Here is a 121,804-nt window from a genome sequence, read left to right on the forward strand (position 1 = left end):
AGAGCACTTATCACAATGCTTATCACACAGCTAGTGCTTGGTTAATAAATGTTAAGAGTGGTTACTGTTCGTTATAGTCAGCATACAGAATTAATTTTCTACGTTAGAGATACTATCATGGAAAGATTCCTTGCTTCCTTCTTCAGTAACATGATCCCATCAACCAAGCCTGCACAGTTGTGATCTTTGAGGGAGTATGAGAGGTGTGCAAGGGGGTAGATGGTGGGTAGAGTGGGGCCTGGAGGAGCCAAGGGACAGAGGAAAGAGCCTGGGTAGCAGGACTGAGGGGGTTCCTAGAGCACTGTGGTCAGGGCAAAGGCTGTTGTATAAACAGATAAACACTCAGCCAGAGATGGGGAGTGGAGTTGCGGTGTGCACATAATCACACAGAGCAAAGGGATTAATGGAATTTTAACTGAGATTAAACAGAATAATTAGTAGGGCATAGGCATCACTAGTAGGGTCTGGAGACAAAGCCTAGACCCTGTGTCCTTTGCCAGGGTCTTCCTCCATCTTAAAGTGTCTTCTCAGCCCAGATTCCCTGGCTTTCCCAGCAGTCCCCAGTGTCTGCTGAACTGACTCTCTTGCCTCTTTGATTGTCTTCAATCTGATTTCTGAAGTTTTCTCTCATGAAGCAGTCAGCCTGGATGAGGACCCCTGCTGTCTCTATGGGCATGGCCAGGGGCATCACTTGCTAACTCATTAGGAATGTAACCATCACTGTGGTTCTTCCCAGTGAGTATAGACAGTCATTCAGTGCTGTTACACAGAAGGCAGCATTCTGACCAAACAGGCCTGGCGGTAGAAGGCTTTTCTTCCTACCAGGCTCCTGGCTGGAAGCAGATGTTTTATGGAAGTCAGTTGCCATCCAGTTAGTCGGCAACATTTGTTTAGGACCCGCTGCACGTCTGTCCCTGTGATGAGGGAGACAGCATTTCAATGCAGAAAAGATAATGATCCTCATCAGAATCTCTGATTATTTCCTTAGCATTGATTCCTAGAAGTCGCTTTACTTTTCTAAGGGTTAAGAATACTTTTCAGCCTCTTTATGCATATTGCCATATAGTCTTCCAAAAAAGATGTACCAATTCATATGCCCACTCATTGCATTTGTTAATGCTCATTTTATTATACCTTTGCTAGTACTGGTATTATTAAAAGTTTAAAAATATATATAAAAGACAGGCAAAATGGTATTTCTTTGATTAAAGCTTCATTTTTTATTAAAAAAGGGATTGAACATTTAAAAATATTTGCTATAGAGATAATAATACTTGGTCTCCTCACCATGGTAGGTCCGGTGGAATTTTGATTTGATCTTTTTTTTGGCTGAATTTTATTTATGGCACTAGTTTTTAAAAATATATATACAGTAAAATCTACTTTCTTTGTTATGTGTACATTTTTCTGATTTTGATCGGTATGCAGAGTTGTGTAACTGCTAACAATCAGAATATAAAGTTTTCTTCCCCAAATTCTCTAATTCCCTGCCTCTTATAGTGAAACCTTCTACCAAATGTTAGCCACTGGCAACTGCTGATCTATTCTTTTTTCTTTTTTAATTTTATTTATTTATTCATGAGAGACAGAGAGAGAGAGAGGAAGAGACACAGGCAGAGGGAGAAGCAGGCTCCATGCAGGGGAGCCCGATGTGGGACTCGATCCTGGGTCTCCAGGATCATGCCCTGGGCCGAAGGCAGGCGCTAAACCACTGAGCCACCCGGGCTGCCCTGCTGATCTATTCTATGTCTATATTTTTGCCTTTTCCAGAATGATATATCAGTGTCTTTAATAGAGCAAAAAAAGTTTTTTTAAATTTAAATTCAATTAGCCAACATATAGTACACATTAATTTCAGAGGTAGAGTTCAATAATTCATAGATCATAGCACAAAAAATTTTAAATTTGAAGTCCCATTAATCAATATTTTTCTCTTATATATTGTGCTTTCTTGTCCTACCAAGAACTTTTTTGCCCAACCCAACATCACAAATATTTTCCTATATTTTTTTCCAAAAGTTTTATAATTTCACACTTATGTCTATAATCCATTTTGTTAAATTTTGTGCAAGGTGTGCGATGTTGATCAAGATTCATGGTTTTGTATATTGATATCCAGTTGTTCTGGCACCATTTGTTAGAAAGTCTGTCCTTTTTCTATTTTTTTTAAAATTTATTTATGATAGTCACAGAGAGAGAGAGAGAGAGAGGCAGAGACACAGGCAGAGGGAGAAGCAGGCTCCATGCACCAGGAGCCCGACGTGGGATTTGATCCCGGGTCTCCAGGATCACGCCTTGGGCCAAAGGCAGGTGCTAAACTGCTGCACCACCCAGTGATCCCTCCTTTTTCTATTTAAATGCATTTGCACCTCTGTCAAAAATCAGTTGGCCATATGTGTTTTTTTCTGTGATGAGGGATTATATTAAGTTCCTTTCTATTCTATTCCGCTGATCTATGTATTTATCCTATCTTTAATACCACATTGTCTTGATTATATTAAGGTCCTATATTTTTGCCTCTTCCAGAATGACATATAAATGGAATCATACAGTATATAAAATTTGTGACTAGCTTGTTTCACTTAGAGTAATGAATGCCTTTGAAATTCACCCAAGTTGTTGTGTATTTTAATCTTTCATTCATTTTTATTGCTCAGTAGTATTGCATTGTATGGAGATTGTTTAACCATTCACTTGCTATTCGTTTTTAAAGTTGGTTTGGCTATTATAGGTTTTTTGTCCTTTTTAGAATCAACTTGTAAATATCTTTAAAACTTGCCCTCTTTTGGAAAATATTGGGATTTCCATAAGCCTAGAGACCAATTTGGGAAGAATTGACATTAACAATATTGAGTTTTCCTATCTATGAATATGGTATATATTTCCATGTATTTAACTCTTAACAATTTTTTTCAGTGTTTATTTTTAGCTTAAACCTAAGTCTTTAATGTTTTGGGCTTATCAGTGGTATTGTTTTAAAATTTTCAGTTTCTAATTGTTCTTTGCTAGTATAAAGAGAGAGAATTAATTCTTTGTATATTGACCTGTTTCTTATTTTGCCCTTTTAGAAAACACCTGCCATTGTAAAGAAGTCCAGTTAATTCTGATGGAGAGACCATGTGGAGGTAGACCGTGGAAGATGAGAGGCCATGTGTTGAGGAACTGAGGTGTCCCAGCCAGTAGTTAACATCCACTACCAGATTCGTGAGTGAAGCCATCTTTTATGTTCTAGCCTCAGCCAAGCTCCTAGCTGAATGTAGTCACCTTAGTCAACCCAGATGACATTACGTAGAGCTGAAGAACTGCCCATCTGAGCCTAGCCATCCCACAAAATTGTGAGAAATAATATATATTTGCTGTTTTAAACCATTAAGTTTTGGAGGAGGTTTGTCACAGAACAATAGACAAATGATACCAGGTTTATGATAGTTCATAAACTATCATGATACTATACTGGATACTATAGCCTCGCCATGAATGCTAGGCTTTTATATTTCTTACTGAGTCTCCTTGTTGCCAGAGTCAGGTCTTGTATCCCCAGGGATGGCAGCTGGCTGCCAAGTCACAGCTCTCCCTCTTGCCCACTTACTTCACAGTGTACATGTAGTCCAGATGGCCTGCATCTCTGCTTGAACTTGCATTTGGCCCCTGAGAGGCCTCTGCTTGCCTTGCTATGCTGACCTTGGCTGCCAACTACTTGCTCACTTGGCTGATGGCTGCCTGTCGTCTGGTTCCTTAGGTCCTCATCACAATGTCCTCTCTCTGGCCTGATCAAAAGCCCTAGGACATTCATTTACAATAGCTCCTTCCCACCTCCTGATATGAGATTCTTTCTCTGTGGGGACTGTTTTATGCTGCTACAAGCAGATCAGTGTTTTTAGACCTGAAACCCCGGGTATAGTTTTAAGAATTGGCAGCTGCTTAAGCCTGACCTAGAACCTACAGAGTAGCTAGATTTTCTTGATAAGATAATACATATGCATTGCTGAGCAACATGCCTGGGACATAGCAATTGCTTAATAGTAGTAGTTATTATAATTAACATTGAAAGAGATTATTTAATCTAAGAACCACATATTTCAGCAGGAGAAAGCAACGCCCAAAGAGACTGAGTGACTTGTCCAAGGTCACTACAGCTCATTTGTAGTTGAACAAAGACTAGAACACTAGTTTCTCAATCTCTAATCTCACACCTTTTCCATTGTACCACAATTCTTTGGTTTAGGATGCTTTGGAGGAAGAAAGAGGAAGGAAGAAACTACAAATTATCTGCTTTATTGGTGCTTTTGTAAGTATCATGTCATTTTTATCCCTATAATAATTCTATAAATTGTTATTTTCACTTTACTGATAAGACACTGGGGCTCAAGGAAATTAAAATCTTGCCCAAAGGCCCCATGGACAGTAGAATGAGGGCTCCAACTCAGGCCTGTCTGACTCCCAAACCAGCCCATGCTTCTCCACCATGTCATGCTCTTCCTGGGTCAGGGTGGGGATCCTGAGAACCACAGGAAAGAAATGTTTCTGCAGGGCTTGGCAATGACCTGGCTTCATTTCTTCCCAGTTCTCAGATGCACTAGCTGGTCTGCACGCAAGAGCCTTTTATCCTTCCTTCCACACAATCCTTTTAACTGAAACCAAGTGGCCAAAGCTTAACTGTAATTCTGCAGAACTGGCGGCAAGAGGCCTGGCTATGTCTTGGGCCGCTCACCCCAAACGTGATGTGCACAGAGAGTGGGGCTGACATTGTTTAGCTCTCTGCTCAGCAGTGCCCAGCCAAGCCTCCCGGTCTAAATTGAGCCCTTAATCGTTTTCCTGGCATTTGCTCAGACAGGATTTTATTTTCTAGTAATAAAAGCTCCTACATTGTAGGGGGAAAAAAAACAATCTGCCTTTTTTTCCTGCTTTTGTGAATGCTTCACCACCTGTCCTTTTTTTTCCCCCTTGTTTTTTGTGCTTGGGGCAGAGCCAGGTTGTTTTGTGCTTGCTGTCAAGTTTTGGGGAGCTCTTCATGGACAGAGAAATGTACTCACATTGACTGTGCCTCTGCTTATTACTGGCAGCTTCCCATCTCATGGACTGAGAGGTTTAATCCTACAGGCTTGACTTTTGGGTCTGTGGGTGGCACAGGGAAGAGGGGCCCAGGAAAGGAGAAATGAAATGAGTCACCAAGGGCTTCCCACCTAAGAAGCTCTTGATGGCTCACCTCTTTCCTTCAAGAGTTTTCAGTGGCTTCCCAGTGCCTGCAGAATCTAGTGCATACATTCTAAGATGGTATTCAGACCCACCTGCTTCCTCAGCCTCCTTTTTTTTTTTTTTTTGGTGAAAAAGAAAAGAAAAAAATATAGATACCTAAAAAAAAGTAAAAATGAAACTCATCAGAATCTTCACCACCATAACATATTGCTATCTATCTTTCCAGACCTATGTACAAATATACATAAATATATATGTATTTGAAATATGTAGATAATTTTTTGAATCATCCATTTTTAAAATTAATTATTTTTTATTTTTTACAAACCGACCTTTGAATAAGTTCAGCTATGAAATGAAAACGACAAGGGTCATTATCATCTAAATTCTGACCTACATATATGGTGACAAGTATTTTATAGCGTGAATTCAGGACAAACCCATGCCAGTCAAATAACAGCCAAAAAATATGTATACATATTTAAAACAAATTTAAGTTCTTTGCCATTTCAATTTGCCATTCTAGTCTTGTCTTTTGACAACTCCCACAGTGTACACTAACCATTATGTATCAGGCACTTTCACATTTCTACACAACTTTGTACCTGCTCTTCTTTCTGCCTGAAATGCTCTTGACACACTTCCTGGCACATGGTAAGCGCTAACAAAGTTAGTTACACCTCTTCACTTCCTTTCCTGTCTGGTGAGCTCCTATTTACTATTTAAATCTCTGCCAAAATAGCTCCATCTCTGTGAAACCCTGCTCTCTCCCCAAACCCACACTTGTCCACTCACCAATTAGCCACTCACTATCCATTTTGGGATCCATGGATTTGCCACCTCCCACCCCAACCTGTCTTAACACTGAGCTCTTCCAAGGATTGGCACCCAGGATGGGCTGGGAAACAGGCATCAACTCGGTCAGAAGCAGCAATTTTCTGGATGAAGTTGAGCCTATAGCAGCCTATAGCGGCCTATAGCAGAGGCCCAGGCACTGCTGGACTGGTCAGAGCAGTCCGTGAGCTGACATTTGGATAGAGATTCCCAAATTGCTAAGGAGACCCCTGTTGTTTCCTGGGCTCCTCCCTCTCTGGCAAGGGCCAACGTTCAACCTCAGAGAACATTATAGTGCCCGAGAGCTCTCTTGGCAGACCTCAGATGAATTGTTTACTCTCTCCTTGTTGAGTGAATGCAGGCTTCTGTGTGGTGTGTCCAATGCTGGGCACGTGTGAGACACTTCTCAAGGTGCTTGGGACAGAATTCTAGGCTTAATGGTGGTGGGCTGTGGGGGAGGGAGAAAACCCAGCATCCCCACCCTTGACCAGACTTCCTGCCATATCTTTGGAGGGGGGTTCATTTTGTTCTCTCTGACTCGCCTTTGCCCCCAGCTTCCTACACTGAGCTTCTACCCCCATCTCCACTTAAGAGGGAAATTTTATGTTTTCTTACTGGTGTGCAGTTGTTACCTGTCTCCTCTACCTGCCACCTCGCCATGCAGCTCCTATGTCGTAATCTTCCACATCCTTCCACCTGCCCTTCCCTCTTCTTCCAGACTTGGAAACACTGAGGTGAGAGTCAGGATTTACAGGGTGCTGCAGCTGATTTGAGCAGCATTTGTTGAAAGCATGAGTTCGGTGCTTCACAATGCCATGGCTCACTTTTGGGTGGTCTTCATCAAGAAAAGGGGCTTCTAGCCTTGCTGGGTAACACACCTCCAACCTCAGGCTTCCTGAGAATGAAAACAGGAAACAACAAAAGTGATGGAAACAACATCTAATGCTACCTAAACTCACATGGTGTCTACAGGTCTTACCAACCTGTGAAGATCACTATTGGGGTCATGTTAGGAGTTATGGCCTATGTTTTGCTCACCCTTCCTGTGAGACTTTGTCCCCTAGAAGCATTTCACAGCTACTCACAAGGACTCCTTTCATTTTTCCTCTCACGCTCATATTGGTGCCATCTCTGGATCACCTAGAGACTCGGGGGTGAGTTACAGTGGATGTCCTACGTGTTCATGTCTGCACCAAGAATGCTTTCTGCTCATGTGGAAACTCTTCAGGTGACTAAGCAGCATTGAATGCTTTGAAATTTTCCCTGTGTTAGGAAGACCACTGTCTCATCCATTCCTCCTCACCTCTATCCCCTCACTCTCTCCCCTGCCCCATTTTGCATCTTAGTTTGTCCTTAGCCCCTAAAGCATTAGTCCCTTTGTGAAAACAGCTCCCTCAGCTTTTTCATGAAGCCCCTCTTTCTGCTAAGTTCTGACTTCTGGGTGTGGCACTGGGCCAGCATACATGCTGCAGCTTCCTACCCAACTTTGTCTCTTTTTCTGGCATGTGAGCAAAACCATGTCCTCGTCCTTACGTGGAGTGACTCTCAGATGCCCCAGATGCCAGTTCTTCAAACATATCAGGCATGGCTCAAACCAATTAGGCTCAATTTGGGACCCCATTAAAACAATAAATGTTTTTCTAGTTCTTTCCAGTTTACAAAACCCTTTTACGTACCATTATTTCACTTAATCTTTGAAATAGCCCTTTGAAGTGCCTGTTATCTTTAGCCTCACTTTATGGGGAGTATAATAAGTTCAGACTACTTATTTAGTATGTGCTAGGAATTTTCAGTACTATTTTATAGAGTCCTGGGCCCCCTCTGTAATTGAACCATAATGCCCAAGACTTAGATAGTTGAGGAGGATGTGGATAAAGTCAAAATGGCTGTCTTCAGGGGCACCTGCCTTCAGCTCAGGCCATGATCTCAGGGTCTTGGGATCGAGTCCCATGTTGGGCTACCTGCTCAACTGGGAAGTCTGCTTCTCCCTCTTCCTCTGTGCCTACTCATGCTCTCTTTCTCTCTATCTCTCAAATAAATAAAATCTTTAAAAAAAAAAAAAAAGACCGTTGAGAAAGAATAAAGCAAAACAAAACAAAACAAAACAAAATCCAAACCCAAAATGGCTGTCTTGAGACCTGGAGTTGGATACAACTGGCAACACCCAGCGGTGATGGAAATCTCTGATAGAGCAATGGAGAGAATTATGCAGTCCAGGCAGAAATGGCTAGATTGTTTTTCCCAAGAAGCTTATGAGGCTTTTCTGTTCTTTTTTGGCTGGTCTTCATTTTTTCATCTGTGCTCCACAGTTCTTGGCTGGGACTTATCATATAGTTATTTTTGTGAGTCCTTTATCGTGCTTGTTCTACTGTAGGGTACTTGAGGGCAGATACCATGTCTGTGACATCTTTGCATGCTCTACAGCAAGAGCTAGGAATACAGTAAGTACTCAATAAATGTTGAAGGAATGAATGACTATTTATTCATGTTTCCCACTTAGATTTCCAAGTGAGTAATTCAACTGTAGCCATTTCTTTCCCATTAGCACTTTTGTCAGAGGGTAGGCATGGTGCATGATGAGGCAAATAACGCAAGCCTATTGGTCTCCTGCCTCATTTCTATGTCTTTATGTGGCCCAGCTACTCCCTTTTGGGTCCACTGATGTACCTTGCTTCCAGTTGCCCTCCCTTCCTGATCCCCACCCACCATTTCTGAGTCTAAACCAATTGAGGAAGTAGATCAACCACCTCAGTGCCACTAGTGGACTTGGCAGCCAGTCATTCACCTAAACTTGGGGTTTGATGGTCTAGTAACATGTTCTCCCAAGTGACATGTGTCCTCTTCCTGTCCATTGTTGACCCAAGCCACAGATCTGGCTTATACCCGATCTCTAGTTCTCCTGCTCAAAGGCACTGTCCCCCTTTAGGATTGGACATTGGCCCTGAGCTCAGCCTGAGACTGGGCCCTGACATCTGATGTGACACTTGCCAGCTGTTCTCCGGGGACAGGAACCTGGATCTGTATACCAGTCTATTGCTGCCCATGGATAATTTGTCTACAAACACTCCCCACCTGTCTGTCTGCCTGACTGGGGAAGGCAGACAGGATGCTTGGATTCCTCTCCATTGTGCTCTACTCATTTGATTGGACCAGTTGCTTTAGTCATGCTTGGGCTTGTTGTGTCTTCTGGCCATTGTGCCTCACCCATCTGGCTGCCAGTCTGGTATTTGCCTTTGCAGCTGGGCCTATTCCTTCTGCTAACGATCTGTCTGTGTATATGCAGGGCCAGGATTTTGTTTTGTCCTCTCTGCCTGTTTGGCATGGCTATGAGATGCCCATGGTGCCTTGTGTGTGCATACTCAAGTTAAAAACTCATTTGCTTTAATCTTACTGTGCTCCTTAAGAGGTTTGGCATGGAAGAAAGCTTGAAACTGATTGGATAAACTAAGGACTAATGGTTAGGGTGATTTTTATTGATCTGTCCTGTTTCTATTATGACTGATTTTTTGCCCATATTTAGTCAGATTCCAAATACTGCCTCCTAGGAAATTAATATCCTTGATCTAACTCAAATCAGATATATCTTAGTCATAAGGGTCCAGGTTCCTTTTGGGAGGTGTCACTTCACTGGACCAGATCTCCTACCCAGTCTGGGAAAACACAAGGGCCACAAGGTGACGAAGAACGTGAGCAAGCCGAGGCACAGCCGCCGCCGCGGGCGCCTCACCAAGCACACCAAGTTCGTGCGGGACATGATCTGGGAGGTGTGCAGCTTCGCCCCGTACGAGCGGCGGGCCATGGAGCTGCTCAAGGTGTCCAAGGACAAGTGCGCCCTCAAGTTCATCAAGAAGCGGGTCGGGACGCACATCCGCGCCAAGAGGAAGAGAGAGGAGCTGAGCAACGTGCTGGCGGCCATGCGGAAAGCGGCCGCCAAGAAGGACTGAGCCCCTCCCCAGCCCCGTACTAATAAAGCCTTCTCGAAAAAAAAAAAATCACCATTTGGGGGCCCTTTTATCATAATTGTTGTAAAAGATTTAGTCATGGCTTTCTTAAAATAGCAGTAAATTGTAACATCTTTTGAAAAGAGTTATTTGGTTCAAATAAATTAATGTTTCCATCTAGAACAGGCAATGGGATGCAGAATGAAGAGAAGTATGGAAGAACCATGTTACAGTTTGACAGCAGATCAGGGTCAGGTGTTCACTCTTGGGGGAGAAAGAAAGCATTGGGTTTGATGGATAGCACCATGATTAAATATTATTGCTTGTAGGGAGACTGGGGTGCCCTCCACTTGATTTTCTAATGGACATTTCAAATCTAACTTGTCCCAAACTGAACTTCTGATTGTCATTCCTGTCCATCCTCCTCCTACTTCATATCTCTATTTCAAATCTGCTTCACTCTAAGCTATCTTATTTTAGTGTGTGGTGGCTTTCTCCCTTTAGTTGTTTGAGTCCCAAATCTTGAATTCATCCTTGACTCATCTCTTTCTTTCACATCTCCTATATAACCTATCAGAAATTCTGGGAGCTTGGGCAGCCTGGGTGGCTCAGTGGTTTAGCATCTCCTTCAGCCCAGGGCCTGATACCTGGAGACCCAGGATCGAGTCCCATGTCCCATGTCAGGCTCCCTGCATGGAGCCTGCTTCTCCCTCTGCCTGTGTCTCTGCCTCTCTTTTTCTCTGTGTGTCTCTCATGAATAAATAAATACAATCTTTAAAAAAAAGAAAAAGAAAAAGAAAATGTCTTTAAAAAAAAGTTATTCCGGGAGCTTCACTTTAAAAATAATTTGATAATTGGACCATTTTCCACCATTTCCATTGTTACTTCCCCAGTCATTGTCTTCCTCTTGGTGTACAGGAAGAGCCTCTTAATAGGTCTCTCTGATTCTACCATTGTCCTTTCTTCTTCCCTCCTGCTAGATTATTCTCAGCACAGTATCTGTTGCAGCCATGGCTCCTAAAGTATGTTATGGTTCTCCAGTTTACCAAAAGTAAAAGCTAAAGTCTTCGTCATAACCTCCAGGGTCCTCAGGCCCTCAATTAGCTCTCTGACCTCATCTCCCATCACTTTCTCTCTTGTTAACTTTACTCTAGCCATGCTACCCTTGCTGTTTCTTGAACATGTCAGACATGTGTCTGCCTCAAGGCCTTGGAACTGGCTGTTCTCTCTTTCTGGAATGTTCTCTCAGAAATCTGATATTAGCTTGATCAGCTCCCTCTCATTCTTTGAATGTTTACTTAAATATTACCCTTTAAATGAGGCCTACCAGGACCATCTTTTTAAATACTGCCTCCACCCTGCTATCTATTCTAATTTTTCTTACCCAATTCAACTTCTTTCCTCGAAGTGCCCATCACCTTTTCACATACTATAATAACTTCTCTAGCTTTTAGCACAGAGTCTTGGTCAGAGTAGATTGGCAACAAGGGTTAGTTCTTGCTTTTTTGCCAGACAGGATGACTCTAAAAATTTTTTTAGTGTAGGTTTGCTTTACAAAATGTAGAACTTTCTTAAACACCATCTTTTTTTTTTTATTGTTGCAGTGAGATTCACATTATAAAAAATAAAACATTTTAAAGTGAACAAATCAATGGCATTTAGTGCATTCACAATATTGTGTAGCATCTATTTTTGGTCAGACCTTCATGTATTGTGTAGCTACTTCCAAAATATATTTGAATCAGCAGTACCTTTAAACTTGGTCTTCTAGCAATTTCTTTTGTGCCACAAATTTAAAGATAAAAAAATGAAACCACACTGACAACATAGATTGTCTGACCCCTTGACTATTTTACAGGAGGGAAATCTCAAACTGGGCAGCTTGGATATAGAGTTAAAAAAATAAATCCCTTTATGTTTATAGGTCTTAAAAAAACAAACCAACTTTCTGTGAAGTTCAGTGGTTTTGTTAATTGTTTCAAGATGTTGGATGTTTTAAAGTGCGTTGTAAAAGTCCTCCATGATGACAAAACAAAACTCATTAACTTGTACTTCCTTGTTGAGATTTTACTTAAAAATATAAAATGTGAAAGTTCAAGGTAGGACAGTCTTATAATTGCAGATTTAAACCCATTACCATTAGAAAAGGAAAAAATAGAGATAATATGATACATCTCTGCTTTGTTGAGCTAGATCTGGGAACCCTAAATCTCACTTCCTTTGTTCTTTCCTTGTCCCTTTACAGTACAACAAGGTTAATCCAAGAAAATTCCTAGAAGGATACATAAGAAATGGCTAAATTTTTGCCTCTGCAGTGGGGCTCTGGGAGTGGGAGGAGGAAGACTTATTTTATAATTACATAATATACCTTTGTATACTGTTTGAATGTCTACCAAGGCATGTATTACAGTTTCAGTAAAAAAAAAAAAAAAAAAAACAGTAACAGCAAGCTAAACTTTTGTTTAATTTCTCTGAGTACCCCATGGTTCTGGGCATTTATTAGTCAGAACTCTTTGTAATGATAGAAGCCCATATAAATTGGCCTCCACAAATAAGGGAGGTGGTTTACTGTGTCATAGAGCAGGGATGGGGTAGTTCACAGAACTACAGGAAGAACTGCAGGAATTAGGGTCTTAGGGCTAGAATCAAGGCCTCCATACTACCAGGAATTCTTTCTCCTGCTGCTCTTGTTATCATCTTTACTTGCATTTGCTCCTCTTTGCATGTTGGTGTCATTCTCTCCTACTTTTCCATATGGACATGGCTGCTGGTAGTCCTAGCTTACGAACCCCACAGGAAAAAAAAAAAAACCTTTCTCCCAGAGTTTCTATTTCAGTCTTGATGAAGATTCTAATTGGTTTTGTTTGTGTCACATGCTTCACCTTGAACTGTTGAAATTGCCAAAGAAGTTGGCCAGACCTGGATAATTTGCCCAGTGCATAGCCAAGGTAGAGGAATCTCATAACAGAAGAAACGTGTGAAAGCTTTTTGGGAGAAAACATAGATTACCAGTCTACTACAATCTACTTCTTAACTGCCCAGTCTAATACAAACTTCCCTCTTGTAATTAGCATTCCAAGAATGTCCCAGGCCAAAGTAACGTAGCCATCATGCAGATTCCTAAAATATATTCACTCTATCTTGATTTAGCTCTAAGTCCAAATCTTTGAAAGATCTTCCTTCTTCTTGGGAGGCTTTGAATGAGACTTTTCCTGGTTCAGCAACCCATGTCTAACTGAAGAATATAATATCCTCAATGAAAAACTCCAAAAAGGATTAAAAGGGGAATACATTATGTGGTGGTAATCTTTTTATAATAAGTATTACCTCCTACTGAACAGGAATAGCAAAGATGCACCCCTCTGGCAAAGGAATGAATTTCTTCAACACATATTATGGCAGCTTCAGGTTCTCCCAAATGGAAGGAATTTCACCAAAGTGAAGTACTTATGCAGGGTTAGAGGTCAAGCTTTCTCAGTTCCTCTGGTGCCTCTCAGACATGCCCATTCCAATAACTAGAACTCCAGCATTTGTATTAGTCAATCTTAAAGCACTATCTGTAAACAGAAATGGCTTTGCAGTAAAGTTACATATATTTATTTAATGTTTAATTTGTATTAAAATGGAAATCTGGACTTTTTTGTCTTTACTATTTTGAATTAGAAGGAATCACTCAGCTCATTTTTGAGTAGTGAACATGTTCTTCAGAATATATATATTTGTCTATCTATCTTGCATATATATCATCTATATCCATATATCTATATCTAAATACCCCTTTACAGGAAATAATAATTTAGGTAATTGTATTTTGAAGACTTTTTTTCAAGATTTTATTTTTTTATTTATTAGAGAGTGTTCATAAGCAGGGGGGAGCTGCAGGCAGAAAGAGAAGCAGGCTCCCCACAGAGCAGGGAGTCCTCTTTGGAGCTGGATCCCAGGATCCTGGGATCATGACCTGAAAGGCAGACACCTAACTGACTGAGCCATCTGGGCTCTCCAGGAGACTTGTTTTAAACAACCTTTCATGCTCTTGAGGAAGGGGCATGGTGTTATTGGTTTCTTACCTTTTTCACTGGGCTTTGATTTTTTTCATTGGTCATAGAAGTTCTTTCTAATGATACTGAGTCCAGTCTTAAGGACTTTAGTGAGGGGGGCAGGGGAAAGAGGGACTAAAGCTTCAGGTATGAAAGGATGAAAGGGAAGTGGTGAGAAAGTAAGAAGAGCCATTAACCCAGAGTTAGGAAAATGGTTCAAGAAAAATCTGGGCAAGTGAATTTAGAAAACTTGTGTGATGGGCCTTGTCTTTGTGCCCTGGAGTCACATTGGATCAGAAACATTCCCAGCTGACTGTACACTTTTTATAGGATTGAAAACCTTACATTATCTATTCCCAGGACTTTTTAAAAAAATGTTTTATTTATTCATGAGAGACATACAGAGAGAGGCAGAGACACAGGCAGAGAGAGAAGCAGGCTCCCTGCAGGGAGCCTGATGTGGGACTCAATCCCAGGACTCTGGGATCACGACCTGAGCTGAAGGCAGATGCTCAACCACTGAGCCACCCAGGTGTCCCATATTCCCAGGACTTTTGAAGATCAAGATCGCCCTTTATGAAACCTTGATCATTTTGTCAGATGTCCTCCAAAGTTTTCCTTCCAACAGAAGCAATGCCTAGCTTACCAGCTTATACCTTAATTCAGTATCTGCCACTGGCTAACCCTCATAGTGTTCCTTCTAAAATTATTAGACTAAAGGGGACCCCTAGACCCTCAGGGAAACGATGAAGAAGAATTTCCACACCAGAGCCCCCAAGCTGGGATAGCAACAAATGAATCTTATTCCTAATCTGTTTCAAGTCAGGCAACATAGAACTGAGTTTTTTCTTTCTTCTTTTTTTTTTAAAAGATTCTTACAATTTTTTTTAGATGTTATTTAATTATTCATGAGATACAGAGAGAAAAAGAGAGTCAGAGACATAGGCAGAGGGAGAAGAAGGCTCCCTGGGAGAAGCCTGATGTGGGACTCGATTCTAGGATCCTGGGATCATGACCTGAGCCAAAAGCAGATACTCAACCACTAAACCACCCTGGTGTCCCCCCCTCCCATTTAAAAAAAAGATTTTATTTATGTATTTAAGAGAGAGAGAGTATGAGCAAGGGGAAGGGCAGAAGGAGAAGCAGACTCCCTGCTGAGCAGGGAGCTTGATTGGTAGGGGAGGCTCAATCCAGGACTCTGGGTTTATGACCTGAGCCAAAGACAGACACTTAACTGAGTCAACCAGGCTCCCTTTTCTCCTCTTTCTAATGATACTTTGCCTAAGGTTGCATGGAGACTCAAGGCAAAAGTTTAAAAGTTTAACCACTTGATTCTCCACTGTACATCTCAGACTATTAACTCCTCATCTAGAGTGGAGAATAGTGAAGGGAAGGTTAGAGAGCCTCCTACTTTTCTACAATAATCGTTCTTTCTTTTTTTTAGATTTTATTTTTGAGTAATCTCTACAACCAGTATGGGGCTTCAACTCACGACCCGGAGATCGAAAGTTACATGCTCTACTGAGTGAGCCCGCCAGGCAACCCTACAATAACAATTCTTAATTTCCTCTGTTTTTTGTTCATAACTTTCTTTTCTGGGACCAAATAATTCTCAGAGAAGAGGAACACTTAAATTAACTCAAGTAAAACGGTATATTTATTATATGGTTCTAACATCTCATGTCCAAGACAGTGAGGCAATGCTATAGGTGTTTATGGAGAAGAAATGACCTTAGAGGGTCAGCAAAAGGGAAATGGAGACTAAAGAAGGAAGGCTGTTCTTATCCTGGGATGATTTGGTCTCTCTTCTTGCTTCTGTCTGTTTTGGTTTTCCATGCAGAGCATGCACTTCTTATTCATGGTGTCTTTGATCCTATAGTTTCAGCTTGGTTCAGTGTCTCACAATGGGAGAGAGGTAGTTGCCCAAAAGGAAACTGGAGTGCTACTAGGAAGAGAGAATGAATTCTGGGCAGATAAAAAATGAAAAATTTGCATAATAATGACCAATCTGTTCAAGTGAATTCAAGTTGGCTGAATTGTTTGCCATGTCTGAAGTGAAAGTCACCATGCCACCCAAACCCTAGCGCCTAGCCCCATCCGCGGAACTGGAAGATACCCAATAAATGTTTGCTGAGTGGATAAATGGATGACTGGGGCTGAAGGCAGGATCTATGTTTGATTAATTTGATTCATCTTTGTAACACTCATAAAGCACCTGATAGACTTTTTTTATACATGGCAGATGTTGCAAAAGTATTAATAGAATAACTCTCACTTCCTTTGTTCTGAGTCTTGTATTTTTTAAAGAGGCAGAATCATTGTATAGTACAGTGGTCTCCAAACCAAGTGGAGTATACAAGACAGTCCACTGTGTATGCAAAAAAAATTATGACTCCTCTATGTGTTTACATAATAAGAAAAATTAAATGTTACTAACATCTAATAAATAGATTGACATTGGTACTTTCACATAGGTCAAATGTGAAATGTAGTTCACAGAGTGCTCTGAGGGAAGAGAGAGGTTCTCATAACACAGAAGGCTTGACTAAGTTTTTTTTTTTTTTGTGGGTGTTGGTGTTCAGCATGCTGTAATTATATTGCAGTTCATATGGGTCGAGGTGGATTCAGAGAGTAGTATATTATCTAGTTTTAACTAAAATAACCCTCACAAAATGAATAAAAGTCTTCAAAAGCTATCTGTGAAGAAATTATGAAGGTGATACCTCATATGGAAACAATGAGAAAATGGTTGGGCGAACACTTCCCCTTTTATGAGTTCTTTGTGATCCATGTTGAGATAGAGAAACAACAATGATATAGTCAGATCTAGTAAATAGCAATCCAAAAATTTAGAAATTTTCATGGAGTCTCTTGGAACTATGGATTAAAATAATATCATTAATAATAGACATTGACCCAAACTGTACATTGGGCTTGAGTTTTATCTTTGTAACTGTCATGATTATTGTGACATTTGGATATGAAGCATCCAGAGCATTAAAGGGCAGATCTCTACAGCTTTTTTTTACAATGATGTTTTAGCCAGGCAATGCTCAAATTCACTTAACATAATTTCACTAACTTTATGGTTTTTGCTTGAGGATAGAAGTTAAAAAGCTGCATACAATTAAGGAAACAATCTTCGGCCATGGGAAAAATTGGCTGAAATAATAAGCAAAAAAAGTGTTCCTTTGTCAGCAGAAAGCCTTGGAAGATGCCTAGAAAACATTGATGAAGATCTGAAGAAACAAGCATTAGGATAGATTTGACAATGTGGGAAGTTTCTGATATGGTTGGATCAAAGTACAGATGTTTCTAACTTGTCTCAGTTTATGATATTTGCTACATTCTGTTTCAACAATGAAATACATGAAAAACTATTCTGTCTCTCACTCTCTTTCCACTGATGTAAAGATATCCTGGGAGGAATATATTAATTATAAATATATTAATGACTTCTTTAATAAAAGAAGTGGTAAGGCTAGAGGGACAGAACCACAAGAGAAATTTAATCACTGCATCATTCATAGACAGCTATTACAGAAAGGAATTCAAAGCTTTAGTGTTTAAAATTCCAGGAGTATATGATGGTGAATCTTATGAAACAGAACCATTACTAGTAAAAATTTTATAATGATCTAGGGTTTGCAGATTTTTCTGTAAAGAGGAAAATAGTCAATGTTTTAGGTTTTGCAGGCCATATGGTCTGTGTCACAACTTTTCAGATCTACTCTTGTATGGTGAAAGCAGTCATAGACAATATGTAAATGAACAAGTCTGACTGTGTTGTGGTAAAAATTTATAGATACAGTGGTGAGTTGGATCTGAACTGAGGACTGTAGTTTGCTGACCCTTGCTTTATAATGAACCAGGAATAGCCATGAACATGGAGGTTCACTGTTTTTATCTTGTGTCAAAGCCCTTAAAAACGTTGCTAAAGTTAAAGAAAAATCTCCAATTTATTGACCTTTTATGTGATGACAAGTGGTTGTTGGTAATATGCAACATACCAGATAAATTAAAAGAAAAATAAGGACAGATTAAATAGCTCGTTTCTACCAGGTGAAGTGACATTTAATAATGAAAAACTAGCTGCTTTTTAAAAGAAACCTAGAGGACATTTTTGAAAATGGCTTTTGGGGAATGTTTTTTATTGTTATATTGTTTAGTTGTCGGAATTCTATGTCTGTCACCTGCATACTTAATAAACTTGGAAACAGAATTTTCCCATATGTTTAATACTTCCCCAGAGAGTTTTAGTGGGTTTTGAATCTATTTGTTAAAAAAATGTAAATATGCAAATCCTTCCAGTTTGTTTGCAGGAATAATTTTTTGACATCAAGCATGATGGAAATTTATTAGCCAAACTTCAACAAAAACTTCTGTATAAATGGTGGCTAGGATTGAAAAATGAGTATTATGATTTAGTGAGGTTAGTGAGAGACTAATGTTTGGTTCCAATAGGAACTTCCATGTGAAGTTCTTTTTCTAGCTATGAGAACTATTACAATTAAGTGTTGATATAAACTGAACTTAGAAGCCTTCAAACAAAACATTAAACCAAGGCTCTAAAAATAATAAGGCATATTCAAATACATTGCTTACAGTTTTTCTTTGTTCTAGAAATTAGTGAAATAAAGACTATTTAAAGTGGGTTTTTTTCATAGTTTTCTGGATTTAAAAAGATTTGAATATAGTTGATACACAATGTTATATTAGTTTCAGGTGTATAGTATAGCGATTCAACAAATTTATACATTTTGCTATGCTCACCACAAGCATAGCTACCATCTGTCACTATACACTATTATAGTAACATTGACTATATTCCTTATGCTGTGCCTTTTAGTTGTGTGATTTATTCTTTCCATATCTGAAAGTCTGTGTTTCCCACTCCCCTTCACCTATTTTGCCCTATTCCCTACCCTCTTCCTAACTGGCAACCATCAGTTCGTTCTCTGTATTTACAGATCTCATTCTATTTTTGTTATTCTTTTTTTTTCTTTCTTTTTTTTTTTTTAGATTACACATGAGTAAAATCATGTAGTATTTGTTTTTCTCAGCCTAACTTATTTCACCTAGTATAATACTCTCTAGGTCCATCCATGTTGTCTCAAATGGCATGATCTCATCTTATTTATGGCTGAATAGTATTGTTTATGTATATGCATACAGAAGCACACATAAACACATCCCACATCTTCCTTATCCATTCATCTATTGACACTTAGGTTGCTTCCATATCCTGGCTATTGTAAATAATACTGCAATAAGCAGAACTGCAAACATCTTTTCAAATTTGCATTTTTGTTTTCTTCGGGTAAATACTCAGTAGTGGAACTACTGGATTGTATGGTATTTCTATTTAGTTTTTTGAGGAACCTCTATACTGTTTTCCACAGTGGCTGCACACAATTTGTATTTCCACCAATGGTGTGTGAAGGTTCTTTTTTCCCCACATCTTCATCAACACTTGTTATTTCTTGTCTTTTTTATTTTAGCCATTCTGTAGGGGTAAAGTGATATCTCATTGTGGTTTTGATTTCCATTTCCCTGATGATTAATGATGGTAAGCATCCTTTCAAGTGTGTGTTGACCATCTGTATGTCTTCTTTGGAAAAATTTCTATTCAGGCCTCTGCCCATTTTTATTTTTATTTTTATTTTATTTATTTATTTATTTTTAATATTTTTAATTATTTATTTATTTATTTATGATAGTCACACACAGAGAGAGAGAGAGAGAGAGAGGCAGAGACACAGGCAGAGGGAGAAGCAGGCTCCATGCACCAGGAGCCCGACGTGGGATTCGATCCCAGGTCTCCAGGATCGTGCCCCAAGCCAAAGGCAAGCGCCAAACCGCTGCGCCACCCAGGGATCCCTTCTGCCCATTTTTAAATCAGATTCTTTGCTTTTTTGGTGTTGAGTTGTATAAGTTCTTTATATATTTTGTTATTAACCCCTTATCAGATATATAACTTGTAAATACCTCTCCCATTCAGTAGCTTGCCTTTTGGTTTTATTTTTTTTTTATTTTTATTTATTTTTAATTTTTTTTTATTTATTTATGATAGTCACACACAGAGAGAGAGAGAGGCAGAGACACAGGCAGAGGGAGAAGCAGGCTCCATGCACCGGGAGCCTGACGTGGGATTCGATCCCGGGTCTCCAGGATCGCGCCCTGGGCCAAAGGCAGGCGCCAAACCGCTGCGCCACCCAGGGATCCCGCCTTTTGGTTTTATTGATGGTTTCCTTCTCTGTGCAAAATCTTTTTATTTTGGTGTAGTCTCAATAGTTTATTTTTGCATTTGTTTCCCTTGCCTTAGGATACATGTCTAGAAAGATGTTGCTATAGCTGATATCAGAGAAATGACTACCTGCGTTCTCTTCTAATAGTTTTATGGCTTCAGCTCTCATATTTAAGTCTTTAATCCATTTTGTGTTTATTTTTGTGTATGGTATTAGAATGTGAAACTTCGTTATTTTACATGTAGCTGTCTAGTTTTCCCAGCACTGTTTATTGAAGAGACTTTTCCCAATTGTGTATTGTTGCCTCCTTTGTCATAGATTAGTTGACTATATAAGTGTGAGTTTATTTCTTGGCTTTTTATTCTGTTCTATAGATCTGTATATCTATATTTTTGCCAGTACCATACCATTTTGATTACTATAGCTTTGTATTAAATCTTGAAATCTGGAACTGTGATACAACCAGCTTTGCTTTTCTTTCAAACTCCTTTATGGGGAGTTTGAAAAAAACAAAAAAACAAAAAAACAAAAAACAAACTCCTTTATGGTTCCATACAAATTTTAGTATTATTTGCTGCAGTTTTGTGACTCTTCTTCTGGATTTTTTAATGTTTATCTTATGTAAATTTTATCATATAGAGTAGCATGTGTATATTTTATAAATAAAAAATACATGTATTGGAGTATATATATTAAATCTTTTAAAAAAGAAATTCATAGTGATATATGATCCAAAAAGTCCAAAGAGTATTGTATTTAGTAGGGAAGTAGTGTGGCATAGCCAAACATTCATAAACGGAAGCCACACAGATCAGCTGTGGTTACTAACAGTAACTACCATTTAATAAGTTGCTCTTAGGGCTAGGCATCGTGTTAGATTAGTTGCAGAAATCATCTCATTTTACTCTGTCCAAAATCATACGCAGGAGGAATGACATGCTGTATCTCCTTTTATGTCCACCTAACACATCCCAGGATACTTTGAGGGTAGGCTGGGTCTCGTGTTACATGGCCCTCAGATTCTTTCAACTCTAAAATTGCTGGTTGAGCTCTTGTCTCTCAGGCTCTAAAAATCATTAAAAGGAATTTCTGTGGCATCCACTGAACAAAAGGAAAATAATCCATAAAATCACCTCTTAACATACTGTTGTAATCAATTCTCAGTTCAATGGGGTATTGGCAGGAAGGATGGAATGGTAGGTTCAGAAAAATCTACAATTGCAGCTAAAACAAAATTATGATTAACTCTCTGTTACCTGGAGATAATTAACTGTAATTATAATGTTGGCTAGACCTGGGTGGCATTTCTTTCCCAGTGGGGTGGGCTCTTGGGGGGGCCATACTAAGTCCATTTTTCTAGGAAAGCTCAGAAGACAGGTGGTCTCCTCTCATCCTACTTCTTGTTGGAGTAGAGGCTGGTAATCTGAACTCCTTATTTGCTGCCCATTGCTAACCCTGTAGGCTGGGGCAGCATGCCACTCTCAGAGCACTGCTACACTTTGACTACCATTGATCAAATCTGAATAGTAGAGCAGGGACTAAATATTACCATCTTACAGATGAGAAAATGGAGGCTTGAAGAGATGAAGTAACTTGTTCACTGACTGAAAACTGTATCAGAGTTGGGATCAGAGCTTGGGTCTGGCTGATTCAAAAGCCTATGTGTCTTTCACTGCTTCCCTGCCACTTAACTTGTGGAGTTGGGCCTATTGGGGCAGAGATATTTTTGGAGGGAGACTCTTCCTTCTTGACTTTCAAAATATATCATATTGGCAGATGCCAGTTCTGCTTATTCCAAGTGATACCTTGTGCATCTCTTCTTCTGTGACTTTGTTGAGAGTCAGAAAGGACTTCGAAAATCATCTATGCCAATGGTCTCATTTTACAATGAACAAAATGAATGCCCAGAAAGATAAAGTAACTTACCCAGGGCCCCCATGGTAATTAGTGATGGCTATAAACCTGCTGTGTTTGAACTTTTGAACTCCTCACATTTTGGGAAAAAAGATCCCAGAATATAAATGTGTGTGATTCAGCTTAAGTTTTCAAACATCTATAATTGAGCAGCAGAGTTATAATTTTCGTAAGAAATAGGCCACATCATGGTTTTCATCAAACTTATTTGAAACCTGAAGCCTGCTTGGGGTGGCACTTATAGTCTACTAACCCTGGGTTTGTTCTTACTCTTGTTTGCCTTGACTTAAAAAGATGAACCATGTGATTCCCAAGAGTTTGGAAGCTTTACTGATGTTTTCAATAAAACAGCATGTAGAACTAGAACTCTTCTATTTTAGGATTTTTTTTTTTCTGGTCACGAGGCAATGAGTAACTATCACTAAACTCTATTTCTATCTGAGATTGAATTTATGAAAAACTCTGATTAGTTTTTTTTTAGCTTGCACCTGAGCCTGTAGAATTACACATAGCTTCTAACTTGCCCTTTCTTCTTGTTATGGAGAATGAGTGAACTTACTAAATAGCAGCTAAAAGCAGCAGAATTATTTTTTTGTTTTCATTCATTTATTCAAACAATAAAAAACATATTTAACACTTACCATGTGCCAGGCCCTGTGTTCATCCTTGCTTTTGAAAAGGCATTCATGGTCTAGTAGAGGAGACATATCCATATGTGGTTTTTGAAATGACACATGATGAATGTTGTCATAAGTATATATAGCATTGGGAAACTTCTTTTTGCCCAGAGGAGGTGGAGAAGACACTGGCAAAGTGACATTTGATCTGGGCATTAAAGGATGAGTAGGAGTTCATTAGGCGGAAAAGAAAGGCTGACACAAACAAAGTATAAAGAGGAATAAATTCCAACTGGGTGGTAAAATCTCATAATGTAAATGTGAATGACTGGTATTTCAACACATTGGGTCCATGGAAACTCATTTCAAGCTTTTAAAATCTATTTTTAAAAACTAATTTTTAAAGCTAAGTTGTAATTATTATTTGGCATTGCTGGCTATCATTGTGCTTCACTGTTAGGTGCTTTAAATCACAGCAATTCTGTGATGTGGCTATTGAGGAAGAAATGGAGTCTCAGGGAGCTTAAACGCTTTGCCAATGTCACAAAACTAGTAAGAGACCTAGCAAGAGTTTTGCTCTTCAAATATGCTTTCACTCACTAAAGTTTTTATTTTTGGTTCAAATAATAGTCTTTACTATAAAGTATAAAACAAACCTTTAAGAATGATTTATTAAATGAACTTTAAAGTATATAGGAGAATTTAAATTTAAAAAGAGCTCATCTGGTCCAAGGCCTTGAGGTATAGATTAAGAACTAGTCACTCAGGTTAGGTGACACACTTAATGATGGGGCTACTTAGGATAGCAACTGATAGTTGATCTTTTGCTTCCATCTGGTCTTTTGACACTGAATGCCAATTATGCATCTTGGAGATATAAAAGTAAGAAATAGTTTCTGCAAAAAAGTTTAATAACTTGCCTGAAGCTCATAAGGAATAGACCTGGCATAGAACCTAGGCAGTCTGGTTCCAGACCCCATGCTCTTAACTTTGCTTTTAGAGAGGAGTGGAGATGGAAGTGAGATGGGCAGCCCCACTTTAATTCTGTCATAGTTTGCTCAAAGAAGTTTCTCACATATATTTAGTACCTCAGTGTCCCTATTCGCAGTCACATTTGCCTAACACATCACCATTTATAAAGTACCTCAATAAGCTTGACTTTGATGGCATTTCACAACAACCCCAGGAGGTATAGGCAGGGCTTTGTTATGCTTATTTTGCAGATGAGGAACCAGGCTTAGACAGGCTAAAGAAATTGTTCAGCTTTAGTCACCTCTATGCAGAGATGGCATTTGAACCTGTTGAAAAGTGAAAAAAAGTAATCACTAACTCTAAGATGCTTATTACCATATAGATGTGGCAAAATAATGTCTATAAATGAAAAACAAAATGTGATATGTTTTCTAAGAGGTAAGAGTAGGATGATTACAGGTTCAGATGACAAGTAAATCATGTCCTCTTGGCTTTCTGTTAGAGAGGGATATGAGCTGGGTTATAAGTGTGGGAAAGATACGAACAGGTATTCCAGGGGAGGCATGAGTAGAGACCTAGTTTGTGAGCCTCTGTTTCATTCTCAGATCCTAACAGCTGGCTCCTTCATCACTGTTTTTGAAGACTCAAACTATCCAGGCTAGTCTGAACAAGAGTTAGCTTGGCTTTTTCCCTTTCACATTGGAAAGCTTCCATCATGTTCCCCAGATCCTGTGATATTCCTCAGGTCATGGTCCTGTAGTTTGGATTTCTGCTGTCTTGGTTATCTGATCATGCCCATAAGGATGCCTGCTTCCCAGTCCAGTACCTATGGCCTTGCTTTTTCCATGAACACACCCATGGATGATGTTTCTTGCCCTCACCATTGGACAATACCTGTTTTTCACACAGTTGACCCTATGCAGTTAATTATTCAGGCAGCTCTGAGTTCCAGTCCACCTTCTAGTCCTGTCCTTTTCTCAAAATGCTTTAAGCACTTTATCTCATTTGCCTGAGAGCTTTATAGGGAGAAAGGACTTCAGAATGGACAGAGTACTTGGACATGCTTTCTGAACTTAAGCTTTCTGAAAGTAGAACTATCTCTTATTGCTTTCTGAATCTTCTGTCAACCTAGGTGAGGATTATAAATACTCATAGTGCATGAAGAAATGAAAAGAATGGTAGGAAATAATGCTAGAAGAAGTATGTTAAGGGTGCAGAAGAAATATTTAAGTGGTGTCCTCATAAAGCAGAGCTTTCTTCACAATTGGGATAGATGGTTTTACCATTGGGAAGAGAGGAAAATAATAAAAAGGAAGAATAAATGGATCTTACTAATAGCCTTCAATAAGAGGTTTCACCTGTGATTGATCTTTAAAAATATTTTATTTATTTATTTATTTATTTATTTATTTATTTATTTATTTATTTGAGAGAGAGAGAAGGGAGAGGGAAAGGGACAAGCAGATTCTTTGTTGAGTGTGGAGCCCAGTGTGAGGCTTGATCCCATGACCTTGATATCATGACCCAAGCTGAAACTGAGAGTTGATGCTTAACCAACTGAGCCACCCAGGCACCCTCATCCATGGTTTATTTTGATCCCTGACATTGTAGACTAAGAAACTGAGACCCAAATATATTAAGTAATTTGCTTAAAATTATACAGTTAGCCAGTGGTAGAGCCAAGATTTTGATGTAGACTGTCTGATTCTACTGGGTTTTGTTCCCATCAGCCAGAGTAGAAAACACCATAATTTGTGGACTTTGAATAGAGTACTCAGAATGGTTTTGCCTCAATACTGGAGAAAAATTAGCCTCAGGATAAATGTTGCATTGATCCAGCTCAACAAAAAATTGGAAGCAAACCCCAAAAGGATCAAACTGTTTACAAGTAATTTATGATGTCCCAGAACCAAACTCAAAAATATTTATAGGACTACAAAAAATCCATTGTTTGACATTTCTCCATAGAAGCATCCAAATGGCCAACAGACACATGAAAAAATACTCAACATCGCTCAGCATCAGGGAAATACAAATCAAAACCGCAATGAGATACTACCTCACACCTGTCAGAGTGGCTAAAATTAACAAGTTAGGAAATGACAGATGTTGGTGAGGATGCAGAGAAAGGGGAACCCTTTTACCTGTTGGTGGGAATGCAAGCTGGTACAGCCACTCTGGAAAACAGTATGGAGGTTCCTCAGAAAGTTGTGAATAGAACTACCCTACAACCCAGCATATTACTAGATATTTACCCCAAAGATACAAATGTGATCCCAACAGAAACCTGCACCCCAATGTTTATTGGCAATGTCCATAATAGCCAAACTGTGGAAAGAGCTGAGATATCCATCGACAGATGAATGGATAAAGAAGATGTGATATATATATATATATATATATATATATATATTAGCCATAAAAAATGAAATCTTGCCATTTGCAATGACATGGATGGAACTAGAAGGCATTGTGCTAAGCGAGATAAGTCAATCAGAGAATTATCATACAATTTCACTCGTGAAATTTAAAAAGCAAAACAGAGGAGCATAGGGGAAGGGAGGGAAAAATTAAACAAGATGAAATCAGAGAGGGAGACAAACCATAAGAGACTCTTTTTTAAAAAAAAATATTTGATTTATTCATGAGAGACACACAGAGAGAGGCAGAGACACAGGCAGAGGGAGAAACAAGCTCCCTGCAGGGAGCCTGATGTGGGACTCAATCCCAGGACCCTGGGATCATGACCTGAGCCAGAGGCAGATGCTCAACCACTGAGCCACTGAGGTGCCCAAGAGACTCTTAATCCTAGGAAACAAACTGAGAGTTGCTGGAAGGGATGGGGGATGGGGAATGGGGTAAAGGTGATGGACATTAAGGAGGGCATATGATATAATGAGCGCTGGGTATATGCAACTGATGAATCACTGAATTCTACCTCTGAAACTAATAATACACATGTGAATTAATTGAATTTAAATAGAAATAAAAGGAAAACAAACAAAACAAAAATATCCATTGTTCAACAAAGTGAAATTCATGGGATCCCTGGGTGGCGCAGTGGTTTAGCGCCTGCCTTTGGCCCAGGGCGCGATCCTGGAGACCCGGGATCGAATCCCACGTCGGGCTCCCGGTGCATGGAGCCTGCTTCTCCCTCTGCCTGTGTCTCTGCCTCTCTCTCTCTCTCTCTCACTGAGTGCCTATCATAAATAAATAAAATAAAATAAAATAAAAAAGTTTAAAAAAAAAAGTGAAATTCATAAGGTCTACATCCAATCAAAATACATCAAACATGCAACGAGGCAGGAAAACAGTACTCATAATGAAGAGAAAAATCAACCAATAAAAACTGACCCAGAAATGACATAGGTGATATAATTAATAGACAAGGATATTAAAACAGTTAGTATCATTGTATTCCATATGTTAAGCCAGAGTAAAAATTCATCATATTAGAGATACTGAAGATACTTTAAAAAAACCCAAGTGAAACTTCTAGAGATGTAGATTATAATAGTTGAAGCCAACAGTCCTCATGAAAAGATGCTCATCTTTGGTGAAGTGTCTGTTAAGGTCTTTGAAACATTTTTTTTTAGTCTGTTTTCTTATTGTTGAGTTTTAAGAGTTCTTTGTATATTTTGAATATCATTCTCATTCCCTTATCAGATGTGTCTTATGCACATATTTTCTCTTATTCTGTAGTTTGTCTTCTTATCATCTTGCCATTGTCTTTCTCAGAGCAGACATTTTTAAATTTGATGAAGTCCACCTTATCAATGATTTCTCTCATGGATCATGCTTTTGGTGTTTTATCTAAGAAGTCATATCCACACTCAAGATCATCTAGGTTTTGTCCTATGTTATCTTTTAGGAGTTTTATACTTTTGTATGGCTTTATGTTTAGATCTGTGAGCCATTTTTGATTTATTTTTAGCATGGGGATATCCATTTCCAACAATTTGTTGAAGATTGTCTTTGCTTCATTATATTGCTTTTGCTCCTTTGTCATAGATCAGTTGACTGTATTTCTGGGATTTCTATTTTTGTCTGTTCTTTTCTCAGTACCACACTGTCTTGATTACTGAAGCTTTATGGTAAGTCTTGAAGTTGGGTATTGTCAGTCTTTCAACTATACTCTCCAACATGTTGGCTATTCTAGCCTTTCCATACAAATATCAGAGTCAGTTTGTTGATATCCACAAAATTACTTGCTGGGATTTTGCATTGAATCTGTAGATCAAGTCATGAAGAACTGACATCTTGACACTATTGAGTCTTTCTATCCATTATTCTTTTGTTTTGTTCATCAGAGTTTTGCAGTTTTCCTCATGTAGATACTGGGAATATTTTGTTAGATTTATATCAAAGTATATTAATATTTTGGTCACTAATGAAACTGGTATTGTGTTTTTAATTTCAAATTCCACTTGTTCATTGATGGTATATAGAAATGTGATTGACATATGTATATTAACTTTGTATCCTATAACCTTTCTATACTCACTTGTTCTTTTGTCACTTCTTTCAGATTTTCTACACAGACGACAATTATGCCATCTGCAAACAAGGACAGTTTTCTTCTCAGTTTGTAAACCTCCTATTTCTTTTTTTGTTTGTGTTATTGCACTAACTATTGCACATACTGGAAGTATGTGTTGAAAAGGAATGGTTATGGGGGACATTCTTACTTGTAGTTGATCTTGGGAATTCTTTGAGTTTTTACTATTAAAGATGATGTTAGCTATAGATTAGTTTTTGTACATATCCTCATCAAGTTGAATAAGTTTCTTTTATTTCTAATTTATTGAGAAATTTTATCATGAACACGTATTGGATTTTTGTCAAATACTTTTTCTACTTCTAATGTTCATATCATGTGATTTTCTTTTTTTAACCTATTGATGTGATAGAGTCCATTAACTGATTTTCAAATGTTAAATCATCCTTGCGTATCTAGAATAAATCCCACTTGGTCATGGTGTATAATTCTTTTTATAAATTGTTGGACTCAATTTGCTAATATTCTGTTGAATATTTTTACATCTTCAAGAGATATAAAAAAGATACTGTTCTATAGTTTTCTTTTCTTGTAATATCTTTGTCTGGTTTTGGTATTAGGATAATGGTGGCCTCCCTGAATGAGTTAGGAAGTATTCTCCATTGCTATCTTCTAAAATAGATTATAGAGTATTATGGATCTGGTGATACTTGTTTTGGAAAGTTATTAGTTGCTAATTCATTTTCTTTTATAAATATAGACCTATTCATATTGTCTGTTTTTTCTTGTGTGGGTTTTGGTAAATTGTGTCTTTCAAGAAATTGGTCCATTTTATCTAGGTTGTGGGCACAGAGTTGCTCATAGTATTCCTTTATTATCCTCTTGTTGCCATTAGGTTTGGTAGTGATGTCACCTCTTTCATTTCAGATATTAGTAACAGCCTGGCTAGAGGCTTGTTGATTTTTTTGAACCTTTCAGGGAACAAGCTTTTGGTTGCATTGATTTTCTCTATTGATTTCCTGTTTTCAGTTTCATTGATTTCTGCTCTAATTTTTATTATTTCTTTTCTTCTGCTTACTTTGGATTTAATTTGCTCCTCTTTGTCTATTTTCCTAAGGTAGAAACTTAGCTTATTGATTTTAGATGATTCCTCTTTTCTAATATGCATTCAATGCCATAAGTTTCCCTGTAAGCATTATTTCACTGCATCTCATAATTTTTGATAAGTTGTTTTTGTTTTCATGTAGTTCAAAATATTTAAAAATTTCTCTTGAGATTTCTTGTTTGAACCATGTGTTATTTCAAAATGTGTGGTTTACTCTCCCCATATTTTGGAATTTTCCAGTTATCTTTCTGTTATTAATTTCTAGTTCAATTCTATTGTGATCTGAGAGCAGACATTATATTTATGTTCTTTTAGGTTTGTTAAGATGTGTTTTATGGCCTAGAATGTGTTTTATCTTGGTGAATGTTTCATGTGAGCTTGAGGAATAACGTGTGTTCTGCTGGGTTGACTACATTTCTAGACTGAATGACACAGCTCCTTTCAAGGTAACCTTCTCTGTATAACTCTATTCAGGTTTCATCAACTGCTCTTTCCTCTCATCCTATGAGTGTAGAGGTAGTAACATTCCACTGCAGTTACTAATCTGGGGTTACTCCACTATTCCGTGTGGGTCCTCTATAACCACTCCTTGTAAATAGTCCTTTATTAAATCCCCAATTCTTTTTAAATTGAAAGTACCATGTTTTTTCTGCTGTGACCTTGCTTGATACAGTCGGTTTGGAAGTGGATCCCAGAACCTTTTCTAATTGAGCCATCCTAGTGGCAAACTTATGTCCTGGGGAAATGGCTAAAGGAATGGTTGGAAGGATTTATAACATAGGAAGCCCAAGGCAATTTTGTCATTGGGCAACCTTGTTCAAGTATAATGCAAGTGAAGAGTCATCCTCCCTTATTTTTTTAACAATGTCTTCTGGGCAGGAATTTCTACGAGTGATGCTAGAAGCAACTGGAAGCAGAAGCTCGGCTACAGCTGTGTGGCTTCAGATGTACCAGGCAACAACAGCATGTATAATCCTGAACTCATTATTTATTGCTACATATCAAATCTCCTCAAGACAGAGTAGCTTAAAACAATAGCCATTTTATTATCTCCCATTGTTCTGGTCTCATTAGGAAGATTCTCATTTGTGGTCTGTCATTCAGTAGCAGTCAAATGGCAGTTGTAGCTAGAGTCATCTGAAAGTGTGAGTTGGATGTCCAAATGGCTTCTTCATTCTGTTTGGCAAATTGGTACTGACCACTGAATAGGAGAAAATCTGCAGCTGTCTACCATGCTTGATTTTTTCCCATAGGGCATATTCACATATTTCACAGTATGGTTGTCCCAGAGTTGTTAGAATTCTAACATGAAGGCTTATTACTGCCCCCAGGATGCATTTTCCGAAGGAGCCAGATGGAAACTGCATCATTTCTTATAACTTAGCTTTGGAAGGCATGCAGCATCACTGTGGCCACATCTGTTGGTCAAAAGTTAGTTCTAGGCCTGCCCAGATTTAAGGGAAGACAGTCAATATCCCAAAGCAGTGGATCATTGGAAGACCATCTTTAGGGACTAATGATCATAAGATATAGGGGTGGTTACTCTGGCACTGCTGATGGCAGCAGCAAGGATTGGAAGCATCTCTTTGGAATGCTGAGGTTTCTGTTGTAGATAAAGACCACAGGCTGAAAACAAACTAAACTGGCTCTTCATTTCATCCTCACATCTGCAGGCTGAGGTCTCTTTGGAAAATCAGGAAAGGGCCTGGACTCTGGGAGTCTTGCAAACTAAGAACCTAAGTATTCTACTTTAGGGCACATGGCATTAGGGAGGCAAAAATAACCCAATTTCATATAAGTGAAGAAACTGAAGCTAGAGAGATTAAATAAATGGCAAAGTCAGGATCAAATCTAGGGCGCCTAGGTGGCTGGCTCTGTTGGTTAAGCATCTGCCTTTGGCTCAGGTCATGATCCCCGGGGTCCTGGGATCAAGCCCTCCAACGGGCTTCCTCTTAACCAGGAGTCTCTGTCTGCTTCTCCCTCTCCCTCTGCCTGTACCCCCACCTCCTCTATGCTTGCGCTCTTTCTCTTGTGTGTGCACATGCTCGCTCTCTCTCAAATAAATAAAATCTTTTTAAAAAAAGGTTCAAATCTTGGTCTGGCTGCTGTGAAAAGCTCCTAATACTAAACCAGGTTCTAGAATTTGAAATGTCCACACAGGCCAGGGAAGTTCAATAAATGCATCAGGCTACAGTAAAACAGCCATCAAGAAGCAGCTTATATAGCAACCAAGCTGAACACTTACCTAAAGAGACTGCCTTTTAACATACTTGTAGACAAAACCAAACTAACCAGTCAAACCAAATTCTACCCCACAGCAGTGGTGTAGGTGGTGTAAAGATTACCTGTTGACAGCTGAGAGGTATTTGTGCCTTTTCTTCGTATGGATGGAGCTAGAGTTTGCAGACTGGTGTTTTTGGTCACTTTCCTATGGAATGGCAAATAAAGCCATTCCACACACTCATGCCCAAGGGTGATCAGTTTGTGACCTTCATGCTAAATTGTACTATTATTTTCCCAAATATGTTAATTCATTTAATCTTCACACAGCCTTGTAAAGCAAGTAGTATTACTTACATTTCACTGATAAGGACCTGGTTGCAGAAGGCTTACACAACTTAGGCAAGATTGTACAGTGTTAGAGCCATAATTCAAAGCCAGGTCTATGTTATCCCAAATCCCTGATTTTTCTTCTATTCCAATGCTTTTTGGTTAACCTTTCTTTATTTTCAAAATGAGGGTAATAGTACCTACTTTGCTTTCCTTAAAGGGTGATTGTGAAAATAAACACAGTGAATATGAAAATGTAGATCAAAGACTTGTCCTTTTTAAAGTGGTAAACAAAAGTATGCTACTGTTTTAACTTATTTAACAAAATATTTTGAGAATTTACTATGAATCAGGTATTCATGCTGGAATACTGCAGTGAGCACAGGTGTAACCTGACAGCATTTCGCTTCAGCTGCACTGAGCGAAATGCACTCCCTTGCTTTCTACCCCCTTCCCCCCATTGCCTTCCCACTCCCTGTGGAAACCTGCCTGGCACTTACCTAGTGCAGCCTGGAGGTGTGAAGTCCTTAATACCCTATGTGGCAACTCTTGGCAATGGGTAATGGGAGCTGATGGATAAATGCCATACCCCCATCCTACTCTCAGGTAATTTCTCTTCTGTATCACATTCTATATGCCTCCTAGTAGGATTAAGGTCCTGGTGGGATTCAGCTCTGGTTATTCAACTGAATTGACCAACTCAGTAACACTTTGGCTTTTCCTTTCACCGTTTCTTTCCCTCTAGCTCCTCACTCTTGCTCCCTGACAGGTACTTGTCTCAGACTTTGCTTCTGATGGGGAAACCAGAGTAAGACATTTGGTATCTAGAGTGGTCTTGGAAAGCTGATTTTCAGGCTAGGGGAACTGGACTTTGGCTTATCTTCTGTGTGAACTGAGGAACCACTGAAATGTTTTGAGCAGAGTAGTAACTTGACCTGATGAATATTTTTATTTACTTATTTTTAAAATGATATATCTATTTATTTAAGTAAGAGGGAGAGAGCATAGTAGGGAGGGTCAAAGGACAAGGGAGTGAGAAACTCAAGTAGACTCCTCACGGAGCGTGGAGTCAGACACGGGGCTTGATCTCATGAGCCTGAGATTAGACCTGAGCCGAAACCAACAGTCAAACGTTGAACTGGCTACACCACTCCCCTGACCAATATTTTTAAAGGATCACTGTACCTGTTGTATTAGAAATGAACTTTAGGGGAGATATTGGCCCTGTCAGTGATGGTCAAAGTGAAAGTGGTAAGAAATGGTTGCATTCTGGATATATCTCAAGGCAACTGGATTTACTGATGGATTGCATATAAATTATTAGAGAAAGAGAGACATCAGGATAACTATATGTTTGGCCTGAGCAACTGGAAAGATTGAATTACTACTACCTGGGATAAGAAATAGTATGAGAGGAACAGGTTTAGAGAATTAGGGTGATTAGTCATTATTTTTTCCATTTATTCATTCTTTCAAATTGTCAAATATTAGATGAGTAGCTGCTCTATACTGGACATTGTGTTTGGCTCTGGAAATTAAATGGTGAATAAGAAAAATATACTTTTGTCCTCCTAGGCACTCAAAGGATAATAAATTTGACGTTTATAATTCAGTGTGATAAATGCTCTTGTGATTAGAGGAAGGATTCTAACACCAGAATGAAGAAAGAGGAGGAGGGATAAAGGGGTAAAGAGAAGAAGGAAGACGAGAAAGAAAAATTTCCTTGATTTAAGCTTTTGCTATGCACCTGGCTTTTTATGAGCTTCTTTATCCCATTTTGTCTTATTTAGTCCTCTGTGAGGTAGATATTGGAAGGAGTGGTGGAGGAGGTTAATGGATTAAGGTAACATTGTATCAAAAATTTTAAGAAGCATGTCTTGATTCTATAAAATGAATAAAACATCTAGCCTTGTGTCAAAAACTTGTGCAAACCTCTGTGCTGAAGGCAAGGCAAGGTTTTTGAACTTCTTTTTCCTCTCCCTAGATTTTTTTTTTTATTTTTTTTATTTTTTTATTTATGATAGTCACAGAGAGAGAGAGAGAGAGGCAGAGACACAGGCTGAGGAAGAAGCAGGCTCCATGCACCGGGAGCCTGATGTGGGATTCGATCCCGGGTCTCCAGGATCGCGCCCTGGGCCAAAGGCAGGCGCCAAACCGTTGCGCCACCCAGGGATCCCTCCTCTCCCTAGATTTAAACCCAAGTTGTCAGATGTTACCCTCTGTGACCAGCTACTTTACAGGAAATCAAAAGAATGAGTGCAAGATGGCTGTGCCTCCTTCCATATGGGAGAAGGTCTTGCTCCTCTGATCACTCTTACCTCAGGGAAGGAGCAGGAAAAGAGACCCACCAGTCTCAATGAGCTTTGAACCCTTCTAGTCACTATCCACAATTCAGATTAGTGTTTGGTCCTCTTGGGAGAAGAGGGAGGTAAGTAGGCAGAAGAATGGACAATTTCTTCTTTTCCCAGAGGTAGGATTACTTCCTTTTATAGATGATAGGGTTAGTAATTGGTCTAAGTTCAGCTAAGCAGCAGAGCCTAGGACCAACCCAGGTTTGTCTAGACTTTTTCAGCTCTGCAGAACCAAGGTCTGCGATCTTTGAAAAGAAAACCTGTAGCCAAACAGAGAAAAAAGGTATGTGGTTGCTTAGAGGCTGCTTATAAATAAAGGCCTGCAAGGCACAGGAATTCTCAGGGGATCAGAGAGTGCCAGCACAAATGAAATTTCTGAGCCATGTGGCTACCATACCGTGAAAATATTGGGCTTGCCAGATTTCAGCTCTCTCTGAAAAGAGCTTAGGTCAAGAAAACAAACTGAGATTGGCTAATTGTTACCCAGATTTTGACCCTGCTGAAATGTCTCCCATATGATTCTCCCTGGGTTTCAACCTACCATGCTCCTATTTTTTTAAAATAATTTTTAAAATGTTAAAATAACTTTTTTTCTGATCATAAATACTTTTCATTGTAACAAATCCTAAAATATAAAATTTTATAGAGAAGAACTTAAAAATTATCCATAACCCCACAACTCAGATAGCACAGTGAATTTGTTGGTACATACCCTTCTAGATTTCTAAACTCTATGTTTGCAAGTTTGATGTGATGTCCTTTCCACCACTTCTTAGTATATCCCAAGTTTTGGGTGCTGAAGAAGGTGTTGGGCAACGCAATTCCGGAAAGAGAACAAATCAGATCCAGCACAAGTGCCTCTTTTCCCTTTGTCTCCTTCACCTATAGAGTCCAGGTCCTGAGTCCTGGGGGTCCTGAGAGTCTAGAATGAAGGCTTTGAGCCTGTTGAGAAGTTAGAGAACAGTCGAATAGAGAGGACATGCTAACTCTGGAATCCTGAGGCTTGTGGACTATTTGGTTTGAAATATAAGACTTGGAACCCACACTAAAGTTTTGATCATTCTTCTGGCCTCTATATGGACTCTCAGTGCACAGTAAAAGAGGAGCTGGTAAACTTTTTCTATAAAGGACCAGATGGTAGATATTTTAGGCTTTCTAGACAATACTGTCTCTCTACTCAACTCTGCCATCGTAGCACAAAAGCAGGCATAGATAATATGTAAATGATGGGCATGACTGTGTTCCAGTAAAACTTTATTTAGAAAAATGGATGGGAGGCTAGATTTGGCTGCAGGACCACGGTTTGCCAATCCTTGTGCTAGCAAAAGGAAGAACATTTGGGAAGAAATTAGTATCTTTTCCCCATTACCAAAGGTGGACCCCTGGGCCTACACACACACACACACACACACACACACACACACACACACACACAGACATACTTGAAATGATACTGTAGATTCAGCTTTTAAAATTGGGGTAAAGTAGATATAAATTTGCCATTTAACCATTTTTAAGCATATAGTTCAGTGGTATTAAGTATATTTACATTTTTGTGCAACCATCACAATCATTCATCTCCAGAACTTTTTACATTTTGCAAAACTGAAACTCTAAACCCCTTAAATACTCTCATTACCTGCCCCCCGGCCAGCCCCTCACAAATACCATTTTACTTTCTGTCTCTCTTTATGATTGTAACTACTCTAGCTATCTCAAATGAGTGGAATCATATGTTATTTGTCCTTTTGTGACTGGCTTCTTTCTTTCTTTCTTTCTTTCTTTCTTTCTTTCTTTCTTTCTTTCTTTTTTTAAAGATTTTATTTATTTATTCACTAAAGACACACACACAGAGAGGCAGAGACATAGGCAGAGGGAGAAGCAGGCTTCATGTAGGGAGCCTGTTGTGGGACTCAATCCTGGGACTCCAGGATCACACCCTGGGCCAAAGGCAGACGTTCCACCACTGAGCCACCCAGGCATCCTAATGACTGGCTTATTTCACTCTGCATATCGGCTTCAAGATTCATCCATGTTGTAGCATGTGTTAGACTATAGATTACATTTTATAATATTTTAAAACTTTACAATATTTCCTACATATTCTCCAGGCATTTAAAAACCTTTGGTAAATACCATTTTTGAAAATTGCATAATATTCCATTGAGTTAGACAGACTGAAGGGAGATTCATTTGAGATCAGAGCAACCTTCTTGGGAGGAACACTGCTTGCTCCCCTAAACACAGCTGATTGGATTGAGGACTAATGTACTGACAAAGGTTGGCCACTCATATACAGGCTGCCCAGTAGAAATGCTTGCTATAGAAGTGCCCAGCATAAGCCAATAGAATCCAGTTGGGAAAGTGTAATTGTAAGGCAAACAAAATGAGAGCAAGTCACACTGAGGCCCACAGTGATAGTCAAGCTGCCACTTTAATCCACCACAATGAATAATCTGAGCTTGTCTTTTCTTTTTATTCTGATGAACTTGGCAGGCAGAACCAGTATATCCATCAGTAGATGATTCATATTTATAAACATTCTCCTTTGCTGGGCATTTAGGTTATTCCCAGTGGTTTGCTGTTATAAACAGTGCTTCAATAAGCATCTTTGTGCATAATCCTTCTCTGCATACCCAGTCACTTATCTAGGACAGCTTATACCTTCAGTGGAAAATGTATTATGACTATGGATTGTTCGGTCTCTTGGCCCCTTAGAAGTTGAGGATCCAAGAGAACTTCACTGCTAAAAACATGGATTGACTGGTCTTAAGGAGAACTAACAAAATGGCTCAAACTTACAGGTGGAGCCCAGAAAATCCGGCAGGACAGTAAGGCACTACTGACTAAGCAGAAGGGCCATGAACATAAGCCCAAGCTGGTGAACTGAGTCAGTTCATTGGGGATGGCACTGAAGGGCGGGGAAACATGAAGATGGAGACCTCTGATGAGTGGTTGTATAAGCTACAGGGCCTTCCCCTAGCTTTAAGGTGTAAACTTGGTCTGTTGGATTTACATGAATTTTTTTTTTTTTTGATTTACATGAATTTTGAAGACATTAATGACATGGTAATGCCACATGCTGTAATACTGGCTGCAGTAGAATTACTCAGCCATATCCAGTTCTTCCCACTTTGGGGACATATAGAAGGGTGTGCTTTTTTGTCTTTGGCAGATAGTCAGGGTCATGAAATATGTAAATGATGACCATCCTGGCCTACGTTGGTGGCATGTGGGCACACAAGGCATAGGGAAGAGTCACAGGCATTTTAATGTCAAAGAGTCATCTGCATCTGTCATCTGATGCAGAATAGAATGAGAGCTCACTGAGAATTACATCTAGTTGTATTGAGTTACCTTGTCTGTATGTCTTGCAGCCACAGCATCACAGCATCCCTCCGAGGCCTAGACTTCAAGTGGGCCCCAGGTTATAGGTCCCTGTACTCTCCAAAGTGCCTGGGGAACTTCTCAGCTGTGCTTGTGCCAAATTTGTTGCCAGCTTTTAGTGTCTCCTGGGCTCCTAGAGATTAGAAGAGGGGAAGGAATATTACTGAGGAGTTCCCCATATTTTCTATTTCATACTGGAGCTTGGGATCAAGACTGGAACTCCAAGAGAATTACAGTGGAATTTCAGGCTTCTCAATGTGAAAGAAGAAACACACAAAAAATCACTTTTTTAAAAGCTCCATTATCTCAAAATGGGCATGATACAGGGTTGTAGCAAAGATAAAGTGACATACACTTAGGATAGTGCCTGGTAAGCAGTGGGAGCTAAATACACATTAGTTCTCTTTAAAGTGCTCCCCAGGAAATGCCACAGTCACAGTCCTGTAGGTCTGCTTCTCTTTGCCCACTTGTCTTTTTTCTACAAACTGAATTCTTTTCTGTATCCTTTGTGCCTTTTCTCTATCTCATGTGTTTTTGCTGACTTCTATTTTGGTTCATTTATGGCTTTTCATGGCCTCTCCAGTTTCTCTCAAACTTGTGACCTGTAAGCTTCTGTATACCTGATTCTATTTATATTTACCAATTTAAATTCTTAGGAGTAGAATGGGCTGGTTCAGTCTTCTCTATCTGGGCAGATCTTTTTCTGGGCCATATGATAAGCTTCTGGCTGCACTGGGGTCAGGTGCTTATGCTGGTATGGCAGGAGGGAAGAGTTGAGAGTCTGAAAGAAGCCCAATGGCTTCAAGGTGGAATTTAGAGCATGGCTGCCTGGAGCTGGGGGCGGCAGCAAGACAGTTTCCTGTAGAAGTGGCTAGGGATGTAGCAGACATGCCTTAACTGGAACATCTAGTAGAGACTCACTGAATTTTGGGTTTTTCATTGCCCAAATTAAAGAGGTGTAGAGACTTACCTAGAGTCACATAGTAAGTGGTAGAGCAGAAATTAGAATTTGAGGCAATTGGTGTCTCAGTCAGTTAAGTGTCTGACTCTTGATTTCAGCTCAGGTCATGATCTCAGTTGTGAGATGGAGCCCCATGTTCCCACTGGGCACAAAGCCTGCTTTTTAAAAAAAAAAAAAAAGAAGAAGAAGAAGAAAAAAAAAGAAGAAGTTAGAATTTGGCTTAGTTGGGTTTCTAGTAATTAGGTATAAATATTAAAAAATATTTAATATTTCTTGGTGGTCTACCATGTTTGGGACATTAAACAAACCAAACCAAAATCCTTGTGCTTGTGGGCTTACATTCTAGAGGAGGAAGAAAGATAATAAGTTCAATCATGAAAGATAAATTATATAGTATGCTAGAAAGTGACAAGTGTTATGGGAGTGAGGGAGATTAGATGTGCTACTAGGGGACAGGGGCTATGGTTTAAAATAGGGACATCAGTGTAAACCTCAATCTGATGGTAGGAGAGCACGCTCCCCTCACCATGCTGCAGGTTTCCTGAGAATAGGACTATATGTATTCCTTCTTCTCCCACTGGCCTAATGCCTTGACTATGGTCATCATGGAATGACTGCTTATTGAACTGAACACTTGCAGGAGTACTAAGGAAGGACAAAGAAAGGCTCTAAGTTTTTTTCTTCTTCTTCTTTTTTTTTTTTTTTTTTTGGCATCTTCCTGTGTAACCTTATTTTAATAGCACGCTTCATGGAGCACCCCCATATCATATAAGTCATTGCAGAAATGTGCCCTTTCACTCCTTGTGGGACTATTAGCTTCATGATATGCCTTGTAAGCACTCTTAATACAAAGTTGTGGAAGGAGATTTAATTAACAGAGAAAATACAACCTAAGCATTAAATACCAAACGACTTGGAGTCTCACAAAATCCCATTCCCTTGAAGGCATTGGAACAGTGGGGAGACTGTTTGTCAGTGGTATGCTGGTAAATGTCTAACAATTGGCTCTCTGGGGCAGGGAAAGGATCACAATTTGGAGGTTTGCACCACTTCTGTGGTATAAATACTCTCTGGCTGACTTCAAATTACAATGTACTATCACTAAAGGTGGACTTGGGAAGAGCTATGCAGTAGCACTCTATGATACAATATTTTCTTCATACAGATACCATTGATATAAATAACCTCAAGAGCATAGATGGTAGAAAAATATAGTAACACAATTAGAAGGTGATGAGTTTTGAGGATTTATTATCATTGTCTTTAATATGATTTACGTAACCGTAAGTTTATACAATGGTTTTGTTTTAGTCATCTCTACACCCAATGTGGGGCTCAAACTCACGATGCTGAGATCAAGAGTCACACGTTCTTCTGCCTAAGCCAGCCAGGTGCCTTAGTTCATACAATTTTTAATAATCCTTAACAACCAGTTTGCAAAAGTTCTGAAACCTTAGCAGTTGCCCCTTGTGAGCAGATACACGGCAGCCCCGGGCATACCACTGCTCCTGGGTTCTTTTCAGTGCATGCCTGTTCCTGGACAGAGGCCAGCCCATGCCATGAGTACTTGGCTATCATGATAGAAAGATGGCTCTGTTGCTTCTTTGTCACCTCACCGCTCAATCTCCGTATGGCTGCCATCTTGTGTCTTCTGCAACTTAGCTTCTCTCCCTTTTGTAGTAAGTAGAGTTTTGTAAAGTCTCAACAAAGTGTTATTTTCCAGGTCAGAGACACTTACATTGGCCAACATGCTTTTATTCTTCCGTGGAGGTTGAGGTCACACGTATTCTCTACTCCATGGTTTTCACATTCCCTTTCCCATGTACCACCGCGGTGTGCCAGGCTATCATATCTCAGCTTTTTGGTGAGCATTTGTGCAATGCATATTGTGTGCTAACTTCCTTCCTGCTTGTGGTACTGGGTGCCGGCCCCGTGCCCTGACACTTACTCTTTTAAGGAGCCTAATAACGTGGGTCCTAGTCCTTCAATATGACGGGCCAGGAAACTGTGGCCTAGAGAAGGGAAGTGACTTGCCCAAGTCCAGAAGTCATGTCTTCTGTGAAACATTGCCTTTGATCTGAAACATGCAGGGGAACTCCTGTCTTCCCTCAGCTGGCTGCTGCTGGTTGTGGACTGGTGTTGCTGAATTTCGGGAGGACTCACAGATTTTTCTCTGATGGGCTCTACCATAGAATCTCAGTGAAGGGACATTTGGGTATACCACCAGAGCTGGGGTTGGGGTTAGGTCTGCTTCCTGGGAGTGTTCATGACCCCATCTCATTCTCTTGCATGTTTCTGTGCCTGTTAGAGCCTAGTCCGTGGCTCTTGAAGGCGAAAAGCCAGGAAGGGAGGTGGAGGCACTGATAGCAAGGGCAGGGCAGCCCAGGTGCCTTCCAACTGAGTTGCAGATGTGTTCTCCGGCAGCTTTTCTCGGGGGAAGCCAGTTTTAGCTACAGAGCAAATGTTGTGAACCAGGTAGGAAGAGGAGGTGAGAGTTACAGGTTCATGGAGATCTAGTTCCCACAAGAGCTGAGTTTAAGTCGAAGTGCTCCTACTTATTTGTTGTGTAGCCCTGGGCAAGTCATTGAACCTCTGAGCAATTTCCTCCTCTGTAGAGTGGGGAGAGGGTGAATTATGATAGTGACTGCCATATACTGTGGGCTCTCCGTGTGTTAGTGCACTCAGCATTATCCACAAGGTACTTCCTATAAAGGACTGAGCCCAGGGCCAGAAACATGGTCGGTATGTAACAAACACTGCTATTATTTATGAATCCCCACAATAATCCTCTGATTAATAATAGAAATAATAACAGTTGCTAGCATTTATTGAGGACTTTCTATGCAGTCAGCCATTGTTTTAACTTACTTAATTTATTAGCTGAGTTAACTTAATTTCCCCGACTATCCCATGAGATTGGTTCTGTTTTTAACCCCATTTGACAAGTGAGAATAACTGAAGCATAGTCAAGTTGAATATAGGCCAAAGACACAGAGCTAGAAAGTGACATGGTTGTTTCTATTCTCCTCAAGTTGCAAAGATGGTAACTGAGGCAGAGAGCGGCTGAATGGCATGCCTAGTGTCAGGGTTGGCAAACTGTTCTCTGGGTTGTCAGGCAGGTGAAACGACACGATGGAATAGAAACTCCTTTGTGAACTGTTCTGTCTGCTTCAGCCAGGGGTGAGTAAGCTTTGCATGTTGTTTTTTCTAGTCTAGACACACCAGCTGGCCTGAGACCCCGAGGCCTTCAGGAAGTACTGCTTGGGCTTAGTTTGTTATCTAGGTGGGGTGTTAAAAGCCAGTTTAGTGTGTAGGCCCTAGACTTACCGTCCTCTTGGGACAGCGTAGGAGCCACCGCTTGTCTGACTTCAGAGCTGCTACCAGCTGGAAGCCTCTGGGAGGAAGCCGACTGGCAGCTGGCCACCATCACGTGCAGCTGGGTTACTAGCGGTCACCCTGTGGGTTTCCTCCAGCCGCACTGACTGTCTTCAGTGCCTGAGCTCTCACTGGCATCGAGGACAGCAGGCAGCCAGGCAGGGGAGGGGAGGGGAGCTTGAGGCCCCCAGTGGAATGGAGACAATCAGATGATAGGGGGATTCTCTTTGCTCCCTTTCACCCTCGTGCTCCCCATGTACACCCTTTGCTACTTGGGTACATTCTCTCTTCCCAGGTGCATTCTCTCTTCCCAGGTGCATTCTCTCTTCCCAGGTGCCTGCTTTCCAGGATGGAGTGGAGAGGACTGTTGGGTCTTTGTGGAGGAGTTCCAGAACTCCAGAACTGAGATGCTTTTTGAGAACAGGTCACTGTCACATGCGTCTAGGACCCTCTTCTCAGCACATTGAGAACTCCTTTGGGCAGAGCAGCCCAGGGTCTCCTCTTCCCTGAGCCAGCACAGGGCCAGAGCCTGGGATGGTGTTGGGGAGAATCATGTTTCCTCAGGGAAGGCCATTTCCAGTTATTGGTTTGGAACTTGGTGTTGAAGGTGGAGGTGGTGGTGGGAGCTGTGCCGTACACATTTTTGTTTATATGTATGGTGTGTGTGTTGGGGGGGCGGGTGAGGCAGGAGTTTTGGGAGAAAAGGAACCAGAGTCAAACCAGTCTGGAAAGGGGCAAATATGCCGGCTGGTTCTCCTGCTTAGCAAATGTGTACACTGCTAGTGTGGCAGGAAGATTCTACACACAGATGCATGTGGCCTTGACTTCTTGCTCCCTCTCATACTTTCTGGATGAGATAGACGATGCTCATGTGGGCTCTTTCTCTGAGCCTCTTTATCCTTAAAGGGAGAGCAGCATTCACCAGTGTGTTGGACTATCCTGGGTAGACAGGTTGACAGCCGTCCTATCTATGTCTTCACCAAACAGGGGGAAGGAGGTAGGGGAACAAGGAGACTGGCTCATCATCTCTTGGCTGGGACTGGCATTAGCTGCTCCTTAATCTTTCCTGCCTTGAAATCCCCAAGGGCAGTAGAGAAGCTTCTAGGGGATTATGTGCAGGTGAGGCCCAGCTTTCTAAAACAGAATCTTCATGGAGTTCTGCTAGAGGTTTGAGCTATTCCCTCACTAAAGGACATATAAATCCTTGCAAAGAGCATTAGGATGGATGACAGAGATTTGGGACTCTGGCTAAGTCATCCCTTGAATTGCATCGGGAGTGGGGACACAGTTCACTGTTAGGTATTTGAAGGACATCGCTCCTGTCACTCCCTTATTCCCCAACCTTTCCTCCAACCCTTAGTTGTCCCTCCCTACAACCCTTAAGACCTCCCCTGTGTTTCCTCCCTCCAGACACTCTATTCTTCCTTACATGACAAGAGTCCCAGTATCTTGTCCCTCATGTCTTATAGACTGTGCACTGCAAGCTGCCCCTGGATGCAAACACACATTTTCTCTGCCCGGGCTCCTGCTAATGCCAAAGAGAGTAGCATGGGTGGGTTGCAGGCTATGCGTCCTGGCAGTGGATAGTGGATGGTGGGAAGGACTTCAGTTTGCTTTCTCTCTGTCAGTGATGACTAAGTCCACTTTCCCTCTGATTAATCTTAAGGCAAATGTTTTTTTAAATTAATTTTTATTGGTGTTCAATTTACCAACATACAGAGAAACACCCAGTGCTCATCCCGTCAAGTGTCCGCCTCAGTGCCCGTCACCCATTCCCCTCCACCCCCCGCCCTCCTCCCCTTCCACCACCCCTAGTTCGTTTCCCAGAGTTAGGAGTCTTTATGTTCTGTCTCCCTTCCTGATATTTCCCAACATTTCTTTTCCCTTCTTAAGGCAAATGTTTGTAACAAGAGTGATTTTCTTATGAAGATCATGCAGTCCAGTATAACATGAAATTCTTCCAATTAAAGTGACTTTGACCCTACTACATGTTGTGTAATATTGACTTTGACATTATTATGCTAATGGTCCATTCTCCTCTCAGGGCCTATTTTCACTATAGAGGGACTGTGAGTCAATGAAGATGATTGAAACTTCCACAAAAAACATCTCTGTGATCCTCAGATCTTCCTTGAGAGGACTTGGCAGCAGGTGGAGAATCTCAGTTTATATAGCCACAAATATTAGTCTCCTTCACTCCCCTTACAGGATTTTACATTTAATAGAGTCACTTCCACATACATTATATGAAGTCTTTGAAACACAGGTCTAAAGTAACTATTCTCGCTCATCACCAAGTTGTAGATAGAGAATCTAAGAGTCAGAGAGGGCAACTGAATTGCTTGAGGTCATATAGCCCTTAAGCAGCTGAGAGTTTCTCACAGGGCCTTCTGTGTTCTCTTCCCTCAACTTAGCTGTCCCAGCCTTCTCTCTTTGAGGGGAGGGGGTCGGCTACCAGCCAGGAGAGGAAGTGCTCCAAAGAAGCCTAGCTGCAACTGGTATAGAGCTGGAGGGTTGGGGGAGAAGATGGCAGTTCCTCCTGCAGCTGGCTGGGATGAAGGAGGAGCAAATGTCCTGCAGGCTGGGAGCACATTAAGTCGCCCCTTGATGTGAGGGGCAGCCTGGGAGGACTAGAAAATTGGTCCATCAGTTGCCCCAAACCTGTTTGTGGTTCTTTCTGTGCCCTACCTCCCGGTGGATGGCCACACCATCTGTCAGCTGCCCAGCTGGAAACCTGCTGTGTTCCTGATCCTTGGGTCCTCCCTGTGATCCTTGAAGCCTCTCGACGCACTGCCTGGTCAGTCACCAGGTTGCATCCAGTCTGCCTTTTAGGTAACTCTCTAATAGTCCCTTCTCTGTGTCTCCATGGCCAGAACTCTGGCACCGTCTTCCTTCCCAGGCCACAGACACTTTGCCTCCAGGCTCTCTCCCCACCTCCAATGTATCCATCCATCCTTAAGGGGGTCCTTGCAATGATATTTAGAAAGAAAAAAAGTACACATCTATTTGTGTTATCCTTAAAAACCCTTCACTGGCTCTACATCACTTTCTGAATGCAATTAAAACCTTTTAGGTAAGGCATTAAACTTCCTGGCTTGGCCCTTGCTACCCTCTCTGGCTTTAGCTCCCCACATGCATGTTCTGCTCTATCAAATGCTAAATTTGCCAAGCTCCGTGAGTTGTGCCATTTCTCTTCCTGCCCTCTTCACTCTTCATGCTCAGGCCTCACCTCTTCTCCAGAGCCTTCCTCTCAACACCTCTTCCAAGACTGATGTGGGTTCTCCTCCTCCATGCTCCTGTTTATCCTCATAGTAGAACCGATACTGAAATTCCCTGCTGTAATACAAAACATGTATCAAACTACTGGCACTATTAATTTGCTTCTGGGTGACACTTTTCTAGAATATGCCTTTAGAATATGCCCAGGTGGAATGTGAGGTTCAGAGAGCAGGAGCCAAGGCTGCAAAAGATGCTGGCCAAACTGTTTTGCATGAGACAAGGAGAAGAATTTGTTTTTTGCTTCTAAGAGCCAAGAGGCAGGAGGGATGAAGAAGTAGGTTGGGGGGTGGGAGGGACTGAGAGAAACTGAGTTGATGGGGTAAAGGATGGTGACAGCCATGGACAGTCCCTTCTGGTAGGTGCGCAAAAGGTATTTTAAATAGAGAAGCTACATATTTATTATATTTTTTATTTAAATTCAATTAACATATAGTGTATTATTAGTTTCAGAGGTAGAGGTCAGTGATTCATTAGTCTTATGTAACACCCAGGGCTCATTATATCACATGCCCTCCTGAATGCCCATCACCCAGTTACCCCATCCCCCAACCCCTCTCCCTCCAGCAATGAGAGGCCACATATTTAATGCCAAGTTTGTTTTTTTGTTCATTTTTAAGTGAGGCAAACCTCTTCAACCAACTTCCCCCCCCCCAGCTAGAATATTCTGAAAGGGATCCTTTTTTTCTCTACTGATATATCAATCTATCCTCTATCTCTAATGGACCATTTAATTCAAATAACATCAAACCTAACAAATTAAAGTCATTTATTACAGTTAAACTCATCCTTCCCTTCCCCCCTCAAAAACCTAGAATACTCTATGAAGGGAGGTCAGATTGAATCCAAGTTGCTACCTGTTTGAATATACACTACAACCATCATTCCTTCATCCAGACAGTGAGAGTTCAGTGAGTGCTGAAATAAGACCCATGCCCCTAAGATGCTTATGATCTAGAGAAGGAACATCCAAAGAATCAAGCTAGAAGCACTCCTCAAGATATGTTACAGGGGACTCATATGCAAAATGTGAATACATGGAGAAAGGGGTCCCAGATTCTGAGAACAGAGGAAATGACAATCCAGTTATTAGTGAAAAGGAGAAATTCATAGGTAGAGATGAATTCCAAGCAAAGGAAACAGAAAGAAAGCTATCTGAACAAAGCCATAATGGATTCTGGTAAGTTCCCTGTGGGTGGGTTATATGCCCTCTAACCAGGATATATACAACAGGAGATGAAGCTAGAAAAATGAGCACAGTGTGGTAATGACTTTCTGCATAGTATCCTGCGAGAAATTAGTAGTGTAACATCAGACTTGTGTTTCACAAGCATAATTCTTGGAGCAGTGTCAGGAATAAGACTAGAGGAGACCAGTCAGGTGACTATTTCAGCAGTCCAGGACCAAGATCATGGCAGAGGGGCTGGGGAGAGGGATCAGACCTTAGAGAGAGAGTTCAAGAGTGAAAGTGGAAGGACTTAACATGAGAATTAAGAGGATACCAGGTGGGAATAAGGTTTCTTGCTGGGGTAACTGAGTAAATGGTGGACCTCCCAAATTACATCTCTCTTTCCCTTACTTCTTGATATCGTCAGGATGATGTTTAAACTAATTTTATTCTTTAACAGTCTAGCCATCCTTAAATTAAATACTTAACCTGGTTTGGAGAATTCTCCACCATGCCAACCGAAGGGAAAGGCCAGAAACTTGCCAGTCTCCCTTACGGCCAGGAGCTAGACATAGGAATCTAACTCTACTAATCAGATAAGAATTTTTTTGGAGCCTATTGACACAGAAGGGGTGCCACAAAATCCACTTGGATGATGGCCCTCCTAGGAATTCTGTGAGTTTCCTAACAGCCTTTAATAATTCTCTTTTTGGCCTAAACTAGGTCAAACAGTTTTGTTTGCAACTAAAATCCCTGAATGATATAGCCCTTATCCATGAATGGCTGCATGCACCAGAAATCTTCTATTTAAAATAAGTAACTAGTTACCTCAAAGGAAAGGTTATACAATGGTAGCACAATTATTATTACAAATATATAGTAAGCCTTTATTTTGTGCCAGGGATTCTTCTAAGTGCTTTATACAGATACATCATTTACAAATGATCAATTTACCAATGAGGAAATGGAAGCTGAAGTATCTCAAGGCAACACAGCTAATAAGGATTAGAGCAGCTCTTTGAACCCTGATAGTCTGACTCCAAACTGACACTCTTACTAACTACCCTAAACTATCTTGCTGTTAGAGAATCCTTTGTTTGTAAAGCCTTATAGTCTGTCCAGTCCAAATTGTATCTCATGCCTGAGTTTCTCTATTGTGCCCTCAATGAGTAAATGAGTGGAAAATGATTAACTTGCATTAGGGGAAGTAGGAGTAATGTTGGAACTGAAATTTTGAAGATTAAATGGAGCAAGAAGACATCCTTGAAATCACTGCATTACCAGGTGGCAGGTACCAGGAACCAGGTACCAGGCTGCACTAGTTAGGATGTGTTTGGCTGAAAATATTAGAAACCTCAAGTAAAAAACAAAAAACAAAAAACAAAACAAAAAAACCAAAAAAACCTCAAGTAGTAGTGCCTTACATCTTACAGGTATTTGTTATGTCATTTATCAAGAAGATAGGAAGTAAGCAATTTCAAGTCTGCTTGAGTATCTCCATGTTATCATAGACCCAGGATTTTGTATCTTTTTATTCTGCATCTACAGAGTATTGGATTTTTGGCCTCAGGCTGACAAAATGGCTAGATAGTTGCAGGCATCTTGTCCTTTCCAGACTACTTTCAAAGTGAGAAGTTGGATGTCACAGCAAAATGGAGTCTCCTTTCCATAAAAAGTATTCACTTTTAAAAGTCTCATTAGCTGGGATGCCTGAGTGGCTCATTGGTTGAGAGTCGGCTTTGGGCTCAGGGCGTGATCCTCGAGTCCTGAGATCCAGTCCCCCATCAGGCTCCTTGCATGGAGCCTGCTTCTCCTCCCTCTGCCTATGTCTCTGCCTCTCTCTATCTGTCTCATGTGAGTAAACAAATAAAAATCTTAAAAAAAAAAAAAAAAAGTCTCACTGGCCGGAGCTAAGTAATGGGTTCTCCCCTAAACCAATCACCAAAAAAATAGGAATGGGATTACCATGACTGGCTTAAATGATTTGTCACCTGGGGGAGAGTGAATCCTACCTTTTCTGAGTACTTTGCTTTCTGCTAAATACCTGAGCAAAAATCTGAGCTCTGTGTCAAGGAAGAGATGTGAGAAAGTAGCTGTTGAATAGGAATGGACAAGATCTGCCATAATGGACACCAGGCTTCTGGTCTGGGCTGATTTGTTTCTTTGCTCAAAAAGTAATTTTTTCATTAGTGTTAAGTGCTGTGTGATCTTTGAGTCTGCCCATTACTTGCTGTGTGTTTTTGGCAAGTGATTTGAACTCTCTGGATTTTGGCTTCCATATCTCTAAAATGAAATGGCCAAAGTAGATGATTTTGAGGCCTTTCCTCATATCCCATTCATATTCTCTCTTTTATAACACTTTTACATTCTGAAATACAATTTTTGCTGTCAGAAATATTTAGGAGGTGGACAGTTTTGTCAATGACCATTTCAACTCGCTTACCACCCAAAGCCATGGTGGGACTCCCACACTCATGGCATTTGAGTGGTAGGTCAGTGGATATGTGAAGCCATTGGATAAACATGGTGTATCTTCCAGGATTTTATGCAAAAATTTGGGAGGAAAGCCTCAAAAATTGTGTTTTCTGTTATATAATTGTGGACCTAATATGGAATATGGTACAAAATTCTCAAGCTTGGACAATAGCCACATCTCTTTTGGAGATATGTGTTTGTTTGGGGATATGTGGCTGGAGGGTCTTTATATTTATTTATTTATTTATTTATTTATTTATTTATTTATTTATTTATTATTGGAGGGTCTTTAGATAGAAAACTTAGTATGTAGCAATGACTAATATTTTCTGAATTCAAAATTGAATTAGGTTATTTGCTTATCACTTGTGTCTGCTATATAAAGTTTTCCAATCTCAGCACATTGACAGTTTGGGCCAGATAATTTTTTGTTTGGGGGGCTGTGTATGTATTGTAGGATGTTTAGCAGGATCTCTGTCCTCTACCCATTAGATGCCAGTAACAACCCCCTAAGTGTGACCATCAAAACTGTCTCCCAACATTGCAAAATATCCCCTGTGGGGCAAAATCAACCCAGTTGAGAATGATGTGAATGGATTAATATATGAAGTCTTACCCCCTTCTGGGATTAATAGTTCTGTGGTTTTAGACAAGCTACATAATATCTATAAACTTCAACTTCCTTACCTGCCAAATAGAGCCAGCTCATAAGATTATTCTCTGCATTAAATGAGGTCACAGATGTTGAGTCTAGCACAATGTCTAGTCTATAATAGTCCTTCCATGAATTTTAGTTCTCTTCTTCCCTTCAGTTTTCTGGGGCTGTGCAGCTTTCCAATTGGAAGGGATCTTAGAAGTCACCGTACTGGAATTCTTCATTTTACAAATTAAGAGATTGAAGTCCATAGAGCTAATCTATCCTTTTAATTCTAAATTTATCTTTATGCTCAATACGAAAGAGACATATCGAAGTGGAATTGTACAAAAGGGGGTGAGCTCAAAGACTCTCTCCTGTCAAGACTGATTTGCAAGGTTCCTGCCCCTGTAGATTTCCTCATGATGTATCACCTCTGAGAGAATTTTCGAAGCACTAAATCCCTCGTGTGACTCAGACTAAGTTCAAATGTTTGGTTTCAGGGACCATCAATTGTCTCTTTGGAAGCACTTGCCTTGTGCACTTTAAATGTTGGAAAATGTTAAACATTGAAACAAAATGTATGGAATATGAGAGTTAATGCTCTGAGCCAGCCAAAGTTTAAAAAAAATTATAGTCACTAAGAACACATAACAGCTGTTTAAGAAACAGAACGAAAGAAAGAACCAGAAAGATAGATGGGTGACTCTAGTTTTTCTGTTTCTTCTCTGCTAAGAACAAGGCTATTCTAACTAAAGACTGGGCAACCTGATAAAGCCCCTGAGAAGGGAGATATGGGGTAAGAGCTGTCTTAAGAGAGTCCATGTCTCCTGGATCAAACAAATTACTATGCAGGCTATTGGTAGATTTCCTAATAAGACCATAGAACCACTGTTGAGAATCTGAGGGACTCATAGAAAATAGGAATCATACTGGAGAACTAAGGATGGGCAAATGTCCTGATTTTTAGGAAATTCAATTAATTTTTCCCTCCTCACTTCCACCATGAATTTGTGAGTTTGGCACCAGTTCTAGGCAAAATTCCATAAAAGATTATTCTACTAATAGCTTATGAGTGCTTACAAATTAAGCAGCAATCTCTCTAAGCCAGTAGTGTTTCAGTAAAACAGGTCATGCCAGAGTAATCTAATTTCCTTTTTTGATTAAGGCCATTAGAATGGCTGAGCAGGGATGTGGAGTGAGCAGAGAATATCCAGATGACAGCAAGACCTGTCTCTTGTGACATTGTTGAAGGCAAGATGGGGAAAGATGGGCTGGATACAGATATCATTTGGGGGCTGCATAACTGTATCTAATGGATACCAATTAATGGATGGAGAGTGATAAGGAAGCAGATCCCCAGTGGCTGCTGCAGGGCATTGGCCCTGGGCCTGTGACAGTCCACACTTTATTAGCATATTAACCAGGTCAAACAATGAATGTGCCATACCCTTGGCTCTTTGGGGGATCTGCTTGACCTATAGGCCTTAACAAAGGGATGCATGTGGGTAGCCATGTTTTGTGTCAGGTGATCCCAAGTTCCAGGGTACAACTAATTGAACACATTACTTCAGGGATATATGTTCCATGGTAGTGTAAATCCTTGTAGCTATGGCTCCTGATTACTTCTCTAGCCCAGTTTTGCTGCTATCTTCCCATGCTCCCAGTGTTTAGCCATACCAAGCTATATAATAGGCTGCATATACCATATTGCATATACCATATTGTTTTATGCCTCCTTCATTTGGTACATTTTCCTGTATCTGACTTGAATTCCCTTCCTTCTCTTCTGCCTACTTCTTCATCTGCCTCATGAGCTCTTACTCATATCCAAGGCTTAGCTAAAACTTCCTGTCCTCTATAAAGCCTTTCCTTTCCTTCTCACCCTTTTTGGGCACCTTTCCTAATAAATTTTTCCCCATCTGAATTTTGGTGTTTCCAACCATCACTGTTTAAGGAATTATCACACTATATTAACATCATATTTACTTGTCTGTCTCCTCTGACCTCTCCTTTTTACCCTCACTAACCACTCCCCCATACAATCACTTTCAACTCCTTGAGGATAGGGGCTGGATCCTACCCAGAGCTTGGGACACAGCAGAGGTACTCTGCTCAATTAATGAATAAAAAATGAATGAATGAATAAAATGGCTTATATAAAGCACATTATTTTGACGCTCAGTTACTCAGTGTCAGCCTGCTAAGAATCACAATGACATAAAATGTTTATGTTTAGCTTGGCTCCTTAGATCCAGCTTTCCAAAGGATTTAAAAAAATACGCTGAACAGAATTCCTTCCCCCCTCTAGTCACCTGCTGTCTCAATGAGGACTTATGAATGTATTGAAGCAGCAAGAAAACTCTTTTATCATGGCAGATACAAACCACACTGCCACAACCTTACAGGGTCTATGGGCTGCTAGTGCCTTGATTCACTGAGAAGCCCACACTAAAAGTCAGAATTTTCAAGATTCCCTTTCTGTGGCACCCAAGAAGGCACATCTATGCTACCAGAAGGAGGCATTTTAGAACGTTCCCTGCACTTTTGAAAAATGGAGTTGAGGGCAGCCTGGGTGGCTCAGCGGTTAAGCACCTGCCTTCAGCCCAGGGCATGATCCCGGAGACCCAGGATCAAGTCCCACATCAGACTCCCTGCATGGAGCCTGCTTCTCCCTTTGCTTCTGCCTGTGTCTCTGCCTCTCTCTGTGTGTCTCTCATGAATAAATAAATAAAATCTTAAAAAAAAAAAAAAAAAAAAAGAAAAGGGAGTTGAGCCTTACTCATCTAATCACTTCTTTGATTGACCCAGACAGTAAGTACCAACTTATATTAAATGCAACCAGAGCAGAAAGGCCCAAAGAATAATTCAGCTTTTCTGGTATCTTAGGAAGAGTCTAGTTATTATGAGAAGATCTGGGCCTTTAAAAAGGATGCTCTGTGGTATAATGAAAGAATTAAAATTCAGATAGGGGCACCAAATGCAAGTCAGCAGGCATTTATGTCTGTGCCAATTATTCAGTTCTAAATAGCTAGACCAGGCAGTGTTTGTTGCAGGTTGGCTGAGTTGCCTGACTGGAAGACTGGCAGCCTGGCATGCTACCAATGTCCCTGAGTCCATTCTGGTCCTCATGTAATGGGAGTTGGCATTTAACACCCTCCACAGGGCAAGAGATGATGCTCTGCTGGTGATCCTTCACGCTCAGAGTTAAGACAGGCCTCACATACAGATTCCTGCCAAGCCAAGGGGTGTAAAACCTTGCAGTTCTGGGGCAGACAGACCAGGATGTGAATCTTCAATGTGATCACAGAGTCCTGAGGGAAACTCAGACTTGATTAATTACCTTTAAAAGGGAATCTGGATTTATAGTGTATATATAATGACTATTCTGTTTTGATCACAAAATAAGTGTGAAGCACTTAGAAACTTATAATCCTTGATATATGACACTCTTGCCTGTTTGTGAAACTTTCATCTGAAGTTCTCATGTACTTAATGGCTAGTGCTTAATAATAATAATGATGATGTTCCATGTTTAGAACTTTTCACTGTGGTCTCCATGTCCTCAAAATGTCCTGGCTAGGAAGCTTTAGAGCTCTTAGACTCAGCTTTGTAGTTGAGAAACAAGCATTAGAGGGCTTGCTAGAGCATGAAGTAAATGTTTTTGTGGCTCTTCCTGCAGAGGAAGTGTCATGGGCAAAGATCCCCACAGATATCAGGATGAGGCATGCCTTTTATCTACTGCAGCTCAAGCTCCCCACTTTCAGAGACTAGAGGACTCTATCACACCCGCTGTTCTTCTTTATTTGTCATTTGATCTAGAGGCCTGAAAGAAACATCTGCAGGCTCTAGAGAAAGGAAGGCTGCTCTCAGAGAGAAGGAAAGTTGTTGAACATATGGTTTTAGCCCCTCAGAATAACAGAAGAGAACCTGAAGGAATCAGGGCTTGATGGAGCCCCCTTTCAGAAAAGGTAGGGGAAAGATAAAGTTAGAGTCCTGACTCACACTGTGGTGGTCAGTTTTATTTGTCAATGTGGCTGGGCAACTGGTCAACTACCAGTTTGGTGTCTCTGGGAAGGTAGTTTGTAGATGAGATTAACATTTAAACCACTAGACTCAGAATAAAACAGATTACTCTCCATGATGTGGGTGGACCTCTCTTAAGAGGAAATAAGACCAAGGTTCCCTGGGGAAGAGGGAATTCAGCCAGCAGGCAGCCTGGGACTCAAGCTGCAGCATCAGCTCTGCCCTGGGTCTGCAGGTACTGGCCTGCTCTGTGGATTCTGGACTTGCCAGCCCAACACATGATCACATGAGCCAGTTCCTTAAAATAAATCTCTCTCTCTCTCTCTTTCCACACACACACACACACACACACACACACACACACACACCACACACACACACACATATGTATCTTGTTGGTTCCATTTCTCTGGAGAACCCTGACTAATACACACACCATATACTAGAATAAATTCAGATAGATTAAGCATTTCAATGTAAAAAAATAAAAGGATAAATGTACTAGAAAAAATATTGGTAAATATTTTGGCTGGAGTGGGAGGGAGTGAAGAATATACACCACAGGCAGAAACTAGAATGGTGAAGATGGGCAGATTTGATTAAGAAAAGTCTCTATCTTCTGTCTGGAAGCACCCTAAGCATGTAAAAGGGAAAATGGTAAATTGGGGGAAATTCACAATATATGTTTCAGGGTAAAAGTTAATATATTTAGTACACAAAGAACTGTTACAAGGGAATAAAAAAAAGCTGACCATCCTAAAAGAAAAATGGACAAAGAAATGCAGATACAGGGGATCCCTGGGTAGCTCAGCAGTTTAGTGTCTGCCTTCCGCCCAGGGTCTGGGGATCTAGTCCTACATGTGGCTCCCTGCTTCTCCCTCTGCCTGTGTCTCTGCTTCTCTGCCTCTCTCTCTGTGTCTCTCATAAATAAATAAATAAAATATTAAAAAAAAGAAATACAAATAAAATATAATTTTTGTCTAACAGTTAATGAGAAACTTGAAAGGATGCTATATGCAGTGTTAATAATTATGGAGCAAAAGGGGCCACTATTGGTGAGGTATGAATTAGTCTTAGACTTTGAGATTTCTGTGGCTGAGATTAACATCAGACAGATATGCAGACATTTATGGAAGTATGCTAACCCCTGCAATATTTATAATAGCATACAATTGAAAACAACCTCAATGTCCATCAATATGGTATTAGTTAAATAAGTTATGGTAGATCCATATAATTAAAATGAACTTGTGGATTATATTTACCTGGGGGCATATGGCCATTATTTATGTATTTATTTTTTTAAAGATTTTATTTATTTGAGAGAGAGAGAAAGAGTGAGCATGAGTAGGGAGGAGGGGCAGAGGGAGAGGGAGAAGCAGACTCCCTGCTTAGCAAGGAGCCTGAAGCAGGGCTTGATCCCAGGACCTAGGGATCATGACCTGAGCTGAAGGCAGATGCTCAACTGACTGAACCACACAGGAGCCCCAGATGGCCATTATTTATCAAGTGAAAAGGACAATAACAAAAAAAATGTGCACAGTACAAATCTCAGTTTTATAAAATATGTATTATGTATGTGGGTAAGTCAACAGTCTTGAATACAAGAAAGCCTGAAAAGAAATATACCAAAATGTTAACAATAGTAGGTAGAGGGATTATGGGTAACTTAAATTTCTATTTGAGTGTATGTGGTGGGGAATAGGGAATTTTTTTTTCTACTATAACCTTATATTTCTTGTATAATAATAAAAGAGGTTATTATTATTTTTTAACTTTTATTTTTTGTTTACATACAGTATGTATGGGCTAGGGAAGCAGCAGGTGAGGATGGGGCCTAAGGAATTTGGAACCAATAATCAAGGGTAACAATTTCCAGAACTTGTAAGAGTTCAGCAACCTCTGTCCTGGTCTCACATTTATTATATTTGCCATTCTTTTGTTTCTCTGATTTGATTAGCAGTGTACTTAAGAAAAACAGGGCTTCTTTTGGGGAAGCAGAGGAGACTGCTTCCTGTTCCATAACCTGTCTGACAGTGATGAGAGAGGGGACATATAGCTGTAAAGGGAGTAGAAAGTAGATGATCCCTGAGGCTACAGAAAGGGTATAGTGGTGTGTTCCAGACTGGGGTGAAATGAAGGAGGAAGAAGCAGGAGAGATCTACCTATCAGGAGCTGGGAGTTGAGGGGCAGATACCTATGGGCTAAGCCCAGGTACTTGTTGGCCCCAGAGTAAGAGGCCCATATACCTATTTCTTTTTTTTTTTTTTTTTTTCATATACCTATTTCTAGGTGTATACTAAGGTTTGAAAACCATTATCCACAATACTTAGAAAAATGCAGCAGCCCTGCCTATACTTCATATGGAAAAATTAAAATACTCTTTTCTGGAAAAACTGTTTCCAGGTAAAAGACTTCTGTATCCTGATAACCCCTATGAAGGAAGCCAGCTTGCTGAACAGTCAACCCCAGCACTGAACAAGCCTTAGCCATGCAAACAATTTCCATCAGCTTTTTAGCTTCCCATCAATAGCGATGAATAAAGCATCACAACATATTTAAGGAAAGCGTCCAAAAATAAAAAGAGAGACCATACCAAATAGAAGGGGAAAAAAGACAGTAGATGGGGGCAATACCTACAAAATTTAGAATTAAAATTCTCCAAGACCAAAGATACAGATGCAATGAAATGCTGGGATACCCGCACCCCGATGTTTATAGCAGCAATGTCCACAATAGCCAAACTGTGGAAGGAGCCTTGGTGTCCATCGAAAGATGAATGGATAAAGAAGATGTGGTCTATGTATACAATGGAATATTACGCAGCCATTAGAAATGACAAATACCCAACATTTGCTTCGACATGGATGGAACTGGAGGATATTATGTTGAGTGAAATAAGTCAATCGGAGAAGGACAAACATTGTATGGTCTCATTCATTTGGGGAATATAAAAAATAGTGAAAGGGAATAAAGGGGAAAGGAGAAAAAATGAGTGGGAAATATCAGAAAGGGAGACAGAACATGAAAGACTCCTAACTCTGGGAAACGAACTAGGGGTGGTGGAAGGGGAGGTGAGTGGGGGGGTGGGGGTGAATGGGTGACAGGCACTGAGGTGGACACTTGACGGGAAGAGCACTGGGTGTTATTCTATATGTTGGCAAATTGAACACCAATAAAAAATAAATTTAAATTAAAAAAAACTATTAAAAAAATTATCCAAGAGAGAAGATATTACATCCCTTACACGAATGGAGTGCTGTGTTTAAAAAAAAAAAAAAAAAAAGGTGGTACAATTAGAGAACAAAGCAGAATACACAGAAATTAAAAAGAAGAAAAGGGTAGCTGAAAGTTTGGAAGGATCTCAAAATACCCATACATTCAGTGATTCTCTAGAAGGATTCAGAATCAGAGGCAGTTGTAATCACAGCTATTGTTTATTACAGCAAAGGAATACACAGCAGGATCGGTGAAGGAAAGGCACATGAGACAGAGTATACAGGCTTCCAGATTTTTCCGTCTGCGTGGTGAGGTGTTTTCACACAGGGCATGCTTTGGCCTTCAGGAGTGAAATGTCCCCTGCAATGTTTTTGACTGTATAAGGCCTCTTAAAGACTCAGAGTCCAGGATTTTTATTGCTGGTTATTTAAGTACTCTTTCTTGTGTAAGAAGCCACAATTATTAAAGTTCTAAACTCTCAGAAGGAAAACAGGTGTTCACCCTAAATCACATTGTACAAACAATCTAGGCAGGCTGGTAGAACAGAATTCAGTGCCCCAGGCACACAAAACAACCTTATCATTAAGTAACATGGAGTACATACCAGAGGCCATTTCCAGGAGCCTCCTCAAAACCTCCTAGTGACAGTAACATAAGGCCTGCTGCAGTTAACATAGCAGCAGGCCTTTCCTGCAGACTGAAATTGAAATTCAATAGAAAATATTAAAGATGACATTGGAAAAAAATCTTTTGAGAATAAGGTGGAAAAGATAAAGAAATGGAGATAAAATAATGATAAAATTAGGAAATCAGTCCTGAAATCTGATACTTAGGATGAGCAAACAAAGAAAATTGATGGAAGGAAAATATAAAAGACATACTAGAAGAAAAATTTCTAGACCTGAAGAATAAGTTTCCAGATTGAAAGAATCCATTAACAATGCAACCTGATAGAAGCCCATGAAGAAGAGATTGTGAGTGAGTACTAATTCCTTTTGTGTCTGGGACCTCCAGCTATTCCAAGCTGACATGTTACCCCTCATTGTCCTTTAACAAGTCATTAATTGAGTTGATTTTTTTTAGTTGATTTTTTTGTTTTTTTTACCTGCTTATATGACAACTATTACTTTTTTCATTCTCTGCAAAAGCAAATGCTTTATGGGTCTTATTTCTCCTTGGGGGAGTTTATTTGGAATTTCTCTTACTTAGTTGCCTTCTGACCTGAGCTCTTTGATATACTCAAAAAATGTTATTTTTTAAAAGATTATCTGGCTTTTAAAAAAGGATAGGAAGGTCTTTTTTTTTTTTTTTTTTTTTTTTATAGCTTTCTCCATCCTAAGAGGAAGTAGAGGTTGCATACAGATTTAGAACCAGTCCCTATTGCTATACATAATGTTGTCAATTCCTGGGATTTTTCTGTGACAAAAGGTATTAGAAAAATCAGTTCACATGTTATCAATACCTCTCTCTTCAGTAATTTTGCAACTTCCTCTCCTTTGCTAAGTCACCAACTTAGTATCTCTATTTGCTTTTTATTTTCTCCAAATTCAGTGGTTTCTTTCATCCTTATTTTTTCCCATTGTCTTTATTCTTGTGTGTTTTTTGAAAATATTTATTTATTTTAGAGAGAGAGTGGAGGGAGGGGCAGAGGGAGAGAATCTTCCAGCAGACACCCCACTGAGTGTGGAGCTCATGCAGCCTCCATGTGGGGTTTCATCTTATGACCCATGAGATCATGATCTGAGCTGAAACCAAGAGTTGGATGCTCAACTGACTGAGCCACTCAGATGCCCCCTCCTTCTTTTAAAGATTTATATTCTTGTAGGGGGTTTTTTAAAAACTTTTTTATTCTTTAATATCAATTTATATGGATTTGGGGAGGGAGCAAAGGTAAATATACACTTTCATTCTATCCCGTTTATATTAGATTGTTGCAACATTTTTCAAAGGCTGAGCCATGAGGTGACCTTAGCTTTGTGTTGATTGCATGGGAATTATTATTTTTTTAAGGAAAGAAATGATTTCCAAACACTAGTATGTTAATTTTAAGTAACCAACCTCTATACCTAAGTATACTGGCACACCACTATTGAGAATTATTGGGCTCAGGAACTTTTGCTATACTTTCCATTTTACTTTCCTATGTGACTATTTCTTTTTTTTTAAGCTGGAATTATTGAGGATGTGTTCTTAGCTCTTTACTTGGCTCAGAAGCCCTTTATTTTCTGACTAACCATCAATGTATAAGTTGTTCATGGGATGTGACTGAGCTTCTTTTTGGTCAACACCATTTGGGGACTAGTGACACTCAGCCAACAAAGGCTTGATGGCCAGGACCTCAGGGTTCTTTTTGAAGGCTTCAAAAGGAGGGTGTCAGTCAGAATGTGAGTGGGCAAGTTTTCCTCTCCTCTCAGGAATCTGAGAATTAGCGTCTCACCTTGGAATTCAAGTGGTCTTACAGCTCACTATTAAAGAAAAGTTATTCAGGTATTTCCTATTTACGACATCTTCTAGCAGTCTGGGGATCAAGCAAATCTTAATAAGTCAATCATATTTTATAATATTATTCATTAGGATTTATTAAGATGCAGTGGATTTTTGCTGCGGGACTGTCACACAAATTAAAGTATCTTTTTGTTGTGGAAAATATACATAATGTAAAATTACAATGAAATATTTTTAACAGGAAAAATGTGTACCACCTTTGTAGATTCCCTTTACCCTCTCAGGGCCTTTATTTCTTCAATTATAAAACGAGGTCTGGGACTGAATCATTTCTGAGGGTTCCATTGGGGTTTTTTTTTAGCAGCTTGAATATAATTCACATACTATATAATTTATCACCTTAAAGTATACAATTCACTGGTTTTTAGAATATTACAGTTGTTTTGTTTTGTTTTAAGATTTTATTTATTCATGAGAGATGCAGAGAGAGAGGCACAGACACAAGCAGAGGGAGGAGAAGCAGGTTCAATGCAAGGAGCCCGATGCGGGACTCGAGCCCCGGACCCCGGGATCACACCCTGAGTGGAAGGCAGACGCTCAACCACTGAGCCACCCAGGCATCCCAGAATATTGCATTGTTAATTTTTTTAATTGTGGTAAAATATATAAAATAAAATTTGTCATTTTAACCACTTTTAATCACCTAAGCATATAATTCAGTGGCATTAATTGCATTCAGAATGTGCAACCATCACAAATATTTCCAAAACATTTTATCTTCAACAGAAACTTTGTAATCCGTAAGCAATCCATTTTAGCTTTAACATACTAGCAATTATTGTAATTTTTTCTTTTTGTAAGCTCTATCTATGCCCGTTGTGGGGCTAAAGCTCATGACCCTGAGATCAAGAGTTGCATGCTCTACCAACTGAGCCAGCCAGGCACCCTGGTATTATTGCATTTTAAATAAAACTCTTCAAAGACCCTCATACCCAAACTGGAAAAGACTAATTTTAATTCCCAATTCCAGTGTTATAGGTCTGTTATGTGCTATTACACATTTATACACACTCTGAGTATTGTTTTAAGCCCCATGATGGGCACATTAACAGCTCTAAAGAAAAAGCAAAAGGGGAGAGTGAATTGGGGTTTTCGTTGGATTTTGTAATGATAAGCCATCAGAGAGCCTTATCTTCCCATCAGCAGGTTGCAGTTAACTTTCACATTAAACCAGATGTCTTTCAAAAAATATCCTACCAATTGGTGAATTTTGGAGCTTTTGGAGGCTATATCCGTACATTCTCTTCAGGAAGTAACTGCAAAACTGTTACTGACACCCACTGCTGAGATGTCCCTGGACGTTCCTTCAGAGTTTGTGAATTGTTCATGGCACAAGAACCAGCCAAGAGATACTTCCTGGTCCTGAGGATTTCAGCTATCCATCCACATTGGCATACCTTCTTTGCACTGTTGCTGGATTAATATTTCCATGAGATCAGAAAGAAATAAAACCAGAAAGGTTACATCTGTTTGCATGTGATCACATAAATTTAACTTGCTGTCCTTGGAGTTGCCATCTCCTTCCTTGCTTATTCCTTCTAAAATCCTTTGGAGACACTGCTCCATTATTATCTAGATCTTACACTAGTGAGTAGAAGACTCAGAGACGTGAGTTTCAGTTGCCCTAAAATTAGAAGACTCAGGGACGTGAGTTTCAATTGCCCTAAAATAACATTAGGTATCTTCTCACGCAGTACATTTTCTATCACTAGGTGTTCAAGCAGAGGTTGGATCATTATGTTTGAGATATGGAGGATTGTTCATGAATGCAGTATGGGATTAAGAAGGATAATTAAGAAGATGCTTCAAATTCTGAACTTCTACGGCATTGTGGGCAGCATTGCATAATAGTAAGGAATTTGGACTTAGTCATACAGACCTGGATTCAAGTTATGCCTTCTTTATTTACCTAGCTACTTAGCTTTAAGGAAATTATTTAACCTATTTTATACTGTCTTCACCAGTAAAATGAGTATAATTGTAGGATCAAAAACTTAATGCTTGGAAATGCTTAGAACAAATGTTTAGCAGTTTAATACATACTTCATAAATGTTAAGAATTTTGATTTTTATAAAAATAGTAAGAGCCATAATTTTTGCAAAATGAATGAAAAGTTCTGTGCTTGGGGTGCTAGGGTGGCTCAGTTGGTTAAGTGTCTGCCTTTGGCTCAGGTTGTGATCCCAGGGTCTTAAGTTGAAACCCAGAGTTGGGCTCCCTGTTCATTGGAGAGCCTGCTTCTCCCTCTCCCTCTGCCACTCCCCCTGCTTGTGTTCTCTCTCTCTCTGCCAAATAAATAAATCTTTAAAAAATTTAAAGTAAATAAAAGTTCCATGCTTGTATCTGGTTCTGCTTCCCAATATTTGTATAATGTTAGGCAAATTACTTAACCTGTCTGGGCCTTGTTTCCTAATCCCAGACGTTTAGATGCTCTTTCTTTAAGATTCTTAAATCTTTCTTTAAGGATTTTCTTGGGGCACTTGAGTGGCTCAGTTGGTTAAGCAACTAATTCTTGATTTCAGCTTAGATCATGATCTCAGGGTTATGAGATTTGGCTCTATGTGGGGCTCCATGTGGGACTCTGTACTAGGTGTGGAGCCTGCTTAAGATTCTCTCTCTCCCTCTCCTGCCCCTCCCCACTCTAAAAATTTTTTTTAAAGATTTTATTTATTTATTCATGAGAGACACACACATAGAGAGGTAGAGACATAGGCTGAGGGAGTAGCAGGCTCCATGCAGGGAGCCCGATGTGGGACTCCATCCTAGAGTCCTGGATCATGCCCTGAGCCAAAGGCAAACACTCAACGACTGAGCCACCCAGGCATCCCAAAAAAAGATTCTTAAAAGGTCTTTTTCCTTCTTTCTTCTTCTTCTTTTTTAAAGTTTTATTTATTTATTTGACAGAGAGAGAGAGTGCACAAGCAGGGGTAGGGGGAGGGAAAGAGGGAGAAAGAGTCTCATGCGGACTCCCTTGCGGAGCATGTAGCTCAACATGGGACCAACCCCATGATCCTGAAATCATGACCTGAGCCAAAATCAAGAGTTGGTTGTTTAATCGACTGAGCCAACCAGTGCTCCTCTTTCTTTCTTCTAATCAAAATATTATTTATGATTATTTTTATGGGATGGTAGTTGCATAGGAACATGAAGAAAGGCAGCCTGGCATAGTGGGCAAACTACTGAACTAAGTGTTCAGCCTCTGACTTGAATTTTGAGATATTAATCTTGTGCTGTCCTGATCTGCAGCCTTGAACCACCATTTGATAACTTTGTGGGAAGATCTAACAAAATTAAAAATAACCACCTATGCCTTCTCTTTACTAGTAGGGAATGGTTTGACGTGCAGTGAAATAAATTTATTAAAGCAATTTGAGTTTTGCTGAAATAAAATGGCCTCTGCTAAATGTAAGGTCATATTATTTTTATAAGCTAGAGAATCATGTGAGAACCTATAATTAACAAGGTTAAATCATCTCACTTTTTCTACAAAAGTTCAGATCTTTGAGAGTACTTGAAGTGAGAGGCTAAGTTTTGATTTATCAGGAAGAGTGGAGTAGTAGGCCATTGATGATCTATTACCCTTTATTGTTGTTGTCATTAAACACCAGTTTTCCTGCCTCTGTGTAGGAATGTTTATAGTGTATATATTGCTTTTCTGGACAAATTATGATTTCTACTCTTGTAAAACTGAGGTTCCCGGTTCTCTTTCTTATATCCTTTGTGAGTCTTTTACTCAAATGGAAAATCATGGGAGTGCTAAGGATGTAGAGGGATGGTAGAGGATATGGATCTTAGCCTTCTATCATATCTAGGCTTTATAGTGACTGGATGGTGAGCAAGAAGAGGGAGTTACAGAAGCCTTGCAGAAGTAACTGGAGTGTTTCCCCTGAGATCTACATGGGGGATTTGAGTCTGCTGGCATTCAAGGAGGGTTGAGCTGGTACACAGCTGAGGGGAGGGGAAAGAGCACAGGTAGATAGTGAAAAAAGAGAAGAACTTGGAAAATCTACTAAGAGAGGCTCAAATTTCCATCCATGCATGGGAGATCTGATTTTTTTTTTTAACCTATTCCCTTAGCATCTCCCTCTCCCATAATTCCCAAGCCAATTTTCTAGTATCTCTCAAGTCCCAACCCTAGATATCCACCTTCTACCTAGTTGTTCCATAGTTACCTCATACTTATAATGCCCCAAATTAGACTTAAGTCCTGTCTCTATCCCAAGCTATTCTTATATTTTAGTCTTCTAGTTCAATCAGCCATTCAAACATGCAAGCTAAAAAATCTGCAGCCATCTTCAATAGTTCCTTCTCATTGACTCAGTAGACATTTACTTATTGTTTATTATGTACCACTGCTAGATACTGTGTCATAGCAGGAGACAAAGATGATTAAGATATTGCCCTGAATATAAGCAGCTCAGTTCAGCAAAAGAAGCAAACAATCACAATAGAATCAGATACAAATCCTTTTTGTTCTGTCTCTTAAATGATTCTTGAACCTACTTCCCCTCTCCATTCCTACTGCCGGTGCTTAAGGTCAGACCTTTTCTTTGGCCAAATTACTGCAATTATCTGGTGTACTTCCTTCTTTCTGCCCTTATTCTGGAAATACCCTACTTTTAGGGTAATTATTTCAAAGACACAATCTGTCTCAACACAGACACAGTACCAGTTTCCCAGCATTCCACATGTTACTATTCTACTCTACAATTTTAGTTATTAGAGCTTTTATGGCCTTGAGAATATAATTTCTCTTCTTAGAATTCTGTTCTCTACATAGTGAATTCCTGTTTATTCTCAAAGAGGCAGTTTAATGTCTCTTCCTCCTTGAAGCCTTCTCAAATACTTAGGATTTAGTGCTCTCAGAGAACTCTTCATATCTCCATTTATATTACCCATCATGCTGCATTTTTTCTTGTTTTTGTTTTTGTTTTTTTTAAAGTGTTTTCTCACTGGCCCATAACTTCATTAAAGAATGTATCTTGGGCGCCTAGGTGGCTCAGCGGTTTGGTGCCTGCCTTTGGCCCAGAGCATGATCCTGGGATCCCGGGACTGAGTCCCACGTCGAGCTCCCTGCATGGAGCCTGCTTCTCCCTCTGCCTATGTCTCTGCCTCTCTCTGTGTCTCTCATGAATAAATAAATAAATAAAATCTTTTAAAAAAATAAAGAATGTATCTTACTTCTATATCAATCTCCAGCAGCCAGATTAGTGATTGGAATAGAGTAAGTGCTCAAAAATGTTAGAAAGATGAATAGCTGTTCATTAAGCATGGGTGTAAACCAACTATGGTTCTATGCTTTGATTTAGGACTAGGAAGTGCTGACTTCTTGGTCATTGAACTTTGGAGTTGGTGTGTGGCAGAGATAACAACCACCATTACTCTGAGCTTCCTTCTGCCCTTCTATAAATGGAGAGAGCCCAGTTTTCAATAGGAAAAAGGATCCTGCATAGTAAGCAAAAAGTCTGATGTCCTATATGTGTCATTTAATGTAATTCCAACATCTCTTTTTCTAAAAAAAAAAAAAAAAAAGATTTATTCATTTATTATTTAAGAGAGAGATAGAGAGAGAGAATATACTGTGTGTGTTGGGGAGGAAGGACAGAAAGACAGGGTGAGAGAGAATCTCAAGCAGACTCCCCACTGAGCACAGAGTCATATGTGGGGCTTGATCTCAGGACCCTGAGATCATGACCTGGGTGTAAATCAAGAGTCAGATACAGGGACACCTGGGTGGCTCAGCATTTGAGTGTCTGCCCTTGGCTGAGGGCACGATCCTGAGATCTGGGATTGAGTGCTGCATCAGGCTCCCTGTATGGAGACTGTTTCTCCCTCTGCCTATGTCTCTGCCTCTCTCTGTCTCTGTCTCTGTCTCTCATGAATAAATAAGTAAATCTTAAAAAATAAAAAAAGAGTCAGATGCTTAATTGACTGAGCCACTCAGGTGCCCCTATTCTATCCTAATAACCCTTTGAGGGAGACGTTCTTATTCTCATTCCATAGGAAACAGTAGCTCATGGAGTTAAGGGACTTTCCTATGATCTTATAGCAAATAAGGGTTGAGCTGGGTTATGAACCCAAACCTAGCTGACATGCTACATTATTCACAGTGTTCTTACTGCTACAAGTTTTAAGTCATGATTTGAATACTTAGTTAATTGTTACTACATTTTAGGGGTAGTAAGATTATCATGTAATGTCACTGGTAAGAATTGGCAGTTATTTGGTGAGTTACTATCCTATAGAGTATCAATCTGTAAAATTTAAGGTTTCTGATTTTGTTTGTCTAAATTACATACAAAGTAATTTGAGCTCATGCCATAGGTTGCAAACATGAATTTTGGATTATAAAGAATTAAGCTGGTGCAGTAATACCCCATTTGCCCATTTATGGACCCCTGTTGGGTTCTTCCACCATCAGAGTATCAGTGATTATTTCATGAGGTTAAGCAATGTAGATAAGTCATTATAAGTTAGGAAATTATAATTGATAATAAGAGCTGTTAATGGTGAATGAAGTATTGAACTCTCAGGATGCTAGCAAAAATCAGCAAAATTTAGGGATTATCTAGTTCAGGGCTTTCATTTTACAAAATGAGGCTGAGAGAAGCAGGTACCCACCCAGGATCAAGTAGCTAGTTAATGCTAGGATCAGGATGAGAAGCCAGGCCTTGACACACACACACACACTCTCTCTCTCTCTCTTTTAAAGATTTTATTTATTTATTCATGAGAGACACACAGAGAGACAGAGACATAGGCTGAAGGAGAAGCAGGCTCCCCACAGGAAGCCTGATGCAGGACACCATCCCAGGACCCTGGGATTATGACCTGAACCAAAGGCAGATGCTCAACTACTGAGCCACCCAGGTGTCCTGTGCTAGGCTTTGATTCTTAGGATAATGTTCATTTTACCCAAGCTCCCTTTGTAAATCTGGAGGTAGTTCATGGCCAATCTGGACATATCAGTACAAAAGTATAGTTGTTTTTTCTAAGCAAATTCACTTGTTTATTGTTAAGGTTCTTCTTTTCTTCATGCCTTGGTAATTTCATCTATGGATGTGAAAAAACTATTAGTATAAAAACTGTTTCTTATTTGTTAAATATGTTTCTAAAGGTAATTTCATCTATGGATGTGAAAAAAACTATTAGTTTTTATACTCCAATATATTAGGCACACAATTTTGTTGTATTCATGTACCAGACTCTCCTGTTGATTGACATTCAAGTTGTATTTAATTTTTAAAACTATTAATAATGCATATGGTGAACTTTTTAAAGGTTCAAATTTTAAAGCTTTTATCTTACAATTGATTCATCATTAGACATTTATTAAGCATCCATTCTATGTCTGGTGCTGTGCTTTTTTCTTTTCTTTTCTTTTATCACCAGTTAGAAGAACAAACTCTGCCTATCAGTTCACAAGATGAAAATGGGATTTCTCTATTAACTGCCCAACCCATCATAACCTTCACTGTGAAAGCTGTAATTACAGGAGAGCCTGCTCTGTGCAGCTACTGGGCCAGCCATTTCTCAAGCATTTATCTATAGATAGGTAACTAGCATTTTCATTGTACAGAGGGAGAAACTGAGTTGTAGAGAAGTTAAGTGAACTGTGCAAGGGCACATGATGAATAAAGGCAGAATTGAGCTAGTTCGTGTAGTCAACAAATTGTTTGCTTTTTCCAGGAAGACTTACTAATTGCCAGGCATTATCCTAGAGTTACATTGGGAAGTACTACAATGCAGTATAGTATGGGTCTTATACTCTGGATGACAGATGATAAAAAGTAAACAAAGGTGGAAATGCATAATTACCAATTAAGACAAGTACTATGAAGGAAACAATTGGCTGCCACCGTAGAGACTATTCGAGGCAGCAGCAGGAGGAGAGCTGCTTAGATCAGGTGATCAGAAAGGCCTTTCAAAGGAGCTGACAACCATGAAAAGAGAACAGAGAGTTCTTCCAGCAGAAGCTCTAAAGGTTCTTGAGTGGAGAAAACTTTGGCATACTTGAGAAAGCAAACTTCAGTGTGGCTGCGGGGAAGCTGGTGAAGTCAGGGTGGCCCAAGATGACAGTGGAGAGAGGGCAGCTCTGATGTTGCAGGAGTTCCTAGACCATGGACAGGAATTTGCATTTTATTTGCCATGGAATGTGACAGTCATCAAAGGTTTAAGCAGAGGGTGAAATGGTCTTATCTATGTTTTTAAATAATCGCTTTGACTTTTCTGTGATGAGAAAATAAGAGGAATGAGTGGAGTATTGAGACAAGTAAAGAGGACATAGCAATAATCCAAGTAAAAGACGATTTTTTTTTTACTCTCGGGCTAAGAGAGTCATATTGAGGAAAGAAGGATAGAGGAAGATCTACTTGTTTCTTGGTATACATAACAAGGCTATATAATCCTAGGATCTGCCTTTCCTGTGCCACAGAAACTATATCTCTCTGTTTGGGAATGGGGAGATCTTATGGAAGATTCTATTTCTGGAATCTTATTTATTTAATTATTTAATCTTTTAAATCTTTATGTTGGCTCCTGAGAGTTGAAAACTCTTCTCTTTCAAAAGATTTGAAAGTTTCTTTGTTTTCAGTCACACCACCCACACTTAACATTTATGATACACTGGTGAAACATTCTGCAGACCAGGCTGTTGCTCACACTGACTCCTGACTTCCAGCATTTTGTGAATGCACAGCTTGGTGAATGTGACTTCCTGCTGTTTGTGGTTTACAATGCTGCAAGGGATGACTTTCCATGAGGCAAAAACTGATAATGGTCTATTATTTTAAGTTACAAAGAATTGGTGGCAAAAGGGTTGGGAAGGAAACCCAAAATGCTTTGAATGAATTATTTGGATTTATAGAGCCTAAAGTGGCATTTTCTCCCATCTTTTTATATGTTAAATAGGTTTCTTCTATTATTTTTTCTTTATCTCAAAAACAATGAATATTACAAGTAAAAAACTACAGAGAACAAAATCCACAATTCCACTCACCCAGGGACCATACTTTAGTGTACATGCTTTAGTAATGTTTTAGTGTACATGAAGTTACCTTTTTTTTTTTTTAAAGAGTTGTTTATTCTAGAGACAGAGAGCAGCATAAGTCAGGGGAGGAACATGGGGGAGAATCTTCAAGCAGACTCCCCACTTAGTACAGAGCCCTATGAGGGCCTAGAGTCAAGGGCTGATCTCACAATCCATGAGGATCATGACCTGAGCTAACACCAAGAGTTGGATGGTTAACCAACTGAGCCACCCAGGCACTCCAAAGTTACCTTTTAAATAGTCAATTTGTTTTATTTTTGCTAATATTAAAAAATCAATTAAAAAATCAATCATGCTCGCTATGGACAGTTTAGAGAATATAGAAAATTATGAAGAAGGTAATTTACCATCTAAGGACAGCCATTGGTTGCATTTTAATATGTTTTCAAGTCCTTTTTTTAAAATATTTTATTTATTTATTCATGAGAGACAGAGAGAGAGAGAGAGGCAGAGACACAGGCAGAGGGAGAAGCAGGCTCCATGCAGGGAGCCTGGTGTGGGACTCTATCCTGGGACTCCAGGATCACACCCTGGGCTGAAGACAGGCGCTAAACCACTGAGCCACCTAGGGATCCCCTCAAGTCCTTTTTTAGTGCACATTGTATGTAATTGATACCATATCATCTATTAATTTTCCTACTTAATACCACCACCTGATAATTTTTGTTATTACAATCTCTTCATAATTATTACATTTAATCACTACATAAAACTGCAATCTGTATTTCCTACCATGTGCCTTGAATTCCTAGTTGTAAAACAATAAATGCATCAGATAAAAACAATACCAAGCTCACTGGATTGTTGTTAGAATTCCATGGGTTAGATGTGATGGTTGCAGAGCCTGATGCATGGCTAGTGTTCCATTAGTGTGGCAGCTATCATCATTTCTTCCTTAGGCATTTAGTCTACTTCATTTCTTTCATATTATATGTGAAAAAAATCTTTGTCTTTAAAGCTCTTTCTGCATGGATTATTTCTATTTCTTTTAGAGCTAATTTCCAAAACTGAACTTACTGGGTCAGAGGGTGGGCATAACCTTAAAAAATTTAACATTATGTTTACAGGTGTCACCACTGGATATGTTGCATTTATTGAGACTTGGATTATGTTATGAGTGGCTATCTTGTAGACAATTGCTGTGACTAGGTGGGTAGTGCCACAGGTGATGACCCACAGGGTTAATAGTCTGTATTTAGAATCATCCTGATTCTCAATTGCAACATAGAAGAGAAGGAAGATTATAGCAGAATCACCTGCAGGGCTTTTAAAAATGTAATTGTGTCTTTCCTTTCCTCAGCATCCTTATGTCCCTGCCATGGCAGCTTGGGGGCATGCCTTTTCCTTCTCAAAAATCTCACCATCTTCTCCCTCTCAAATCACTAATATAATAACCACTTTACAGATAGAAGTGTATCATTTCCTTCAGGTGTGTTGGACAGGGGGAGATTTTTGAGAAGCAATCAATGGTTTAAGTGATGGCAAATAGTGATTAGGACTCAGGGTCTGAAGCAAAAAAGAGATTGCATCTGTCAACTTCAAGAAAGACTGCTTGGTGCATCCCTGCAGCTGTCCATAGTGCTCCACAGCTTTGTTCTGGGCAACACCTTAGATGCTCCAGGAGACTCTCTGCTGAATTTAAAGTTTGTGATAGTTGAGATCCCTGGGTGGCTCAGTGGTTTAGCACCTGCCTTCAGCCCAGGGCATGATCCTGGAGTCCTGGAATCGAATCCCACATTGGGCTCCTTGCATGGATCCTGCTTCTCCCTCTGCTTGTGTCCCTCTCTCTGTGTCTCTTATGAATAAATAAATAAAATCTTTAAAAAAATTAAGTTTGTGATACTTAAGGTTGCTGTGGAACCAGATTAATCTTTTCAATCAGCTCTGAGATTTTTAGGCCCTGGGCTACTCCCTTTTAATTCCTTTACCCCTAGCCTGGTGGACTCAGCCTGCCTGCTTTTTTCGTACCAAAGCTGCTATTCCTCATCTGCCTCCTCTTCCTCACCCAGCCTGACTATTAAAGCCTGACACAGCTTTTCCATTGTCTCTTTCCACATGGTTTAAGTGGGGCTAAGTTCACCCAAGCCCCAAGTCTGGCCAGTCAGACGATTCCATCTTGATGGCCAGAACAATTGGTTCAGAGGCAGGCACATGACCCAAACTAGAACTTTTTTCTTGGAGCTATCAGGAGAGACAAAAGAGTCTTCCTCTGAGGTGTGAGCTATATGGCTGATGTAAGCACCAATGGCTGGAAGCCATTGTGAAGCTTTCTGCTATAGGAAAGAACATGGCCAACTACAAAGAGAAACAGAACTAAGAGCTGGAAAAGATGGGGAGCTCAAGGACATTGTTTGAACTCCTAGCTTTAGTTATAGAAGCTGCAGGCTTCTTTTTAATCCTCCCCCTATAGTTGTGGGTTGAGTTTTTGTTGTTGCTGTTGTTTGTTTCTTTAGAGTCAGAGGCAGCCGTTTACCCAAGGAGGACCTATGGCCAAAAACATCTCAGCATTATTTTACTTCTTTTCAAAAAAATTTTTTTAGTTGAGATATGACATATTATATCAGTTTCAGATGTACAACATAATGATTCAATATTTGTATATATTGCAAAGTGATCACCCCAACAAGCCCAGTTAACATGTTATCATATATAGTTATAAAGATTTTCTTGTGTTAAGAGATTTTAAGATCTATTCTCAATTTTAAAATGCATAATATATTATTGTTAACTATAGTCACAATGCTATATACATTATATTCCCATGACTTATTAATTTTTAACTGGAAGTTTTTACTTTTTGACCCCTTTCACCCATTTTTGCCTACTCCCCACCTTTTGCCTTTGGTGACGCCAATCTGTTCTCTGTATCTATGAACTTGTTCTTGTGGGGTAGTGGTGGCATGGATTTCACCTGCAAGTGAGATTATACAGTATTTGTCTTTCTCTGGTTTATTTCATTTAGCATAATCCCTCAAGATCCATCCATGTTGTAGAAAACAGCAAGATCTTTTTTTTTTTTTTTTTTAAGATTTTATTTATTTATTTATGAGAGACACAGAAAGAGAGAGGTAGAGACATAGGCAGAGAGAGAAGCAGGCTCCATGCAGGGAGCCCAATGCGGGACTCAATCCCAGGACTCCAGGATCACACCCTGAGCCAAGGGCAGAGTTGCAAACACTGAGCCACTCAGGCGTCCCTCTTATCCTTTTTTAAGGGTTGAATAGTATCCTATTGTATATATCCTTCCACATTTTCTTTATGCATTCATCTATCAATGGACACTTTAGTTGTTTCCATATCTTGGCTATTGTAAATAATGCTGCAAGAACATGAGAGTGCATATACCTTTTTGAGTTAGCCTTTTTGTTCTTTTCAGATAAATATCTGGAAGTGGAGTTGCTGGATCATATGGTAGTTCTATTTTTAATTTTTTGAGGAACCTCCATACTCTTTTCCATAGTGGTTGCATCAATTTACATTTTCACCAACAGTGCACAGAGGTTCCCTCTTCTCTACATCTTTAATAGCACTTTGTTATTTCTTGTCTTTTTGATAATTGCCTTCTAACAGGTGGGAAGTATATTTCATAGCAGTTTTGATGTGCAGTTTCTTGATGATCAGTGATGTATTTAGCAACTTTTCATGTACCACATGTCTATATGATTTTGCTTCTTGATGAAGTAAATTACTTACATATATAATTATTTGTAAATATGGACATGCATAGCTGGAAAATTGTGTCACCAAATATTTGGATATTAAGTATTAAATAAATGAATGAATGGGTCAATGGCATAGTATCCTTAAGCCAGACTTTTAAATATTTGATCGTTAACCAAGAATGCACAGTGGAGGTTGGTTCATCATGTTTAATAAGATTGCCCACCTGTTAAGGGTTCTAGACAGAATCAGGTTCAGGTGAATTGAAATACTAGTGCCAAAGTGGCTCATAGATGCTTGTACTGTGTCAAAATATCATCTGCAGATATCTGGCACTGATCTCGTTGTAAGGACTGAATCTTAGGATCATTCTTCTTTATACCACTAATATACAATCTCTGATTCACTTCAGTCCCCCCAACTATCCTGGACAGGGATTAATTCATAGGTGACACAAACTGACTAAAATGAGAATCCTAGGACATTCAAAACATAAAGTTCTTCAGAGATTACAGCCAGTAAAAAGATACAGATATTTAACTTGCTACTTACAGTGATGAGGGTACTGAGGTCCAGAAAAGTGAAGTAACTTGCTCAAAGTCACACAGCCTAGGCAAGAACTAGGCATGAACCTACATTCCATAACTGTATAAAGGTTCTTCCACTCTACTAATGGTTCTGAGACCTTGGTGCATGCTCATATCACCTAAAAGAGCAGCTGTACTGCAGATCCCTTCATCTGAATGGGTGGGAGACAGAACTTCTCACAAAGCCCCCCTTTTGATTTCAATATGCAGAAGGTTTGGAACAGCTACAGAATCCTCTATTTTGATCCTAAATTTCCAAGACCCTTTGTGACATCAACCCAAAGTGTGAGACTCAATTCCAGTTTGCGTAGTGCCCTGATCTGGAGACAGCTGGGGTTTCCCATGCCTTAGATACATGGAAACATTTTATGGCAAGCATTCTCATATCCAATATCTCAAGTGTCCTCCCAGCAATGTTATATTATCTCTATATTTCCCCAAAGAAGCAAACACTCAGGGAGGGAAAATCATTTGTTTGAGATCATCCTGGCACTAAATAACAGCTTTTCCCCTTCCCATATTTATTCATCTGTTTTGTTTCTTAAATTCCACATATGGGTGAAATCATATGATAGTTGTCTTTCTCTGACTGACTTATTTCACTTAGCCTAATACACTCTGGCTTCATCCACATTGATGGGAATGGCAAGGTTTCATTCTTTTTGATGGCTGAGTAATATTCCACACACAATGTCTTTATCCATTCATCAGTGGATAGGCATTTGGGCTCTCTCCCATGGTTTGGCTGTTGTTGGTAATGCTGCTCTAAACAGTGGGATACCTGTATCCCTTCAAACCTGTATGTTTGTATCTTTTGGGTAAATACCAAGTAGTGCAATTGCTGGATCATATCAGTAGTTCTGGGAATTTTAATTTTCACAAAGGAATTTTTAAACTTAAAAGCTTTAGGACATTGCACTACAGGGCGTGAGATTGCAAAATTTAGAGCAGTTGAACTGTCTCTTGCTACCATTTTTTGGGAAGCAGTTAATATAGTCCTTTTCCTTAAGCTTTAGTATGATCTCTGAAATTTGGAATCTTATAACCCTAATAAGTTCCTTGGTGTGAGTTTATTCTAAAGGGAATTATAATTAATGAATAGTTATTATGTGTCAGATCCACCATAGGTGCTTTCATGCATATAATCTCTCATTGACATACCTTTTTTTTTTTTTTTTTTTTTTAGAGAGAGGGAGAGAGTGAGAAGGGGAGAAGGGGAAGAGGAGGGGAGAGAGAATCTTAAAGCAGGCTCTATGCCCAATGTGGAGCCCAACACAGGGCTTGATCTCAGAACCCTGAGATCATGACCTGAGCTGAAATAGTCAGACACTTAACCAACTGAGCCACCTACGTGCCCCTAATCTCATTCATATTAAGCACTCCTAACAGCTTTCTCTGGTAGATACTATGACTCCTCCAGCTTTCAGTTGAAGAAACAGAGGCCCAAATACTCACTCAAGGTCACAGAGCTAGTTAAGAGTCAGAGGCTCTTACAGCCTATACAAATTGACTTAGAACCTGTACTCCCCCGCCCCATTATACCATGCTCATTTTAGAATAGGATATAATATATGTAACCCTATAAATTCCTGAAGTCCATGCAGCTCATTCTGTCACACTTGGAGAAGAAACAAGAGTTCCTCTAAAAGCTATTTAAAATGAATTCTATTTTTTAACCAAGTCTATTATGGAATATTGAAGGAGATCCAGATCCTAGCTGTGAACTGCACTTCTCAAAAACTTCTTCCAGCCCCAATTCTGTTCTACTCTGAATCTCCTCCAGTGTTTCTCACATGCCAGCCTCTTACATTCCTCTTTTATCTCTGGCTCCATTTTCCCTCTTCCTTCTCCTTCCTAGTTGTGATTTGAAAAATCCAAAAACCACATTCTACTCTCTTCTTCTATGAAATCTGACTACCTTAGATAGATATCTCAAAAAGTAGAATCATGCAGTATTTGTCCTTCTGTGAATGGTTTATTTCACTTAACCTAATGTCTTCAAGGTCTATTTTCTTATATGTCACATTATATCTTAGCTCGTAAATAATTCAACTTGATATCTTGTTAAATTCTTTCTCTGCTTCTTAGTCATACATTTCTACCCATTCTACAGATTCTGCAGCTCCAAACACAGGAACTTGCTTAGCTAAGAAAGATGGAGAAACTAACTGGAAAAGAACATAGTTCTTTTATCAAAAGAGAAGACAATAAACACACACTTATTGCATTACTTTTGTTAAGGCCACTAATAGATGTCTTAGACAAGAGGCAACAGGAATTAAACATTTTTTTTTTTTAAATTTAAGTAGGGATCCCGGGGTGGCTCAGCGGTTTAGCGCCTGCCTTTGGCCCAGGGCGTGATCCTGGAGACCCGGGATCGAGTCCCACATCAAGCTCCCTGCGTGGAGCCTGCTTCTCTCTCTGCCTGTGTCGCTATCTCTCATGAATAAATAAATAAAATCTTTTTAAAAAAAATAAATAACAATAAAAATTTAACTATATTTGGCACACAGTGTCACATTAGTTTCAGGTGTACAAAATAGTGATTCAACTTCTCTATTAATTATGCTATGCTCCTCAGAGGTGTAGCTACCATCTGTCACCATACCACAGTATTACAATATCATTGACTATATTCCCTATGTTGTGCCTTTCATTCCCATAATTTGTTCATTCTATAACTAATAAAGGGCAACTAGAGTTTTAACTGGAAAGAGGAGAGTAAAAGTCAGATTGAAACAGAGAAAAGAAGTACAATTGGAATATATTGGGTCCCAAAACTGTTATATCTAATATGTTAGCCACTAGCTAAATGTGGCTATTGAGCATTTGAAATGCAGCTAGCTCAAATTATATGCTTTAAGTATTAAATATATGTTGGATTTTGAATGAGGACTTAGAATGAAAAGATAATAGAAATATTTCATTAACAATTTTAATATTGATTATCTGTTGAATTGATAATGCTTTGGATAAAAATATTTTACCAGAATTAATTTTACATGATTATTTTCACTTTTTGAAATGTGGGACAGAAAAAATTAAAATTACATCGGTGGCTCACATAATATTGCTCTTGGATAGAGGTTTTCTAGAAGGATTCTCAGTAATCAAAGGCAAGATGAAGGTGAGGTACTAGGGCTTGAAAAAGTTGAGGGTCTGGGACGAGGAAGGAAGACAAGATAAGGGAAGGAAGAGGGCCCTGAGAGGTCACACTTCTCCAATTTTCCCATTGCCTCAAAGCCATCTTGTCTGTGTTACATGTACAATAGTAATATAAATGTACTCATTTGCATATTATATATTTCCTTATTGTGATCTTTTTGGGGGGTGGTTTTCTTTTTTCCTTTGGCTTCTTTATGACTTTATGGAGAGAATAACTTTTGATGTATATATTTATCCTGCAATATAGCCTTGATAAAAGGACTTAATGTTTCAGAGCCTCTGTTTCCTTAACTGTAAAATGGGAATAAAAATCTTGCCTTATATATTTAATTAGGTTTTGTGTGTGTGTGTAGGTGTGAGGGGCAGTTTAAAATTGGAAAGTGTTTGACAAAACAAAAGTGGTTTTTCTGTGTTGTTATTTGAGAGAGCAGAGTCCTCAGCCATTCCATCAAGTCTAAAAATTATTCTGAATCAAAGGAAACTTGAAGAGGATCTTAATAAAATTTGAAAAATTTTGACTGGGAAATTATGTGGTTCTCTTTCCTAAGTTCAACTACATATTTTTGATAAATTGGAGATGGTGACAGGTAGAGAGGTGGACTAACTGAAGGGGTGATTGCAGGGTGCATGGTGGCTGCTGGGGGAGAGCCTACTCTAGGGATGCAAAGTGGGCTAGCAAGATGGAAGGGCCATCAAGGATGGTGCTAAGTACAGTATGCAGCAGTCAGAATAATGGCCCTCCAAAGATGTCCACTTATTAATCCTCAGCACCTGAAAGTATAATTACCTTACATGGCAAAATAGACTTTGCAGATGAGATTAAATTAACGATATCAACAAATTAATAGGATGGGGGAGGGGAGAATTGCAATCACAAGACTTTTTTACAAGAGGGAGGCATGAAGGCTGATGTGAGAGTGAGGAGATGGGATGATGGAAGCAGAGGTTGGAGTGATGTGCTTTGAAAATGGAAGAAGGAGCCATGAGCTGAGGAATGAAGAGAGCCTCTAGAAGGTAGAAAAGGCAAAGCAATATTCTCTAGAGCCTCTAGAAAGGAGCACAGCCCTGTGGACACCTTGGTTTTTGCTCATAAGATCCATCTCAAACTCTGACCTCTAGAACTGCAAGATGATAAATTTGTATTGTTTTAAGCTACTAAGTTTGTGTTTGGTTGTTAGAGCAACAACAGGAAAAGAATACACTAAACAATCTATCTTGAACCATGAGTACAAATTGCAGAGAAAAGGGATTGTGAGGACAAACTGGAAGAGTCCTTTTAGCAAACTGTAATACTTTAGAAGTCATGTGTGGGCCATCCACTAACTGAGCTTATCACAGGAAGGGATCACATTTTCCTTCTCATTTCACAAAGCATTGTTGGTCGGAATCCATTGCCAGGTCTGGCAGTGAGGAAACAGGGGAGACAGTGATGTTGGGAATGGGCTCTCATTCCAGGAACATAGAACAGTTGCAGATTAGGATAGCAGGTCATCTCAGAGAAGGGCATCTGCATGCTCATTCTCAGGTGAAGATTCTTGACTCAGTTGTCATACTAACAAGTACCTAGAATGATGCTGTAGGTAATCTCTGCCCACCCTGGGAGTTTGCAGAAGTATCTGAGGAGTGAAGAGCTATCTGTTGTATTGGAAATCCCACTTGACTAGAAATGGCTTTGGGGCTGGTGAATATTAGGTATAAACTATAATGTGACTACATTTGTACTCACAGGTTGATGTACTTGAACTATTTGCTTTATGCTTCATACTATTACAATAGATGGCTTTTTGACTTGAACTTTAACATTGGCACCTGAAAATGGACTCAAATTTAGGACCACAAAATCTGCAATTCTGAAATCCCCAAAACTCTGAAAATTAAAAAAAAAATTCTTTTATTTGGCAGCAGGGTTAAACATGAAATTATATGAAACTATTGTCTTTATTTCTCTCACTTGGTATGAATATGAACATACTTCACTGCAGAAATAGTAATGTGTTTGACTATGGAGTGCTGCTCCAGACCTTACTGGGTGGGGTGTTATGTAATATATAGTATATACCTGAAATTACCTTTCTAAAATATATATATAAAATAATTTAATCCCAAGAGTTCAGATAAGGAATTATGGAATTGTAAAAAGGACTAGCCATAATGGGCATGCTGGATTGAATAGTGTCCTTCCAGAATTCATGTCTACCTGGAGCCTCTGAATGTGACTTTATTTGGAAATAGGGTCTTTTCAGGTGTATTAGTTGAATTAAGATATGGTCATACTAGATTTGGATTGACCCTAAATCCAATGACTTGGTATCCTTAAAAGTGAACATACACAGAAAAAAGGTCATGTGACAATGAAGTCAGAAAGTGGAGTTATACATGTAGAAGCCAAGGAATGCCAAGGATTCCCGCCAACAATCAGATACTAGGGAGTAAAAGTATGGGGGCGGTTTTGTCCCTCAGAGCCTTCAGAAAGAACCAACTCTGCCAACATCTTGATTTTGAACTTTTGACTTCCTGAACTATGAGAGAATTTCTAGTGTTTCAAGCCACCTAATTTGTGGTTATTTGCTATAATGGTATTAAGAAATTAGTATACTGGACTAGAAACAATTTAGTTGTAGGAATGACAACTGGAGTATCTTAGAATCTTGACATGTTGATTAATTCATTCAACAAAGTATCTTTTTCAGTAAAGGTGCAATAACTATAGCTTACATAGTTGTATCACATTCTCCTTTTAACAGCGTTAATAGGATATTCATTGAAGCACTGCTTTTAATAGAAAATGAAAAACTAATGATCTAATTATAAGGAATGGCAAAATCAATTATAATACATCTATATTATAAAATAATAACCAGCTTAAAAACATTCATGCTTTTGAAAAATGCTTTAATGATATGAGAAATTGCTCGTATTGGGTTGAAAATAGGTTCAGTAGTTAGAACTCCTCACATTGTATATGCAGAATTTACACATTTCGCTGTCTATGTCACACACTGAATGTATCTCAAAAAAAAGAGAGAACTATAAACACATGTTGAACTCTAGTCAATAAATTTACTTTTTGTAGTGGTCCGAGTTAGCAGTTCTGAAACTACTTTCTGTGTATTTTAGGCTTAAGCAAATGAGTAGATATATTGACAATAATGGAAGCCAATTTTTTCACTGTTGAAGAAGAGGTACAGATTTGATTATGTGGAAGTTGAGAGTATTTTCTGAAGTGTTGGATTGGTATTGGAATATTGTTTGAATTTATGGTTTTTAAATAAGCATATTTAACATAGCTTATGTATAGATGGATATAAAAATTTTAACTATATGAGTATATAAATAACATATATAATAACATATAATAATGATAGGTAGATAGATAGACAGCTCTGTCTGCTGAGAGGACCTAGAAGAAATGACTAAGTAGTAACAATGAGTAGACACCTAGACATTGACTTCTAAATACCACTTTCCAATAAAAGGTAAGGATTCCCCCCCCCCCAAAAAAAAAAATTTAAAAAAGGGTAAGGATCCTTGGAGAAATAGCTGATTCCAGGGAAGCACAAAATGAACCTCGATCAGTTTGTAAAAGAAAGTAAGGAATTTCCTGAACAGCAGGAACATATCAAAAGGACAAATGCCAACTTGAAGAGCTCCCACTTGCCAAATATGGGACAAGTATGCATAAAAATAAATAGTGATAGTAATATATTATAACCCATTACTTATAAAATTAAAATATATGAGCCAACACATATCAATAAATGAATAAATAAACTAATAAAAAATGAGAAAGAAGAGTTCTTTCAGTAGGATGCCAACTAGCAAATATAAAAGGAATGATGGAGATAGAAAATCATTAATGGTAAAACTAGTGAGTGAAAGTTTAATGAGGAATGGAATATTTACATATTCAAAGTATGTCCTCATAAACTACTAATTAACTAAAAGGGAAAAATAGTAATGTTAGAGTGGAGAAAACTGGCAGGCTCCACTTTATCAAAGTGGTCAGAGTTAATCTAGTATCATTTGTCTCCTGGTGAGATGCACTAAAAAGGATACAGCATTAGTTTGCTGGTGTTCTTTCCAACACTGCAAAAAATCAGATCAGACAAATCTAACTTAAAGGACAATGTACAAAATAACTGGTTTGTACTCTTTGAAAATGTCAAGGTCAAGACAAAAAAGGTGAGGAACTATTCCAAATTAAAGGAGATTAAAAATTCTGAAAATTAAATGCACCTCAGATTTGATCTTAGACTGAGAAAAAACAATTTACAAAGGATATTTATGAAATTTGAATATAGGTTGTGGACTTTGAATTGTACTAATGTTAAATTTCCTGATTTTGATAGTTGTACTGTGGTTACATAAAAAAATCAATGGGTGCACCTGGCTGGCTCAGTTGGTAGAGCATGCAACTCTTAATCTCAGGGTCATGAATTCAAACCCCACATTGGGCATGGAGCCTACTTAAAAAAAAAAAAAATCAATGTCCTTATTCTTAGGAAATGCGCAGGGATGTTTCCAGCTTGCTCTCAAATGGTTCATACCTAATAATATGCATAAATATAAATACACAAAGATAGAAAGATAAAACAGGTGAGGCAAAAATATTGGTGAATCTGGGTAAGGAGTGTATGAAGGTTTTGGACTATTCTTGCAACTCTTCTGTAGGAAAAATTTGAAATTACATTAAATAAAATAGAGTACAGCCTCTGTACAGTATGATAATAAGTTTGAAGGAATAAAAAATAAATATACATTTATATACATAGGGAAAATTGGAAGGAAATACAACAAAATATTATCAGTGCTTTAACTAAACCTCCATTTAAGTTTTAGGGGTTATTATAATTTTTTTCTTTAGTAATCCCCACCCATGGTATACACATCCCTTTGTAACCACTACATGGTTGGTAACTGGCTTCTGACCAACAGAATACAGCCAAAGTGATGGGATGTCATGTCTAAATTTTATTTTTTATTTATTTATATTTTTAATTTAAATTCTAATTCATATACAGCATAATATTAGTTTCAGTGTACAATTTAGTGATTCAACACTTACATACAACACCCGATGCTCATCACAAGCACACTCTTTAATCTTCACCACCTATTTAACCCACCCTTCCACCCCCTGTTACCATCAGTTTGTTCTCTATAGTCAAGAGTCTGTTTCTTGGTTTGCCTCTCTTTCCCCCCGTGCTCATTTGTTTTGTTTCTTAAATTCCACATATGAGTGGAATTATATAGAATTTGTCTTTCTCTGACTTATTTCACTTAGCATAATACTCTCAAGCTCTATCCATATCGTTGCAAATGGCAAGATTTCTTTCTTTTTTATGGCAGAGTAATATTCCACTATATCTATATCTATATCTATATCTATATCTATATCTATATCTATATCTATATCTATATCTATATCCACACACCACATCTTCTTTATCCATTCATTGGTTGTTGGACATTGGGGTATTTCCATAATTTGGCTCTTGTGGATAATGTTGCTATAAACATCGGGGTACATGTACCCCTTTGAATTAGTATTTTTGTATTCTTTGGGTAAATACCTAGTAGAGCTGGATCATAAGTTAGTTCTATCTTTAACTTTTTAACTCTGTATGGTTTTCCAAAGTGGCTGTACCAGCTTCATTCCCACCAGCAGAGCAGGAGGGCTCCCCTTTCTCCACATCCTCACAACACCTATTGTTTCTTGTGTTGTCTTGTTGTTGATTTTAGCCATTCTGACATGTGTGAGGTGATAATTCATTGTAGTTTTGATTTGTATCTCCCTCATGATCAGTAATGTTGAGCATCTTTTCATGTGTCTGTTAGCTATCTGTATGTCTTTGGAAAAATGTCCATTCATATCTTCTATCCATTTTAATTGGATTATTCATTTTTGGGATGTTGTATTGTTTCTTCATATACTTTGGATACTAACCCGTTATCAGTTATGTCATTTGAAAATATCTTCTCCTATTCCATAGGTTGCCTTTTAATTTTATTGGCTGTTCCTTCACTACGTAGAAGTTTTTTTATTTTGATGACATCCCAGTAATTTAGTTTTGCTTTTGTTTCCTTTGCATCAGGAGATATATCTAGTAAGAAGTTCCTATGGCTGATGTCAAAGAGGTTACTGCTTGTGTTCTCCTTTAGGATTTTAATGGTTTCCCATCTCACATTTAGGTTTTTGATCCATTATTTTTAAGTAGCCTCCACACTCAGTTTGGAGCCCAACATAGGGTTTGAACTCATGACCCTGAGATCAAGACTTGAGCTGAGATTAAGAGTTGGGCACTTAACCGACTGGGCCACCCAGTCTTTAATCCATTTTGAATTTATTTTTGTGTATGGTGGAAGAAAGTGGTCCAGTTTCATTCTTTTGCATGTTGCAAATCAATCAACATGATACATCACATTAATAAAAGATAGGATAAGAACCATATGATCCTTTCAATAGATGCAGAAGAAGCATTTGACAAAGTACAAGATCCATTCAGGATAAAACCCCTCAACAAAGTAGGGTTATACCTCAACATGATAAAGACCATTTATGAAAGACCCACAGCTAATATCCTCAGTGGGGAAAAATGAGAGTTTTTCACAAGACAGGGATGTCTACTCTCACCAGCTTTATTCAACATTGTACTAGAAGTCCTAGCCACAGCAATCAGACAACAAAAAGAAATAAAAGGCAGCCAAATCAGCAAGGAAGAAGTAAAACTTTCAACTATTTGCGGATAATCTCATACTCTACATAGAAAACATAGAAGACTCCACCAAAAAATTGCTAGAACTGATTCAGTAAAGTTGCAGGATACAATAACAACATACAGAATCTGTTGCATTTCTATACATCAATAATGAAGCAGCAGAAAGCGAAATCGAGGAATCAATCCCATTTATAATTGCACCAAAAATCATAAGATACCTAGGAATAAACCTAACCAAAGAGGTGAAACACTGTACTCTGGAAACTATAAAACATTGATGAAAAAAAAAAAAGAAGACAACACAAGACATGGAAAGGCATTCCATGCTCATGGAACAGAAGAGCAAATATTATTAAAAAGGATCTACAGATTTAAAGCAATCTACACATTTAATGCAATCCCTATCAAAATACCAACAGCATTGTTCACCTAAAATTTGTATGAAACCACAAAAGTTCCCAAATACCCAAAGCAACCTTGAAAGAGAAAAGCAAAGCTAGAGGCATCACAATTCCAGACTTCAAGTTATATCACAAAGCTATCGTGTGGTACTGGCACAAAAATAGACATAGATCAATGGAACAGAATAGAAAACCCAGAAATGAACTTACAACCAAATGGTTAATTAATCGTTGATAAAGCAAGAAAGCATATCCAATGGGAAAAAGACAGTCTCTCAACAACTGGTGTTGGGAAAACTGGTAACATGTAAAAGAATAAAATTCCTTATTTATATCTTCAAAATGTTCTGGCTTCCTACCACACTGGGAATAATAAAGCTTAAATACTTTAAATGCCCATTGACCTCATCAGAGGGAAGTCTTGTTTATCTACATCTAAAAAGCCACCTTCATCTTCCCTATCACTTCCTGTTCCCTTTTTCTATGTTAGTGCTATTAGTTCCTTTTAATGGCACGATGTTGGAAACAAACATCCAAACTCAAGGAATGGTTTCCACATTCTGATACAGCTATATTCTGAATTATTAGGCAGCCTACACCCTGGAAGAGCTGTTCTGTTACTTTCCCAAGAAGAGCTTGGCTGTCCTGCTGCCTAGCCTGTGATCAAGCTGTTAAATTCCTTTGTAATTCTGGCTTTCTTCCCTTTTCTTTTGGGCAGTTGGAGATAGCCATCAGAACACAGAGTTCAATTCTCATTGCTTCTTTGCTTACCAGTTGTATGACTTTAGGCAACTTCAAATTTATTGAAACTCTGAACTGTAGTTTTTCCATCCATAATGTGGGGGAAATAATAAGGGCCTCAGGGGTTATTGTGAGAATCAAGGACTTGGATGCATGTTAGGCTTCAGGCAAAGCACCTGTTTCACTGTGTGGGTCAGATGTCGGTTCTCTTATAAACTGTTATTTACCCCTTTTTTTGTGACACAGTCCCCAGGCAGAACAAGTTGCTTAGTCTTCTGTGCTGCAGAGGTTTTTTTCTTCTTTTCCCTAAAAGAACTTTTGCCAGGGTGGGTTGAGATTTTTCTATCTATAGGTTTCTCTTCCCTGGCTAGACTGAAAGCTTTTCCATGTGCACAAATGTGCTGGTCTTCTCTCTGAATCCCTAATGCCAGGCCCAGAGTCTGGGGGACAGCAGAGCTCAAAAGATGCTTATAAAATGGGGAACTCCAATTCTATTGATATATCTCTTATGTTATCTTTTGATCCTCTAATTAGAAATAATTTTTCTCTCTCTGTGGGAATTGAGTGTTCTGATCACATCCTGCTTTGAATCATTATTTGTGAGCATTTTTTTTTTCTTTCTGGCTTACCCTCAGCCTCCTCACGCAGCACCCAGTCATATGATTGCTAGAAATGCATCTTATTCACCTCTGAAACCACAACAGTGTCTGGCCCATGCATTCCATCATTTGTTTAAGATACAATCCTTCTTGAGCAAGGAGCTAGGGATATGACTCACACATTTAATGTACAATACAGTTTTTGCCCTCTTTGTGTAGGCCTGCTCAGCAAACCACTTCCCCATTGCACAATGAATTAGAGGGTGGGGTTGCTCCCAGTGTTAAATTCAGTCAGGGTTACCAGAAGTCATTCACCTACCTCTGAAAAAAAAAAAAAAAATTAATTCACAGCCTGACTTTAAATCCAGGCCTATTTTATCAGGAATGTCAGGATAAGAACCGAATCATTTTACCTGTACAAAATATAACACAAACTCTGAGCGAGGCAGGATTAGAACTGATGAGAAGATAAAGTAAACTTGGAATATAATGATAGGATTATAGTTCACAGAGTTTTTAAAAAGTTATTGACCTTAGCAGCAATTATACTGCACTACATATGGCCATTTAAGATTAATTGCATTAGTTGGCATATATTATATTATATTATATTATATTATATTATATTATATTATATTTTATATTATATTATATTATATTATATTATATTATATTATATTAAACTTATGGATATAGGGCAGCTGAACAGAGATTTTGCCAGGATCTAGTAGCCCTTCAGTGAATTTATCAGCCATTGAACGAATGTTTACTGAGCCTCTGTCATGTGCCAGCTGAATGCTAGAAATGGTTAATAGGCAGAAAACAGACCCTGCCTTGGCTCTCCTCTTTTTTCCTTTCTTGCTATTAAGTAATCTAAGTTGACTGCATTTATCCTGATCACCAAATCTGAAGAATTGCTATGGAGAATGAAGAGAATGTTTATAAAGCAGTTCAGATGTTTTCATAGGCACTATGTAAGAACTCTGGGATTATTCTCCAGCATAACACTAATGTATTAAAAATCAACCATGAAATTGCATATCTAAGGCCCTTTTGCTTTTGCCTTTAAGATTTCTTATTAGTCAAGTCCACTGACTCTCATTTGATTACTGGTTTTTTAAAATTAAACCTGTCTGCACCATTTAACAAAGAAATAGTGTTTTGATTACTCTTGGAATATAAATGCTCTGGTCTGAGTGATGTTTTTTTTTTATGGAGTTGTTTTTCTTTAATGTCCATATTTCCTCCTTAGTCTCATAGACATTAGAACCAGAAGGGAATGTCGTGGGTATTATCTAATTCATTGCTGGTCAAACATTTCCATTCTTTTCAAACACTTTGAAGTGCTTTTATTCTGAATACTTGAGGTTCTGGAAAATTTTCACATACCAAAATGTATTTAATTATTAATTAATAATATTTAATTTTTTAAAATTAAAGACATACTGCTGCCAATCAGAGCTCCTAATTAGCATGATATATTAGAATTAGCAGTAAGCAATGTGGTTATTGATTCTGGAATCAGATTATTGGGTTTGATCTTCTTTCCACCATTAACAACTAACCCTAGCTGTGCAGCCTTGAGCAAATTGCTTGACTCTCTGTGCTTCAGCTTCCTTACCTGTAAATTCATAATAACAGTAGTACATGCCTCATAGAGTTGTGAGGTTTCCTGCATCATCACAGCCCAAACAAACAAAAGGGCCCCCTTTGTTATCCTGTCAAATCTAAATCTATATAATATTAGATTTCTAATAAAATATTAGAAATATCTTAGCTTGTGAATACTCATTACTACCTTTCAAGATTCGATGGGGTTCTAGGATCCGAGGTTGGTAATTGCTATTTGAGAATAAACTTATCCTTTAAAGATGAGGAACTTGAAGAGAAGTAAGTTGCCTGAGGACTCCCAGCTTCTCAGGGCCAGAACTGGCACTGGAACCTTGAACTTCCAGAGTGTGGGATTGTGCATTTATCAGGCTTATTAGAAGCCTGTTCATAAAGGTCACAAAAGCATCCAGATAACATGGTGTGAAATGGACACAGGATGGGGACATTTGAAACACTTACTGTCCTGGGTTCTGTGCACACTGAGCACAACTAAATATTTAAATTCCATTTCATTTGGAATAACAGAAGACATCTGGGAGGAATAGCTCCAGAATTTGGAGATACCAAACTATCAATATCAGCATAGCATATAGCTTCCTCTAGAAACTGCATTAAAGAATAACTGAGAAGTTGAAGCAACCCTGTGAGATCCTTAATAAAATCTATACTTACTAAAGTAACTGATAGTGGTTTTAGAAAAAATTCTGCCGTAAGGGCACCTGGGTGGCTCAGGCAGTTAAGCATCTGACCCTGAACTTCTGCTCAGGTCATGATCTCAGGGTTGTGAGATCGAGCCCTGTGCTGGGTTCCACGCTAGGTGTGGAGCCTGCTTAAGATTCTCTCTCTCCCTCTCCCTCTGCCCCTCCCCTCCCAAATAAATAAGCAAATAAATAAATTCTGCTGTAGAAATAAACTTGAAACTATTAGGACATCATTATTGAAGCAAACCAAACCATGAGTTTACCTGAATGTGCAAAAATTCAGGGTGAGGATGGGTGCCAGTGACCTCTGCTGCCCAGTAAATGTGCTGATGGATGAAACAGTGATCAGAAGTGGCCACACTGTGGGATGAAGTCAGTATGGCCCTGCTACAGAGTTTCTACCGTGATTGCAGACTCAGCCCTTAGCTAGATGTACTGAGTGCTAAGTGATCTTCCCAGCCAATCCTGGCAATTTCCCAATCCTATCTCAACCAATGACCAATTACTACCTATCAGGAACCTTTTGGGAAGCTCCTGAGGAGTGGAAATTTGACGATGATAAACCCAAGAATGCCACGGGTTCATTGTACTCAGAGCTGGTGAGGGCTCATTAATACTCATATATATTGCTGGGGTGGCTGTAAATGGATACAAACCTTGAGGACAATTCAATATTTCATTATTATAAGTTTAAAATTTTCCCTTTTCTTTGACCAACAAATCTACATCTAGAAATCTATTTTAAGGGAACAACAGATTCCAGCTATCTAGCAGCACTGTATTGTATACAATAGCAAAATATAGGAAACAATCTGAATGGCCACCATTAAGAAACTGATTTAAAAATTATATGTTTATACAGCAGAAAACTAAATGGCCATTACAAATGATATTTTAGCATAAAATTTATTGATGTGGGAAAATACTTAGGCTGGAAAATTGATTCCAAAAATCAGAATATAACTCTACATGCACATTATAATCCCATTTATTAAAAAAAAAAAAAAAAGCCTTCAAATCGAAGGAAGACCAAAAGGAAATACACCAAAATATAAGCAATGGTGTATTTTAGAGTTGGGATTTTAAGTGACTTTTATTTTTCTGTATATTAGTTTCTACAGTAAGTGGTACTTTAAAAAATCAACTGGTTTTCTTGACTAATACAAACACATATTTACAATATTAAATATGGAATGAAAAGAAATCTAGACCTCTAGTCCCTCTTCATAGAAATAATACTGTTAACAGTTTTTTTGTGTGTATCCTTCCAGAGATCCTATGGTGTAGGAATTGTGTGTGTGGAAGCAGGATGGGAAGGGCAAGTAGTCAGATAAAGACATTACTTCAGGAAAAGTGTAGTTCTGGCCTGATCCAAGGGTAGCTCCAGAGCAGAGCGTAAATCACAGTGCAGTTGGTATCATCCTGAAGTGAGATGCCAGGTAGTTTAACCCCTTATCAGTCAGTTTTGGGCTGCAAGTGAGGGGAACATAACCCCCTGGGAGAGTCAGCACCTATTCTGTGCAGGGCAATTTCTGTGAGCCTTGAGCAGTGAGCACTCACTGCACCAACAGTGTCCACTACACCATCTCAACCATTTGCTTAAAAAAAGCTAACTTATAAATATACTAATTGTTCTTCCTAGCTACTGATTCTAAAAGTCCTCATTTCTTATCTAAAGTACATATATGTGCAGAAAGGTAAGCACATTGTTTCCCCGAACTAATAAAAATTGGCACAGTATTATCTTTTAATTAAAGTGCCTGCTTCCTTTAAAAAATACACTCAACACACGGCAAAATAAATAAAATAAACTTAGAAAAAAAAGGTTAAATTTAGTTTTAACTTTTGGCAAAGAACGAAATAGTGCTTTCCATTGTTCTCAAGTACATAGTTCCTCAGTTGGACTTTGTTGTTGGATTGTGATTGGTGTTTGTGCTTGAATTTCAACAAACACCAGTGTTTAACAGGCCTTCCTTTGCTGAGGTTTCTGAAGTGCTGGCTTCTAGTTTCAAAACTCTCCCTGCTTTGGAGGCAAGTAGCAAAACTCCAAATACATATCAGGGATGCCTGATAATTGGAAAGGAGCCTAAAGTTTGACTAGTGCAAACCTTTAAGTTTATAGGTGTGGAAACTGAGACTCAGAGAACAGGCATGACTTAGCTTAGGCTGTAAATTGGGTTAGAGGTAGAAACAGGGTTAGGACCCCAGTCACCTGCCCTCTCTCTAAGCTCCTGAAATGACCAGCTGCTGGTTTCCCCAAGGACATAAAGCTATTGAGATGAGTTTAGGTGGAATTCAAAGTTCTTGTTTCCTTTTAATAGCCTTGACAGTTTTTCCCAGTGACTTAACTCTGGAAAAGAAAAAAAAAAGACTGGGAATTAAAATTTTCTGTGTACTCACTACAGTGTATTCAAATGCGAAGTGGGACAAAATGCAGAATGGGTTAGACTTGGATGCTGTGTGGGGAAATTCCTTGACACTTGAGCATTTTGGATTATTCAGGAAATTCCTCAGAGACTTGGCCTTCCTCTGTACTGTTGTCCTTGGAACCACTATGAGGCTAGGGAAAGAAACAGGACTCAAGCTAATTATTTACAACAACCTTCCAGGGGGACTAGAGTTTGTGGACAGACTGTGAGACCCCAGCCCTTCTGCATCCCCACCCTCAGGAGGTCAGGCTCTGACAGGTTGCCCCTGGAGCAGAGGCATTCTCAAGGCAGGACGTCTACAGAGAAGGGTAATTACAGTCTTCAGACAGAATAGGGTTATGCTTAATTAATAGAGTTGCTCTGTTCCCGAGGGGTGGACATTTGCACAAGTTTTTCTATGGATAAAGGGAAAGCAGACATTTCTGAGTCTGGGAAGATATCTGAAAGTCTTTCTGGGCCTATTGTTTTAAAAGAGGCTGTGTGGCTAAAAGCAAATAAAGGAGTTCAGTCATATTGAGCCCTGACCTTCCATGTGGTGGGGAAGGAAGAAAAAGGTGCCATTTCCCCAGAGTTAATCAAGTTCTTGGTACAGTAGTGGATATTTTACCGTCGCCATCTCATCGAATCCCCAAATGATGCTGTCAGTTAGGTACAAGAGTTCTTGTTTTATAGACATGGGTACAGGCACAGAGAGGAGGTGACTAGTCAGGGCTGCAGAGCTGGTAACCAAGGCGAAGCTGGCTGGAAAACCTTAACTACTCACCTTCCTTCCAAGATGACCAAGATGCATTTCCTCCTGCTTTCTTCCTTTCCCTCTAAAGTTCATGGGTAAATCAAAGAAAGTGTTTAATATGGCCAATATGGAATTCTACTTGTTTTTGTTTACTTGTTTGTCAAAAGGTGTGAACCCATTTTGTTTTTTCCTACCCTAGGCAAAATATGCTCCCTCCTTCACATCTCAGCCAAAGGCTACCTCCTTGGGGAGTTCTCATTCCCACTGGGCTGGGTTTCTGCCCTCTTAAACCTTCAGGTCATTCTGTGTTTACAGACTTTACATTTGTATCAGGCCTGCTCTGAATTCTTAGGGTCTAGCATGCAGCAGAGACTCAACAAACGCCGGTTGTCATGAATTCGGGCTGACCTGAGCAGGGAAATGGCACCTTGAGCATGGTTACACAGCAGAGTTCTCATGGGGTTCAGCTCTGGGATGCTCCAGATTCAGGGGACACAGTCATATCTCAGTAGACATATGGCCCAAGGTGAGGGCCCAAGGCCCAGGAGGCACTTACCTTGCTTCTATACTGTTCCTGGCCAGTAAAACTGCTCTATGCTGCCTGGAAACCCTCCAGTTCACAATATTTCTTAGGTCTCAAGGTTCTGGTTCCCCTTCCCTAAAGAGAGCTAGATTTGATGCCTGGTGCAACATTCCCCATATTCTTTCTGCATAAAATTCATTTGGTAGCATTCACCTCTTATTAATCCCTCCTTTTTTAATCCCTCATTTTTAATATATTATTAAATTTTCTTGCTATATGCGAGGTAATTTTGTACCCCTTTCACAGATGGGAAAACTGAGGCTTGCTAACGTTAAGTAATGTGCAGAAGTACACAATCTGATAAGAGCAGGGACTCAAACCTAGGATGTCTGACTCCACATCTCATGTTTTCCTCACCTGGGAGCAAGAACCCTATCTTACACACTTTGTAACATACGTAGTGCTTCATAAAGAGTATGTCATAGCGCTTAGTGAATGGAATGAGAGGGGTTTCCAACTGATAAAAACCAGCAGCACAGATCACACCCAAGAAGCAGCATGACAGGTAATTCAATAGGAAGGGGCTTGTGGGCCAGGGCTTAACTGCATCCACTTTTTGTATATCTCCTGAGAACCTTCTGGGTCCAGTAAACTTTTCAGCAGTAATTCAAAAGGAACATTTCAAATTCCAACAGGACTATAAACATTATCTGTGAGATTCAGGTTGGGAAATGGTTTTCCTAAAATATCTGCCCCCCCACACTGAAATTCTTACATTTTTTATATTTTGATTTCTTCTTTCTCTTTTACTGATTCACTAAGGAAATACTGAGTGTCTACTATGTGCATGTACAATTCCAGGCACTTTAATCACATCTCATTCTCTATTCTTTCATCCATCCATTCATTTGTTCCTCCGTTGAGTCGCTTATTATTTAACTTTGTATAAGGCATGGAATTTCACGTGTTCTACATTTTTACTTAAGTATCTCTGGGCTAATTAGGGAAGGTGAGTATCCTAGGGACAGTTTTCCCAACCGGCTCCAAGTACCTGCCCCATTGGGATGCTGGGTTCTAAATGGATAGAACAGTGAGAGGTGAGTTTCAGCCATGCCTTTTACTTGGTGTGTGACCACCCCTTCCACAACCTCAGTTTTATCCTTTACAAAATGATCACACCACTTAGATTGCATAGGGCCGTGGAGGAGCCCATGAGAACTCAAGTAAAAGTGTCTAGCAAAGCGCCCAGTGTGTCGGCACAGGGGACTCCCAACAGATTAGAAGTGTTAGTCCCAAACAGCTTTCCTTCTGCCAATACCACCAGCAGGCAGCTTGCAGAGGCATCTTGACAGTAATCACGCGGCTCCTGATCTCCCCTGGTCAACCTCAGGGAGGCTACAAGGCAGGAAGGGTTACATTCGGGCAAAGACAGTCCAATTGCAGCCTTTGTCTTTATCAGCCTGAGCAGCAGCATAGTTTTGGGGCACAGGCAGTGACATTCCAATTCCCTGACTGGACACTCAAGGGAAGAAGGGATTCTTGGAAAGAGATGAGGGTGGGAGGGGGCCCATCAGCGGCTGCTCTGCAGCATTTTCTGCTTCCCTTGCATTTCCCTCTGGGTAGTTGTTTCCAAGGCCTCCTGGGGTGAGGAGCAGAGCTGTTTTTGTTTTGTGATTCTGAGGGACAGCTTGGGCACCTAGGGTGGGGGGAGTGTAATCTGGTCCCATGCCCCTCCCTGAGCAGTGCATTTCTTGCCTCACAGCGGAGACCCTGTGGCTTCCACATGCATGGAGGTGGGCAAACTCCCAGAGGTCTAGGACTCAATGGAGTTTGCAGGAGAGGCACAGCCTTCCAGCCTTTGAGGGCTCCTATCTTGTTTTCCAGTTCTGTGCACAGCAGAGTGGGTGCTGAGTATGTTTGCTAAATGAATGCAAGAGCCCTCACTGGAGAAAAGTCACGAGACAGTAATCACTTCACCCGGTGCCGGACACTATTGCTGCTTCCCCCTGGGGTTGAGTATGTGTTCATTTAGTTATATCCTCACCAACAAACAAGTTCCACAAACCATGAGCAGTGCATTCTGTCCCTCCCTCAATGAGCTAACAACCCAAATATCTCCTAGAAGGAGCGGTCACTCTGTAACTGTGCAGTGGAACCCCGCAGTGGAAGGAAACCTCCAGCCATGAGGACATCTTTGCCTTCCTCATGGCCTGTGCCTCTCATCATCCCCTGGAGCTGGAAGCTCTCAGATTCCCTATAGGTCTGTGGGATAGAGTGTGGAAGAACCTGGTCCTTCTTGATCCCACTAAAATGAGGCCTAAGACCTCGCTCGACTTTGCTAGTCTGTGTGATCTTAGAACAACTTTATTGAGTCTCGGTTTGTCCATCTACAAAAGAGATAGTAGTATTACCTACATTACCTATCTCGTTGCTTTCAGGTCAAGATAGAACTAGTAAGTCTAAGAGGCGCCTTCTAAAGTGCGCTATCCATGTCAGCTATCAGCCCCGGGGCAAAACAAACAAAAAACCCAAACCCCAAAAACTACTTAAAAACAAATTTAAAAAAAAAAAGAAAAGAAAAGAAAAGAAAAATGGAAAAGAAATCTCCAATCAGGGACCATTTGTGGAAACCGCCCTTTACAGACTGAATGACCTTGGGCAAGTGACATGAAATCGCAGGCCTCGGTTTCCTCTTTCGTAAACGGGAGCCCCCCCCCCTCCAGGGGCGGCCGGAATTAGCGGGGACACGCCCCGCGCCCAGCGGGCGAACAGGTGGCGCTCGGTCGGGGTCTCCCGGGTCCGCTGCCCCCCCGCCCCCCGCTCGGCCCCTCCCCTGCCCCCCAAGCCCGCCGAGGTGAGCCGAGCGACGCACCCCCCCCCCCCCCCGCTGCACCCGGACCGCGCACGCGCGCTGGGGCCGTCGCCCGGGGCCCTGCCCGCTAGTTACCTTTCACCTAGTTCGCCCGGCCGGCGGCGCGGGGTTACTCGAGGGCAGACGCGGCGCCGTGTGCGCCTGCGCGTCGCTCGCTGCCGGCCGCGGCGGGGCGTGCAGAGCGCCTACTTTTTGGTGGTTTCCGTTCCGCTCTGAAATAAAGGGCGTGGGCCCTGCGGGTGTGCCCCCTTCCTGGGCCTGGCGGGGCTGGGCACGGCCTCGGGCCCCGCGGGGCGGCCTCCGTACGGCCCGGGCCTCCGGCGCGTCTCGCTTGCCCCCCCGCCGGCTGCCGTCGCCCCCCGTGCGCAGCCCGCCCCTCTCCGGCGAGCCCGTCTCCCCGCGCCCTCTACCCCCCCCCCACCCCCACCCAGGCGGGTGGCAGGGAGCCCGGCTTGCGAAGGCCGCACACGCTCACGGAAAAGCCACGTGGGCACAGTCCACGTTCGTATTTCTGCAAGGGAGGGGCCCCGACCTAACTACCAGGTTTGCAGAGAAAGGAGCACAAGCCCGTATTCCCCCCTCGCAAAAGGCTCGGCGCCGAGCTGCAGGGCGCCCCGGGGTTACTGCCGGGCGCGGGGCGGGGCGGGGCGGGGCGGGCGCCGCGCGGGGGGAGGGAAAGGCCGCGGGTCCGCCGCCCGCCGCGGGGTGTTGGGGGCCCCGCCACACGGCCCCCACCCCCGCCCCGCCAGGGACGCTTTCCAGGGGTCCTTGTTCCCTCCTCTGCAGGGGTCCTCCCCTCCTGACGTTGCGGGGGACGGAACGCTGGGGGGGTGGGGGAGCAATCAGAACCACAAGTGTGCAAAATGTACCTCTTCCCGGGGCCTGTCCCATCCTCCTACTTGGATTCCGATAGTTTTGTAACCACCCAACGAGCCCAGGCCGGCCTGTTCGCCCAGGTTCTGCCACCGACCGGAGGGATGGGGATCAAGTCCTTCGCTCTCTCCAGGATCACTGCACCTTCCCCTGTTAGATGTAGGGCTTAGTCCGGGGCCCCCTGGGGCCCCTCAGCATGAAAGTTGGGTGACGAATCCTGAGATTGTCAGGTCCGCAATGTCCCGTCTCTTCCATTTCATACAGAGCCAGGAGGGAAGACTGTTGTTAAAGAGAATAAGCATCAGAGTTACGAGGTTGTCCCATGATGGGACGTTTTGAGGTTTTCTAGGTTTCTTTTTTTTCCTCTCTCTTAAGATTTTATTTATTCATGAGAGACAGAGAGAGGCAGAGACACAGGCAGAGGGAGGAGCAGGCTCCATGCAGGGAGCCCGATGTGGGACTCGATCCGGGGCCTCCAGGATCACGCCCTGGGCCGAAGGCAGGTGCTAAACAGCTGAGCCCACCCAGGCGTCCCATTTTCTAGGTTTCTTTGAAAGGTTTTGTAACTGTTTCAAGACATTAACATTTAAGGTCACACGTGAAGGTCTTTCCCCAATATACTAGATGACTTGAGGACACCCATCCCAAATTATATTTCTTTGGCCATTGCCTCCAGCACAGTATATTAGGCAGCCAATTGGTGCAGATGTGCTCTTAATGATAAAAGAAAATGTGTGACTAGTGGGGATAGGGTTCCAGTGCTTTCATTTTGATATGAATAGATTTTTTTAAATTCACGAGCCAATAAATATATCACATGAGAAAAAATGTGAAGGCTGAATATAGAGAAGTCACTTAGAATGATGTTAATCTGGGGTCACTTGGGTGACTGAGTCAATTGGTATCTGACTCTTGATCTCCACTCGGGCCATGATCTCAGGGTCATGGGATTGTGCCCCAAGTCGGGTTCTGTACTCAGCACAGAGATTCTCTCTCTGCCTATGGCCACCCCACCCCTCACAATGAAAGAATGAATGAATGATGTTAATCTGATAAATCCTAAGTAAATCTGCATGATTGGGAATTAGTATAAAATCCTGCACTGTGTTACAAATAATCTACTGACATAGTTTATGAGCAGAATGGAAATAAGGTATCAATAAGTGCTGAGCTTCTTTACATTTCTGGCTTATGTAATCTTTATGATGAATCTGTGAGTTAAGTGAGTACAAAATTATGGTTTCCATTTTGCACAGGAAGAAGCTGTAGCTAAGGGAGATTGAACATCTGGAGACACAGCTAGCATGTGATTAAATTGAATCCAGGGTTTCTAAGGCCAGGCCTTCTACTTGAGGAGGGCGCCTTCTAATAATGTGCGCATGCTCGTGTATGCAGGCTTGCGTGGAGAAGGGGGAGATGGAACAATGCAGAAATCAGATTTTCTGGAGGTGGAAGAGAGGATGGCCATTTATAATTATTACTGTTATTATTACAGCTAATGTTTATTGAACTTTGCAGTGTTCCAGGTACTGGGGTAGCAGTTTGCATGCATTAATTCATTTAATTCCTCTAACAACTTTATAAGGTAAATAATATTGTCTCTTTTAGAGCAATGGAGGAAACTGGGGCCTAAAAAAGAGGTGAATTGTCCAGGTTCTTACAGGAAGTGGTAAAACAAGGATTCACCCTAGGACTAACTCCAGAGCTCAAGGAAGAACTTTGTTTTAGGCATTTCTTTTGGTTGAAAAGTCAGGATGAATCAGCAATGATTAATGGAGGTTCAAAGAGCCAAAGGGACCTCCAGTTATATAACTAGAAGTCCAGGGTAATGGATGAAGTAGAGGGTCCTGCTCTCCTCTGTGTTGGTAGGATTCCACCGGAAAGTCTGGGCTCAGGTCTGGGCACCATATCGTGGACATTTACCATACGATGGCAGCCAGGAGCACAGCAGGGGGTTGTCCAAGATGAAGGGCCCAGAGAGAAGTTCCATGTGGCTCCTCTGATCTCTGCCATGACCTCGGAACCTTTAGATTCCCAGAGCCTAGCACAACATATGGGGCAGTGTACTGTGAAAATAGCAAGGGATTCCGAGCCAGACCCACATGGCCTTGACTCTGCTCATCCCTTCCCAGCTACAAGACTAGGTATATTCCTTAACTGCTCTGAGTCTAGTTTTCCTGGTTATAAAAGAGGGAGAGTCAGGCCTACCTTGCAGCATTGCTGTGAGAACTAATGGAGGTAGTGTATGTTTACTAGCCATACAAAAGCAGAGCAAGTCATTTAATGAAGTTCTCAAAAAGGATAATTTCACATCTTCAGCAAGGTCTTTGTGTGGGAAAAGTTTAGCCAGGTTTTTAAAAAAAAAGTCATGGGCTGGAGAGAGCTCAGCGGGTTTGCATAATGAAACAAGAGGAATTTGGAGTCTGAGGCAATCTGGGAGTGAAAGCTTGAGGAGAGACAGTAGGAGTAGGGAAAAGGCCGAGACAGCAAGATTAAGGAGGCCCAATCTGAACATGTGGACAGAGTCACAAACCATATAAAGAACAGCGATGACTGATAACGAATTTAAAATTGATTGGGTTGTTTTAAGGTCAACCCTGCTTTTTTCCTGAAGGTTCAGTAAAGACTGCTACACACATGAATTCCTTTATAAGTTTTATCTGAGTTATAAATATAAATCTGAGCTAAACATTTGTGGGACAGTCACACAATGTATTGCAGAACAACAAAACAATCCCAAACAGAATAATTCTGAAGAAACTGCTGTTTAGAGCCTGAGCTAATCAAAAAGTGTAAGGTACCCATGGGAATTCAAAGAACTCTTGAGGAGATTATTGAGATTATAAAGTTTTTCTCTAATCCATGAATTATTAAGTTTTTATCTAATCCATGAATCGAAGCCACTTATTATCTGCCTCTGAAGGGTCAGTATATCTCTAGATGACATCTGAATTTTAAATGTAAAGAACCTCGTATAGAGCAGCTACTTTTAAAAGTAGGTAATTTCTTCTACAAATGCAGTTTTTCTAATCCTTATGTTGCTTTTGTGTGCAAGGAACTATTCTAAGTACCTTAAATAGATAGGAGTTGGTTTTTTCTTTAAGATTTTATTTATTTATTCATGAGAGACTCAGAGAGAGAGGCAGAGGGAGAAGCAGGCTCCTTGCAGGGAGCCTGATGTGAGACTCAATCCCAGGACCCCGGGATCATTTCCTGAGCGAAAGGCAGATACTCAACCACTGAGCCACCCAGGTGTCCCTATATAGGAGTTTTAATTCTCATTACCATTCCATATGTAGTATTTACCCTATTTAAGGATGCATACACCGAGTCCCAGAGAAGGTAAGTATTTGCCCAAGGTACCACAACTACCAATGGCACAGGTGCGGGCAAATCTGTACACGAGCCTGCAACTGTTACTGTAATTGGGATGACTTTGTACTGTGGAGCTGGGGCAAGGCCACTCCCTCTCTTCCATGCATAGGGATGACTGTAAGCTTGTTGACACTGATGGTAGAAAAGATTCCATCAGACCAGGAAGTTATCAGAGGAAGAAGTGGGGATGTTGCTTCAAGTCTGAGGCTTTCTGCCATGGATGAAAGGAGAGGTTTGGTGTGATTACGGAAGACCCCATCTCCCCTGGCTGTTTCCCATATGGGAAGTTCTCTCAAGGAGATAGCACTTTGCAGTAAGTGATTGCTTTCGAACTGCTGGCTGAGATATCCTGAGTGATATAGAAGTAAAAGAGACTTTGAGAAATGGGATACCTAGGATGGCTGGAGGGCAATCTATGGCCTCTGAGAGGACGTACGAGAGGGTGCTGCAGGTGTGAGCTGCAGAGAAGGATACAGCTATGAGACACAAAGGATACAGGGTCCTCGGAAGCCCAGGGAAGCTATAGCTTAGATTACTGGGGCACCACACTGCTCTGCCCACTTCCAGCCCTCACCCTCATTCCAGATCTCCCAAGAGACCTCAAGTGGGCTCTTAAGGCCTTTAAGAGATGTCAAGGGCCATAGAATTGGCCTGGAGGGAAAAACATCATTGAAACCTAAGGTATGCTTGGCAGAGATCGCCCCCAAAAAGCCCTTTGTGGAAACTGTGGCCATAGATTGACATTTATTGGAGGAGCCAGAAAGATAGCATGGTCAGACAGACGCTGGTGTGGATTCTCCTGCTAATTACTTCTTTAAACCTCGGTTTTCTCAAGTATAAAATGAAAGTAATGACACTTACTTCGCAGGGTTATTTATAAGATAAAAGGAGATGACGCACGTGAGCATGCTTGGAAACTCTAAATATACTACAGAAATGTTATTTGTATTGCTAAGAAAAGTGGCATTTGGGACATTGTTCATAATCAGTCGACTCAATTTCCAGCTATGTTTTGGTAGTGAAGATCTAGCCTCAGCCCCAAAGAGAAATCAGTGGCCCCTCCTCAAAAGAGAAAAGAACACTTCTGTTTGTTATTCGGACATCTCAGCTGGACCACTGTCATATATTCCATAACGTGTTACGCCGAATCTTTCCACTGTGCTACAGGCCAAAAGAGGGATGAGGTGAGCCAACTGGCCACGGGGGAAAGTGCTTTCTCATATATTAAAGTATCTCCCTCATCCATCAAAGGGTTTCCCTGTGATTGGGTGCTTTTTTCATTTGCTCCCCCTTTTCTTCCTCTGGTGAGTCTCTCTGTCCTTCAGTCAACTTGTAAATAATTTCCCGGATACAGACTGCCTTCTCCTGAGTCCTCCACTCATCCTTTCAGGTCTCCTGTAAATCATGATACATTTCCCCTCTCACATCTTGGCATCCCTCAGCTCCCAAATAAAGACATTTCATAGCCATTCCTGCTCTATAACAAGAAATCAATATACTAAAGGAAAATATAGATTTTGGGGGTGGAACAAAAAGGTTCTAGGAAGCAGAACATCTGTCACCGTAATAAGTTGTGCCAAAGCTTCTCATAAATGAGACAATGAGCTCATTAGCGTTTTCCCTTAACTTCTTCACTTCATGAACATTTAAGGCAAAAGCCTATGACTACTTGTTTTGTACACATTTGCTATATTCAGAGTTAGTGAATACACTTGTGAGGTGTACAGGAATTTAAAAATACACAACTTGGAAGCATTAGTCATGAATACAGCATCATCAGAAGACTCATTGTAATCATCAGTATGTAAAGTCTGTGTGCCTGAGGAGGAGGATTATCTTTTTTTTTTTATTTAAAGTTGATATAAAGTATATAAACACTCAAAGCAGTTAATACAGGTTACTTTATTCTTTATTTTAGTGAGCACCAGCACCTACTACTGCCTCAATATCCACCTCTTGTCTTCCATTCATAACCAGATTTAATAATAGCTATAATTATTGGATATTTGTTGTCTTCTGAGCATTGGACTTACCATCTTACAGAGTTTATTTAATTTAACAAATACTTATGTATCCCAATCTTATTTTCATGAAGGAGTGGAAGCAGGGGGATATTAAGTAATTTGCCCAATATCACCATTTTAATAAGTAGCAGGGCTGGCAAGTGGATCCAACTTGTCTGGCTCCAAAGTCTGTGCTCTGCAGCATTATTTAGAATTCCTTCCCTCCTTGTTGACACACCATCTTCTATTTTCCCCTCCATATCTGGCTTCTGTGGTCCTTGCTCCAATAAGCTACCTTTGTGATACTACTTTCCAGTTGAACAAAACCAAGTGTTAGTAGTTATAATAATAATAACAGTGTCAATCACATTAGAGGATCTACCATATATCCCAGTCATGGGGCTAGACTCTCACACAATTGAATTCAGGTCCAGTAAACCCCACACTGTCTCCCTTCCTCATTATCATAATGTGTTAGGAAATCAAGAACAAGAGTGGGGAAAAAGTATTGGATGAAGAATCAAAAGTCCTCGAATTCCTTAGTTGCAAAATTAAAATAACAGCCACTTCCTGTTTACTTCACAGAGTAATTGTGAGGATTAAATTAGGTTATACATTCTGCTTTGTAAACTGGCCAAATCTCTCCAAAGTATTCTTGTAAGCTGTGCTAGCATCCAGCTGTGTGACTTGGTGCGTCAACATTTCTGAACCTCCGTTTATCAAGTCTGGTGGGAAGCATGGCTCCTACCCCTTAGGGGTGTTGCAAAGATGAAGTGTTCCCTGGTCTATAATGCAGGGTAGTTGAGTCTACACTTCACTGATACTCTTTTCAAGTGTGTTTTCAAGGCCACGTTCTTTCCACATTTCTCAAGCATCCCTCCTCCTCTTCCCTGTTCTCCTTTGTTGGCAGTGTCTTCCATGCATACCCCCGAGTCAAGTCTGGCCTGCCTCTGCATGCTCTTCCATAGGGGGCTCCCCGACTCACAGGAGCCCAGCCACCCCTTTATGTAGGGCACCCTAGTCCCAGTCCTGTGCTGCCAGCCTCCCCAGTCTCTCTCCTTTTTCTTCTCTGGGATATTATGGCCCAGTGCTGGGCATCGTGTTCAAATGCAGATTCTGATTCAGTAGGGCTGGGTGCAGATTGAGTCTGCATTTTCTGTTAGGTGAAGTTGATGCTGCTGGCCCAGGGGTGACACTTTGAAAAGCAGAAATCCAGCTTACTCGCCATGCCAGAAATCATCTGACGAGGATGGCTCTGACCCTCCGCCTTCACAGCAGCTTCCTGGATCTTTGCAGTTGGGCTTTAAGGCTTGCAACCCCTGGCCCTCTAGGTCAGATACTCCTACCTCTTTTCTACCCCTTTCTCTGTGCTGGTGATAGAGCCTCTCCTCCCCATCTTTAGCTGGGTACCTGGCCACCTGGAATAAAGGCATCATGTCCCTGGTCCCTGGCCTCATGGTCAGCTATGTATGGCCATGAGACAGATTTCAGGATGTGAGCGGAAGTGGTGTATACTACTTTGGGGAAGTATCTTTAAAAGGAGATACGCTTTCCTCCCTCTTTCTTCTTTCCTGTTGATTGCAATACAGTTATGGTGGCCAAAGTTCACCAGTCAGTCACCTTAGGCCATGAGGTTGGCTTGGCATGCTGAGCGTGGGGCAGAGCCATGGTGGCATAGGACAGATGTGGCTTCCTGACACTGTGGAGAGCTACACCTGTCCCCCCACCCCCATACTGACTAACTCCAGACTTCTTCCATAGGAGAAGGAAATGCAAGGCTTGCTGGTTTAGGCCACTGATATTCGGGTTCACTGTTTTTTACAGTTTAATCCTGATGGGTCCTGCTCGCCACTTAGTGCCCCTTCTCTCCTGCGTGAAGTGGCCACAGTTCTTGTGCCTCCCGCCCAGACTCTGAGGTGTACCACAGTTTCAGCCCCCTCTAAGCTCTGCATGACTCATTTCTCCAGCCCAGAGCTCTATTCAGTTTCTGTTTTCTACTAAACTGTTTTCCTTTCTAAAACCCTGTGTCAGTGCTCCTTTAGGAATCTCCCAAATGGTGGTCTTCTTTGGAATATAGACTGCTGGATTCAGGCTGGAGTTTTTGGTACTGGCCTGGGGAGTGGCCCCAGGAATCTGCATTTTGACATATAGCTTCAGTGATTTTTTAAATTTTTTAATTTTTTTTTTATTTTTTAGCTTCAGTGATTTTTGATGCAGGTGGTTTATGGATAAAATATTGAGAAACACTGCCCAAGTTTTGTTTTATTTTGCTAATTTATAAAATTGTGAAATATTTGAATCACACAGAAAAACAAAACAAGTAATATAATAAACACCTTAGTGCCCACAACCCACCTTTGTAAAATTTTTCTTATTTTAGCTGTTGTAAAGTATTCCACACACTATGAATAACTCCAAATTAATTTATTATTTTTGTTGATGGACATTTATGTTTTTTCCACATTTTAGCTGTGGGAATTCTGGGATGAACACTCTTGAATATGGCTCCCTGTGCACACCTGGGCGATTTAAAATACACTCTACATAAAGTTTAACACTTTCATCACAATTATACAAGGCACTTTGTACATGTGGTTCCACCTTGAAATCTTGTAACAACTCCCAGAGGCTGCGAGAGGGGGTTGGTAACCTCCACAAAACCTTTCTTGCACTAGTTCTTCTTCCTGTAATTGTTCTTGTCACTAATCAGCATGTTCTTTCTCTGTACCATATATTCATGTGTCTCTATAATTCACACTGAAAACAATGAGTTTGGTGGATACTGCTAGTTTATAATTCCCATCCATTCATTCATTTTATTATTATTATTATTATTATCAAAATGTCAGTTTTGTTTGGGATATACCCAGTTTTAGAAAAAACAAACACATTACTATACTCTCCCATGCGGCTGATGGGGGACAGGGTAGGAGGGCAGTGGGGACTCTCCAGTGAGGCTACGTGGAAATCTATGGGGAGTCTGATGGCAATCCTGAAGTCTTGTTCTCTTGATACTTGTGCTGTCTTTTTCTTCTTCTCCTCCTCCTCCTCTTCCTCCTCCTCTTCCTCTTCCGTCTTCACCTCCTCCTTGTTCTTTTTTGTATGAAACTTGTGAGAGGCTGGAGATAGAGCCTGCACCTTGAACCAGGCCACATGTGGAATCTGGTGATTCAAAAAGACAGAGGGAACCTGAGTCCTTGATGGCATCCAGGAGCCTCCATACAGCCCCAAGTACCCAATTCTAAGGCTTCCAGTTATACAGGAGAAAGGACCTATATTTGATGAAGCCTTTGTAGTCAGGTTTCTGGGCAAATACAATCCCTAAATGACACTAAGAATTTCCCTTCAGTTATTTGTGTTTGCCCTTTCTTTTAGTCCTTTATGGATGAGAGCTCTCTCCCGCATTAGAACAGGTTCTGGGAGTGTGCTGGTCTGAATGTAGGTGGTGATAGGTGAAAGGTTTTGGCTAATGAAGTAAAATTTGATCTTTAAGATGGGAAATTCCAGGTCATTTGAGGCCATTCCAAATCCATTTAATTTGAATAATTCAGATTTTTCTTCTAGAAGAGAATCTAATTTTTACCTTAATCTGACTGCTAGAAAATCGCTCTGGCTAAGGACGCAAATGAGTTAACACATGTGAAATACAGTGAACATCGCCTTTATGAACTCAGTCTTCTGTTGTACTTAAGTTTTTTCTTTTGTACTTAAGTTTTAAGTGGTAATATAAACCCTAACATTTAAAGTAATATCCAATATAATAATCACTTAATTCCTTCAAAATTAGGCTTCATTTCTGGGGCTGGAAATTCAGATAGTATAGAAAGAGATTTTGATAGTTCTGCTGAGATGAATCGAGAGAAACTGTACCATTTTGAATATTGTGCATTAGTTTTCACTGACATTTCATTTGGATCCTATCAGCATCTTCCTGATAAGTGCACACTTATTTTTATGCTTGGCTTCAGGAATGCTGAGCTACCACTACCTCATAGGAGGGCTTTGCAGAAACACTATTGAATATGATTGTTATGCACTTTACAAATATAAAGTGCTACCAAAATGCACCAAACAATAATATGGCATCGTCTAGGCTGAAAGTTACATCTACAGTTCGATGCAAGTCTAGAAGAGGTACTGAAGTATTATAGAATAGTCATCTAGCTATGTTCAATGGATACCCAAAGCTAAAAATCTGGATTGTTTTGGAAGCACCGGAAGATAATAGATAATATTCATTTTTCATTTTTCATTGTTACTTTTTAGTGGTGTTTTGGTATAATATTACCTCTGATTTTTTTATTACCTCTGATTTAAACAATAATTCACTTGGGAGTATCAGGTTCATATTTATAGTACAGTAATCCATACAAAATGAATTATACTATTCTAAATGAATTAATAGTTTAAAATCAGTAATAGGCTATAGATTAACTATTATTTATGAACACTTAAAAAAATTAAAATTTATCTTAAGAAACGGAAAATAGGGCCTGACATCCCTTCAAATAGGGCATTCTTTGATTTCCCAGCAGCACAGCTCATTCATTAATTCAACAAATATTTAGATGACTCTATACACCAGGCATGGGAACAGGAACTAGGGAGCGGTAGTGTGGGCATTAAGTGGCACAACATATATGAAAACATCCTGGTCACTCTTGGTTGCTACCAAAGAGAACTAATAACAGAAGGGCCTCAGAGAAATAGAGAAGGCAGTCTAGAATAGGGAGAAGACGGAAATAATGCTGGCTTGTTCTGATAAAAGCTTTGAAGTGGAAGGTGAGAACTTGGGGATTATCCCCTGTAACAGTGGGCAGATCACTGTAGTGCCTTAGTAAGAGAAGTGAGGCCAGAGAGAAATGTGACTGTAATATCTAATGGGATGGAGGATTTGGGATAATGAATCAAAGATGAATCTCCAAAAGGTATGGTTTGAGAATATGTTTGCTCTGGTGGCCACTTGGTCTGATCAAGAGGAGGGGGAGGGGAAAGTACCTAGATAAACCTGCTTTACAGGTTACCATGGAGCAGGTATAGCTTTGAGAGAAGAAAAAAGGGGTAGGAGTTGTCCAGTGAGTCATATGAGAAAATAATTGGGAAGGGTGTTGGAAGCAATACTTAGAGCTGCATATATCTGTCTCAGTGGGCTGAGCATAGGTGATAAACAACGTGCACTTGACATGATAACGGAGCACAGTAAACAATCTCTTAAAGTTCATTGAACTGTGGCAGTATGGGAATCAACCTGGTTGATGCCAGTCCCTATTTCATCAGATGAAACGGGTTCTATGATACAGAATGTGAATCACCTTGCAGGGTGCCTCACACAGGGGAGTTATTATTTGAAATAGAAAAAAAATAGCTATAGAGCCTGTGTATATTCCTGATCTTCTTTTCGCCTCTACTCCCATCTCAGAAAATGCACCATAATCTATCCAGTTTTGCAAACCTAGAAACCCAGCAGCCTCCTACTTTTTTAAAGCAAATGCCAAACCTTGTTGGTACCTGTGCTACCCATCCATTTCTTGGTCTCTCCACTTTATTACACTGCCATCATCTCTGGGTCTATTCCAGTAGTTTCCTCATGAGTTTCCCCAATTTCATTCTTACTTCACTTCCATCCATTCCTCAGCATGCCGTCAGGGCCTTTGTTTTAAAACAAAATCCGTTTGTGATCCTCCTATATAAAGCCTACCCATTGTTTCCCATCACTCAGGGTAAAGCCAAAGACAACACTTGAACACAGCCTAGGTGCCCATGTATTCTTGCCTCCACCAGCCTCTCCAGTTTCATCTCTGTCCTTGTCCATCAGCTTTCAGCTCCAAAATATACCAGGCTCCTTTTTGCCTTAAGATCTTTAAAGACATTACTTTGTTTGCCTGAAAAGCTTTCCTCTGTCATTTTTGCCTCGTTCATTCCTATTTATGCTTCCGATCTCAACTTACCTGTTGATTTTCTCTGGGGAAACCCTCCCGGACCACCTATACTTAGGGAGTTCTCCTAGTACACATACTTGTAACATTCTCTGCTTTTCCTCACCACTGTTTGTAACTAGTTTTAAAAAAATTATTTCTTTTTTTTCTAAGAAATTTATTTGACAGAAATGGCATAAGAAGAGCACAAACAGGGAAGCAGCAGACAGAGAGGGAGAAGCTAACTCCTTGCTAAGCAGGGAGCAGGACATGGGGTTCCATTCTAGGACCTCGGAATCATGATATGAACCAAAGGCAGATGCTTAATTGACTGAGCCACTCAGGTGCCCTTATATCTGACTTAAAGAATAGATGTAAAAAAAAAAATCCATTATAGTATAGAATGTTGATACAGGGGCTGCTGCTGGGGCAGGGAGTATGTAAGAATTCTGTGCTTTCAACTCAATTTTGCTATAAACCTAAAACTGCTCTAAAAAAATAAAGTCTATTAATGTAAAGTCTAAAAATAAAGTCTAGATATAAAAAATCTAAAAATCTAAAACTGCTCTAAGAAATATAGTCTTTTAATGTAAGGTAGCTAAAAATAAAATCTAGATATGAAAAATCTATTATGATATAGATGTGGTCGAGGGAGCTGCTGTCAAGGCAAGGAGTGTGTAAGAACTCTGTGCTTTCAACTCAATTTTGTTATAAATCTTAAACTGCTCTAACGAATAAAGTCTATTAAAAATTTAAAACTATTAATAGAAAATTCCGAATGTATACAAATTAAAGAGAATAGTGTCATGGATCCTCAGGGACCTACCACCTTAGATCTTAGTATCATTTGGGGGTGCCTTGGTGGATCATTGGTTGGGTATCTGACTCTTGATCTCAGCTCGAGTCTTGGTCTCTGGGATGTGAGCTGGGTGTGGAGCCTACTTTAAAAAATTAGATCTTTGAGTGTTTGGGGAAATGAAATAAAATGAAATAGCTTCATTTTAAATTGACGTCAGATTTCATGACTGACATAAGTGTAAAATGATTTGTATTTGTATGTCCTGTAGAAATGATAAATGATAATTCCTTTTTAGAAAGCATAATATAAGCCTTCACATTTTGGACTTCTTCAGTCCCTAAAGGGTCTTAGTGCACTTTCACAGCTATCTCATTTCACTAGAACAGCAGGGCACATGCTGTTGGCCACTTGGCTGTGTCATTTGGACATCAGAATGTCCTGGTCCCCTCAAGAGCATTTGAAATCAACCAAAACCCTAATTCATTTCAATGACCACTCACTCTTACACTTCAGCACTTCTAGACAAAAGCAAAGACAATTAGCCACTGTGAGCTATACAAGAAAAAAAAAAAAAAAAAAAAACCTTTGTAAACAGAATGACTAAGATGCTTAACCAAAGAAATCAGTTCCTTGAATGTTTTGGGCTCCTGCTCAACCCCCAGGCCTTTGCATTTGCTGTCCCTCCGTCCAGATGATGTCCTTGGCTGATCTAGTGAACTCCCAGGTATCCTTCAGATCTTAATTTAAGTGACCCATTCCTTGAGAAGCTGTTGCTGGTCCTACTCTTGCCCTGACATAGATGGCTTTTCTCTGTTCCAGAGTTATCCTTTGCTAACCTCTGACTCTGTACTTGATTTACTTTTGCTGTCTGTCTTCCTAATTGTAAACTTGGTGAGAGCAGACCCACTGAAATGTCTGGAGAGTGGGACGCCTGGGTGGCTCAGTAGTTTAGCACCTGCCTTCGGCCCGAGGCGTAATCCTAGAATCCCGGATCAAGTCCCACGTCGGGCTCCCTGCATGGAGCCTGCTTCTCCCTCTGCCTGTGTCTCTGCCTCTCTCTCTCTGTGTGTCTCTCATGAATAAATAAATAAAATCTTAAAAAAAAAAAAAGAAAGGAAATGTCTGGAGAGGCATTATAATACAGAAATTAAATAGTAACACATAAGTTCCAGAGTTTATGAGACCTGGGTTCAAATTATGATTCCAGTACTTATTGGCTGTGAGGCCTCAGGCAACTTCTTGAATCTGATCCTGGTTTTGCCACATTTTAAGTGAATACTCTAATACCTACACTGTAGAATCATCACAAGAGTTAAGAGAAATTATGAGTATAAGGCACTTACAAGGAGTACCTGGAACATAGTGCATTCTCAATAAACCTATGTTAAAAAAAGAAAAAGGGACAGAGAGAGAGAGGGAAAGAAAGAAAGAAGAAAGAAAGAAAGAAAGAAAGAAAGAAAGAAAGAAAGAAAGAGGAAGGAAGAGAAGTGAATGTTTACACAAAGTGATGGATGAAAAATCCCCACAACTGTTAATGGATTCTAATCTTGAGGATTGCTCCTCTCTATTTAGCTATGACCAAATTAGAGGGGCTTTAACATTTTGAAGTTGAAATGCATACATTGCATTGTCTTTTTTTTTTTTTTTTTTTGGAATTGTCTTTTATGGAGAAAAACAGGCTTTTCAATTCCTTTACACTGTTACCCTGAGGGGAAATGCACGATCTGCCTTTCCATTCCTCCTTATGGGCTGATGTGATTTTCATCTTTCAGCTACTCTTTTTTATCTTTGGGTTCATTCATTCTTGATGAGCGTCATATCTTTTATTAACATGAAAACTATATTTACTGAGCATCTACTAGTACAGGAATTACAGCTAGCACAGATATGAAGCCACATGGCCTTTTCAGCTTTGCCCGGAAATGGAAACATGAAACTTGTGTGAGGCAAAGGAGTGGATGAGGAAATTCCGTATGTGTAGCTCATGTATTTGGGCATCTTATAGCTGGAACAGGAGTTAGAATGACAGTGACTTTTATCTTTCTCAGAAAAGCTCAACTTTAAGCACCTGCCATATGCCCGGCCCTGTAACAGGGGACAGATCCAGAAGTAAGGCCCAACTTGCTCTCGAGGAGTGACCACTAAGTGGGGGGAGTTGGAGAGCTATGTGGAAGCGAAGGAAAATGCTACAGGAAAAACACAAGGATAGTGCCTGAGATTTCAAAGGAGGCAAAGCACCTATCAGGTTGGAGATATTACAAAAGACTTTATTCATTCATCCCTGCATTCACTCAATGAAAAATATTTATTGGATGCCTATTATATGTTGGGCACTAAACTAGCTATGAAGAACAAGAGATAAATGGGCCAATATTCCTAACCTCCAAGACTTAATAATAAAGTGGGAGGGACACACTATATCATTCATCCATTCATTGATTTATTCAACATTTACTGAGTGTTAAGTCCCAAGTTCAGGATGGAATAAGTATGCTCCCTCTGGTAAAAGAACCCATAGTCTAGTTCAGGAGATAGGTGTATAAATGAAACTTTTAACATACCTAACATGGCACCTAACACAGTGTATTGAAATTTCTCAAAGTCCCCAGGCAGATGGTGAGGGGGCAGTTACTTCTTTTTGGGGTTAGGGAAGGCTTCTGAGGGAAAAACAATGGAGGGGGTACCTAGAAGATGAAGGACTTTGCCAGGTAGTTGTACAGTGGAGGGAGGTAGCGTGTCTGAGGCAGCTCGTACACGTAACTAGAATAAGAAGCAAGAATAGAGACGTGTTGGAACAGAGGCCAGTTTGTGGAGGGCTTTTAAGCACTGTGGCTGGGAGAATGGAATGTCAAGGTGCAATGACTGCTCAGAGGGTCAGGTGAATAAAATTGAGCCCAGGAGGGCATGGAGGGAATGTCGGGGAAAGATTCACGATGGAGTGGGTGTCCAAGAGTCATAAATGATGTGTAGGAACTTGCTAGACCAGAAAGATAAAAGCATTCAGTTGGGAGAAAACAGCATTCCTCGGGGAGATGTTCCCTCTTCTTGGATTCTGATAGATGCAAATAATGGAAAGCAGGAATTGCAGAAAGAGAAACAACTTAAGCCAAAGGTAGAAAGCTCGCATACATACGTAAGTGAAGAGTAGTGAAAGCTTGTGGAAGCAGCTTTTCCTGTGTTTCTAATCTCAGTTCACTCTGTTCACTCTGTTTCTGGCCCTGACTGTGACCATTGCACAATTCAGCAGAGCAGGGATGCCCCCATCCTCTCCCTCCTCTTCAAGGGTACCTCTTGAGTATGTAGAGTTTTTTTTTCAAAGTTAGGAGACCAAATTTGTGTTTAAGGCCTCCAGTTCAATCACAACTGCTCATGGCTTGAGTACCCTGTGATGAAAAGGGCCCTGAGGCTCCAATGTAGACGTGACCACTAGACCCAGCTCTTCCTTCCAGACTGATCCACACCAAAGCTTTAGGCTGTGTTGTGGACTGGGGAAGCCAAAAAGGAACATGCTCATTTTCTCCTTCTGAGTTTGGCAGTAATTGAAAAATAAGACCAGGAGTCATGCCATTAGGGAAAGAACAGACATATGGCTGGTGATGACTCTCAGTGACCAGCTCCTCAGCTTTTCCCTGGTTGCAGTTGGTTGGTCCCAAGGGTCTTTGCCCCCACAGCTTGTGTCAGAGTCCTTCGCTGCAGGCTTTGGAACTGACTCTGAGAGCTATGGCTCCTGGCCTAGTCTCAGGTCACCCTGTTCCTGGAATGGGGCTCCCTGCCAAATAACTGTCTTGCTTAAATTCTGTTTGCTCCAATTGCTCCTTCTGGAGATTAACTTTTCTACCAGAAGCTTCACTTAAGGGAGAATCCTTGTTTTTAGGCCTCCTGTGCTGCCTGTCCTGGCTGACTCTCACCCCTAGCAGTGTGTGATGCTCTGATACCCTCTTTCCTCCTCTTTCCTGATTCCTTCTTCCCTGACCATGTGCACTGTTCTTAGCAAGTCTCACTGGTTTTTGAGTCTTTGCCTTCCCTCTTTGATTTGGCATAACTGTCATTACTAGATGCTCGTTTCTGACATCAGAAAGCTGATTTCTTTGAACAAGCACACTAGCACTAGCACATACCCAATTTAGGGCTGTTATTTGAAGGAGTCACTTGGGAAGGTTGCATTACATGCCCAGGCTGGGGATGCTGTTATTGTTCAAGAACATTTCTGGAATTCCTATGTTGGAATTTCGTGCAGTCACAGGGCAAGGCAGGACCCCTGTCCCTCACCCCCTCTCAGTTCTGCTTTCCAGTTTGTGTGCCACTGAGGCTCCAGGAGCTTTGGAACCCAGAGACCACACATCAAATTCTAGGAGGAACTGAAACCTGCCCTCTGCTCTCCTACCACATGACTCTCCTTCAGAGCCAGCTTGCAAGCAAAGAAGAAATGACCTCATAACTGTATAGCAATGTTTATTAATCTTTTTTGCATCATGGGGCCCTTGGGGAATAGGATGAAAGCTAAAGACACAATCCCTTAGGAAAAGATACATACACTTAACGCTTCCACACACTCCATGATGAGAACCCTGCCCTATGGAAACAAACAGTTTTCCCCAAAATCGCAGCAGGACTGTCCTCCTCATCCTCTAGACCTGCATCCAAAATGACTTCTGGCTATCCCCAAATATCAAATCTCTGAAGGAACGAGATGTTCCAGTGCTGAGGAGGTCCAAAAGAATGTGCCGTAAGCTCAAAAGGCATTTCCACAGAGAGCATTCCAAAGATGTTTGAAGAAAGCCAGGGTCCCTGGCAAGTGCGGCTTCTCCAGATGACCACCTGGAAGAGGGTAGCATCTGTGTTCCCGTCCTGGTGGGCTCTTAATCAGCCCCATCCCTCTCAGGCAAAGCTCGTTTGGGCGTTCCGGTAGGAGAATTTCCTATCTGCTGGACAGTGAGGGACCATTAGAAGACTTAGCGGATACCGCGTCCTCCCCGCAGGCTTCAGGGACCTCTCTCTCCAGACAGTTTGCGCTTCTTGCTTCCTGTCCCAAACCTTTGCATAAACCTGCATCACTATTTTCATCTCCACTGCTCCCAGCCGACTTTGGGTACAGACCTGAAGGGCAGACACTGGATTCATGCATCTCATCATTTGACATTTACTAAGGCCACAGGGTGTTAACACCGCAGTCACGATGGTAAAAGAAACAGTCCTGCAGATTCTCAAGAAAGGGAGACAAACAAGTCACACAACAAACTGTGTTGAATTTCCCTCTGGGAAATGCAGGGGGCTTTACAGTCCAACCTGTCTCTCGGCGACGGGCGTCTTTTAAGCCAAGATGTGATGTGATGTGATGTACCTGTTTCCCAGCACCAAGTCTGTGCCCAATCATGAACCCTTCCCTACCCAACATCCTGTGTGCTTGCTGCAAGTCCGGCTCACTCATGGGGTGTGTGTGTGTTGGGGGGCGGGGGGCGGTGACTGCTCACTAACGTACCAGGGGCTGCGGTGAACCAGGGAAAGCCAGCTAGCGTCAGGCCCTGCTGGTTACATCTTCTAGCTTTTACTGAGACATCTGTGAGGTTGTGGGAAAAGCCGCGAATTTAGAACTGCTGTCCTGAGGCTTTGTAGGGACTACACTGGAGAGTTCTCTCCCGGGCCTCCTGTATACTGATGCCACCTCCCGGAGCAAAGGGGGCTGTAGATCTTCGCCAACGGTGGGGGCGGGGGGGTAAGCATCCCGTCCATCACAGGCGGCCTAACCGGTCCCCAGCTTTGCAGGGGAAGAGAAGGGCAGGGTAACGGTGGATTTAAGAGAAGGGACAGGGCACTGCTTTTTAGGGCCTGTGCCTGCTCCTTTGCTGCCTCACATGCCCCGGATTTGGCAGGGAGGGGGCAGTTTGAATTCCAGGCGGGCTAAAAGGCCTTGGCTGGGAAGGCTGCACGGATTTCATAACAGCAGGGAAAAGCTTCCCACGGAGAGGGAGGCTGGGGGTGGTGGTGAGGGGGGGTGAGGGGGGTGGGGATGGGAGTGGGGGGTGAGGGTGGGAGGTGAAGGTGGGGAGTGGAGGTGAGGGTGGGGGTGGGTAATGGGGGTGAGGTGGGGGGGTGGGGATGGGGAATGGGGGTGAAGGTGGGGAGTGGGGGTGGGGAATGGGGGTGAGGTGGGGAGTGGGGGTGAGGTGGGGAGTGGGGGTGGGGAATGGGGGTGAAGGTGGGGAGTGGGGGTGGGGAATGGGGGTGGGGAGTGGGGGTGAGGTGGGGAGTGGGGGTGGGGAGTGGGGGTGAGGGTGGGGGCGGGGGGAAGGCCGCAATTCTGCAAATCCGAAAGGGTAGGGAGTGGGAGAGTCCTGAAAGGATGAGGCCGAAGGAGGAGCACTCCCCCGGGCTATCAGGCAGCTCCCTCCAAGGCCTCCCTTGCAATCGCGACTCGCAAACCGAATCATCTCAAACTTGCCCCCGCCCTACCTAGCTGCCCGCCCTGGGCCGCCCGGCCACCCGCGCATGCGCGGAGCTGGCGCCGCCACCAAACATCTTCTAGACGCTCATCAGTGGCGTCCCGATCCTGTCCTTTTATCTCCGGTTGTGCCTCGTGCTGCATCCAAAGCAGTTTCGGAATCTGTAGGCTGCTGGAGGACGATGGGGTTGGAAAGAAACGAGGCAAGGAGCGCTCGGGCGGGGAACTACAATTCCCAGGAGGCGCCGCGCTGGCCCCGCCCCTTGTGGGCGGGCCGAGGGCCCTCCCGCGGCTTAAAGCGGCGAGACGGATTCCTTGCAGGCTCGCCCGGGGCTGAGCTCGCGCCTCGGGTTGCTAGTCGGGCCGCGGGGCCGCGGTGGTGTCTTTCTGCTTTTGCCTGTTTGCACTTCGACTAGCGAACAGCACAAAACAAATAAACAAACAATAGTTAAGCGCGTTTAGAGGCTGCCTTCAAGCTCAGGAGCTTGCTGCTTCTGCTTCACAAATTCTGAATCGTCCATTTAGCAAATGAGAACTTAAAAAAAGTTCAATTCTGTGTGTTCAATTTCTGTAAGATGAATTACTTTTCTTGCCCTGTCAACGTAACTTTATTTTCTTTTCTAGTTTTCAGGTGGCAGTGACCGATGTTTAGTCTCACTTATTTTCTCTGATGACTCAACACAGTAAATAAGACGGTCTGTTTGGAAAAGCCCTGCAGTAAATCATCCTGAAAAAGTAAAAGCTTATTTATTGATTTGATAACTTTTCTGTTTTACTCTTCTAGCTTTATATTTTGTAATAAAGCGTCTTTAAAATGTAGCACACTTGAAATCGTGTTTTAAGGTGTGGATTTAAAAATCTGCTACCCCCACCCCCAAGATTGTATTTATTCATGAGACACAGAGAGAGACAGAGACATAGGTAGAGGGAGAAGCAGGCTCCCAGCAGGGAGCCCATTGTGGGACTGGATCCCAGGGCTCCAGGACCGACCTGAGCCAAAGGCAGATGCTCAACCACTGGGCCACCCTGGTGCCCCTTAAAATCTACTTTTAATTGTGATTTAATCTTTGAATAGGACTTAGAGGGGCGAGGTTTAAAACCGCTGTTCTTCGATTCTTGCTATTGGGAAGCAAAACGCAAGGGTTCTTACTGGCTTGAGGTCTAGCTATCAGAATAATGCCATTGGGGTCCTAGGTCCTCATGACTATTGTGGATTTCCTGAAGAGTAGTAACTGTGTTAAGAACTGACTTAAGATTTTATCAGCTTAACACATGAAATGTCAGAACTTCCCTATTCTCTTCTACCTCAAGTCCTAACCCTGATTTTGTAGCAGCTGCTAATAGTCCACCTCTACTTGCTAACAATGAACTCTTTTTGCTTTTTGCAAACAAGTACATTTTAAAGGCCTCAAAGGGAATCATTTCAGAAGTAGAATGTGTAATGGTTTTAGAGTTGGAGCTTTTCTTTGTTTTTGGACGTCTCAGCTTCAGCTTGCTGAGTTTTATGACTGTGTGTGCATTCAGTCTGTTTAGTGTGGTATTTGTGGATAATATGAAATTAGCCATGTTTGCCAAAAATTAACAAAACGTATAATTTCTTATTTGTTCTTTGTGTATGGGAGCCCAGCTATAGGCATACTGGAAAATGGAAATAATAGTTGATGTATAGTGATTTGGGGGATGACTAGAGCAGCTATTGTGCTCTAAACAAACCCTCCACACATGATGAAACATTAAACTGGGGAGAAAGTAAGTCTCGTGATATTTGGTAAGATTTAAAATTTCCCCAAATTCTCATGTGTTCTCTTTATGGTTTAAAACAGAACAAGCTTTCTGGCTATCAACTGCTTTATTAAACATTCAGTTTGTCAAGTCTTAGGCAGCAGAGTAAGAAAAGGAAGCATAACATACAAGACACTATTATTGTATACTAGACAATTTCAAGAGAACTTACAATTATTAACACTTTTAAGAAAAGGGAGCTGGAAATAAATGGAATATACAGCAATTAAACTTATTCCTGTCACCTCCAACAAAGGACAAATATCAATTTGACAAAAGATACTACTTACATTTAAACAAAAACATCAGAAACCTAGAATAAATCTTTAAAAAAAGGTATGCAGAATTTTAATGGAAGTATAAAGCTTTATTGAAAAACCTTAAAACATTTAAATAAATAGATACATCATGGATGAAAGGATTCTATTTTGTAAAACTATCAATTGTCCTCAAATCTAAATACATTTAATGTAATCTGAATAAAATTCTCAATAGTGTTTTTAGTGGTTGTACATTTACATATCAAATATGCTACATGTATATTCACATACTAAATAGATATTTAGTGTATTTAGACATTATGTGTGACCTAACAACTTATTCTAAAATGTGTGTGAAAGATCAATGGTTCATGAATAACATTTTTAAAAGAATAAGGTGGGGAGGGATGCCTGGGTGGCTCAGTGGTTGAGTATCTGCCTTTGGCTCAGGGCATAATCTGGGGATTCCAGGATCAAGTCCCCATCAGGCTCCCTGCAGGAACCCTGCTTCTCCCTCTGACTGTGTCTCTGCCTCTCTCTGTATCTCTCATGAATATATAAATAAAATCTTAAAAAAAATTTTTAAAGGTAATAAGGTAGTATGGTGGTGTTGCTGGAATAGGCAAATAGAGAACAGAACATAGACTATGCATATATGGGGACTTATGTGATAGTTCACTGGGATAAGATGGACTCTTCAGTGCTTGAAATGATTGGTTAGCCACATGAAAAAACAAAGATCTCTAAATCTCAACATCAAAAAGAAAAAAAATAAATTCTAGGTTAACTAGAGACTTAGAAAACTTTAAAACTTTCAGATGTTCTCCTATCTATCTTTACAAACTTGTCTAGAAAAGCATTTCGTAACCAAGCCACACAAAGCCCAAACCATGAAGGAAAAGATAGGTAAATCTGACCACATTAAAAACAAGCAAGATAGGAAACAAATAAAACTTCTGTTTTATTTGGAAAATACAAGTGACAAGGTAAGGCAAACAGTGGGAAAACATTTACAACTTAGAGATAAAAGATTAATTAATATTCAGGACATTTAACTTCTACAAATCAATAAAGCAGAGGCAAATGATACAATGTAATGATATGACTTAGCAATTCCCAGAAGAGGAAAACCGAAAGGCTAATAGTGAGAAGATCTCAACCTCTCTAGTAATCAGGGAAATACTAATTAAAACAACAAGAGGACATCATTTCACATTTATCTGGCTGGAAAAATTACCAAGACAAATAACATCCAGTGTTGTCAAAGACGTTGAGCAGCAGAAACTCTCATCTATTGATGTTAGTGTAAGTCGGTTGAGTTTGGCAATATCAAGAAAGTCAAGACTATAAAGGAAATCGACTTTGAGCATATAACCTAGAGAAACTCTGCATATGGTATGCATATGCATAAAGTGACATGATGGAAAATATTTATAGATGATGACAGCTCCAAATAGAAAACAGTGAAAATGTCCCTCAAGAGAAGAATGGAAATCAATTCATTCAATTGAATGCCATAAAGCAGTAAAATGAATGAATTAGAACTGTATTATCAACATATATAAATCTCAAAAATGTATTTTGTGCAAGAAGAACAAGTTATAGAATGATGTGTCCAATGCCAGTATAATACCACTTATGCAGGGGATCCCTGGGTGGCTCAGCGGTTTGGTGCCTGCCTTTGGCCCAGGGCGCGATCCTGGAGTCCCAGGATCGAGTCCCGCATCGGGCTCCTGGTGTGAAGCCTGCTTCTCCCTCTGCCTGTGTTTCTGCCTCTCTCTCTCTCTCTCTCTGTGTGTGTGTGTGTGTCTATCATAAATAAATAAATCTTAAAAATAATACCACTTATGCAAACTTTAGAACATACAAAGCCATGCTAGTTATTGATTACAGATACTTAAAATTTTTTTTGCACATGTGCAAGGTGGGGGAGGGGGAGAAGTGGGGAGAATCTTAAGCAGATTCCAAGCTCAATGCAGAGCCAGATACAGGACTCCATCAAATACCCCTCAGATCAGGACGCCCGGGTGGCCCAGCAGTTGAGTGACTGCCTCTGGCCTAAGGCGTGATCCTGGAGTGCTGGGGTTGAGTCCCACATTGGGCTCCCTGCAGCGAGCCTGTTTCTCCCTCTATGTCTCTGCCTCTCTATCTGTGTCTCTCATGAATAAATAAATAAAATCTTTAAAACAAAACAAAAAAAGCACCCCTCAGATCATGACCTTGAGCTGAGATCGAGAGTCAGATACTTAACCAACTGAGCCGCCCAGGTGCCCCTAATTATAGATATTTTTATATGTAGAGAAAACATAAAGGAGATATGTAAGATTAATAAACAGCAAATTTAAGGGGCAGAAATCAAATTGGAGCTTCAAATATGTCTGTAAAATTTCATTTATTTCTTGAAATTGTCCATTAAAAGAAAAAGGACTGACCTCTGGTGAACTGAAGTTACATTTTCAAATAACTTTCTGAGTTTCCCTTGTAATTCAATCCTGTGAGTCATTGCTCTCTGTAGGATCCCTTGGCACCGAGGACTAAGGCATGTAGGGGCCTTGCTGAGGGCCATCTGTCCAGCTTTCTGTCTGCACATCCCAAAACACAGTTGTGTTAGTGAAGATAACATGGTAGCCACACTGAGGAGTTTGAAGCTTGCTGAGAAGCTGTACTCTAGGAACAGAACAGGTGCAGGCTAAGAGCTTAGATCTTTACTACCAATCTGTGATAGATGCAGATGGACGCTACGGTTTTAAGCACTTAAAACAACTCCTTTCTCTCTCCGTAGGCATCTTCCAATCAAAATCGGCAAATTAATCTGTTGGAATCCCAGGTACTAGTGGGATGGCATCTTAGCCAGATTCTTGAGTGGGGGTCTCTAGTCTCTCCACAATTGGTTCTGAGTTTTAGAAAAGGTGCTTCTGGGAGTAGGCGATATGGATAAAGGTGGTCCAAAGGTACAAACTTCCGGTTATAAAGCAATCAAGTCCTGGGACGTGATGTACAGCGTGGTGATGCTAGTTAAGAGTGCTGTATTGTATATTTTAAAGTTGCTGAGAGTAGATCTTAAAAGTTCTTATCACAAGAAACGGCACCTGGGTGGCTCAGTCTGTTTGTCATCCGCCTCTTGATTTCAGCTCAGGTCATGATCTCAGGGTCCTGGGATTGAACCCTGTGTTGGGGTCTGCTTAGCACAGAGTCTGCTTAACCCACTCCCTCTGCTCCTCTCCTTGTGTGCTATCTTTCTCTCTAAAATAAGTAAATAAAGTCTTTTTTTTTTTTTAAAGTTCTTGTCACAAGAAAAAAATCTTTTGTAATTTCATATGGTGATGGATGTTAACTAGATTGTGGTGATCGTTCTGTAATATATACATATATCAAATCATTATACTGTACATCTGAACTAATACAACATTATATGCCAATTATGTCTTAATTTAAAAAAAAGAAAAGTTTCTTTTTATGTTACTTTTTAAAGGTTTGAAATAGTAAAAAAAAAAAAATCCACCTGCAGATTATATATCACACTTTGCTTTACTAAAGATACGTAAGTGTGAAAATTCAGTTTGGCTGAAACGTTTCAATACTTCTTTTCTTATCATTTTGGTAGCACAGTCGCTATCATCATCAGCTATTGAAACATGTATCAAACCTAATTTTTTTTAATCCCTCAGAACAAGAGCACTTAGAATAGGATGCTTCATAGGACTTTTGGGCTCTTTACCACCTTTACTTTAATTGAATCACAGATCCTCTTGGATTCTCAAATGATGCATGATCTTGGAACACTTTTCCATTTATCAGCAAACAAAGTTTATTAATTAGGCACCTATGTTTGCACTTAAAACACCCTTCTGTACTCTATTGAGCACCTAATAAGTTTTACACTGTCTTTGTACCATAGAGCTTATAAACTAAAGTAAAACCAGTGGTACAGGCTATTCTGCTTTCCTCTTTGGCCTCATTGCTCACCCTTTTATAATGTCCAGGTTATTAGAACTGCTTGGACTCAGACTTATAGGGTCCCCCACTTACTCTCCAGTCACACCGTGGGCATTCACTACATGCTTTGCTTAAAGATGGTAGGAAAGAGTTTCTCTGTCTTTAGGGAAAGTCTGCTAAGCTTTGCCATGGGCAATTATGTTCTCAACTGGTTTTAAACACATGGTTTTCTATGGACAAAAAGCCATGTTTAGGCTTATTTCAATAGAGTTGCACCCAGGGAAGGGCAAGTAGCCCAAGTTTAAACCACGGTATAGGGCTCCACCAAGCAAAGTCACCAAGGCAGTACCCAAAGCTGTTAACATCCATGCACATTCATTTTATAGTCTTTCCCCATGCATAGTAAGCCAAAAAGCATTCACCTGTATAAACATGATAAAGTCCTAATATCATAACCCTAAAATAAATAGCAATTTAGTTAACAGAGATACAATCAATAGTTTAATGTGAAGAGTCAGTTTCCACCAAAACAAGGAAAATGATGGTCTTAAGAGTGGGTTTCTGACTTCAGGTTGTTACTTAGGTTATTTATCAATTTATAGCCTAGGCTGTCTCTCTCTTGGCCAGCACAGCTTTCCAAGGCAGGGATTTCAGACTCCTGGACAAGTGAGGAGAAGGACTTAGCTCTCTTGGATAAGTGATGTGGTGGGGCTTTCTGGTTTGAAAGAACAGGCAGTCAGGTAAGTGTCACTGAGGGTCCTGGTGACTTTTGTGGCTATGTGTAAGAGGGGAGAGGGGAGCCGTCAGCAAAAGCCACTGAATGACTCATCACCTGCCCAGGGGGCCATGTGAGAATATAATCTGTTCCTCTGCTTTTGGTTGGTGGATATAAAGCGTTTTTAATTATCAACTGATAACTATCCACATAGATAGTGGAGTCCTTGGTGAATTGGGAAGGAGAGAAATTATGTTTTGGGGTTCATTCTGCTACTTAGAGGATTACGAAATTAAGTGTGCTTCACAGCATGGTCATTTATGATTTGCAAGTACTACTCATGTGATATCAAAAAGAACTATTTCCTTCTTTCTTTTGCTTCTTTCCATCTTTCCACTTTCCTCCTTCCTTCCCATTCCTTTATCCAGCCAGCCAGCCAGCCAGAAATCCAGCCATTCACCTGATGTTTGCTGACTACTTTCTGTGTAGAAAGTCCTTAGACCTGTGGCTGTGGTCCAGGAATAGAGAGGGTGGAGGCTTGTTCAAGGGCAGGGCAGTGGGGATAGAGTAGTAGGGCAGTGGAGTAGTAGAGGATAGAGTAGTAGGGAGTGAGGGAGGTGACAAGACATGATGACCAGTAGGAGGTGGGGGATGATCTCAGAGGAACCTGCCCTCCCCTCCACCCCCCATTTCAAGAAGATATGCAGTCTCTGCCAGAAATTCTGGAACTTGGGTGCCACCTGAAATAAACAAAACATGATTAGAACTTCGGTCTTTATTTTTTCTTTCTTTCTTTTTTAAGTATTGCGATCTTTCTATACATACTTACAATGCTTAGTTAGCTATGCCTCCCAAGGTTCTGCTGGGCCAGGTTACACTTGAAAACTATAGTCAACTGGCATGGCTGGGTGGCTCAGGGGTTGAGCATCTGCCTTTGGCTCAGGGCATGATCCCCTGATCCAGGATTGAGTCCCACATTGGGCTCCTTGCATGGAGCCTGCTTCTCCCTCTGCCTGTGTCTCTGCCTCTCTCTCTCTCTCTCATGAATAAACAAACAAATAAAATCTTAAAAAAAAAAAGAAAACTGTAGTCAACTAATTTGCTGCCATCCAGTGATTGTATATCAGTTCACATAATTAAAGTTATAAGAAGCTTAAATGACTGCACTGTATAAATTTTCTAATAAGTTTTTGATCCTCAAAAATCATATAAGAAAAACTAATGAGCTATAGAACATTCAGTTGGTCCAGGAGACCAACTCTAAAGATGGAGAATACCAATGGAAGAGGGAAGGTATTGGAAATGAGACACATAAAAATGCCCTGGGATGGATCACGTAGAAATGCTGAGGGCAAATCATAAACTTGGAAAAGCATACAAGAAATATTTATTAGAAAGAGCACTTCAATGCAGGAGTTAAAAATATGTGCTATAGATTGTTGGGATAGGAAGGTTCCTCTGAACCCTCTGCTGGAGACACGTACTATATCACAAGAGCTTGTGCAGGGATGCCTGGGTGGCTCATTGGTTGATCATCTGCCTTTATCAGGTCATGATCCTGGGGTCCTGGGATTGCGTCAGGCTCCCCACAGAGAGCCTGCTTCTCCCTCTGCCTATGTCTCTGCTTCTCTCTGTGTGTCTCTCATGAATAAATAAATAAAATAAAAAAATAAAAAAAAAAAAGCGTGTGCAGGGACACAGGCAGAGCCAGAAGCCAAGGAGAATCCGTACAGGAGGACAACGCAGTATGAACATCTCTGTGTTGCTGAATCTAATCACAAACAGCCATATGTTGCTCTCTCAAGAGTCTGATTTTTGAACTCACTAAGTACATTGTAATGAAATGTATGAATGAATAAATGCATTACTACTTTAGTAAAATCTATTAAAATGTGATGGCTTGTGGAAATGCAGAGCACCAGAGGAAGACATGAAAGGGTGTGTCTTCAGCTGGGCAGGGCTGTGGTGCCCTGCTGATGGTTACCTTCTGTGTCCCAGAATGTGGCACGCATGAACTGAAGACCTTGAAACATGCCATAGGAAGCTGACCGTTTCCCCTGCATGTTCCGCTTAAGACAGGCATCTCTCCTGGCATAATTTTAGAAAGAATTTTATAAGAATAAAAGCCAGCATAACGGTTAGCTCGGAGCTAGAGGGAGTGAAATGTAGGTAGGTCTCTTACCCCAGGCCAGCGATCTTCCTCCTACATTGCACAGCAACTTAACATTTTACTTCACTTATTTTTTATATATATAACAGCAAAATTCACATTTTTTGAGTGTATAGTTCTATGGGTTTTGAAAAATGCATGGAGTCATGCAACCATCATCAAAATTAAGATGCAGAACAGTTCCTTTACCCCCAAAAGTGCCCTGTGCTGCTCCTTTGTAGTCAACCCTTCCTCCCACATTTAACCCCTAGCAACTAGTAACCTAAGTCTCTGTCCCATTAGTCTTGCCTTTTCCAGAGTGACATGCAAATGGAATCATAGAGTAGCACAGCAACTTTTTAATTAGGGGATTTAAAACAAAAGCCAGCAAGCAAACAGAAACAGAAAAACAGAGCCATTCCCTGAATGTTCTACTTAAGTAAAATTTACAGTGCCAGATTCCTCACATATTCCTGATGCT

The 121,804-nt window shown here is 40.4% G+C and overlaps 1 long non-coding RNA gene and 1 pseudogene across 3 annotated transcripts; one reads left to right on the forward strand and one right to left on the reverse strand.

The window, feature by feature from the left end:
* Positions 1-5,305: 5,305 nt before the first annotated feature.
* LOC140594554 (uncharacterized) lies at positions 5,306-93,476 on the reverse strand. 3 transcript variants are annotated; one of them, XR_011995467.1, is made up of 5 exons: positions 93,153-93,391; positions 45,216-45,322; positions 38,621-38,766; positions 37,621-37,783; positions 5,306-6,925 (listed from the first exon to the last, which is right to left on the reverse strand). It is a non-coding gene; the product is annotated as an uncharacterized lncRNA (long non-coding RNA). The 3 variants fall into 3 exon arrangements; XR_011995468.1 differs by lacking the exon at positions 45,216-45,322 and having other exon boundaries at positions 93,153-93,476; XR_011995466.1 differs by lacking the exon at positions 45,216-45,322 and having other exon boundaries at positions 38,621-38,769.
* LOC140594789 (large ribosomal subunit protein eL36 pseudogene) lies at positions 8,425-10,022 on the forward strand (annotated as a pseudogene).
* Positions 93,477-121,804: the final 28,328 nt, after the last annotated feature.

This window comes from Vulpes vulpes, chromosome 12, assembly GCF_048418805.1.
Source record: "Vulpes vulpes isolate BD-2025 chromosome 12, VulVul3, whole genome shotgun sequence".
NCBI lineage: Eukaryota > Metazoa > Chordata > Mammalia > Carnivora > Canidae > Vulpes > Vulpes vulpes.